Source organism: Spermophilus citellus (genome assembly GCF_964194105.1).
Source record: "Spermophilus citellus genome assembly, chromosome: 15".
Lineage (NCBI taxonomy): Eukaryota > Metazoa > Chordata > Mammalia > Rodentia > Sciuridae > Spermophilus > Spermophilus citellus.
Genome location: NC_138195.1, coordinates 44,456,437 through 44,597,409, shown reverse-complemented (window position 1 = coordinate 44,597,409; position 140,973 = coordinate 44,456,437). Strand labels below are relative to the sequence as shown.

General features: G+C 53.4%; 3 protein-coding genes and 1 long non-coding RNA gene across 7 annotated transcripts in view; 3 read left to right on the top strand and 1 right to left on the bottom strand.

Annotated features, from left to right (window-relative positions):
• Positions 1-20,309: 20,309 nt before the first annotated feature.
• On the top strand, positions 20,310-26,477 carry PRF1 (perforin 1). 2 transcript variants are annotated; one of them, XM_081268645.1, is made up of 4 exons: positions 20,366-20,450; positions 21,588-21,818; positions 22,036-22,581; positions 23,730-26,477. In XM_081268645.1, exons 3-4 carry the CDS (start codon positions 22,040-22,042, stop codon positions 24,856-24,858), a joined length of 1,671 nt encoding a protein of 556 aa, XP_081124771.1. In that variant the 5' UTR covers positions 20,366-20,450; positions 21,588-21,818; positions 22,036-22,039; the 3' UTR covers positions 24,859-26,477. The 2 variants fall into 2 exon arrangements, with proteins under 2 accessions (XP_081124772.1, XP_081124771.1); XM_081268646.1 differs by lacking the exon at positions 21,588-21,818 and having other exon boundaries at positions 20,310-20,450.
• Positions 26,478-36,374: 9,897 nt separating this feature from the next.
• Positions 36,375-43,082, top strand: LOC308633817. The gene is made up of 2 exons (XR_014018877.1): positions 36,375-36,501; positions 39,662-43,082. It is a non-coding gene; the product is annotated as an uncharacterized lncRNA (long non-coding RNA).
• PALD1 (phosphatase domain containing paladin 1) lies at positions 41,810-104,747 on the bottom strand. Of its 3 annotated transcripts, none has more exons than XM_081266918.1 (20): positions 104,494-104,747; positions 77,896-78,109; positions 75,511-75,613; positions 74,356-74,535; positions 72,792-72,956; positions 71,856-72,016; positions 71,653-71,728; positions 70,765-70,916; positions 70,330-70,429; positions 70,113-70,211; positions 68,334-68,429; positions 67,916-68,044; positions 67,232-67,348; positions 66,994-67,149; positions 66,511-66,693; positions 65,390-65,530; positions 65,125-65,202; positions 62,084-62,224; positions 44,804-44,959; positions 41,810-43,420 (listed from the first exon to the last, which is right to left on the bottom strand). In XM_081266918.1, the coding sequence occupies exons 2-20, from the start codon at positions 78,078-78,080 to the stop codon at positions 43,268-43,270; spliced, it is 2,571 nt and encodes an 856-aa protein (XP_081123044.1). In that variant the 5' UTR covers positions 78,081-78,109; positions 104,494-104,747; the 3' UTR covers positions 41,810-43,267. The 3 variants fall into 3 exon arrangements, with proteins under 3 accessions (XP_081123044.1, XP_081123043.1, XP_081123045.1); XM_081266917.1 differs by lacking the exon at positions 104,494-104,747 and adding an exon at positions 104,111-104,421 and having other exon boundaries at positions 41,811-43,420; XM_081266919.1 differs by lacking the exon at positions 104,494-104,747 and adding an exon at positions 104,111-104,420 and having other exon boundaries at positions 41,813-43,420; positions 65,131-65,202.
• Positions 104,748-134,783: 30,036 nt separating this feature from the next.
• Positions 134,784-140,973, top strand: part of NODAL (nodal growth differentiation factor) — a gene marked incomplete at its 3' end in the record, with an annotated part of 9,381 nt that continues 3,191 nt past the window's right edge. The window contains exon 1 of the mRNA XM_081267107.1: positions 134,784-136,705. Within this exon, the coding sequence (XP_081123233.1) occupies positions 136,510-136,705 (196 nt within the window). The 5' untranslated portion in view covers positions 134,784-136,509. The remainder of the gene's footprint in view (positions 136,706-140,973) is intronic.

Below are 140,973 nucleotides of genomic sequence, written 5' to 3'. Positions count from 1 at the left end.
CAGTCCATCCTTTCTCATCAGAGCATGAGCCTCAGAACAGTTCCTCCCGGTTTTGCAAAGCCTGCGTGGTGCCTGGAACGGGCTGGGTCCCGCCAGCGCTCAGGAGACCCAGCATCTGCGGACTGAGTCCTGTGCCCGAGGCAGAGCAGCCCGGGCAGCCTGGCCGGAAGGTGAGGCAGGGTGTCCCGCCACCCAGGATGGGCTTGGGAACCCACAGGGGCTGAGACACAGGGCCTCACCCCGCAGCTGACAGACATGACATCTCCGCCCACCGTAAGTGCTGTGGCTCTTTTTATAACTGCGAGCAGCTGAGCGCAGCCAGGCCCTCCAGCCGCCCTCGAAGGGGGAGGGGGGTGCGTTTTTTGGCGAGGCCCCCAGATCAATTAGCCAAGTCAGCACTGGAGGCTGGGAGCTGGTGGGGTGGGAACAGGGTCAGAAATTCCTCCCAAGGCCCCTGACTCAGTCTCCAGATGGCCAGTTCGGGCCAGCACCGAGGCCTTGGGCGGAGCTCCCAGAGCCGCAGGAGAACAAGGTCATGGAGAGAGCAGGGTGTAGGGAGAACTAAAGGACAGTGTGAAGACCCAAACCCGGTCACGCTAAAAATGGCCTCCAGATTGCATGTTGCAAGAGGCAAAACCAGGGCCTCCGAGCTCTGTGCTTCCCACAGTCCACCCCGACAGGCCAAGAGGAAGTGTCCTCCCGCTTGGAAGCCGTTGACCTCCACTGAGTTTCCAAAATAGGTCCACACAGTACCCAGCCCATTGCCCAGGGAGCACTGAGAAGAGATGGTCCCTCTCTGGAGGCCCCACACTCTGTGACTCAATGTGCCACCTGAGCGGGCCGGAGGCAGGTCAAACATGCAGTCCCAGGAAGCAGAGCCATTCTCAGGGTCCACAAAGCCACAGGCAACACCCAAACCAGGTGACCACGCGTGGAGAATTAGACTGGAGACTCAGGGGGGACAGTGCCCCTGCTCTGGGTTCCGGCCGTCCTGTAGACACCTGGGCTCCGTCTGGACCATCAGCTCTGGGAGCTCCTTGGCTTCTTCTGCTGTTATCCCGACAGTTTTTTTTTTTTTTTTTTTTCTGGTGGAAAAACTGAAGACAGAACCTGGCGGTGACCTGGCCAAGGCCACCATGCAGGAGAAATCAAGCTCTGACATTCCAACCCGAGGTCCCCAGCTTTTTGCTGCTGTGACTGAAATATCAAGAAACAACTTTGAGAAGGAGAAGTTTATTTTGGCTCACGGTCTCACAGGTTCAGCCCATGGTCGCCAACTCCGTTGCTCTAGGCCTGAGTGAGGAGGGACATCATGGCAGCAGGGTGTGGTGAGGAGAGCGGCTCAGCTCAAGGAGGCCAGGAAGCGGGGAGAGAAAGAGGAGCCAGACACAAAGTATAATCCCCAAGGGCACGTCCCAGCATCTGACCTCCTCCAGCCACCGCTACCTGCCTACAGTGACAACCCAGTAACCCATTGCAATTATTAATGCATCAAATGGATTAATCTAGCGATTAAATTGCAGCTCTTATACTCTAATCATTTCACCTCTGAACCTTCCTGCTGTGTCTATCGCACTCAGTAACCTGTCCAGGGTACCCATGCCCTCCAGGGGTATCCTATTAACCAACTCCAATTTCTTTTTTCCAACTTCTCTCCAACCCCAGCCGACTTGCAGTCCCAGCACAGGTATCAGACACCCTGGCAGGGAGATGGCGCATACTGCCCCAGGTCGGTCCCTGTCCCTGAGCAATGCTGAAGAAGGTCTGGTCAGTTTGAGTCCCAACACTTAGCAGCTCCGGGACTTAGGGAATGTTTCTCAAGCCTCCCAGCCTCAGTTTCTCCAAAGGCAAAGAAAAGAAAATCACAGACCTGGTTTGTAAGACATTGGGGAGAGCTAAATATATGCAGATTGCTTAGCAGAGGGCCTTGGACACGGCAAAGACACACCTCTTCTTACTCTGATGGCAGCTGGTACTATGGCTGTAAGTGAGGGTTACAGAGTACTCGGACATCCATGTCTGGGAGCTCCAGTAGATTCTGTGCTCAGTAAATGAGAAATCGAGATTTTGCCAATGAGATCTTGGATGAGTTCGAAAGCCCTTTGTAAACTGTCCAAAGCTCTGCCGGTGAGAGAGGAGATCCAACCAGGATCACACAGAGAACATCGGAAAGCCGGATAGCACAGCCATGGCTAGCGCCACAGCTAAGGGCCCTGGTGACCACAAGCTGACCTTCACATTCTAGGTGTCTCCCACTGGAGTGAGGCCCACCAAAGTCCCCGCCTGGTCCCTCCATAGCGACCCCCTGTGATTTGCTGGGCAGATGGATATTGTACCCCTGTCTACAGATGTGGAAAGAGACCTCAGCCCACAGCCACCGGACAGGAAGAGAAAGAGCCAGAACTGAAGTCCATGCCACAGAGGCCCTGGGGGTCTCAGGAATGGAGGAGCCAGAATGGGGCTGGCACCAGGGCGGTCCCCAGGATCTAGACAGCTTCTGTCTTAGAGGTCGCAGGTCATCATGAATGTCAGCTGAGTGCATGCCTGGGTGACTGATTTGTTCTTGGTTTACCAGGACATTTCCCAGTTTAGCACTGAAAGTCCCTCTGGTGGGCGTTCTTGACTTTCAGCCTGACTGAGACCCAAGAGCTCCAGAACTTAGCCTGTTCCTTCCAGAAGGGCCCTGGGTGTCCTGAATGAGCCACTCACAGCTGCTGGGCACTCACACCACCTCCATGGTAGTCAAGGACCTGCCCTGAGCACATTCCCCACAGGAAGAGGGGGTGTGGAGAGGGGGCTGGCATGGCTGAGTCCTAGGTGTTAAGAGAGGGAAAGAAGTCCAGACGCCCGGGAGACCTGTCTTACACTCCTTGTGCCCCGTCTGCAGCTCCCGGCCACCAACCTGCTCTTCCTGGGTCTCCTCTTGCTGCTGCCCCTCCTGGGCCCAGCCTCATAGCCAACAGCCCCAGTGCCTGTGTGTTTGCAGGTCTGGGCCCAGTGCACGGCAGGCTGGGAGGGTACAATTGGGACCAGCCTCCCACTCGAGCACCTCCTCGGTGGACACACAGGGTTCCTGAGGCCCCACGACACCTGCACCCTTTGTAAAAATATCCTGTGTGGGATGCTCGGCAGCACCTGCCCCTGGCACTCACCCCCGGCACACCCAGGGCTCCCTCATTATCTCCAGCCAGAGCTAAATCTTGCTTTCCTGAGGAAGCCGTCCCAAATATAGCCAAGACCTTCTGCGATGATTGGCGGGTAGAGCTGGACACAGTCCCTGTGCCAAGAGCCCGGGTGAAAGTGGCTGTGACCAGCTGACACCTTGAGGTAGCCAACTTCACAGCCCAGAAGAAAAAAAAAGAACGATGTAACCGACCTGCAACTTTGGCTTAATATGTGGCGTGAAAATCAAGATGATAAAGCCAGACAAAAAATGGGCAGTAAAGTTTCTTTAAGGACTGTGATTCAGCCTTTTTTTCAAGGAAGTCACTGAAGGGTTACACCTTATTTATAAAGTGGGATGAACATGCTGTATGCAGAGGAAATCATTTTAATATATAACACAATTCTGAGACAGACGACAGATAACATCCCATCAACAGGCAAAGCATATGCTAAAAGTGTCCTGAAGTTAACAAGTAAAAAGATTTGGCAGGTCCAGAGTACAGTTTAGCACCTGTATTTTTTGTTTGTTTGTTTAAATTTTTATTTGTGGTCTTTTTCTTTTACTTTCTTCTTCTGTTTCTTCTTTAAACATCTGTATTTTTACAAAACTTCACGCTTGCACTTGTTGTGCATCTACTTGCATGGGAAGCCCTTTGTAAACTGTGCAGAGCTCTGCAGGTGAGAGAGGAGATGCCAAGTCCCTCGTGCGAGGACGGTTCTCACGTATCGGTTGTTTCCTCCCCTGATCTCAGGTCAGCCTCTCTCCTACCCAGTGGCTAGTCTTAACTCTGGGCACTAGAACAACTCTCCTCCCAGTGCAGCCCCCTGGTGACATGACATTTGCACAGAGGCTGCCCTAACCTTATGTACAAAGTCTTCTAAAAGGACCTCTGCCTGGCAACCATCCACCCAACCTCAGATTGAGGCCACTTTTGTTGTTCATCGTGGGGGCCAGACGCTATTGTTCTGCTGGAGGCCATCATGCTGAGTGACATAAACCAGTCCCCAAAACCAAAGGCTGGATGTTCTCTCTGATGTGTGGATGCCAAGGTGGGGGGTAGACAGGAGTTCATTGGATTAGACAAAGGGGAGAGAAGGGAAGGGAGGGGATGGGAATGGGAAAGACAGTGGAACAAATCGGACAGAACTTTCCTATAACATGAATACACGACCAGTGCGACGCCACACCATGTACAACCCCAAGAATGGGCAGTTCTACTCTCTGCATTATGATATGTCCAAATGCACGCTACTGTCACGTGTATCTAAAAATAACAAATAATTTTTTTAAAAAAAAAAAGAATATTGTTCAGAAAATCCGATGTCATCCTTCTTGTTTTTGGGTTTAAACACGCTCCCCTGCCCATGTACTTCTCAGGGACTAGGGGACTCTCCACTGCTTATTAGCACAGGAGGAATATGCACAGTAACCCACCTGCCAAGGGACCTACATGTCACCAATCTCAACAGGTGAATGTGAAGTATATTAAAGTTGACAAAGTCACCAAAGGGGCCTCTCCCTGGCCCTGGGGTCCATATCCCTTCCCCTTTCCAGATCCTTGTTCCTTCCTGTGCTCTGCCTAGAGTTTATGAGAACACTTCTTATTCCAGAAATAAATGTCTGGCTTCTTTTTAGGCAACATTGCCCAGAAGCAACGATGGACACCCGACATAATCTGTTTTTATGTGAATGCCAGTGGGATCCCAGAAGGATTAGGAAGCTGGAATGCTGGAACCGGGCTCGGGATGCTGCTCGGGATGCTGGAATGCTGATGGGAGGGTTCTCGCCCAGCGCCACCTGGAGTCTGCCTCAGGTCTTCTGGCAGCTGGGCTGCTCTTGCTGCTCTTTGGTTCATTAGTCCTCAACCGTTTGGTCTCATTTGTGAATAAGAGTTTGGAGGCCATCAGAACCCTAACAATAGTTTCTCAGGGTTATGAACAGCTCAGCCTGTGGCCAGACGGTAATCAGACTTGTTTGAGGCCAATTAAGGAAAATTTCACTCCTCGCAGGGACCCTCTAATGACCCCCCAAGGCAGCTTGAAAAAGTGGCAGAAGATGGACTTTCGCCCTTCAGCACCCCTCAGGAGGGAGGAGCGAAAATCAGAAAGGAGGGACTTGTCGCCCTGATCTTGTTTATCTCTGAGGGCAGAAGTCCCTCTGCAGAAGTGCTAGACAATCTGACACCAGCACCAGTGACCACCAGCTAGCCTCCAACTTCATCATAATTCCACTTACCTGCCAGATGGCATGCCAATCGGGGCCATGACAGTTGGCAATGGTCATGAAGAAGCATAAAAGAAGCAAAAAGAAGTAGCACCCAGTTCCAGGAAAATCTCTGCCTAGTCCCAGAAAAGACGTGAACGTTCCCCCCCTTCATTAGCCTGTCCCTCCCCTTGGTCCTTCCTTCCTCCTCCAGGACTTGCCCAACCTGCACCTGCCCAGATCTGCACCAGGCGCCCTGGCGCACGCCTGTCATCCCAGGGGCTCAGGAGGCTGAGGCAGGAGGATGGCGAGTTCAAAGCCAGCCTCAGCAACTTAGCCAGACCCTGAGCAACTCAGTGAGACCCTGTCTCTAAATACAATATAAAAGTGCTGGGGATGGGGCTCAGGGGTTAAGCACCCCTGGGTTCAACCCCTGGTACCAAAAAAGCAGCAGCAGCAGCAGATCTGAGAGCTGGTCTCTCCTGCTTCCATCCTGTGGCCAAAAATAAACCTTCCTTCTCTGTTCAACCAGAACTCTGTCTCGCTTATTGGTCCACAGTTGCAGCAGGGAAAGAGGACCGTTTAGGGTCGGGGGTGGTCAGCATTGGTGACAACTCTGGTTTGCCTTCACTTATGAAATGAATTTCCTTTTTAGGAAAGAAAAATCTTTTTTCCTCTCTTTTTTTATCAAGTTCCTTGTGAACATTTTCAAATCTTCCTTTTGACCAATAATCTCATCTCTTCATTTTTATAATCCTGACTTAGTTTTATAGATTCTGTCGTTTTAAAATATTTTTACTTCATTTTGAAATATTAAATTAAAATTTCAATTGTAGGCATGTCTTTCTAGAGAATTCCATTGCCTGGTGACCTGTCTGTCGCTTGTGCCTAGGTAAGTTTTCCTGACTCCTCAGTGGGGAGAAGGGACAAGGATTTCTTGGCCTAGATTCACGACTCTAGAGCTCCCTCTAGAGTTCCGAAAACGTTTTTTTTCCAGTTTATACATTTCTTTATTTTTTTTTTTTTTATTGGTTGTTCACAACATTAAAAAGCTCTTGACATATCATATTTCATACATTAGATTCAAGTGGGTTATGAACTCCCATTTTTAACCCAAATGCAGATTGCAGAATCACGTCGGTTACACATCCACAATTTTACATAATGCCCTATTAGTAATTGTTGTATTCTGCTACCTTTCCTATCCTCTACTATTCCCCCTCCCCTCCCCTCCCATCTTCTCTCTCTACCCCATCTACTGTAATTCATTTCTCTCCTTGTTTATTTTCCCATTCTCCTCACAACCTCTTATATGTAATTTTGTATAGCAATGAGGGTCTCCCTCCATTTCCATACAATTTCCCTTTTCTCTCCCTTTCCCTCCCACCGCATGTCTCTGTTTAATGTTAATCTTTTCTTCCTGCTCTTCCTCCCTGCTCTGTTCTTAGCTGCTCTCATTATATCAAAGAAGACATTTGGTATTTGTTTTTTAGGGATTGGCTAGCTTCACTAAGCATAATCTGCTCTAGTGCCATCCATTTCCCTGCAAATTCCATGATTTTGTCATTTTTTAGTGCTGTGTAATACTCCATGGTGTATAAATGCCACATTTTTTTTATCCATTCATCTATTGAAGGGCATCTGGGTTGGTTCCACAGTCTAGCAATTGTGAATTGGGCTGCTATGAACATCAATGCGGCAGTATCCCTGTAGTACGCTCTTTTAAGGTCTTCAGGGAATAGTCCAAGAAGGGCAATAGCTGGGTCAAATGGTGGTTCCATTCCCAGCTTTCCCAGGAATCTCCATACTGCTTTCCAAATTGGCCACACCAATTTGCAGTCCCACCAGCAATGTACAAGTGTACCCTTTTCTCCACATCCTCGCCAGCACTTGTTGTTTGACTTCATAGTGGCTGCCAATCTTACTGGAGTGAGATGGTATCTTAGGGTGGTTTTGATTTGCATTTCTCTGACTACTAGAGATGGTGAGCATTTTTTCATGTACTTGTTGATTGATTGTATGTCCTCCTCTGAGAAGTGTCTGTTCATGTCCTTGGCCCATTTGTTGATTGGGTTATTTGTTTTCTTATTGTTTAATTTTTTTGAGTTCTTTGTATACTCTGGATATTAGGGCTCTATCTGAAGTGTGAGGAGTAAAAATTTGTTCCGAAAACGTCTTTAGAAGAGGCTCTAGAGGAGTCGGGGAACTGCTCCTTACCCTCCTGCTGCCCTGCGCAGTCGCGGTCCTCGCCCAGACATGTCTCCTCGGTGTGGAGCTTTGCCCCAGAAGGGATATTCCATGGGACATTCAAGATTTTATGAGGAGCCGGGCACAGCGACACACTCCCAGCAGTTTGGGAGGCTGAGGTAGGAGGATGGCAAGTTTGAGTCCAGCCTTTGCAACTTAGTGAGACCCTGTCTCAAAATGAAAAATATTAAGGGCTGGGGATGTGACTCAGTGACAAAGTGCCCCTGGGTACCATCTCTAGTGCAGAAAAAAAAAAAAAAGATTTCATGAGGACATTTCATGGGTTGTTGGAAGGATTAATTTAGATTATGGAAATTAATTTACATATTCAGATTATGTGAATTAATTTGCTGACTATGTCAATTAATTTGTATAATTTAAGTTACTTCACCAAATGCCTAGAAAAGAGTGAGTATTCATACGGGATGCTCATAATAATCACAATTACCAATTTCCACCCATTTGCACCTCCATGCTAGTGTTGCTCACGGGCACCTGCTGTATTCTTGGGTTTTGTTGTTGTTGTTTTGTTGTTGGTTAACTGGTTGATTTGGGGTTTTGGTTTTTGAGACCCAGACTTGCTATGTTGCCCAGGGTGGTCTTGAATTCCTGGGCTCCAGTGATCCTCCTGCCTCAGCCTCCCAGGAGCCAGGACGCCAGGTGTGCACCATGTTTGTAAGGTGCTCTGCACTTTCCCAGCTCTCTGCCTTTGCACTTTTCCTCCCTGAAAACCTCTGCACATCCAGGCGCTGTGGCACACACCTGTGATCCCAGCGGCTCAGGAGGCTGAGGCAAGAGGGTCACGAGTTCAAAGCCAGCCTCAGCCACTTAGTAAAGCCCTAAGCAACTCAGTAAGACCCTGTCTCTAAATACAATACAAATAGGGCTGGGATGTGGCTCAGTGGTCCCTGAGTTCAACTCCTGGTACCACCACCCTCTTCACAGTCTCCACCACCTGCCAAGCCTCAGGAGCATCTTATTCTGGGGACATCAGTGGATTAATCCAGCTCAAAACAACCCCTCCCCTCTCTGGACCACAACGTCTCCTTAACTAAAAGCCTCACATCCCAAACCTGTATGATCTTATGCCAGGGACTTGCCTTTAGATCCTTCCTTCTGCGCCAAGCCCTTCACGCACTTGGCCTCTCTAATCTCCACATCCACACCCTGCGTCACAGGCACTGTTGGGTGGTCTCACTTTACAGATGAGAACATAAAGCTTAAGGAGGTCAGGTACTCATCAAGGTTGACTATTAGTCGGAAGTGGCACAGCAGGAATTTTGATCAGGCATTCTGACTCGCTTACCCCTCAAGGCAGGAACCCTGTCCCGTGTATCTTTGTGGCCCTCCCCATCAGCACCAGTAGTCGGGTGTAGTAGGTGTTCATTAAGCTTCCTCAGAGAGCAACGTGCACACTGCACCATGCTGGTCAATCACACAGAGCTGTGAGCCTCCAGGGGAACCTTCTCCAGCTGAAAGCACATGGAAGCTCTCAGGCCCTGCCCCGTGTCTTCCAAGGAGTCATTAGTCAGCCTCTGACTCAGAACTTCTTCTTCTTTTTTTTTTTTTCCTTTTTAATTTCTTTCCACTCAGTTTCAAGTTCAAGGACACATTTATGTTTTCACAAGCCCTTGGCCACTAGTCATCTACCAGGAAAACCCCTAGACATGGCCAAGTACAGTGGATAGCCAGACCAAGGCAGACCTCAGAACATTCACAAAAGTCTTGAACTCTGCAATCTGAGGTGCCACTGTCACGGAGCGGTCACAGACCTATTGTGCCCTAACAAAAACATGAGAAGCTTGGGAGCTGAGCCATGAGTTAGAACTCCAGTTTTTCCAGGCATTGAAATTTCCCTTGAATGTGGATTTACTAGATGGTTCTGTGTGCTGGCCTTCGAGGCGAACACTGGCCCCAAGAGAGAAATCTGAGCTTGGTCCCTGCTCTGCTACTTGTTGGCTGTGTGATGTTGGACAAGTACCTCTTGCTGGGTCTCAGTTATTTCATTTAAAAAAAAAAATTAGAAGCCAGGCATAGTGACACATGGCTGTAAATCCAGCTACTGTGGAGGCTGAAGCAGGAGGATCTCAAATTCAAGGCTAGACTAGCAACTTAGAGACACCCTGTCTCAAAATAAAAAATAAAAATAAATGGAAGGGGGTGGGGTCTGGGGCTGTGGCTCAGTGCCTTGCATGTGTGAGGCACTGGGTTCCATCTTCAGCATCACATTAAAATAAATAGACAAATAAATAAAATAAAGGTACTGTGTCCATCTAAAAAGTACTTTTAAAAAAATAACTGGGTGGTATGGCTCAGGGACAGAGCACTTGCCTAGCATGTGCGAGGCTCCTGCGGCATTCAATCCCTACAACCACAAAACAAATTACAGATAACGACATTCTGCCTGTGTCACGACATAGTTAAGCACAGGTGAAATACTGTAGGCAAAGCTCTTGTAAAATGTGAATTCTGTGCTCTGTGAAGTCAAGACAGGAAGCACAGGAGCCAACTGGGAAGGCTTAGGCTGCCTCTGTGTGTGTGTGTGTGTGTGTGTGTGTGTGTGTTAAGAGATTGAACCCAAGGGCACTAAACCTAGCCACACCTCCAACTCTTTATACATATATATATATATATTTGTCTTTGAGCAGGGTCTAAGTTGCTTAGAGTCTGGCCAAGTTGCTGAGGGTGGCCTCAAACTTGTGAGTTTCCCGCTCAGCCTCCCAAGTCATTAGGATTAAGGTATGCACCACTATACCTGGCTAGGCTACTTTTTTTTTTTTTTGGACCTAGAATTGAACTCAGGGGCACTCGACCTCTGAGCCACATCCCCAGCCCTATTTTGTATTTTATTTAGAGACAGGGTCTCACTGAGTTGCTTAGCACCTGGCATTTGCTGAGGCTGGCTTTGAACTCACAATCCTCCTGCCTCAGCCTCCCAAAGCACTGAGATTACAGCTGTGCGCCACGGCCCCTGGCTTAAGCTGCCATTTTAAAAAGCATTTATTTCTTTCTTCCTTCCTTTGTTTCTTTCTTTCTTTCTATGTTGGGGATTGAACCCAGGGCCTCATGCAAGGGAGGCAGGCACTAGACCACTGAGCTCTACCCCAGCCCTAGGCTGCCATCTTTAAGCAGCTGTGAAGGAACCGGGCAGCAAATGGGTAGGTGGAGAAGGGCATCTGCTGAAACCGAATGCATCTGAGGTGGAGAAGAAGAAGAGACAGACGTCTAACGTTCGAGGAGGAGTAAGAAAGGACAGGAGGAGGGCGGCCTGGTGTCTTTCGCTCGCCCGAGTACCAGCAGCAGTCTGGAGGTTCCTACAGCAGGACGTCCTTAGAGTCTTCCTCGCTATTTCCACTCATTAAAAACAGACCAAAGTTGCCGGGGCAGCGGCGCACACCTGTAATCCCAGAGGCAGGAGGATCAGGAGTTCAAAGCCAGCCTCAGCAACTTCTCAAGGCCCTAGGAAACTTGGCAAGACCCTGTCTCCAAATAACATCACAAAAGGGCTGGGGTGTGGCTCAGGGGTTCAATGCCTGGTACAAACAACAACAATAATAAAAAAAAAAAAAAAAAACCTAAAACAAACGCAGTTCTCTTAAGTCTCTTCAGGCTGCTGTGACAATGAGTACCAAACAATAGGACTTTGTGGGGTGGGACAGGACAGTAGGCAATAGAAGCTTAGACCATTCCACATAAAACTAAATAGACACTCAAAGGGTTAATATTGTCAACCAAAGGATAGACTGTAAAGAGGACCTGTTTACTGGAAAAGGGAGTCAAGAAAGAAACTTGTTTGTTTCAGTCTCGAGTCTGAGGGGAAGCAGTGTCCCCTAAACATCACACCCACAGCCGCCTTGTCACTCATCTGAGGTTAGAGTTTACACCACCTGCATTGGTCACAACGTGCCAAGCCAAAACTCGAGCATAAATACGTCTGTGTTGACAAAGCTGGGCGGGCCTCACCACGGCAGATGCAAACCTGCACGTTCTCCTGCACTGCGGAAGGGCAACCAGGAATGAGCTCACAATCTAAAATATGAGCAAAACATTCAGGGAACCAAGCCTGCCAAAATAATAAGATAAAGAAGTGGCTGCACCAAAGAATCCAGATGTTGGCCTGACGAGGTATAAAATCTGAAACAAATATGCTTGAGTGATTTTAGATTTAAAAAATACATACAACATAATCATGAACTTTGGAAAAGAAGGATACACACAGTTTGCAAATAAAAGCTATTCATTGTGCCAGGTGTGGCGGCACACACCAGTAATCCCAGTGACTTGGGAGGCTGAGGCAGGAGGATAACAATTTTGAAGCCAGCCTGGACAGCTAGCAAGATCCTGTCTCAAAATAAAAAGTAAAAAGAGTTGGGGATATAGCATAGTGGTAAAAGTTTCAAGCTTAATTCACACACACACACACACACACACACACACACACACACACAATATTCATTGAAAGTAAAAATGATTCAAACAAAAATCTGGAGGTTTGACCTTGTAGGTGAAACTGAGGGGAAACACTCTCACAGGGTAGAAGTGAACTAGTGCCAGCCCTATGAAGCCACTTACAGCAAACTTATGCACAAAATTGAAAATGTGAAGGATTCTGACCTAGTAGTTCAACTCCTGGGAATTCATTCTACAGATATGCCTGTGCGTCTCCAAAATAAGGTATCTCCAAGGTCATTCATTGCAACATTGTGTTTAAGCACAAAAGACTAAGGACAATCCAACAACCCTCAACCGGAGGCTGGGATGATAAATTATGATTCATCCCTACGATGAAATACAATGCAACCATTTTTAAAGAAAAATAAGAGAATGAGGAAAGTCTGTGTTGATAAGGAAAGATCTTCAGACTTCATATGAAAAAACAAAATCAAAGCATAGAGCCAAAATATATGCTTCCTTTTGTACGAGAAAGGGATAAAATAAAAGTTATTTATACTAGTTACTATTTATACTTACATCTGTATGAAAATTCTCTGTGAGGACACAGAAGAAACGAGAAAGAGAAAAAGAAGAGCAGAGGCCCCTGCAGAGGTTCAGGGGGGGAGGCAGGTTCAGGGGGGCCGAGGGGCACCCTTCACCAGGTAGTGTTTATATTGTTTTGAGTTTTGCATCTTTGTAAATGAATTTCCTGATTTTTTATTTCAATGGATAAATTAATAGCAGATCAGATGCATTGGAAAGGAAGAAGGTGCCACTTGGAACCAAGAACTGGAGAAAAATAATGATATTAGTGAAAGATGAAAAGTCAAAAATAAGAAAAGAGTCCAACAGACCCAGAGGAGAGCACGCACAGGCCCAATGTGCTTCTGCTTGGTCTTCACAAAGGACGAGACACAGAGTGCAGCAGACAGAACACAGGAAGCGATAACGGCCAAGGTATTTTTCCAGAATGTTGCATGATGAGACTCCTCCGATTCAGGAAGCACCACAAATCCCAGACAGAATAAATTTAAAGAAATGCATCACTTGATACAATCTTTGTAGTTGAATTTCAGAAGACCAAACCTGAAGAGATCTTAAAAGCAGCACTGCCTCCACCAACCCCTCAAAAAGCAAGAACCCCAATTCTCCATGAAGGAGTGATAAACCACAGCAACAGAGGTACACCAACATCAAGGTGCTGGGAGGTGTGAGCCAGGAACATCTTCAAAGTATACAGCCAAAATCAAGATGCAAGAGCAAGGGTGAAGCTGGCCACGCCGCTGACACCTGTAATCCCAGCCACCGGGGAGGCTGAGGCAGGAGGATCCCAAGTTCAAGGCCAATCTCAGCAATTTAGTGAGACCCTGTCTCAAAATTTTAAAAAAAAATGAAAAATTCACTGGAGAAGTAGCTCAGAAGTAAAGTGCCTTTGGGTTCATTCATAAAACAAAAAAGAAAAAGAAAGAAAGAAAAGAAAAAGGGTGAAATGCAGGTATTTTAGGCAAACAAGAACTGAGAACGGGAGCTCCCACAGATACTCAATGAAAACACATCTAAAGGATGTTCTCTAAGAGAAAGGAAGATGATTTTAGCAAAGACATTGGCAAATGTGGGGAGTTACAAACAAGCTCTAACGTGTCTGGTAACAGTATGAATAACTGATTTCGTGGAGGAAAATTAAGGTAGAACAAAAATAACTCTCAGAATGAAAAAATGGAAAACTTGGTTAACAATATCCTGGGGGGGTCTTCAGATCCCCAGGCAGGAGAACAGGGGTACACAAATTTAGATTTATATGTTAGCATTTTTATGGGTAACCACCAAGGAATCAAAAATAGAGGAATAGAAGGTCTAAACTAATAGAGAGAAAAAGGACTGAAATTTTTAAATTTTAAAATGTTCAATGGAGCCGGGAGCAGTAACAGCTGGAGAGGCGGAGGCAGGAGGGTCACAAGTTCAGCGCCAGCCTCAGCAATTTAGCAAGGCCCTAACCAACTCAGTGAGACCCTGTCTTTAAATAAAAGTTGTTTTTTGTTTGTTTGTTTGTTTTTTTAAGTGGCTGGGGATGTGGCTCGGTGGATAAGCACCCTGGGTTCAATCTCTACCAAAAAAAATTTCAAAAAATTTTTTAAAAGTTCAGTCAAACAGAAGGCAGGAAAGAAAGGAGGACACAGGAAAAGAAAGAAAATGAGAAAAAAATATATGATGGTAAAAACAAATTCTGAGAGAATAATAAGCACAGTAAAGTTAGATGGACTTAATGCACAGTTCTTTTGGCCACTCCAGACAGAGGACAAAATCCTACTAAGTTTAACAGAGACCCAGCTAAAACTGAAGAACACAGGGAGTTTGGCAGTAAGAGAAATATCTCCATGGTGAGGACTAATCAAAAGAAGGTTGGTACACTTAAAAATGGTTAGGGTGGCAAATTTTATGTTATGTCTGCTTTATTTATTTGTGACACTGAGGATTGAACCCAGGAGGGTTTCACCAGCTGTTTCTATTGTTTATTTTAAGACAGGGTCCTGCTAAATTGCTAAGCTGGCTTCCAACTTGAGATCCTCCTGCCTCAGCCTCCTGAGTTGCTGGAATTACAGGCCTCTGCTACCATGCCCAGCTATACTTTATCACAATGAAAAGTAAGAGTAGAAAAAAAAAGTTGGGATTGTGTTATTAACATCAGTCAAAATAGAAATTTTAGCAAAAAGCATTACTTGAGATAAAAAGGGCCACTCATAATGATAAAAAAGTTCAACTCACCAGGAAGCCCAAACAACACTAAACTTACTTAGTAAAGCAGCCTCATAATTCATAAAGCAAAAATTGACAGAACTATGGTTGTAGGAGAAACCAGACGCTCTCCCTTCATCATGGAGAACTGAACATGACTCTCTGGGTAATTAACCTATTTGAACTTAGAACCCTCCATCTAAAAACTAGCAAATATATATTCCTCTCAAGGAGCACTTAAAAAAAACTGAACACTCCATTGATCACAGAGAAAATTTCTACAAATATCAAAGAAGGGGGTCAGAGGGACCACCTGCTCTGAGTAGCGTTAACTGTTAGAAATTCACAGCCAAGAGGTAGTGCTTAAAATTCCATGTGTGTGGCAGTCACTGGGGAGGCTAAGGCAGGAGCATCACAGGTTCGAGGCCAGCCTAGGCAACCTGATAAGTCTCTGTTTCAAAATAAAAAATATAAAGGAATGGGAATGGAGCTCCAAGGTAGAGTGCTTACCTAGCATGTGCCAGTCCCTGGGTTCAATCCCTAGGATTACAGAAGTTCCACAAGAATACCAGAAAAAAGAAAGGAAGAACAAGAAATTAGTTAAATGGGAAATGATGCTAGAATAGAAGGGATCAGTGAAGGCAAGAATAGGCTCTTTGAGAAAACTAATCCAATGTATAAAAATCTTTGGCAAGATTATTCTAGAAACAACAGTTACTACTATGGCATTATGTAAAAATGTGGATGTGTAACCGATGTGATTCTGCAATCTGTATTTGGGGTAAAAATGGGAGTTCATAACCCACTTGAATCTAATGTATGAAATATGATATGTCAAGAGCTTTATAATCTTTTGAACAACCAATAAAAAAAAATGAGAGGTAACCTAAAAAAAAAGATTATTCTAGAAACAAAAGAAACATCATTAAAAATATATCTGGGATCAAAAAGGGAGCATCGTGCTGGGCACGGTGATGCACACCTGTAATCCCAGCAGCTTGGATACACACCTGCCGCTCTGGAGGCTGAGGCAGGAGGATCACCTGTTCCAGGCTCAGTAACTTAGCGAGGCCCTCAGCAACTTAGCAAGATCCTGTCTCAAAATTAAAAATAAATAAATAAATAAAATGGGCTGGGGATGTGGCTCCGTGGTTAAGCACCCCTGGGTTCAATCCCTGGTACAAAAGAAGGAGCAAGCACCACTACTGATTGAGAGTTTTTTTTTTAAGACAGAGAAAAACCATCATAAACAACTTTAAGCCCATAAGACAGACCACAAAATTTTCTAGAAAACCATAACTTGCCAAAACTAATAACAGAGAGAGAGAGAGAGAGAGAGAACCTTAATAGAATTATAACCATTGAAGACATGGACTCAAAATCTACCCAACTACAAAGCAGAATGCCACCTTCTATAAAACCTTCCATGGAATGGAAAGAAGATTCTTCAACTTCTTCTGAGACAAGGGAGGGGAAATGGGCAGAATGTGGGTAACACCTAGGAGTGGGGAAGAAGGACATCTAAGCTTCAGAAGCCTGTAAAGAAAAGGGACCAAAGAGTTATCTGGGGTGAAGAAAACAGCATCTTCACCACATTTGGGGTCTTTTGGATGTGTACATGAGTTACCATCTAAACACTTTGTTTGCTAAAGGACCTCTTGGTAACAGTTCCCAGGTGTGGTTTACATCGTAAGCAGAGTCCACACAAAGAGATGTGATCCAGATCAGTACCTCCCTCAAGCGTTCTACGGATTGTCTCATTCTATTGTTGCTATTGTAACAAAATACCTCAGACTGGTGTTTTAGACCATTTTCTGTTGCTATCACAAAATACGTGAGGCCAAGTAATTTAGATAAAACAGAAGTTTGGCTCACTGCCGTGGAGGCTGGGAAGTCCAAGTGCATGATGCTGTCATCCACTCAGTGTCTGGTGAGGGCCTCTTTTGCTGCAGCATAACGCGGCAGAGGGCACCACGTGGCAAGGCAGAGCGAGGGCATTAACTTGGGTCTCTCCTCCTGTTCTTAAAAAGCCACTAATGTCATCATGGGGGCCCACTATGAGGACCTTATCTAATTCTCCTTACCTCCCAAAGGCCCCACCTCCAAGTACCAGTGGCATATGACTTTGAGAATTAAATGAATTGTTATGGTTTGAATGTTTGCTCCCCAGCACATGAATTTGGGAGAACAAACATTTAAAGCCTAGTAAGTGGGTGATTTATAAGAACAGAAGTTTATTTCTCACAGTTCTGGAGGCTGGGAAGCCCAGACCAAGGCATCAGCTGGTTCAGCACCCAGAGAGGGCTCAGTCTCTGCTCCACCAATGTCACCTCGTGGCCATGTCCTCACGTGGCCCAAAGCAGAAGAACAAAAAGCAACTAAGAGATTCCTTCGAGCCCCTTCTATCTCAGATTTATCTCCTAAAGTCTCCCCACTTATTATTATTGCATTGAGGATTAAGTTTTAATATGAATTTTGGAAGATGTCAAAGCCATAGCCAATATCAATATCTATGGAGATTTTCTATCAAGAATAGAAATGTTGGGGCTGGGGCTGTGGCTCAGTGGTAGAGCGCTTGCCTAGCACATGTGAGGCACTGGGTTCTATCCTCAGCACCACATAAAAATAAAGAAATAGATAAATGGTTTGTGTCCATCTACAATAAAAAACAATTGTTTTTTTTTAAAAATTGAAATTCTGAGGGCTAGTGATGTGGCTCAGTATTAGAGCACTTGCCTAGCGTGCTCAAGGCCCTGGGTTCCGTCCCCAGCAATATGCACACACACATACACACACACACACACAGACGCACACACACACACACACAAATTGCAACCTTAAAAGGATCAGAACCATCTGGAAAACCACATGGAAAAGAATGAAATTGGATGCTTTTCCAAACACAAAAATGAACTCCAAATGGACCATAGATCTAAAACTACAAAACGGTTAGTAGAGAACATCAGAGTAAATCTCCATAGCCTTGGGTTAGACCGAACCTTCTTAGATATGACTAAGAACTACAAGAAAAAAAAAAGAAAATAGATACATTGGACTTCATCAAAATGAAATATGTTTATGCTTCAAAAGGACACCGTCTAAAAAAATGGGAATGCCACTCAGAATAGAAGAAAATATTTGCAAATCATATATCTGATAAGGTTCTAGAATCCAAAACATAAAAAGAACTATGAGAGCTCAACAATAAAAAAACAACTCATTTCAAAAATGCACTTCAGGAGACATTTCTTCAAAGAAAATAAACAAAAAGCTCACAAGCACATGGAAAACCATGTGCCATAACTATTAGAAAATTCAAATCAAAACCACAAGGAGATACCACTTTATACCTACTCGGATGGCTGTAATAAAAATGACAAATAAGGGTGAGAAAGGAGGTGGAGAAATTGGAATCCTCACATGCTGCTGTTAGGAATATATGGAAAATACTTTCTAAAACCGTAAAAACCCAGGGTTTCCACGGGACCCAGCAATTCCACTCAAGGTACAAGCTCAAGAACAATGAAACATGTTCGTTCAGCTGGGCACGGGGGCACCTGCCTTAATCCCAGCAGCTTGGGAATCTGAGGCAGGAGGATCTTGAGTTCAAAGCCAGCCTCCACAATTTAGCAAGGCCCCAAGCAATTTAATTGTTGCTAAACCCTGTCTCTAATTAAAATATTAAAAAAGGGTGGGGATGTGGCTCTGTGGTTAAGCACCCCTGGGTTCAATCCCTGGTACTAAAAAAAGGAAGAAAAAAAAAGAAAGAAAACGTATGCTCACGCAAAAACTTGAACACCAATGTTCATAGCAGCATGATTCATCATGCATAATAGCCAGAGAGTGGGAAAAACCCAAAACCCATCAACTGATGTGTGAATGAACAAAACGTGGTCTATTGGAACAGTCAACCGTGAAAAGCAGTGAAGTACTGACAGAGCTACTGCACGGATGAAGCTTGAATGTTCTGTTAAATGAAATAGCCAGACATGAAAGGTCACATGTCATATGATTCCATTTAGATGAAATGTCCAAACTAGGAGAACCCATGGACGTGTTGGGGGGAAATGAGAACTGACTACCAACAGGAACAGGGGAATCCTTTCAGGAGTGATGAAAATGTTCTAAAATTGATTGTGGCCATGGGTGGACAGCTCCGGGAACAGGCTAAAAACAATGCATTGAGTCGGGGACGATAATCCGGTGAATATACGGTTTGTGAATTACATCTCAGTAGAGTTGTTTTAAAGGACATGTGGATGGTGTTTGGCAATGGACAAAGTGTGCCCTTGTTGAAACTTGTTTCTCTGAGGGTGACTGTGCTTAATGCACATTTCAAGCATGAGGTTGACCTGGACAGGACAGCCGTCACCAGAAGCCAAGCCTACTTGTCATCCTGGATGTCAATGGGGCTCTTCGATGGGCAGCATCCACACCATCATAGACACCAGCCACTGGACACCTGCCAAACGCACATCTCGTCATGAGTTGGAAGGATTCCTGGGGATCCCAACGTTCTCCCTTTGATTTGATAGGTGAGGAGACTCAGGCTCAGCAAGGGCTTAAAGTGTCTTGCCAAGAGTCCCACAGCAAGTTGCCCATGAAGCTGGGATTAGAGCCTGTTTCGAGCCTCGCTTTCGTTTCCTATAGATTTTTGCAGGGTTTTCATGTGCGTTCCTGCGCCCCTCCTCAGATGTCGGAAATGAAACTCCTCCCAGCCCTGGTGTCTGAGCCAGGCCACAGGCCGGAGCTGGAGGGGGTCAGGAAGCCGCAATCTCTGGGAGAAAAAGGGGAGAGGATGGGGCCAGTTCCGAGAAGGCAGTGTGAGCCCCTGTTCCCGTCAGAGCTGGGATGCAGGGGAGACAGAGAGTCAAGGGATGAACCCTAAGACGTGACCCATGACACACGGTGTCACACGTGGTCTGAGGCTTGTGGCTATTTTTTCCTGTCACATACACAGTTGGAAGTACTGAGAACTGACCCCCCACACTCACCCCTGTCCCACCTCAGAATCAGTGTGCTTTGGCCCCCCAGAAGGTGACCTGTGAGTCACTTGCCCCATGGAAACCTCCCCCGCCCTGACCTCAGGCAGGGCAGAAAGTGGAGGAGCGGGGCCCCAGCCTTCCCCCTCGGATCTCTCAGCAGTGCCTGCTGGGCCCAGGACAGGGCTGGCATGAAGGGGTGGGCAGGAAGTGGACACCAGCTTTGGACGCCTTTTCTCCTCACTGCTCCAAGAGGAGGGGACAGTCACATATACGGACACCTTCTGAGGCCCAGGCACAGTTCTAAGCACTTGACACGGATTGACTCGCCTCTTCTTCACGGAGGCCCGAGGCACATCTGACGCAGGTCAGAAGGGGCAGGGCTCACTTAGCGTTGAGCACAGAGCCCTGTGGTACCTCCCCGGGTCCTGCGGCCCAGGCTTTTGTGGCAGATGAGCCTCTGGCCTCTCAGCTTGCTTCCTGCGGGCTGTCAGCAGGGCCGGATGAGGGGGTGATGACAGGGTGGGTGCTGGGGGACCTGTGGCCACAGCTGGAGGTGGGACAGGAAGCTGAAGTGATGTGACGTGGCTGGGGCAAGCCTGCCTGGGGGGCTGACGCCACTATTTCAGGAGACTCCAGCGGGGAGTACGGCGGCGGCCCCGCGGCAGTTTCTCGCAGGACTCCAGGTAGGGCGGGGGCAGGGGTAAAGGCTGGGGGTCCTGGGTGGGAGGGAACGGCTGCTGCTCTCAGGGAAGAGCCTGGGGAGCAGGAAGTGCCCTGACCCGTGAGATACGAGCTCTGGGCCTCAGAGGGCCCGGCCTGCCCTCACTGCCTCCCTGGGCAGCCTTGGACCCACTCTGGCCTCAGTTTCCTCATTATGGAGTCGCACTCATGGTCTCCAAGAGCCCCTCAAGCAACAACTAGAGCTTCTGAAAAAAAGTGGCCAAGAGGACAAGCCCGGGTGGAGACCGAGATCCGGGTTAGGGTCACGACAGAAGCCTGCTGGTCCCCTGAGCGGGGTACCTGGGGGGACTTGGGAAGCTCCCCTCTGCACCCCCTGAGCCCTGCATGGTCCTGGAATTCCACCTTCAAGTCACCTCTTTGGGTTGGGCATGGAAGGCTCCATGTAAGGGACATTCCTGTCCTCCATGACCCCCTTTTCTCAGAAACTGATGTCCCTGAAGGCACCAGAGAGAAAAGACCCCTGAGCAGCTCAGGTCACAGGGGGAGAGAGAGGAGATTCCAGCCAGGTGTGGTGGTGCACACCTGTCATCCCAGCAGCTCAGGAGGCTGAGGCAGGAGGATCGTGTGTTCAAAGCCAGCCTCAGCAACTTAGCGAGGCCCTAAGCAACTCAGTGAGACCCTGTCACTATATAAAATATAAAAAAGGGCTGGGGACGTGGCTCAGTGGTTAAGTGCCCTGTGTGCAATCCCCAGTACAGAGAGAGAGAGAGAGAGAGAGAGAGAGAGAGAGAGAGGAGATTCCCAATCATAGGTAGGCACCAAGCCATCTCAGAAGGAGGGAGAAACTTCCAGCCAATGTAGACAACAAGTAGGTCTCTGCCAGACGTCCAGGAGCTTGGTGGGGAATGCCGAAGGGGAGACCCGGGCACCAGGAAGGGTGTGCATAGCAAACCCAAGGCCCCTCCCCCATCAGAGCCAAGGGCGTGGGCACACACAGCCCCCATCCGTTTCCCCGTCTACCCCCGCCCCCACAGCATGGCACATCATGCCTCTCCAGTGAGGCTCGGAGAGAGACCCCGAAGGGAAAATGGGGAGTGCAAGGGCATGCATGGCCTCATTTCTTTCCCGGTTCTGTTAAGGACTCGGTGGGAGAGACGGGGATGAGAGCTGGAGACACAGAGTGAGAATCAGGTGGAAGAGGGCCAGCAGTTCCAGAGCCCAAAAGGAATCTCCTCCGGAATCCAGACTTGGCAGGTCCTCAGGCTTCCAGCTACTGTTCCCTCTTCTGAGACCAGAGCCCCGTCCTCACCAGCAGCAGTTGTGTCCTAGGGACAAAGACATCCATCCAGATTCCCATTAGGGAGGCCTTAGTAAGTTCCTAGCAAAGGAGCCCTGCTGGATGCCGGGCTGGGCAGACACACTCCCTGGGCCTGTCTGCACAGAGCTGTAGAACTGACGCAGCTCCAGCATTCAGTCATTTAGGAGAATCCCTGCCCTTCCAGTAATCCCCACTGGTGGGCAGAGAACACAGCTACCCTCCCTCCCTCTGCCCGGGGTCCCAGAGCTCAAAGCTCCCTGTTCCCACAGCTCCATGGGCACCCAACTTCTCTTCCGAGGCATTCTCCTCCTGTTGCTGCCCCGACCTGCCCCAGCCTCCTGCTACACAGCTGCGCGATCAGAGTGCAAGCAAAACCATGACCCCGTGCCTGGTGCGTTGTTGGCTGGGGAAGGTGTGGACGTGACCAGCCTCCGCCGCTCCGGCTCCTTCCCCGTGGACACACACAGGTTCCTGCGGCCCGACGGCACCTGCACCCTCTGTAAAAACCCCCTGCAGAAGGGCGCCCTGCAGCGTCTGCCCCTGGCGCTCACCCACTGGCGTGGGCAGGGCTCCAGCTGCAGGCGCCAAGTAGCCAAGGCCAAAATCAGCTCCACCGAGGAGGTGGCCCGGGAGGCGGCCTCCAGCATCAACAATGACTGGCGGGTGGGGCTGGACGTGACTCCCCCCGAGCCCAGCAGCAACGTGCACATGTCTGTGGCCGGCTCGCACTCCAAGGCAGCGGACTTCGCAGCCCAAAAGACCCACCAGGACCAGTACAGCTTCAGCACGGACACGGTGGAGTGTCGCCTCTACAGGTGAGGGCCAGGGGTGGTGCAGGTGATGTGGACGAGGACGGGGAAACCCTGAGTTCCATCTAGGAGCTCTGGAATTGCAGGATGGGGACTCGGGGGCTCTCCCACCAGGAGGAAACCAGAGACCTGGTTCTCAGGCTTCAGGTGACAGCCCCTGGGCCTCTTCCCATCCAGGAGGGCCCAAATCTAGGAGGGCCACTGAGAGCCCAGGCAGAGGGAAAGTGAGCAAGACTGTGCCTGATGCCCTAACGTGGTACCAGGGAGGTGTGCTGAGAGCCCACCCACCTCCTTCCTGGGCACTGTCAGCCTCCCATGAGGTCCTACCTGGATAGGGACAGAGACCAGAGACCTGGCTGGGTCCTCCCTCCTTATTGCTGTGTAATCTTGGGCATCTGATCTGGGCCTCATTTATCCATTTAACCAATATTCACACCTGGCTCATGTGTCAGGGCGACCCTACTAAGCAACAGCTGTCAATACTCCAGCCCCCATAGAACAGGGAGCCTGGGACACAAGTCCCACACCAAGAAATGGCCACCCGAGTCACTCCTCTGATTTCCCGGGCCATGAGTGCTCCACAGTGAGGCAGAGCACCTCCTGCCTGCATGGCCAGAGCAGTTGGGAGCCCAGGCACATGAGCCTGAGCCAGAGGAACGGATGAGTGAAGGTTCAAAAGCAAGATGGGAGCCGGGCACGGTGGTGCACACCTGTGATCCCAGCAGCTCGGGAGGCTGAGGCAGGAGGATTGTGAGTTCAAAGCCAGCCTCAGCAACAGCGCAGCACTAAGCAACTTAGTGAGACCCTGTCTCTAAATAAAATACATATTAGGGCTGGGGAGGTGACTCAGTGGTCGAGTGGCCCTGAGTTTAATCCCCGGTACCAAAAACAACAATAAAAAAGCGAGGTAGAGACCATCCATGCTTTTATAACCAGAAAATACAATGCTTCATTTAATGAGGCAAGACCTATGTCACGTAGCTCATCACCAAGGAGCGATAGTGCCCAGAGCTTTGGCATTGGAGCCAAGGGCACTGAGTTCACGTCCTGGTTGGTCCCACTCACACTTGAACTTGGGAGGTCTTGAAGGAGTTATTGAGTGGGGAAACCACTACCCACCCTCGGGCTCACCTGATGTTTCTCTCTCCCCACAGTTTCCACGTGGTGCACAAACCCCCACTGCACCCTGATTTCAAGAGGGCACTTGGGGACCTGCCCCCCCACCTCAACACCTCCACCGAGCCTGATTACCTCAGGCTCATCCACAACTACGGCACCCACTTCATCCGGTCCGTGGAGCTGGGTGGCCGCGTCTCAGCCCTCACGGCCCTGCGCACCTGTGCCCTGGCCTTGGATGGGCTCACGGCCGATGAGGTGGGGGACTGCCTAGCTGTGGAGGCCCAGGTGAGCATTGGTGGCCATGCCGAGTCCTCATCCGAGTTCAAGGCCTGCGAGGAGAAGAAGCAGCGGCACAAGATGATAACCTCCTTCCACCAGACCTACCACGAGCGCCACTCCGAGGTGGTCGGCGGCCGCCACGCCTCCTTGCGCGACCTGCTATTCGGGAACCAGGCTGGGCCCGAGCAGTACTCAGCCTGGGTGGCTTCGCTGATCAGCAGCCCCGGCCTGGTGGACTACAGCCTGGAGCCCCTGCACTTCCTGGTGGATGGCCAGGACCCGCGACGGGAGGCGCTGAGGCAGGCTGTGAGCAAGTACCTGATGGGCAAGGCACGCTGGAGGGACTGCAGCCGGCCCTGCCCGCCTGGGCAACAGAAAAGTCCCCATGACCCGTGCCAGTGTGTGTGCCACGGCTCAGCAGTCACCAACCAAGACTGCTGTCCACGCCAGAGGGGCCTGGCACAGCTGGAGGTGACCATCATCCAAGCGTGGAATCTGTGGGGAGACTATGGTAGTGCTACAGACGCCTATGTGAAGGTCTTCTTTGGTGGCCAGGAGCTGAGGACCGGCACTGTATGGAACAATAACAACCCCAGATGGATGACTCGGCTGGACTTTGGGGATGTGCTTCTGACCACAGGGGGCCCCCTGAGGGTGCAGGTTTGGGATGCAGACAACGGCTGGGATGATGACCTCCTTGGCTCCTGTGACCGGTCTCTAAGGTCTGGCTCCCACGAGGGGCAGTGCCACATGAATCACGGTCACCTGCAATTCCTCTACCAGGCCAGATGCTTGCCCCACCTGGCTGGGGGAACCTGCCTGGATTATGCCCCCCAGGGGCTTCTGGGAGAGCCTCCAGGGAACCGCAGCGGGGCCGTGTGGTGAGGGCTCAGGCTTTATCATTGAGGTGGCTGAGTTTACAGGTCAACCCCGAGGTCCCTGGCCCAACTGTCCCAGCCCTCCAACATTCCAAGCCTGGCAGTCACTGCTGCACAGACTATAGCTCCGGCAGGGGTCGGGCAAAAAGTTAGCAGACTGTCCCACGGGCTGCTTAGAGCTCATCTTTCAAAACCCTCCTTGCAGCCATTTATTTTTTACTTTTTGGTACTGGTGATTGAACTCAGGGGCACTTTGCTGCTGAGCTGCATCCCAAGTCCTTTTTCATTTTGAGACAGGGTCTTGCAAACTTGCTCAGGGTCTTGCTAAGTTGCCAAGGCTGGCCTCAAACTTGGGATCCTCCTGCCTCGGCCTCCCAAGACACTGGGATTACAAGCGTGCACCACCACACCTTTGCTCTTTGTCTCCCTGCTTTATCTCTAAGACAAAGCAAGGACCGCCACGACTTAGCTCACTGCACACGTGAGGCCAATAGATAGGATATATATGACGGTGACCGTGATGGTGGTGTTGTGGCAGAGGAGACAATGGGGACAAAACCACCTCTAGAGCCAAAATTCTACATCAGCAACCCATATGAAATGGGCAGGCAGGTCATGTAAACTGCTTTTCTGCTTTTGCTGGAAATGTGGAGACTCGAAATATTTTACTTTCCTTGTAACCCTCTGGCTTGAGAAAAAGCAGCATGAACTTAGTGATAAGTGGCCACAGACATTCAGTTCCCAACTGGAAGAAAACAGGGACAGGTGAGGACGGTGGTGAATTAGCAAGTGTGAGTCTTATTTATTGGTGGGGTGGGGGCGGGGCCGTGCTGCAGCTCTCCTCCAGCCAAACCTTCCCAGGTGGAAATGTGAGCCCAAAACTTCCAGGTCTTCTCATTTTTTAAAGCAATCATAAACTCCAATTTGATTGCTAACTGTGGCAATTAATCTCACTTTGTACGCTTTGTAAAAATAAACCTCTGTGGGCAAATGTGGTACAGGTCAAAGAGACCATATTTTCAGGCCATCACTGAGCCGGGGATGTTCATTCAGAAAACTCTGCTTCCCACAGAGCCCGTTCGCGCAGGCTGAAAAATCTCACAACGCAGGCGGGCAGTGCAGTCACTCCAACAGGGTGGTCTCTGAGGGCTTCCGGGCCTTGGTGTGCAGAAAACCTGATTTCAGGGTCTGATGTTAAATGAAGTAGTCCTTTTGGGGAGTGCCTAGGGTATAGGCCTCAGTACACAGGCCCATGGAGTTGGGGGGCAAGGTTCAGGGCAGCTCTGTAGCTGTGGTAGGACGTGGCAGAACAGGGTCGGGGGACTCAGGATCGGCCAGAGCTCCCCATGCTATTTGATACTCCTGACAAATCACTCTCTGAGGTTTGTGGAGCACCCATAAGCTCAAAAGCCAAGTAGTGACCCCAAACCCCCAGGTTGGGCAGGAGGAAGGAGCAAGGCCTAGAAGCCTGGTAGAAACCACTGTCCTTCTACGTTTCCATCCACAGCCACACACACAAACAAGAACACAGGAGGGACCTCGAAGTGTCACTCGGGCTGTGACTGAAGCAGAAGTGTCGACCCCACCCCTTGGGGAAGGTAGAGCCGCGAATCGGGGTGGGGCCTGCTGGGCCAGCCCGGCTCCCTGGGCCTCAGGGTCTCCACGAGGACCCTCTTCCCTTCCCTCCTCTTAGGCCTGCGGTGGACTGGCTGGCCCTTCAGTCTCCCAGGTCGGGAAACCACAGCCCGGAAGCAAGAAGGGGTTGCCCGGTGGTCAAGGAGGAAGTCAGTAGCAGAAAGAACCAGGTGCCTTTGAGTCCTGGGCGCGTCCCTCTGAGCACAGCTTCAGAAAGGACGATGGGGCCGGGAAGGAGGGCGGTTAGGGAAAGGGACTGAGGAGGCCAAGGAGCTGCTGTCGTGGGGGTGCAGCTACGATGGAGCCCTCAGCCCCGACTCAAGACCAGCAGGACATTTCCAGCTCCGTCCCACAAGGGTGTGGGGCCGCTTGGTCACACCCGGAGCCCAGGTTTGTTTGAAAACTCGGACACCTTGGGCTGGAGATGTGGCTCAGGCGGTAGTGCGCTCGCCTGGCATGCGTGCGGCCCGGGTTCGATCCTCAGCACCACATACAAACAAAGATGTTGTGTCCGCCGAGAACTAAAAATAAATATTAAAAATTCTCTCTCTCTCTCTCTCTCTTCTCTCTCACTCTCTTTAAAAAAAAAAAAAAAAAACTCGGACACCTTCCATTCGGCCCCGTGAATTCACTTGGTGAAAATAAACCCATGCAGAAAACACGGGAGAAACCAAAGATAACTAGGCTGCAGGTCCCCACCCTGCAGCGACCCAAGGGGCAGGCCTGTCTGAGCCCCCTCCCTGGGCAGGAGACACGGGGGAGGGGAGAGACCAGGGTCTCTGTTTCCCTGTGTCCTCTGCAGGTGGACTTGGGCCTCCTGCTGGAGTCTGGGAGGCCGCTGGGCCTTTATCCTAGTTCCAGGAACTTGCCCTCAGCCCGCCCTTGTCACAGCAGGGGTGACGGAAGCTCTGCAGCTGCAAACCCCTAGTGGCTGCACCACTACCCCTCTGTTCCCACTGTCCTCTAATCCTGTCACTGCCATCTCTGTAACTAAACCCTGTGCAAATTACTGTAGTGGAGTCTGCCACTGGCCGCCCACGGGGACCCTGAGTGATAGTCCACTCCATGAGCCCCCGTGGAAAGCAGAGCCCGCCTCCCACAGAGGCTGACAAGGCCCAAGTCTTGCCTCCCTGCACCCGAGCTCCACTGTAAGAGGGAAGTGACCCAGGGCTGGGCCACCAGTCTGAGGCTCTGCTGCAGGTGTGGGATGTGCTCAGAAGCAGGTGCTGAAACCAAGGAATCTGTGCAGAGACACAGTGAGGGACAGCAGAAGTGTGCCAGGAGGGTAGCGGATCAAAGGCACGTTATCCCACCACTCAGCATGGGGGGCCACTGGAGCGGGGGGGGGCCCCCCTGGGGAATTCCAGGCGCTGATGGAGAACACGTACCCCAGAGTGCCCCACGAGGGCAGGGTAGCTGGGGTACTGACACCCCTTGCCCTCAGTCCTTGGTGAGGGGGTTCTGGGGGAGGCATTCATTCCCACAGACTCCTGGTCCACCAAAGGAGCAGGTGGAGCAGGTCCAGCAGCCAGAGAAAGCCCTCAGCCTCGCTGAGGGTGTGAGTCAGGGAGATGTGCTGGTCTTGCTAACAGCCATGAAGGCAGGCTGACATGGAGCCCCTGGAAGCCAGAGCTGGAGCGCGGCAGGAGGAGTTCCTGGCCCAGGGGCTTCGGGGCCGCTGGTGACAACGCCCAGAGCTTTCTGCTCAGCAGTGTCCCCACCAGAGCAGCCCTGAGGCAGGATTTGGTGACACTGTCCTGGAGGCTCGGGCTGTGCAGGCACCCTGGTGACGGAGTGCTCGGTCGGTATTCTTGGTGACTGATTATTTGTCATTTAAACTTGACTTTTCTATTATTTATTGACTTAATTCCTTGCTGCTTCAACACTCCCACCCCTTTACACTGGGTCCTCCTGCCACCATGGTGGGCCCATGTCCTTAGAACTAGCACTTACCTGTCCCCAAGCACCTTCCTCCCCAGGGCATGAGCACAGAAGGGAGGGAACCATTGCCAGGTCCCATCATTCAACAGATGGCCACTAAGAGCCTCCCATGGGCCAGTTCCTAGGCCCCCAGTGACCAGCACATCATGCAGAGCAAGTGCCCTTGAGCCCCACATCTGATGGGGGAATGGATGAGGACAGGTAGGAAGATACTAGAGTCAAGGTGACATCCTGGGAGGGAGCTCGGGCTGAGTCACTTTCCTCTCTTTTTAATCTCACACACGAACTCGCACACAGGTCAGGGACACCTCCGAGGCTTGGGGTGGCATTGACTACAGCTCAGCGTTTGTTTTTTTATTTTTTACACATATAGAGCACGATTTTTCATCTCTCTGGTTGTGTACAAAGTATATTCACACCAATTCGTGTCTTCATACATGTACTTTGGACAAGAATGACCATCACATTCCACCATCATCCATCATTTCTAACCCCACCCTTCCCCTCCCACCCCTCTGCCCTATCTAGAGTTCGTCTATTCCTCCCGTGCTCCCCCTCCCTACCCCACTATGAATCAGCCTCCTTATATCAGAGAAGATATTCGGCATTTGGTTGTTTGGGATTGGCTAACTTCACTTAGCATTATCTTCTCCAACTCCATCTATGCCACATTTTTTTAATCCATTCATCATTTGAAGGGCATCTAGGTTGGCTCCACAGTTTAGCTATTGTGAATTGTGCTGCTATAAACATCGATGTGACTGTGTCCCTGTTGCTTTGCTGTTTTTAAATCCTTTGGCTATAGACCAAGGAGAGAGATAGTTGGGTGAAATGGTGGTTCCATTCCCAATTTTCCAAGGAATCTCCATACTGCTTCCCATATTGGCTGCACCAATTTGCAGTCCCACCAGCAATGTATGAGTGTACCTTTTTCCCCACATCCTCGCCAACACTTATTGTTGTTTGTCTTCAAATAGCTGCCATTCTGACTGGAGTGAGATGGTATCTTAGAGTGGTTTTGATTTGCATTTCTCTAAGTGCTAGTGATGATGAACATTTTTTCATATATTTGTTGATTGATTGTATATCATCTTCTGAGAAGTGTCTGTTCAGGTCCTTGGCCCATGTATTGATGGGGTTATTTGTTTTTTGGTGCTGAGCTTTTTGAGTTCTTTATATACCCTAGAGATTAGTGCTCTATCTGATGTGTGAGGGGTAAAGATTTGCTCCCAAGATGTAGGCTCTCTATTCACCTCACAGATTGTTTCTTTTGATGAGAAGAAACTTTTTAGTTTGATTCCGTCCCATTTATTGATTCTTGATTTTAATTCTTGTGCCATAGGAGTCTTATTAAGGAAGTTGGGGCCTAATCCCACATGATGGAGATTAGGGCCTACTTTTTCTTCTATTAGATGCAGGGTCTCTGGTTTAATTCCTAGGTCCTTGATCCATTTTGAGTTGAGTTTTGTGCATGATGAGAGATAGGGGTTTAATTTCATTTTGTTGCATATGGATTTCCGGTTTTCCCAGAACAATTTGTTGAAGAGGCTATCTTTTCTCCAAAGCATGTTCTTGGCACCTTTGTCTAATATAAGATAATTGTAATTTAGCATTTGCTTTTTAAATGGTTGCAGGGTACCTTTTTCTCCCTCACACACCTTCATGGTCTCTGGGGGCTGTGTCAGTGTCTGACGAGCAGCTGACAAGCTGGGACAGTGAGCCCACGCCCCTGATAGGTGGACAGAGCCAGTCTAGGTTGGGGGAACCTGGGGATGGAGGGGCTCCTGCATCTCTGAGAGGTGGGGGCTTCTCTTGCCTTCCTATTACTCTAAACCTGTCTGTAGTGTTCTTCATTCCCCCACATCTGTCACTTCTACATTATTTGTCCCCTTGTCCTCATAACCATGGCTTTTCCAGCCCAGGTCACTAACATCGCTTGCTTGGACTCATCTGCCTGGGGCCTGCTCCCTGATCTCCAGGCTCCTGTCTGCCCCCGCCCTCCACCCGACCCAGGGGTGCCTGCACTTGCCCATCTCCCCTCGGGGCCCATCCAACTCCATCGCTGCCTGGAGACTGCCCCCTGGGGCATGTCCTGCCTGCCCCTCGGCTGGATGTGCTGGGATAGCCTGCTCGCCCCATTAGGCCTCCCAAACCTCCAACTGACCACTGATGAGAGTTGGCATAGCAACACACAGCTCCCACCCCGTCCAGGAGCTAACTCCAGGGCAGATCCCACCCTGGCTCCCAGAGTCCTCCACTCCAGTTGCCCAAGGGATGACCTGCTAGACCACAGGTGTGTTGCTGGCCCCTGCCCATCCCTGTCCAGCTTCCGCACCCCTCTACTGGCATTTTCTGGAATAGCCTCCTGCAGAAACTACTTGCCCTGGAATTCCTGACCCAGGGCTGGCCCTGGGGAAACCAGCGGTGGCCCACATTGACCACGGCATTGCTTTGCTGAAAACTCCTGATTCCTTGTGGCTCTTGGGATAAACCCCACATGTGAGCCGCAGACCCCACCTGTTGACCCCGGCTCTCAACCCCGCCTCCACCTCACTGAGCCCAGCCTCACTGAACTTGTATCCTCCTTTGGTCACACCCTTCACACTCTGACCCTTTGATGATGTCTTCCTCCAGGAAGCCTTCCCTGACTGCCAGGTCTAGATCATGGCCCCCTTCCCCTGCTTCTGCAGGCCCCAGCATTTTCCCTCTCAGCACCATTTCTGTCTTATGTGTGGTTGAATCAATTAGTCCAGCATAATTAATTGGCATAATTTTTTTTTTTTTTTTGGTACTGGGGATTGAACTTAGGGGCACTCGACCACTGAGCCACACCCCCAGCCCTATTCTGTATTTTCATTAGAGACAGGGCCTCACTGAGTTGCTTAGCACCTTGTCATTGCAGAGGCTGGCTTTAAACTCATCATCCTCCTGCCTCAGCCTCTCAAGCCGCTGGGATTACAGGCGTGCACCACCGCACCCATCTGATTGGCATAAATTTGACGAATGAAAAATATTGTGTGGATGACAAATGAGTGGATGAACAACCCCACCACGGAATCTTCCAGCCTCTGCTTGGACCCTCCTAGAGAGAACTCATTGCCTCCTAAGGTAGCGGGTTTGCATTTGGAAGGTTCTGGCCCCGAGACATCTCCAGCCCTAGAGGTGCTCCAGGGTTCTGTCTGCCCCTGTCTCCAGGAGGGTTGGGTGGAAGGAGCAGCAGGCCGAGTTCAGCCCACGCAGTGGTCTCTGCTGGCTTTCCTCCTGTGAAGGAGTCCCAGAGGGGTGCACACCACTTGGCTGGTGGGGCCGCCCACCCCCTTCCCCGTCACAGTAGAAATGAGAACTTCTCGTGGAAGGAGATGGCTTCCCTTTGTGGCTCCTGACTTTTTCTCATTAGAATCTGTCATGGACGGGAGTCAGATCCAGCTGGGCTACCTCTTTCTCTGGGCAGAGCTGATGTCCGCTTGGCCCCGCAGGTTCTGACCCCAGGGGGGCAAGATCCACCCCTAGCTGTTAGTGGGCCCTCCCCTCTCTCCTGCACTGCCTGATGAGGTCCTTCCATGGCCCAGCTGGCCACAGCACTGCCCAGGTGGGTAGGCCAGGAGGGGGAGGGTCTGGTGTGGTTGGGACCAAGGTCGCAGGCAGGATTCTCCTGGCTGGTTGGGGTTAGGGTCAGCTGCACAGAGACCTCTAGCGACTTCTTCAACACCTGGCAACCCGTCAAGCCGCTCGCTCCTCCAGACCCCAGGGCCCAGCCCTAAGTTGAGGGGGTGGGAAGAATGGTTTCCATGCGGCTTCTAGTGGGAGGGCCTCAGCCCCTGTTCTCTGGCTGTCACATACTCAGGAGCAGGGCCAATGACAGCATCTGCACCATTTTCACGCTGGCATGGTGGGCACCAGGCCACCCTCCTGTGCTGCGAAGGCCCCAGGTCCTTTGGCCTTTCTCTTCCCAAAGGCCACACACTGGACCCCGGTGGTTTTGCAAGCTAGAGTCAGACTTGTTTGCCGTGGAGCCTCCACAGCACATCTGGACTCACAGTTCATCTCCACCACAGCTGGTTCCTTGTTTCGTCTTAAAAGGACAGTGACGTCATCTCGCTGGCAGGACACTGGATTTTCCCCTGGGAAACCCAACCTACTTGTGAGACTCAGCAGTCGTGGAACGAGGTCGACCCCGGGAGGCACCTTGTCTCCCTCTCCTTGCTCCTCGCAGGAATCGGCACCACGGGGTACTGGGATCTCTGCCCGAGGTCCTGCCACCAGCAGGAGACAGAAATTCAGTGAGGACATCCTGGCAGCCCGTGTCCACCCTCCACCAGGAGACGGGAGTTCGGGCTCCATGTGTTTTCATTTTGTGAAGCACTTTTCCAATTTGCAGGAATTGTGGGCGCCCTGGCTCCTCCCCGTCCCCACCACTTCCTGTTGTTTCTCACAAACAGCAGAAGAGACAAACCAGCAGCGTCTCTTGAGCGTCGTCAGAGGGTTTTAAGCACCATTTAGGTCTTGCCTCCTCTAGTCTTCCCAGCAGTGCTCTGCAGCAGGTACACATCTCTCCTTCCTAGAAAGGAAGTCGCCCAGGATTCTGAAGCTTCCCCTGGCATCTTGGTGGTGGACCTTCTCCACCAACCCCTGGAGGAATCCAGAAGTTTCCCTACCACATTTTGCACTGCCTCCCCTAGGGCTCTCCTTTGTAGGTTCCATGACCTTTTTCAAAACGATGCTGCATGGTGACTGCAGAGGCCCCACCTCTCAGGGGGAGCAAGGTCCCATGCCACCTGGCCACTTGCTTCTCTTAAAAATGTAAAATATAGGGCTGGGGTCGTGGCTCAGCAGTAGAGCACTCGCCTAGCACATGTGAGGCCCTGGGTTCAATCCTCAGCACCACATAAAAATAAATAAACAAAATAAAGGTATCGTGCCCAACTACAACTAAAATAAATAAATATTTTTAAAAAGAAGCTTAAAAAATGAGGATATAGCTCAGTTGGTAGAATGTTTGTCTTGCATGTGTAAGGTCCTGGGTTCAATCCCCAGCACCAAAGGAAAAAAAAAAAATGTCAAGTACGCATAACATTTACCCCAAGTGTGCAATTCAGTGCCTTAAATGGAATCACAATGCTGTAGCCCTCACCTCTATCTAGACCCCAAATTTTTCATCATCCTCAAAACAAAAAATGTGTACCCTTAAACTTCCCTCCAGCCCCTGGTGATCTATTCTATTTTCCTCTCTGTGAATTGCCAACCCTGGATACACCATATAATGGAATCATGCGGTATTTATCTTCCATGCCTGGCTTATTTCACTTAGCATAATGTTTCCAAGATCCCTCTGCATTCTTGAATGCATCAAAATTTCATGTGTTTGGCTGAGTAATATTCCACTGTGTGTCTACTCCACATTTTGTCCATCCATTCACCCATGGTGGACACTGGGCTTGTTTCCCCCTGAGCTATGGTGGATAATGCTGTCATGAACATTGTTGGGCCAGTATCTGTTTCAATCCCTGCATTCAATTCTTTTACACATATCTCTAGGGGTGAAATTGCTAGGCCATATGGCAGTTCTGTATTTAGAATTTTGAGAGGCCACCAAATTGTTCCCTGCCACTACCTTTTGAGCTAAGCTCTCCATGTCTGTCTGTGCCCGCCATCGCCCTGTCAGATCGGGACCTGAACACAGGTGCAGTCCTCTGGCACTCTGGCACTCCAGCCTTCCCAGCCACACCCCACCCCTCCCTTATACCCCGTCCTGCAGGAGGGAGGATGGAAAGCCGAGGCCTCAGGATTCACATAGTAGGTTCTCAATAAATGTTGCTAAATGAACGAGTGAATGTTGACAGGTATTTCCACCCCCACTCTCACAGAGAACAGGGACCATGGCCTGTTCACCTCAGTGGCCCCACAAAGCTGGTGTGAAAGGGAAATCCAAAGTGAATTAAGGTGACTGACAGCGGAGGAGAGAGTGACCAGGGTTGGGGGAGGTGCAGGTGCTGAGGAAAGTGCGAGGGGAAGGGACAGCAGAGGGAGGGGAGGAGGACAGGGGTGCGGACCCGGGGACCAGAGCCCTGCTCCTGGTACAGGAAGCCAAGAAGAGCTGCCCCGGGCTGAGGGAACGCTCTGGGCTCCAGCCTCCTCACCTTAGGGGGCTTCCCTTTGCAGACCGAGCAGCCGCTCTCCACCACCCAGAAAGGCCAACTCTTCCCCCGGTCCCTGGAAACCGTCCCACAGCTTAGGGAGCTGGTGTTTTGGGGAAGCAGGACTTGCTCTGAGGTCCCTGTCCCCAAGACTCATCCTCCGCGTCATCAAGGTGGGGAAGGGGCTTCCGGTGGTGTTCTGTTTGTTTTTACCTTTATCTCCCTTTGCTTAAGTGCCGGCCGTGGGACTGGACCTGCGTCGATATGCATTATCTCATCTGAGTTTCCCGAGAGCCCCATTTTACAGATGAGGAAACCGAGGCTCAGGTCTGATCACTTGCCCAAAGTCCCTCAGCTATTTAGTTGCTGAGAGAAGAGGGATGTGAAATCGTGGTGTCTTGTGGCCAACGGCACTGAGTACGTCTGCAGCCTGCCCCAGTCCACAGTGCCCTTCGGTCTTCCCTTAGCATTGGCCCCCATGCTGCAGGACTGAGGTTGGGCCCAGGGACCCTAGATGACTCTCCTTCCTGTAGCCAGGTCAGGGAGCTGTTCCTCCCTTCCCTCCGCCCTTCCCTCCGCCTGGGAGGTTCCTGGCCCCCCTGCTTCAGGCGTTGGGAAGTGACCCCTCCCCACAGTGTGCAGCCCACAGCTCTCCCGGGGCCAGAGCTGGGGCACCCAGTTCCCGTGCCCTCTTCTGGGCCACAGGAGGTGGCCAGGTGGACCTGGGAATTCCAGAGAGCCTAAAGGAAATGTCACCACCATTTTTGGCAGGCTGGCCCTCCTTCTCTGTCACTCTGACTGCTCGGTGACAGGAGAGTGTTGTTGTGGTTCTTTTTGGATGCCCAGGGAAGTAGAGTTGTCTGGACATATTACACAGGGACAGAGTAGAGCTCACTCCAACTCGGATCCCATCCAGGAGGGCATCTCGCTCCGGCCATGCAGACTGGACCAGAGGCCCCTCCCTTCTTTCCCACAGCCTCCCCTGCCCCAACCTGGCTGCTAAGAGCAGCCAGCGGTTAGAGGCCACCCGGGAATGCCCCTGCGGAAGGTGTCCAGCAGGCTGGGTGCCCCTTCCCACTGCTGACAGAGCAAGCTGGACAGAGGAGAGACGGGCCTGTGTGTAAGCCAGGCCGGCCGACGGCACGCACATCTGCTTATGATTTGGAAAACCAAACCAAACCAAACCAAGGTTTGCAGAACCAACCACCAGTCAGACGAGACGGCCAGGAACCACTCAGCTCTCTTAAGAACCCAAGAGGCTTCCAAGCCCTTTGCAGACCATTTTGACCATGCAAATTTGTTTATTAAACAAACCATGCAAATGGGTTGGCTCGAAGGCCAGGAGTGATCACGGGGCTCCTTATCTGAGCTCTAGGTAGGTGCTGCAGGGAGCCGACTGCGAGACAGTAGCCGATTCCCATCATCCTGTGTCAAGTATCTGAACATAACGTCAGGACTTGACTTGGACAGATTTAATTTCTTCCCCTTGGCACTGGGGATTGAAACCAGGGGCGCTTAACCACTGAGCCACATCCCTGGCCCTTTTTGTATTTTATTTAGAGACAGGGCCTCGCTGAGTTGCTTAGGGCCTTGCTGAGTTGCCAAGGCTGGCTTTGAACTCGTGATCCTCCCGCCTCAGCCTCCGGAGCACTAGGATTACAGGCGTGCCCCACCCCGCCAGCTGCTTGCACAAACTTAGTGCCTTAGATTTTCCCTGCATTTCTTCCCTAGTCATGTCTCCCAACTAACCCTAAAAGCATTTGCCTGCTCTTTGTCTTTGTTGTATCAACAACACTGGGCAAAAAGATCCGTTGGAAGACCGGCCTTCGCAGGCCCAGGTGTGTACTGGGTGGTACTTGCTGGGCGCCCTGAGGCAAGGGGCTTCCTCTTTGAGTCTCTGGTTCCTCAGGCACAGCTTGGCCACAGGAACAGCAAAACAGGTGAGGGGCGCAGAAGCACTCGTGGGGAAGAGGCCTGACTGGAGGCAATACCCAGGAAATGGCCTCTGCTCAGGGGGTGACGCCTGTCACTGAGAGCTGAGAAATCCTGCCCTGCTCAGAGGAAGCAGTGGGAGGAGGCAGTATCCACTCCATGTTGGAGCTGAAGAAGTAGATGGGGAGGGGTGGAGAAGGTGTCCAGTAAGGCTCTGTTCACCCAGGAAACACTGGGGACCCTACCGTGTGGGGTGTGTGGGGACACAAAGACGTACACCATTAGTACTCTGCTGCACCTGCCACCCCACCAAAGCCCCACTCCCGCTGGGACCGGCTCCCCTCCTCAGCAAACCTTCCTGGAAAGCTCTTCAGAGTGAGCAATCCTATGTGTCTCAGGCAAGGAGATGTGGGCCGAACTGGGCCGGCACTGATGGGCACCCAAGGACCAGGGACAGGACGTGTTCTCAGTGCAGCAGGCAATCATCTCCTGTGACTACAGTCCCCTGTCTAAGCTTCCTGTCCTCACCCAGGGCTCCCAGGACCCCCACACCCCAGGCTTCCCTTCCGAGGGGCTGGAGGTGGCCCACATTCTTTTTTTTTTTTTCGTTTTTGGCGGACCCAACATCTTTGTTGGTATGTGGTGCTGAGGATCGAACCCGGGCCGCACGCATGCCAGGCTAGCGCGCTACCGCTTGAGCCACATCCCCAGCCCCATGGAGATGGCCCACATTCTTCGGAATCTTCCCAAAATGCTTGTGAAGAATTTGAGCCCAAAGAACAATGATGCAACCTCCCCGTGTGCAACATGAACCCCCTCGAGTTCACTCCAACACGAGTCCACTCCCATCTCACCAACCCAGGGAACAGCCACAGGCAGAGGGGACATGATGACAGGCGTGAGGAGGATTTTAAGTATGGAAGAGGCTACTGCATATGGTTTACATTAATGAATATGAAAATATTGATAGAAGATTTCTGTCTTGTTCTGGGACAATGTTGGTACCACATGGGCCCAGGAAAAGGTGTTTTCACCTGAGTGGACTCATGAGTACGGAAGAAACTGAAAACGTCATAAAGATGCCTGCCCATTTCAAGGGCTCCATGAACCATCCAGCCACAGATGAGCCAAGAGATGGAAGCGCGGTTCCAGAACACTGAAATGATACAGAGCCGCCTCACACCTGATTTATAAGGCCACCACAGGCTGACCACAAAACTCAGGATGACAAAAGGGGGAAACACTTGGAAACATAGATGCAAAAGTTCTAATTAAAAAGTTCTGATTCAGCAATATGTCTAAAGAATAAAACATTGACCAAGTAACACTCATCTAGGAATATAAGGGTTATTCAACCTTGAAAAATTTTGTTAATGTCCATTTCAATATTAATGTATTAAAAGAGGGAGCATATAGCAGTCCCATGAGTGGTAAGAAAACATGGGTTTTATTTTATTTTTTGCAGCGCTAGAGAGTGAACCCGGGGCCTTGCACATGCTAGTCATGTGCTCTATCCCTGAGCCACAGACCCACTCCAAGGTTTTTTAATATTAACAAACCAGGAATTAGAGGAAATTTCTTTATCATAAGGGCTTCTAAACTAAGTCTAGATCAAGAATCAGAGTCAGTGATGGAGCATTAAAAATATTCTTATCATTAGACTTAGGAGTGAGGATGATCATTATTTCATATTGTGCAGGAAGAATGAGCCTACATAACAAGAAAAATACTAAATATAAATAGCAGAAAGAAATTAAACAGCTGAGCATGGTGGCACATGCCTGGAATCCCACCTGTAGAGAGACTGAGGCAGGAGGATAAGTTGGAGGCTAGCCTCAGCAACTTAGTGAGACCCTGTTTCAAAATAAAAAACAGGGGCTGGGGTTGTAACTCAGCTGTAGAGCGCTTGCCTCGCATGCATGAGGCTCTGGGTTCAATTCCCAGCACTACAAAAAAAAATAAAAATAAAAAATAAAAGGGCCTGGGGCTATTGTTCAGTAGTAGAGTGCTTCTGCATTCAATCCCTAGTATCACTTAAAAAAAAAAAAAAAGAAAGAAAATAGTTATTATTTCCAAATAGTACAATTATCTAGTTCCAAATTTCAAGAAATTTTTTTTTTTAAAAAAGACCTGTTAAAGTTATTAAGCTTAGGAATATGGCCATATTTAAATTTTTTTTAAAATTACCTATCTCAACAATGAGTTAGAAACTGTAATGGAAGAATTGTAATCACAAAAAAATTAATTTTAAAACCATAAAAAACTCCATGAGAAATCAGCAGGACTTATATAAGAAGAGTGTTAATAACTTTCCCTAAAAGACACAAAAGAAACCTTAATAAGCGCAGGTGGGAATGGCCACCTTCCTGGGAGACGTGATATTGTGAAGGTATCCATTTCCCTCGCTGAGCCAATAAATATTGAATTATTTAATGACACCATTAACATACCAATGGGATTTTAAAATAGAAGTCAGTTGATTATTCTAAAATCCATTTGGAAATGACAGCACCTGAGAACAGTCGGGAAGCACCGAAGGAAGGGAGTTGTGACAGGAAGGCGGAGGAGGGGAGGCCGAGAACCTGAGGACGCTGGTGACCAGCGCAGGGTGTGGACGGCTCCTGGCCTCAGAGACCCCGGGCAGCTCCCCTGCGCACTAAGACAGCGGCTTGTCAAAGGTTCCTGGGGCCCAGGGGCGCCTGCTCAGCTGTGGTGGATGTGGATGCAGGCATACAACGTCATTGTCCCTCAGCTGGTTGTCCCCTTCTCGCGCTGCAGCCATTTGTAGCCTCTCCCTTAAGTTCCCTAATACTTAGGACTCTCCTGGTCACTCACTGAAACACCCAGCGTGAGCTCGACGGGGCCTCACGGCTGGCTGAGTCTCTGCCCAGCCCTGGGGGTCAGCACGCAGAAGGATGGGGTGCGCAGGCTGGCTCAGCCTGGGTCCTGCCCCTCCAGAGCACCGAGGGTCACACGGTTACTGCGAGGATGACGGATGCTAGGGGCAGTGACAACTACGCATCTACACTACGAACCCATGGATGGGGGGACCCCAACACAGGACAAAGGCTGTCGTTCAAGTAGTGCAGGGTGGTGGTTACTAATGATGGGCTAATTGCAGATCCACTTGGAAAAAAAATCATATTTTCTATCTCATGTCATTCACAGGAATCTATTCCAGAAGAATTAAGAAACTTAACACACACTAAGAAAGCATTCAAAGAAAACACAGAATATAGGTAAGAACTTTCCAGACTATCCCCAAAATGTTTCCTCTTGGGCCTCTCCCCAAATTACCCCAGCTCCCGCATTTCCTAGAGGGTTTGACAGTCTCTCCCCCATCACTGGAAATGGCAGAGAGGCTCCCCACACCTGGGGTTGGCTCCAGCAGCCGCCCCTGACCTGAGCAAGGGCTGGGAACCAGAACTCTAGCTGCACCACGGGATGAGTTACTCGGGTTTCGTCGCAGGTTGAACAAGAGGAGGACTGGGAAAGAAGTCCAATACAGAGCTGGACACACACGTGCTTAACAAAGAACTTCACGAAATAAGCCAATTGTTGATGCAGAAATGGGTCAGCTCCAGGGTGGACTGAGGCCACGGGAATGGAGGGGTGGGCTGGAAGGGAGCACGTGTGTCTGATGGTGTTTGTCTGTTTACTTGCAAATCAACACAATCAATACCTTTACTTATTTTTTATGTGGTGCTGAGGATCAGACCCAGGGCCTCACACATGTGAGGCGAGTGCTCTAACACTGAGACACAGCCCCAGGACCCTGGTGATGTTTTAAAACTAAAAATAAATACAACAAACAGAATAAAGTGTCGCCATCCTAACAAATCAATAAGATAAAGGGAAAAAATAGCAAAGGATGCAGATAACTCAAGAATGAGAAAATATAAATAACTAATAAACATAAAACAACTGTGGACCTCACCACAGCATCTGTTACAAAGAAATACAAATTCAGCCCAGCACAGTGGTGCACACCTGCTATCCCAGCAGCTGGGGAGGCTGAGGCAGGAGGACCGTAAGTTCAAAGCCAGCCTGGGCAACTTAGTAAGGCCCTAAGCAATTCAGTGAGACCCTGTCTCTAAATAAAATACAAAATAGGGCCGGAGATGGGGCTCAGCGGTTGCCTGCCCCCCAAGTTCAATCCCTGGTACCAAAAAAAAAAAAATTTGTGCATTGTTGGTAGCTACATTTTATCTCAGAAGTAAAAAGTCTAAATGACCACAAAGTAAACGAAATGCCCTAGAATAAAGGGATTAATTTATCAAAGTTATTAATTATCCACACAATAAAATGTTATGAAACCACAAAAATGTTTCAAAGGCAATCGGGCACATGCCTATAATCCCAGTGGCTCAGGGGGCTGAGGACGGAGAATCTCAAGTTGGAGGCTAGCATCAGAAATTCAGTGAGATCCTGTCTCAAAATAAAAAATAAAAGGGCCGGGGCTGTGGCTCAGTGGTAGAGCACTTGCCTTGCATGTGTGAGGTACTGGGTTCGATCCTCAGCACCACATAAAAATAAATAAAGATATTGTACCAACTACAACTAAAAAAAATGAATAAAAAATAAAAGGGCTAGGGATGTATCTCAGTGGTAAAATGCCCGTTTTCAATCCCTAGTACCAAAAAATAAATAAATAAAAAATAAATAAAACCAGAGAGTAGGGCATAGCAATGGGAACAGAGAATGAAGAGGAAGTGGAGGCTAAAGTCCACCTTCCTTTTTTTTATATTTATCTATTTTTTAGTTGTTGATGGACTTTGATTTTATTTTTTATTTATTCATATGTGGTGCTCAGGATTGAACCCAGTGCCTCACACATACTAGGCAAGCACTCTACCAGTGAGCCCCAGCCCCAGCCCCCACCTTCCTTTAAAGGCCTTAAAGTCCACTTTGTTGCACACATTTTCCCTAGATATGGTAGTTCTTCACACTTTAGTGAGAATTAGCTTGTCATGTCACTTTATGGAAGCGTGACAGCCTGGGGTGTCCAGTGTGAGATGGGAATGAATGATGGGGGATGGGAAGGAGGGAGAAGGATACCTTAAAAGCCACCTTCTCTAAGATCAGGAGTGCTAATGGCAGTCTCTGCGCTCAACTCTGTGCAGCCAGCCTCCCTCTGAAGAGACAGGGTCCCCAACTTGTCTCACCTCTACAATATCTGTTTCACACTAAAGATAAAACCAGCAGCTGGGCCCACTTCACATTTAAGCTGTTTTTAATGCCAAAAAGCTCTGTACAAAAAAAAAAATAATAAAATCACAAATAATTCCTCACAACACCCCTGTGAGGTAGGTAGGCAAGTATTATTCTCCCATTTTACAGATGGGGAAACTGAGGCAGAGAGGTGAAGTGATCGGCCAGTGGTCCCAGCACAGCTGAAAGTCAGGGTCAACCATGAGAACACAGAGATCCCTCCCAGTGTAGCCCCAGTCTCTGACTCCTCAGCTAGACCTTGTCTGCAAAGAAATTAAAATTTTTTGAGTACATGCAAAATTATAAAACAAATCTGAAAAGGTAGTGAGCAGACATACAGTAGTTTTGCAAAAATAATTCAGCTAAGAGGGTCCCTACTTCCCAACACTGGGCACAAGTGGACAGCTTTGGCCTCCTCTCTCCCTTTCAGATATGGCAGCCAACGAGAAGGGCACCTCCTAATTTTCTGCAGATGGGCATGAGCTCCCCAGAGAGGCCTCCCTGGCCCCATGGCCAGGCAGGAGGACAGGCTCCTCACTGCCCAGGGCCTGGGTTTCAGCAAACACCAGCCTCCAGACAGAGGAGAGGCAATCTCAACCCACACGGCCCTTTCTGTCACTTCTCCGTGCCGCCTTTAACTGGGCCAGGTAGCTCCGGTGACCTGCCTCAGCAGTGTCTGGCCCTTCCTGCGGCTGGGGAGACAGCTGAAGGATCTCTGCGAGGACGGTCTGGAATCAGGTGACCCTCCTGCATCCTTGGCCCAGTCCCACATTCCACGGTTCACAAGGGCCGCCCCGGAGCCTGTTGTGGATCCGAAGTCCTTGGGGCTCCTGCAGCAGCAGGTGGGGCCATCTTGCACGGGTGGGACAGGAAGGAGGAGCAGAGGGGCCGCAGCCCCAGGCTCTGGCTCTTTCGCACCTGCAGCCCAGGCTGCTGGGCAAACGGAGCAGGCCTCTCCCGCTGTGCTGGAAACTTCTTCCTCTCCTAAGAGGGATTTCAAGCTGGTTGAGGACCTCCGCCATCCTGCCAGCCCCAGGGGAGTGGGAAGGAGGGAGAGGAAAGGCGCAGGCAGCCCGGCGCCATGCCGTTGTCCTCCCAGTGCCCCAGGCTGGGGACAGGCAAGAGACACAAGAAAACTGATCAATCACCTGGAGCACTGTCCCCTCACCTCAGGCAGCCAGGGACCCACAGCCAGGGCTCAGGCGGCAAAGGGGAGGGTGAAGAGAGCCGAGAAAAGAGGAAGAAAGGAAGGAACCAGCCCCGCAGGGCTCAGAGCCACTGAGAGGGACTGGAGAGGACGGAAGGTGGCGGTTAGCTGTGGGCACCAGAGGGGTGCTCCTCGGAAGCCGAGTGCCAGCCAGCCTGCAGGTGTCCACCCTGTAGTTCCCTGGAGGCTCCTCCACGTGCGTCTGGGTTATGAGGAGCAGCTGTGCCATCTGCATGTCCCACAGGAAGCTCTCTCCCAAAAGGCTCCCGCCCAGGCTCTCCAGGCAGCCCCCAGGGCCAGTCTCAGCCAGAGACACTCAGGGTCCCCCCAGCCCTGCAGGAGAGGCAGGGAAGCCCCTACGGGAAGTCCCCAGCAGCAGAGGGCTCAGGACCGAGGTTCTGCTCCTGCCACCGGTGTCGCAGCCTCGAGAAGGGCTGGTCCTCCAGGCTCTCCAGCTCCGGGAAGCCCAGCCGGTCCAGGATCTCATAGATGCCAGCCTTCGAGGCCACCTGGGGAGGGGCAAGTAGGGCAGTGTGTCACGCCCTCCTCCCCTCACTGGGCCCCGCGGCTCAGTGGCCTCTATTCGGGAGGGCACAGGAGGTCAGAGAGCTGCCCAGGTGGACCTCAGGGCACAGGCTGGCTGCTCTGGACACCCCAGTTGGGCCCAGGGAGAGGCTGGAGAAGGCAGAGGAACCCCTGAGCTGCATGTCGGGCTCCAGGCCTCTGCACCCACAGCTCCGTGGACGCTCAGCATGCGGCCCCGCTACCAAACACCAGGTCAGGCCCCGGGTTAAACACCCAACAGCCTTCCCCTCCTCTCTCCCACCACCCTGGGGACTTAGAGTAAGTGGAATACGGTCCTTCTTTCCTCTGGGGGTGGCAATGCTCACCCCCAGGCACCCTCCCAAGAGAGAGGGGCTGAGGGGTCCTGGGGCTGGGGCCTCGGTCCTGCCCAGACCAGCAGCTCTCCCTCCGAGGCATCCCTCCCCTGCACCCCCTGCACCCAGGCTCAGCTGGGAGGGGCTCCAGCTTCCTCCCAGGGCAGGGCAGGAGGGCTCACTTCCTGTGCTTCCCCACCACCATGTCCCGAGGACCACCCAAAGGCCTGTCCTCAGCAGTCCCCGTGACTGCCATCTAGGGCTGCAGGGGTCTTCCTGCCTCTGCGCCCCCGCAGCTCTGAACCTACCGGCACCCCGGCCTGAACCCCCACACCTTCCTACCCACTCTGGCTGGATGGCCAGCAACTCCAGTCCTGAGTCCAAATTAGAGTCACCAGGCCTCTCTGGTGAGCTCGGGTGGCCTGGCTTCCTAGCAGAGGGTAACTGTAGGCTGCTCTGCTGAGGGGGAAGGAGCCCGTCTCCTGACCTGGGGGTGCCAAGGCGTGAACAAAGTGTCTGTCCTAACGATGACCTTAAACAAAACTCCTCTGTGCTCGGTCTCCTCCTGAGCACACGTGGTGGGCTTGGGTCTGGCGGATGGCACTCAGTGTACCCAACGCCACCTTCTGAGTGGATGCCAACCACTAAGGTTATTCCCACTTTAGTGTTGGGATGGCAGGCTTGGAGAAGCCACCAATTTGTCCAAGGTCACAGCAGGAAGGAGGTGGGGGCAGGGACACCACAGCCCTGCCCTTCACCCCGCAGGGACCAAGCGAGGGCTGAAATGATAATGGGCAATAATGATGTGCCCAAGGCCCTGAGCCAGCCAGCCACGGGCCACCCGGAGCAGGCTCCTGGCCCAGCAGGCGGCTACCCGCTGCCTCCCATGGGACCTAACTCACCCTGCAAGTGCAGAAGACCCAGGGTAGGACAGATGACACAGTGCCCTCTCCTCGGGGTAGCCTACCACCAGGTCCCCACCGGCAGCACACAGGGACAGGACCAGCCTCTCACCTCCCGCATCCACGTGCTGAAGGGCCTCTGCCAGGAGCCAGCCTTCTCCAGGTGGAGGTAGGCGTTGAAGAGGATCAGGTAGACGTAGCGCTCCAGGTACTGCGCACTGCGCAGCCGCAGCCTCCGCGCCTCCTGCTCCTCCTTGGCGGCCTTTGCCTGGAGGAGAGGGCAGGCCGGAATCAGCCTGGGCCCCACTGCCCCCCACAAACACGCTCGCCCCATGCCCGGAGCCCCGGGCAGCTGGCCTGGCACCCGGCCCTCTCACCCCCCACAGGCTCCACCAGGCCTGCCACAGGTCTCTGATCCGGGAGAGGATGTGGCACAGTAGTTGTCCCTCCACATCAGCCTCAGGGGCCAGAGGGGTGGGGTCTCCCAACAGCTGGGCCACAGCTGGAAGTGCTTCCACTCAAATCAGAGCTGGCGTGGGCCTGCCCAGGGCCTGGGGACCAGCCCAAAGCTCCCAGGGTCCTGTGAGGCAGAAGGCGTGGCCAAGCTGGCTCCCAACCCCACCGAGGCGCTCAGGGGCCCCGGGGATGGAGGCATGGGGGAGGGCAGGGTGTGCCAGGAGGAGCAAGGGGGACAGGGCCGCTGCTCTGATTCTCTGAGTAACTCCAAGACCCACAGACTGGGCTCTGGCCCCAGTCCTGCCATGTAGGCCTCAGCCCCTGAGATTCCAGGGGGAGGGTTTCTCAGTAAGGGGAGGAGCGACAAAGCACCTGAAGCCCACAGAGAGCCACCCGGACCCCTCCTTTGCAACAGGGCACTGGGGACGCAGGGACAGGCAGCAGACCCTGCCCTCCCCCAGAGGCTCCTGGTCTGGTGGAGGAGGTAGGAGATGACGGCAGAGCAACCACAGCCCCTGAACTACGGGACAAAGGGTGTCCAAGGGGAGGTGGCACCCAGGTGGGTCAGGAAGGACAGCGGGCACATGGAGGCAGGAAGAGGACCCAGAATGTGTGCCCACAGAGTGGAGAGAGGAGGAGTGGTGGGGGAGAGGGGGGATGGGGGGGCAAGGCCCAGACAGGAGTGAGGGAGCCAATCCAAGACTGGACCCAGCACACGGGGGCTGGAGCTGAGTCAGGAGAGGTGGCACGCCTGTCATCCCAGCAGCTCAGGAGGCTGAGGCCGGAGGATCGAGAGTTCAGAGCCAGCCTCAGCAACAGCGAGGCCCGAAGCAACTCTGCGAGACCCTGTCTTTAAATCAAATATGAAAAAGGGCTGGGGATGTGGCTCCGCTGCTGAGCGCACCTGGGTTCAACCTCAGGTGGGCTGGAGGTGACTCCAGGGTTGGGAACGACCCCAAGGCTCCCTGAAGGAGAGTGGGTGCAGCAGCGGGGACGCGTGCCTGCTCTTCTAAGGATGGACAGAGCCTGTGCTCGAGAGTCCATTTTGCACAGAAACCAGGCAATTGACCAAAAAAGGAAAAAAACAATGTTGTTTTCCCTAAACGCAAACCGCAGCCACCACAGGACCACCGCCCACCTCCAACGCGGCGACGTCACAGCGCCGTGAAGAGGTGAGCACACCCACCTCGGGCTGCCCCTACCCTTCCCCAGACGCCACCCCAGGCCTGGAGCCCACCTAGAAGCCCTTTCTTAGAAAAAGGAGGAAGCCACCCACAGCTCCGCTGGGCAAGAGCCACTTCAAACCACTTTCGATCAAAAAGCCCAGAAGAAATGTCCTGTGGGCACAAAAAGCTCCAGGTCTCGGCTGGCGGTGGACACAGCCTGCGCCCTCTGTGGCCTGCTCCCACGGGGACAGAGGCCTGCCTGTGCCAGGACTGGGCCTGAGGAGGATTCGGGTGGAGGCGACAGGGGCTTCTTCTGGGTCCTACGGCAAGGGTAGAATTATCCTAAATCCAGAGCCCTGCGCAGAGAGGTGCCGGACACCCAGGGAGTGCTGTGGGCACATCCTGTGCAGTCACAGGGCTGTGATTTGGACCGTGACCGTCTTCCTATCAGAGCCTTGGTCTCCTTAGAACCACCCACGCTCACGCAGCCTGGGCAGGAGTGGCAGCCACCTCCTGGGGATCAAAATAGCGCAGATGTTTTAAGAGTTTTCCAGTTCTCCAGGCTGTCATTAGCTGCACTGCAGCGGGACAAGCTTCCTCGTCTGCTGAGACGGAGCCTAAAATAGAACAGGGTCACCAGGGGCAGCCAGGACTCTGAGCACTTGAAGCCCCTCACCCCTCGGGTCTGCCTGGCCTGAGGCAGCCCAGCACTGCCAAGGTGGCTCTCTTGACGCTCTGCTCTTTGCTGGGCCACCAGGAAGAGGCCCACTGAACAGGGCTGGGAGCCCCCAGGTTGACACTCTGAGCGTGTCACACCCAAATCGAAGGATCCGACCCTGACATTCTCTCAGCAATCCCATGCAGGAGGAGGGCATTCCTGTTTTGCAGCTGGGGCTCAGCAAAGTTAAGAAACTGCCCAAAGTCCCAGAGTTCTGGCTGCTGGTCATGAACAACACCCAAGTTCTTACTCTGACCTCTTTACCAGGGCCAAGCCAGCCCCTCTTGCCCTCCATCCTCTGGGCCTTCTCTCACTCTGTACCTCCTCCCTGGAATGCCCTTCCTCTGCCTGGCCCTGCCATGTGCAGCTTGTCCCTCCGGGCCTGGGGCAGGACCCCTGAAGCCTGTTCCGAGTCCCCCACCCTGACCCTCCACGGCCCCTCGCTCTCAGCCTGAACCTTTTCATTTTCATTCCACGGTGAGGATCGCGTACCAAGGCAGGCTCTGCCTCCCCAACCACAAACCCAGCGGACAGGCGCTGGATTATAACCCCTGCCCCCTCCAGCGCCAATCTGCAGCAGGCGCTCAGGTGGTCAGTGCCACCCCTCCCTAGGTCATCTCCTGTCCACAGCACCCAGTAGCACCCAGAATGGGGATCCTAGGCAGATGCTGGGACCCCCAGTTACAGCTCCACACAGCTGCCTGGGAAGTACCTCTGTGGATATGGGTCAGGCCCCAAGAGACCCCCACGCACTCCCCAGATCTGCCACACCAGTTTGCCCATCTTAGTGGAATGATGTCCTCTCAGCAGCTGGGGTTGAGTCGAGACCCCTCCTTCCCATCTCCCCCCGGCCCCACATCCACAGTCAGAGAAGCCCACTGGCTCCCCTTTGAGAAGTTCCCAAGGCAGCCTGCCTCCCGCTGTCCTGGTCCATGACAGCCCCCGCCTGGCTGCCCTGTACCGACTCCACTCCGTTGTCTATTCTCAACACGCTGAGCGAGCATCTCTGCTCCAAACCCCACAGCGGCTCTCCTCTGTTTCCCCCTGTGCTTGGAGTGGAAGCTGAAAGCCCACACGAGGTCTGCCTTCTGGCCCTGAACCCTCTGACCTCCTCCCCTGCCCTCCAGCTCCCTCGCTCTGCCCCTTAAAATCACCAGGTTGCTCCTGTCTCAGGCCCTTTGGAATGCTCTTCCCTCAGATGGTGGCATGGCTCCACCCTCACCTCCTCCCAGTCTGTCCAAATGCCACTGTGGTTGAGCCCTGTCTGCCCACCCTATACAAAACTGTAATCCCCTCCCCATCTCCTCACTGCTTCAGCTCCCGCTTGACGTTGCTGTCCACCATGCCACAAGTCTCCCCCCTTGGAGCACAGACTCCCCAAGGGAGGGACTGTCTTCTGTCTGTGTGGCATTCCAGCACCCAGCAGTACTGACACTTGGAAGGTATGTGCTAAATGCTCAGTCGATGGCCAGCTAGGGCTGGGTCTCCTGTCTCCGTGAATCCCAGCCTCGCAGGGTGCTCAGCACGGCCCACACCACCCCTCTGCTTTCCAGAACAGGCGGAGGTCAGGGGTGCAGCCCTGCCATGGCCACAGCCTCCTACCCACGCTTGCCTGGCCAGAGCGGGCCAAGCTCAGGCTCGAGGAAGCAGGAAGGCCAGCCAGCGAGGCCAGGCCCAGGTCCGTGTCAACAGCCAGACTCTCCCTTCCCCATCCCGGAGCTCCCCCGTCCCCCACCTCACCTCCTGAGTGGGAGGACACATGAGCTGGTGGCCTCTGCTCCCAGCCCTCAGAAAGGGCCAGGGCTGCAGGGCTGCAGGGCAGGTCCCGCCCTTCCCCCAGGACAAGGCCAGCCTCTCCCCAGCAGGCGAGCCCCCCCACTCCATCAGCCCTCTCTCTGGGGGCTTCCTCTGGCACCACCTGGCACCAGGGCCTGAAGCACAGGAGCTTTCTATACCCGGGCCTCAGCCCACGTGGGCACAGTTTTCCAAAGACACCATATTCTATTTCTTACTGACAGTGAAGTCACTGATCTGGTGCCAGGCCTCTCTGCCTGCTGTCCCCAGAAAACCCCGCCCAGAGCACCCCCAGCCAGGCACAGGGCTCCACCCAACACGTGACGCCCCCTCCTTGGGAATGACTCCCCAGTGAGCCTGGGGTCGGGCACCCTGCCCACACGCCCTTACCCACTCCCACCTCACAGCGTCAGGGCTGGTCCTCGCCTCCGCTCTTCACAATGAAAGAGCAGGGCTAACCACCCCAGGTGACAGAGGGGGAAAACAGGACCAGAGGCCAAAGCAACATGCCAAGGCTGCTCAGGGAGTCACCGGCAGAGCTGGGCCTGGAACCCAGGTTTCCAACCACCCCCAGGGCGCTTCTAATCTCTGGAGAAGAACCTCATCTTGGACGACCAACAGCGGGGACCAAGAAGGCACCAGGCAGCCCAGGTCTCCAACACCCTGACCGATCTTCCACCCACTCCCTGCAGACACCTCTGGAGCCCCGGCTGCGCCAGGCAGGTCCTAGAACCAGGCTAGGGGAGGCCGCCTCTGCAGCAGAAGGGACAGCAAGCGCACAGGAGGGTCTTCCTGGGTGGGGGTTGGACCCAGGGCCCCAGGGGATGCTGAAGTGGAGTCTAGACCCCTCCAGTCCCCAGCAGGAGGGGACGCTCCTGCTCAGCCCAAGACGGGAAGGCAGGGAAGCCAGAGGGCTCGCAGCCCACACCCTGCACATGCATGCAGGAGCACACACATGCGTACACACACGCACACGCGCACACACACAGATTCTGTTCCAGTGGCCACCCTGACCCACTGGCTCTGTCCTGGGCCGAGTGGGCAAGCCCAGGAAGCAGCCTTTCTTCTGTCACTTTTGGTGGGACCCTCACAGCACTCCAGGGCTCCTCTAGTTGCCCAGGACGGGCCCTGGAGACACATTATCTTTTGGAAAGGTGTCTCCAGGGAACAACTTTGGCCACTCCAGGGTCTTTTGTTGTTGTTGTTGATAGACTTTTATTTTATTTCTTTATAACTCCAAGGTCTTAGAGAGGCTGACAAAGACCCCCACGCAGAGCCCATCTTGCTTACTTTTGGGGGGATGGGGGAGATGCCAGGGATTGAACTCGGAGGCACTCGACCACTGAGCCACATCCTCAGCCCTATTTTGTATTTTATTTAGAGACAGGGTCTCACTGAGTTGCTTAGTGCCTTGCCATTGCTAAGGCTGGCTTTGACCTCGCAATCGTCCTGCCTCAGCCTCCTGAGCTGCTGGGATTACAGAGTACACCCCGTCCGGCTTGTTTATCTCCTTCAAGACCTTAGTCCTGTGGCACTGGGCCGACTCACTGATGCCCAGCAGCTCCTCTGTGTGCAGACCCCACACCAACCCTGTGGCGCACCCGGGAGCAGCCGGGGGCTTCCCCGCTAACCCTTCCTCTTTATGCTACCACAGGATGGCCCCTGGCCACAGCAGTGCAAAGAAAGGACAGGCCAAAGTGTTGGCAGAGGGGCTCCGGTCCTGCCGCCAGCCAGTCCCAAAACGTGCTCAGCCCTCCATTTCTGCCCCAGTGAACTGGCCTAATGAACCTGTCCCATTTCACCAGCAGCCTGAGGCCCAGCAGGAACAAAAGGTGGGCCTCAGAAAACTGCCTGCAGAACAGGACAGCCTGCACAGACTGCCTCTCGGACTGAGGGGCGGGTTCGGAGACGGGGGGCTCACTGGGCAGGCGCAAGGGCCTGGGACCTTCCACCCCTGCCCTGCAAAAACAAAACCCCCCAAACCTACATCTGAGACCAAAGGACGTGCCACTCTCCGTGGCTCGTCCTCCATGGCTGCCTTCACCTCAGCTCTTCCTCAAACTCCTCTGGAGGAAACAGGGGACTCAGAAAGCTGCTTCAAACACAGAACACCAAGAATTCACGCCCCGGCCCACACAAGGGAAGTGAGGCGGGCATCACCGATCCCTGCAGGGCTTCCTCCAAGGGCCCTGACCTTGGTTTATGCCACAAATGTCTCCCCTTCCCAGGCCCAACAGGAAACAACTGATCCACAGACTGTGTCACCCTGTGGGCCTGTGGCCGTCTTGGCATCCCCTCAGCCTGGGCCCGTCCAGCCCTACCTCACCAAATGGCTTAGTCCAAAGGGTTTTCTTTCTCTCTTTTTTCCATTTGAGGCAGTTCTTAAAATTCCCTGAGAACAGCACAATGGCTCGTGCTTGTAAGCTTGGCAACCCAGGAGGCTGAGGCAGGAGGACCATAAGTTTGAGGCCAACCTGGGCACCTTAGAGAGGCCCTATCTCAAAATGAAAAATAATAATGATAATAAAAAGGGCTCGGTGGTAGAGTGGCCCTGGGTTCCATTCCCAGGGCCACCCCCCACACACACACACACACATTCCCTGAACATTCTGGCCCCTCACACAGCTAGGGTGACCAGGCTTGGCCATCGCCATGAACAGTGCAGAGGGCATCACTGTTGGCTGCAGCCCCCAAAGCCAGGCAAGCCTGAGTCGGGCTACAAGAGGGACGGAGACTGTCATCCCAGGGCGGGTCCATCCCAGTGAAGACTGTCTGCGGGTTCAGTCTGCCACCTCCATGCCAGCCCTGTCCTGCGGCCTCTGCTCTGCAGCCTGAGAAGAGCCAGGACCGTGGCGTCCCCCCACGACAAGCTGGGGGAGGGTAGGAGGAGGTGAAGCTGGCCCCCCAGGGGCAGGGTGGCGCAGAGAGGGCGCATCCGGGAGCTGGGTCTGGGTCTCACCTTCTCCCTGCCACCCCCAGCTGTGTTCCTGGGCACACTTGGCCTAAGGACGGAGACCTCTCTCCCCCATAAATGCAAGACCAGAGCTAAGTGGGAGCCTGCCTGTCGTCAGACACCACTGCAGAGTGAGGACCCGGCTTCGAGCACCTGGGACTGGTGCTGAGCTGCTGGGAGACGTCGGGCCCTGGCCTCCAGCACTGGTCTGCAGCCGCCCCTGGCTCCCCCTTCCCTCACCATCCAACGTCTTTCCCTGTCCTCTGAAGACGGGGAAATTCAGGGGAAAAGCAACCACCTGCCTTTCTGCCCCAGAAAGGGTGGTCTCTCAGGAACTGTCAGTTAATTGCCACAGTTAATTAAAGAAGAAACGAGGAATGAGCAGATCACCATTCTGCAAACTACGAATGGCCATCCCCCCATTTTTTTTAAAGCAGTACTAGAAATTGAACCTAAGGAGACTTGACCACTGAACTGCAATCCCAGCCCTTTTCTGGTCCCGTTAAGTTGCCCAGGATGACCTCAAACTGAGATCCTCCTGCCTCAGCCTCCCAAGCCACTGGGATTATAAGCTGCACCACCACACTGGGTCCTGCAAATTCCAAATGAAAGAAGAAATTCAAGTGACGTACACCAAGGACACCAGTCACAACAAGTGCAGGGGCAGGGCCTCCAGGCCCTGGCGCCACCTGTAACTCTTCCAACTATTCCAGACAAAGATGGAGCAGGAACTGGTACAAGCCTGTGACTCCAGAAGTCTACAGGAGACAGAGGCTGAGCTAAACCCAGGATGCTACTGACAAGGTCAGCCTCGGGAAGCCTGGTGGGATGACCAGCTGCTCCCAACAAATGTGATCCAGGGGAGAGGGAAGAGAACAGCTTTCGAGATGAAAAGGGCCTTAGGTGGAGGAGGGCTGAGTGGTAGATTCCTCCCCGTATTTAGAAGCCCCGGGTGCCCTCCCAGCCCCCAATAAGTAGGCAAATCCACGAGCCTTAAGGGCCAACCAACCATATGTAACAGGTGGCTCTCGTGTGGACCTGCTCCGAGGACAGACTCAATGAGACCAGTGAGCACATCTCAACACTGACTCAACATCTGATGATAAGAAACTGCTAATTGTTTTAGGGGAGACACTGGTGTCCTGATTATCCTTTTTCAAAAGATCACCTTGTCTCTCTCTTTCTTTTTTTTTTTCTTTTTTGGTACCAGGCATTGAACCCAGGGGACTTAACCACTGAGATACATTCCCATTCCCTAGCCCCTCTTCATATTTTATTTAGATCAGAGTCTCACTAAGTTGCTGAGTGCCGGGTTTCTGTTCTTGCGACTAAAACTCAGGGGTCACTCCAGGTAAACTGGGCTAACTGGGCTGTGCAAAATAACCACATAAGAGACACAAGTACCTTTTTCTCTGGGGTAGCTGTGACGGCTCCTCTGACCTTAAGGGTCTGCAGGAAGAAAGAGAGGGAGAGCATGTGCTGACCCCTTTTATTGAGGAGAAGCCATTCAAATGAGGCAAGGGGTCAGGTTTCAGGGGGCTGAGTCTATCTTCATGATGTCCACTGTCAGCAGGTTGACTGACACCTGGGTAGGCCACAGTAAGAGGAGGGGACACACACAAGGCACTTCCATGGAACTTTTATCCTAAACAGGGCAAGGGGTTATATTACAAAGGAACAGGCGAGCAAAGCTTCACCCATGGGGCAGTAGGAAGACAGTCACTCGAACCCTAGAAGAGCGGGGCAGTCTAGCAGCATGGATGCCTGACCTCACATTGCTCAGCAGGGGAGTTAACTCAGTCACGTGCAGAGGCTGGTCTCCCATACTGAGGCTGGCTTTGAACTCTGGGTCCTCCTGCCTTAGCCTCCGGAGCCACTAGGATTACAGACATGTGCCACCACACCCAGCAAGATCACCTCTTTAGGGGCACGTGATGAAATATTTACAGAGGAAATGCTATGCAGGCAGGCACTTGCTTCATAGTGACCCATGCTGAAGAGGAGGTGATGGGGACCTCCCACAGCCAGGAGGTGGCATACCAGGGCCCCTGGGGCTTTCCACTTTGAAGTTTTCTGTTTGAAAATTTCCAAAATAACTTTTTAAAAATAAAGTAAGTTCCTACCTTTCAAGGTAGTCAATAATTCCACTTTTAAGGATCAGCCTTCAGAAATAATCCCCGTGGGGCTGGGGCTGGGGCTCAGAGATAGAGCCCTTGCCTAGCACATGCGAGGCCCTGGGTTCGATCCTCAGCACCACATAAAAACAAACGCATGAAATAAAGGTATTGTGTCCAACTACAACTAAAACAAAAATGAATAAATAAATTTATATAAGAAGGAAGGAAGTGATCGCCATGGGTAAAGGAGCAGCATGTACTTGGACACCCCACCCCAGGAAACACCTGGAAAGGCCATCCACAGAGGAACCGCAGGGGACATAGGACATTCCCACAGGGCTGCAGGTTACGTGGATATTAATATGACACAAAGACCCTGCAGGGAGAGACCATTTGTGCACCGCCCCTCCCGGCTCCCAGAAGGCAGGCTCGCAGGCCCAGGGCAGGCGGGCAGGGGGTGGCCACGCTGGGGAGCCGTGTTGAGTGACACCACCCCGGTGCGGAATCCCGGGGGCCATCATAATCCCACCCACCAGAGAAGGTACGCGCAAGCACACAAAGACCAGACAAAAAGGCAAAAATTGGATGCCCACAGGCCCTGGGATCCTGGAGGCCTGGCTCTCCCGGGCCTCGCCACGCTTTCCGCAGGCTGCACTCCCCACAGCGCTACGCCAGCCGCCACCGGCCTTGCAAGCCCGCCTGGAGTGGGGTTCCCCTCTCCCACGTGGGAGCAGTGGCCGCACCCCCACTGCCTACCCCTCCCCTGCGGGGCCTTCACTGCTGGAAGCAAAGGCCAAAGGCCAGGGGCTGTGCTCGCCCGCTCCTTGCCAAGCCACCGCCGCAGCTGCTCAGGGGCGCTGAGGGGTGGAGGGCCAGGGAGCCAGGAGCTGCCTGCAGTTAGGGGCTCAGAGTCCCAAGGCTGTGATCTCTGGGGAGGACACTTCAGGCGGACAGTTCCCAGGCAGTGGAGCTGACGGAGGTGACACCCAGGCCTGGGCTCAGGGTCACGGCCATCCCGAGGCTGCAGGGAACCCCAGAGGGCTGACCAGCACCCCAGCCACTGTGTCCAGAGAACTGCAGACCCACAGGAGGTCACCTAGGGACCTCTGGTTTGAAACCAGAAGACAGAGGTTTGAATGAATAGCCAGACACCTGGGGAGACCCAGGGCTGCCCACTTCTGGAGGAGCGGTTCCCTGGAGGGCAGCGGAGCTGCTGCCCCACTAGAGCCTCAGCAAACCCTTGCCGCCCATGAGAGCAACGCATAGGAGACCCCAGGGTCAAGGGCAAAGTGCACAGGAGACAGTTCGGGGGTGAGGACCTGGGCCTCTCATCCTGCTCTACCACCAACTCGCAGGGGACCTTGGGCACTCTGCCCTCCCACTCCAGGCCCCCGGCCTCATCTTTAAACAGACGCCAGGTCTCTCCACAGTCTTTCAGCACTGGATGCTGAGGGTCAGTGGGGACATTTTGAAACCAGGAGGGGCCCCCTGGGGCACTGGCCTGGGGCACCCTCAGAGCCCTCCGGGCTTAGCACCTACTAGGCATGAGGCAAGTCCTGCTCCTCTGGTCCCCAAGGACTTCCTCATGCCACCCCATGGGAGGAGCAGTATCGCCCAGCAGGTGGGAACACAGGCAGTCAAAAAGTCTCCCCTCTCATGTACAGAGCTGGCCTGAGGCCCCTTCTAACCTGGAGGCAGCTGGGACCACGCAGGTCATTACCCTGACCTCAGGCAGGACCTAGATCCAAGCTGGGACATGCAGGTCACCTTGGAGGAGGCATTCGGCCTTTCTGGCCTTATAAAGGAGACAGAAGCCTGGTGGCCGGAACAGCAATCCCCAAGCCCAGGCCCTGGACCGGTTTTCTTGGGGCCACCAGAAATTAGAAATATAAACATTTTCAAGGCTTCTATTCTGACATGACATCCTTCTAACTTTTTTGTTACTAAAATATCCTTTTTCTCTTTTGGTGGCAGGGAGGGTACTGGGGGTTGAACTCAGGGGCACTTGACCACTGAGCCACATCCCCAGTCCTACTTTGTATTTTATTTACATCACAGGGTCTCACTGAGTTGCTTAGTGTCTTGCCATGGCTGAGGCTGGCTATGAACTCACGATCCTCCTGCCTCAGCCTCCTGAGCCACTGGGATTACAAGTTCCAGGCAAAATATCCTTTCTTTTATGAAACACCAACTGTATTAGATGTTAACTGGGGTTTTAAATGGTTGTTTCCTCTAGGAATCCCAGTGACTCAAGAGGCTGAGACAGGATTATAAGTTCAAGGCCAGCCTTGGCAACTTAGTGAGGTTCTGTTTCAAAATAAAAAGGGCTGGGAGTGTAGCTTAGTGGTATAATATCCCTGGGGAGTACCCAAAGAAAATGTTTGTATCCTCCTTTTCTTTAAAAGGATGTATTAAACAAAATTAGACACTAGCAATCCTAAGGCAGTCCTTTCTTTAAAAAAAAAAAATGGTCTGGGATAATCAGGCCATGACTCAGTGATAGAGCATCTGCCTGGCTCGTTACCAGAAGAAAGGAAAAAAAAAATAAGTAAGCTGCTCTGTGAGATCCAAGCCCTGGGCTCAGGTCCCTTCCAGGTCCTGCCTTGTTCTCTACAGCACTTCCAGAATCTGCGACTGGCTGACCACAAAGATCTCCCTGCTAAAACTCCTTGGATCAGAACCATATGGAATTTCTGTCCCCTTGTCAAGTGTTGGCAATGAATTAGTGAGAGCCTCAACAAAGTGGCCTTATTTGTCCGGCCCCAAGCCAGGTCTCCTGCCCTCCCCAAGCCCAGGCCTAGAGGGCGCTAGTGAGGAGAAAAACCTCCTTCGTCCCTTTGCTAGTTGGCCCAGGGACATCAGCAGGGGCCTATCAGGGGAGGAAACCAGGACTGCGCTCCAGAGGGCCTTGCCTGACCCCCAGGGGAACTCAAGCCTGACACAGCCTTGGCCGAGACTTAAACCTGGAGCTACAGGAACAAAACCCTGGCTAGACCTTAGGGCCTGCTGCCTGCAGTGGCCTGTCAAGGGTTTTGAGATACAACCAGCTGTGACTACTGGAACCCAGAGCTCTAGTCCAGCTGGAAAGTTAGTCACATCTTTCTTGTAGAGCCCCAGCTGACAGCATCCCGGAGGAGTACAGAGGACACGGCGCCATGTTCTGGACACACAGGGCCATTCCCAGGGCGGGACAGAGAGCTGGACTCCAGCACCTCTTCACCACGGCTCCCAGCTGTCACAGGAAGGGCAACAACAACAACAGCGGCCACTGTGGCCAGCAGGAATTGTGCCCGAGTGGTGTGAGGCATTCACGCTCCTCACCCGTCCTCACCACGCCCCCGTTCATCAGGTGCCATGATGGTCCCATCTCAGGGCCAAAGAACTTGGGCCATGAGTGTTTCCAGAAGAGACTCAAACCCAGATACTCCAATTGCCCAGCCTCCTCTCTCTCCATGTGATCCCAGAGAAGGTTAGGAAACTCCCAGAATTGAAATATCTTGTCGACATGGAGAGAGGATTCCAGAAAGAGAACTGTGTTACCCTGATATCAAAATTAAGCAAAGGCTTCACAAGAAAAGAAAGTACAGACCAATAATGCTTATGAATATACATACAAAAATCCTCAGCCAAATGCTAGCCAACTGAATCCTGCATGTATGTGTTCAGTCACAACGCCACGACTACAATCACTTATCCCAGGAATATAAGGCTGGTTTATCCCCTGAAAATCAATAAACCAACATGCTGTGTATCAACAGAATAAATGACAAAAATTATACATGGCCCACCCACATCATGGAGGGTAATATGCTTTACTCAATTTCTGCTAACTTAAGTGCTAATATCACCTAAAAAAATATTTTCACAGAACTATCTAGAATAGTATTTGACTAAATATCTGGATATCATGGCAATACCTAAAATTCTGAGACATAAAATTGAGCATCACAAAAACATAGGCATAAATCTTCATGACCTTAGAGTAGGTATGACATCAAAGCACAAGCAACACAAGAAAAAAATAGATGTTGAACTTGGTCAAAAATCAGAATCTGCTTTGCACTAAAGGATCTTATCAAAAGAGTGAAGACAACTCACAGAAAAGTAGGAAATTTTTGCAAATGATACCTCTGATAACAGATGGATGTCCAGAAGATGTAAGAATGTCTAGACTAATGAACAAGGCCTACTCAATTAAAAATGAGCAAAGGACTTGAACAAACAACTCACCAAGGAAGCTATACGAACGATCAATCAGCTCATGAAAAAATGCTCAACCCCAGTGGTCAAGGGGGAAACGGAAACCAAAACCATGACCAGTTTACACTTCACACCCAGGAGAATGGCAAGAATCAAAAAGAAAGACAAGGGGCTGGGGTGTGGTTCCGCGGTAGAGCGCTCACCCAGCATGCACCAGGTCCTGGGTACCATCCCCAGCACCGCGAAAAAAGAAAAGAAAAAAAAACCACAATGACTAGTGTGTTGGCAAGGACAAGGACAGGGAGACGTCAGAACCTTCACACAGGGCTGGTGGGGATGGGAAACGGTGGAGCCACTGTGGAAGACAGCCTCAAAGTTCCTCCAAAGGTTGAACTTAGAATGACCACAGGATCCAACCAATCTACTCTGAGGTTGTATTATTGTGATTCATAGTTTTGCTTTCCATGTACAGTTACTGGGTCATAATTTGCACTCCAAAGTGGGCTACAGAAACTAGAATTTCTTCCCCAAGGCAAGTCATAGAAACTATATAGAAATCCTAACCTACCCTTGATAGGCAGCGGAACACAAGAGCCTTCTCGTTCCAGAGGGTGTCTGGAGGAGTGCAGCCCAGAGACACCAACAAGAGAGCAGAACACACAGCGCTGGGGTCCCCACCCAGCCTACAGCAATGCTGCCCGTGCACTAAGGTCTCCGGAAAACCCCAAGGACAGGCCACTGAGCACATGGACACTCCTGGAAGGTGATGCCCACGGAGGACCCGGAAGCTGCATGTCCTTTCTCCCAAACCTCAGCCCGTGCCTTTCTGGTCCCGGGAACTGCTCCAGCCATTCATTAAGCCCAAGGAGGAGGTTGTGTCGTTTATATCCTGTCCATCAAAAGCTCAATTGAACCCCTGGGGCTCATGAGTGGCAGGAAGGGGAGGGGACAGTCTTGGAGCTGAGCCCTCAACCCGTGAGATCTGGTATCTCCAGGTAGATCAGAAGATGCCTGGCTGGTGTCATCTGCACTGAGTGTCGCGGTGAGAACAGAGGGGAAAACGGAGCTTTTTAATTTTTCCCCCACACAGGCATATCTCCAAGATAAATGAAAACATGCCCACACAAATACTTTCACACAAATGTTCACAGCCCACGACTCAAAACAGTGAAAAAGTGCAAACAACCCAAATGCCTGTCAGCTAATGAGTGGATAGCCAAAACACGAACCTTCCACACAATGAAATGTTATTCTGCACTAAAAAGAAATGAAGTAGCCAGGTACAGTGGCACACACCTCTGATCCCAGCAACTCAGGAGGCTGAGGCAGGAGGATAAGTTCGAAGCTAGCCTCAGCAACTTGAGAGAACTGACTCAAAATTTAAAAACTTTAAAAAGGGCTGGGGGTGTTTCTCAGTGGTTATGCACAGCTGGGTGTAATCCCCAGTACCAAAAAACCCATAAACCTAACTAGAGTAGGCAAATCCACAGAGGCTCAAAGTAGACTGGAGATGTGGGGCTGGGGGAGAAGAGACTGCCAGCAGGTAGGAGGTTTCTTTCTGGGGTTCTGGAAATGTTCTAAACTTGATAGTGATGGCTGCACAATTCTGTGAATGTACTAAAACCATAAAATGGTAGACTATAAATATGCGCATCGCATGGTGAGTGAACCGTACCTCAATAAAGCTGTTATAACAAAGAGAAAGAGCAAGAGACTAAGGCAGCTGGTCCCCAGTGAGGTCCCAGCCTCTGGGAGCTGTCAGACATCCAGACCTGGAATCAGAGACCCTGGAGTGGGCCCAGCTTAGCAAGGGGTCCAGGGGCCTCTGAGGATCACTGAAGGTGGAGACCCTGCCTATGGGACGTGGTTCTCAGCCTTAGTTACAGCTGGGGAATTTGAAAAACAAGACCTATGCTGGCCTCACAGCAGACCAACCAAACTGAACTCTCCTGGGATGGATCCCAGGCCTGGGTATGTTTTAAAGCTCCCAGGTTAACCTCCTGCGCAGGCAGGCAAGGCCCCTGCACTGGGGCTTGTCTCAGGCTCCCCTCGCTTCAGCACCTTGAAGAATTGACCAAAATTTAGCTCGCTGACACCACCTGGTGGTTACACCAGAGAATGACTCTACCCTTGGCCTCTGACCCCTCCAGGGGCCCCGGGATGAGGCTGGGGATCCCCATCCTCCCACTGCAGAGGTCAGCACCACTCTGGCACTGGGAAGGGGGTGGGTGGCCTGGTGGGAAGGACCCACAACACTCCCTGCTCCACCCTGTGTGTGTCTCACAGTGGACATCCTGGGTTGCAGGGCTCAGAGGCCCATGAGTTTTAGAGTCAGGGATATAGAGAAGGGGACTCTTGGCAGAGCTCAGCCAGCATGGGGCGGTGTCTGTGGTACTTTGAAGCAGGACTAGGTATTACCCCCAACCCTCCCCACTTTTCTCTAGTACTAGGGATTGAACCCAGGGCCTAGGACATGCTAGGCAAGCAGTCTACCCCTGAGCTGCATTTCTATTTTATTTTGAGACAGGGTCTCAAAATTACAATACAGGCATCCACCACTGTGCCCAGTTTTAGCCACCCCCTTTGGACTCCCTGGGCCTCTAGCTGCAGAAACATCTGGAAGCCTGAGACCTTTGCCCTCTGCCAGTGAGTTCTTAAAGTGAAGGAGCTCAGCCTCTTGACTCGGTGCTGCCACCTGGTGGCAGCATGAGAGACCAGGGCTAGTGGGACCCAAAAGTCACTCAACAGAAGCCCTGGGGTACAATTTAACCACAGGCTCTGGAGAAAACACGTGTGTCTTACCAAAGTACACCAAGTCCATTTCAGAAGCTCCTTATCCACCTTCCCTTCCCCACACTGGCAGCCCCTTAAGTCTGCAAAACCCTCTCCCAGCTGACCTCTGATCTTATCTGACTCCTAATGCTGTGCCTGCCCCATGACCCTAAGCAAAGTCTGGATCACTCTGCTCATCTGTCCCACCTGCAGGCTGAGGCACGGGGCTGGCTTGAGGCTATGGGTGGAAGCTGTCCCTGAGAATCACAGACCAGCAGCACAGAACACGAGCTGGCACCATGGGAGCTCTCACCCCACCTCTGGTGGCCCCTCCCACCCGAGCACCCCACTGTCTCAGCAGCCAACCCAATTCCCAGGCCGGGGGAAGCACAGAAGTGGGCAGGTCAGCGCACCCCCCTGAGGCCTGAGGCTGCAATGCCCAAGTGACCCCTGGTCCTGTGATGGCAGGTGGGTGAGCCAAGTGTGACCAAGCTGGGAGCATGGGGTCCAGAGGGCTGGACACAAGGGCACACTTAGATAGGATGAAAATCCATATTTTTACATGAAATCCAAAACTGTTATAGAAACTTCATTTTTATAATTTAGTGAGTTGTTCAAAATTAACTTGTGGGGAGGGAAGGGACTGAAATGGAGTCAAATCAAATTCCATGCATGTGTGATTTTGTCAAAATGAACCCAACTACTCTGTGTAACTCTAATGCTCTAATGAAAAATTCATTTTTAACTGAGCAGACCAAAGAAAGAGACCAATGGGGGCCAGGCCCAGTTCCAGGGCAGCACAGACCAAGTCCTGGGGGAACTGGTGGGTAAATGCTGACCTGCTGGGCCTGACAACCACTCCCAGGCCCTGAGGACCCTGCCATCTACCCGACTCTGACCCAGGCACACCGGGGTCCCCATATCCACAGAATACAGAGTCAACGCCGGGCCCGGGTAGGTGCTCTGCCTGGCCTCATTCTCGATGGGCCCCGGGGCGAAGCGGTCAGGTCTTTTTCGTATCACCCTTACACACGCCCCAGCGACAGGATCAGCGGGGTTGGTGGTTTCCCTTTCAGGGATCACCTCTGCTTCTGGAAGATGGAAACGTGACCAAGAGCAGAGGGCGAGCCTGCGATACTGCCAGCCACCTCACACCCCATCAGCCACCATGGGGGCTGGGCACATCTGGAAGCACACCTGGGCAGGTGAGGCTCACCTGGCGGTAGGTGCAGATGATGATTTCCCGCAGGTGATAGTGCATGGGTGTCATGGTCTCGCTGACTGTGTCCAGCGCTGCATCCACCTCCTTCTTCATGTGGTGCCCATCAGGCAGCAGCTGCACCACGTCCATCACCACCTGGGCCCGGGGAGGGGGAGGAGCACACGAGAGACAGTGGGGTGGGGCCCCCAGGCTAGGCAGCTGGCTCAGCCCCCTCTGAACGGCCCCCCCAGCCTGAGGCCAGGCCCTGGCTGCAGCCCTGCTGGCCCTCTCTCAGGCAGGGACTGACAAGGTGGGGTCCTGTGCCTCTCAGGCCAGGCTCCCAAAGTGTTATGTTTTGACCCTTGGTTTCTGCTTAGGGGCTGTGCCCAGGGCTTCGGACCTGCCGGTCAAGCGCTCCACCACTGGGCCGCAATGTACGCAGTTCACGTTGCAATTTCTGCACAGTTCTTAACGTGGGTACCGAGACTCTAAAAGGCCATGTACTGTGATCCTTTTTCAGCTATGCCAGTAGCTTTCCAGCTTACAGTCTGGAGACACTTTCTCTTACGAGGTCAGCACATGTTAAGCCCTCCCATGGGGAAGGGGCAGGTGGTGAGCCGCTGCGCAATCTCAGTCAGCTCACAATTCCGCATCGTGCACGTGACACGCACACACGCACACTCCAGAACTCTAATCTGTATAGGGGACAACTGTCTCACGCTGGGCTGGGAAGACAAGGAGATGTGGGAAACAGCAATGTTGGGGCCCTTCGGGTCCTTTTCCTGCCCCACAGGAAAGTACCAGAGAGTACCCCTTGACTCCCAGGAAAACTGAGGCTGTGAAGGTCACTCCACGAGGCAGGGCTCTTCTCCTCCCAACAAACCCCCTTCCCCTGCCCTCATCGCACCCCTCTAGCCTGCTCCTCCAGACCTCTAACACCTTTGCCTCTTCAGTCCCTGGCTGGTGTCCCTGCCTCAGCCCTGCCCTCCTGCTCCCTAGACCAAATATGACACCCTCACCTTTATATGAAAATCAGATGTCACCCAGGGTCTTGGTCTCCTTGGTCTCCTGGGGGCTCCATGCACTCAGCACACAAAGGCCCCACCCTGTCCCGCCCTGCCTAGCCCCTCCCTCCCGAGGCCCACTCCAGTGCTCTCGTTCCGTCTTGGCCCCACAAAGCTGGGGCAGTCTGCAGCACCTGCTTGGTGGGTACCACAAGCAAGTGAGGGAGGGACATGCACAACCCCATCCCAGGGCAGGGCCCCCTGCTCCCAAATGTCTCAGGAAGCTGGCCCAGGGCTGGGCAGTCTGCACGACTGGCATGACAACTGGGCATTCAGCTGGTACATAAACCTCATCCACAGGGTCAAGTGGTTTCCAACAACAGCGCCAGGGCAGAAAGGCCAGTCCCTCAGCGAGACTCGATGTCTAGTTTTCCACATGCAAAAGAATAAAGCTGGGCCTACCTCATACCACATACGCCAATCACCTCGGTGGATCAAACACCTAAGTGTGAGGGCTAAAACCATAAGTCTTAGCATAAAACGCACAGGAGCTTCATGACATTCGATTTGCTTTGATTTCTTGGATATAAAACCAAAAGCCAGCCCAACAAAAGCAAAAACAGACAAATTAGACTTCATTAAAATTAAGAACTTGTGGGGCTGGGGTTGTGGCTCAGAGGTAGGGTGCTTGCCTAGCATGTTTGAGGCACTGGGTTCGATCCTCAGCACCATATAAAAATTTTTTTAAAAAATTAAGAACTTATACATCAAAGGACACTACCAAGAGAGTAAACACAGATCTGATACGGGATCAATATGTAAAGAACTCTGATAACTCAACAACAAGACAACCAATTCAAACACAAAGAAATGAACAGACACCTCTCCCAAGAAGACACACAAGTGGCCAACAAGCCCCAAAAAGCTGCCCAAGGTTAATCATTAGGATAGTGCAAATCAAAACCCCAAGAGAAGGCTGAGGCAGGAGGATCATGAGTTCAAAGCCAGCCTCAGCAACTTAGTGAGGCCCTTAGCAACTCACCAAGACCCTGTCTCTAAATAAAATACAAAAAAGAGCTGGGGAATAGCTCAATGGTTTAGCGCCTCTGGGTTCAGTCCCCAGTGGAAGGAAGAAGTTGGGGGTGGTTAACAGAGGGCTAGGAGAGGGGGCGATTGGGGAGTCACAGTTTTATACGGCAAAGTCTCTGTTTTGCAACATGAAAGAGTTAGATGGACAGTGGTGATGGCTACGCAACAATGTACGTATATTTAATGACATCGAACTGTACCCTTAAAAATAGTCAATTTTCTTTTTTTTTTTTTTTTTGTTACTAGGGGTTGAACCCAGGGATAGTGAATCACATCCCCACCCCCTATTTTATTTTTTATTTTTTTACTTTTTATTTTAAGACACGGGCTGGCTGAGTTGCTTAGGGCCTTGCTAAGTTGCTGAGGCTGGCTTTGAACCTGCATCCTCCTGCCTCACCTCCAGAGCCCCTGGGGTTACAGACATGTACCATCGCGCCTGACGTAAACGTTCTGTTATGTATATTTTACCACAACAAGAAAAGAATCAGAAAACCAGACAGAAAAAGAGAGAAAGGAGAGGCCCAGGGAGGAGGAGGAGCATGGCAGGTGAGGGCCCTGCGGAGGCCCAGGTGTGGGCTGCAGCCAGGGGCGCAGGGCAAGCTGGCCAGGGGGGAGCAGACAGGGACATTCGCTCCTCAGGGAGGCGCCACCTCCTGGTGGTATCTAGATGACTCGCTGCAGGGTGACCAGATAGCTGATGACTGAACCTGAAGTGTTGGGGCTGTCCATTCAGCACCCGACCTGAAGCAGGGGAAGGACCAGGGCAGTGGGGCCCACGCTGGGTCCCAGGCGCCTGATGGCGGTCTTCAACCTCAAACAGACGAGGACATGTCCAGTGACCCGCCACAGGGCCCCAGAGCCGAAAAGAGGAGACAGCAATGGGGAGAGCTCTGAGGAACACCCCCAGACCCACCGCAGGACTCCTCTCCCCTCCCCAGATGCCCCCGGGACCCCGCGGGGCACACTCACCTGAAACTCTCCCTTGGTGAACTTGGCGTCTGGCACACTCACCAGCTCCTCCTCACCCACCTCTGGGCAGCCCTGAGGGAGCACAGCAGCTGACCTGGAGCACCCCAGCCTCCCTCCCCCACGCCAAGGCCCTGCGGGGGTCTGCCAGGGCCAAGGCACTGTCTGCTCCCTGTGGCTTCCTGCCACGGGCAGCGTCCTCGGGACTCCAATGCCCACCACTGCCAGGCAGACCCCTCCTCATGCAAGAGGCCACACATACTTGGATGCTCCAGAAGGCCAGCACGGCCACCACCATGGCCGTCGTGGTCCGGCCCTGGCCACTGAGGCAGCTGAACACGAAGCCGGAGCCTGGGTCCTTGGCAAGAGCAGCCCGCAAGGCCTCCAGCAGGCGGTCAAAGTCCTGGGTAGGAGGGCACAGCTGAGGGTGAGGCCTCCTGGCTGCTCCGACTCCCGGCAAGGCACCCCCTCAGACGCAACCCCAGGAACGGCCCGGCCCACAACTTTGCACATGCGCACATGCGGCTCACTCGGCACCCGAGACCGCGCGCGTGTGAACCGCTGCACCCTGGTGCCGTCATACCGTCCCCACCCCAGGGACCGGATGTGTGAGCAGACACAGCACCCCGGGGGTTCCAGTGGCCCACCCCCACCCAGCAGGTCATGCCAACCCCGTGTCCTGCACCCCTGCCAACCCAACTGGACGAGGCCAGGTCCCCATGCAAGGGCAAGGTCCTGAGCTCAGACTGCTGCTGCCCTCAGCCACCAGGGGGCCACACACCACAGGCAGGAGCCCTCAGCAGGGACATGTGAGCCCAGGTAGCATCAAAGCAGTGTCCAGAGGTGCACTGTGACCCCTACACAACACACGTCAGGCACACACCACGAACACACCCACGTACCTTACATACAGGCTACACCTCCTAGGAACACACATCTGTCACGAAGCCACAGCGGCCACACAACACTGCTTCAGTCACACTAGCCCGTCACAATGTTCTCCTGCACGATCCCCACACAGCTCCCCTAAACCCAACCTCTGCCTCCCAGATTCCACAGAACCTGCAAGGCACACGTAGGTACCCTCCACAGGGGCCCCATGCCCCATGCACACGCCCCATCAGACACCTGTACATCCTGTAACACGCAGTACACACGAGTACACACGCTGCAACACGTGATCAATATGTATGTGTCCACACACACACACACACACACACCTAGAAAATGGTGTGAATGAGCCTCTTGGGCTAAATCTCAAGGCCTCAGGAGACAATGTGAGGCCCAGTGCTGACTGGGCTGGTCTCCCCTCCCTGAGCCCAGGCGTGCAGGTAGGGGTCACCTGGTGTGCCCCCAGCGGCCTTGGCCTGCCTGGCCCCTCACCTCCTCTCGGGGGGCACAGAAGTCGGGCACGGGGATGCGGTGGTAGGTGAGACCGGGACAGGCTCCGTGGTGCTGGCTGAAGACCTCCCGCATGGTGAGGCACGTCTGGAACCGGGGGCTCGGTGGGCCCTTCGTGTCGGGGGACGTTGAACTCAGGTGGGCCTTCAGCTGGGTCTCCAGGGCCTGGCACAGACAGACAGAGGGAGAGGCTGCTGAGGCAGCCTGCAGCGACCTTGAAGGGCCACAGCCTGCTGCCACAGTGACCAGGCTGGCTGCCAGGGGCCTCCCTGCCCCCCAGGAGCCCTGGGGCCAGGAAGACGGCCAGCGCCCTGGAGCAGGAGTCCTAAACCAGCAGCTCCTGAGACGCCCCCGAGGCCCCGGGTTCTCCACCTGTAGCAGGAACAGGGGGCTCCTGAAGACCCTCCTAAGCCAGTTCCAGAAGGCTCCAAGGCAGGGGAGTCAGAGCAGGAGCAGGAAACTCACCTCCAGCTGGTCGGGGAGCAGCGCTGGCCCGGGCAACGGCAGGCTGTGGGTGTGGCCATCACACTGTAGCACGGCCTCCTGCCGCAGGTTGACCCAGACCACCTGCCGCAGCTTCCTCTTGGCATCAGTCAGGTAAGCCAGGATGCTGCCCAGGGCCTGGGGGCGGAGGCCATCAGTGAAAGGGCCCAGCCACACCCTGCCCGCCCCCCATGTGGGGCCCAGACCCCAGGAGCGTCACCTTGGCGCTGGGTTGGGCTGTGCCATAGATGGGCATGCGGGGCACTCGCCGGAAGTTGGCCACATCCATCTCCCTGATGGTGCTGAGAGCATCCGGAGAGACCAGGTCATCGGCCTCCTGTGGGGAGGGCACCGAGTCTGGGACTTACCGTAGCCAACCGCAGCCACTGAGGGTCAGAACCCGCCTGTGGTCCAGAGGGGGGCTCCACCTACCCCGCTGACAGAGCCCCTCTGCAGACCCAGAGCTCCCCCAGCGCCCCAGCGGGGACAGGAGCCAGGGCAGCCGCTCCCCAGAGGAGGAGCTGAGCTCAGAGAGAGGAGCTGGGACCAAGGGACCGAGGCCCAGCACCCCACCTCCCTCCAAAGTACGCAGGTCTGAGACTAAGAAAAGGGACCAGAACAGTGGCCTGAGGGGCTGCGGTCAAGGCTCGGAGGTAGGCCGCTCGCCTGGCGCGTGGGAGGCCCTGGGTGAGACTCTCAGCACCGCATATAAATAAATTGATTAATTAAAGGTCCACTGACAACTGAAAAATAAAATAAATAAAAAGGAAGAGTGGCCCAATCCTGGGGCCTGAGGAGGCTCCTGCTCCCAAGAGGATCCTGCCACCCCATGGGCCACGCTTGCCCCAAGCCCGCAGGGTCCCCCAGCCAGGCCCACTCCCACTCCCTTCAGCCAGCCACTCACCAGGGAGCCCTTGGCGATGAGGTCCCTGGGGGCCGCGGGCCCCACGGGGCTCAGTGTCACAGGCAGGCGGTAGAGCTCAGGGTGGGCGCAGAGCCAGCGGCTGAAACTGAGGGCAAGGGCCAGGGGGTACTGCGGCCCGAGGCAGAGAGACGGGCACTCAGGCGCAGCGCCGGCCCAGCTCTCCTGCCCGCCCCAGGAGAAGGCCAGCACGGGGACCAGAGCGCGGCGAAGGAGGCCGGATGGCGCTGTCACCATGGCAGAGGCCAGAGGGGTCAGGCCCAGGAACCACCCTCCCACGGGTCCCTCGCTTCCGCCTTCCTGGGGACCAACACAGCACCCGCGCCCCCACCCAGCTCCGTGGGGTCCCTGACACCCGTCACTCTATGGGGGGGACATCTGGAGGAGCCCCCAGCCCCACCTGCTCGTGGAGATAGTAGTTAAACAGGATCAGGTAGAAGTATCGCTCCAGGCTCCGCAGCGCCCTCTGCCGGACGTCATGCTGGCCACCGCTTCCCTAAAAAAGGGCCAGCAAAGGAGGGCAGGTGCTAAAAATGGGGTTTCTCAGGCGACCCACTATCCATGCCTGGAGGGATAGGAGGAGTTAAGCCTGGGAAACCCCAGAAGAGAGTCTCCCTGCTTCATACCACAGTTCTGCCAGGTTGGAAGTTCTCCTGTATGTCTAACTCTATCTCATTTGCTATGGTTATCTGTGGGGCCAGGAGAGGGACTGGCAACCACACCAGGCCCGGCAGCTCTGGTGTTGACCTGCTTTCAGCCTGGGGGGGAGTGGGGGCTACCGAGCTCTCCTCTGAGGCCACCCCCATCATGTCCATCCTGTTCCACGTCCTCTGTGCTGCAGGATCAAGTGTTCAAACCCTTTCCTTTCTTCAGAGGGGGCCTTCTTTAAGAACCAGGGACCCGAGCCGGGTGCAGTGTGACCCGTAATCCCAGTGGCTTGGGAGGCAGAGGCAGGAGGATCGTGAGTTCAAAGCCAGCCTCAGCAAAAATGAGGTGCTAAGCAACTCAGTGAGACCCTGTCTCTAAGTAAAACACAAAATAGGGCTGGGGAGGGGGCTCAGTGGTTAAGTGTCCCTGGGTTCAATCCCTGGTACCGAAAACAAGACAAAGACCAGGCAGCCACACGGGGACCAGCTAATGCTGTAAAGTTACAATAAGCAGAAGGTAAACTGTGTGTTAGGGCAACTTAGGCCAGAGAATCCAGACACCTGCTCCCAGAGCTGTGCTGAATGGTGGTGACCTCTTCCTAATTTCTCAATTCTGTCAGAGAGCCCAGGGCCCAGAATCTTCCAGAAGCTGCAGAAAGGACCACATCCTGGTCTTGACAAAGAGACCCCAGGAGCTTCATTCCTGAGGGGCGCTGCCGTATTCTGGATCTCCAAAGCCCCCCCACAGGCCCCTGTGCTATAGGCTGAGTCTCTTCCATGTTTAAGAAGTGGGCCAGGCCAGGTGTGGGGAGCCTTGTCCGTAACCCCAGTGACTCAGGGGGCTGAGTCAGGAGGAGCGCAAAGTTGAGGCCAGCCTCAACCACAGTGAGACCCTGTCTCAAAATAAAAAATTAAAAAGGGCTGGGGCCATGGCTCAGTAGTAAGCTGCCCTGGGTTCCATGCCCAGCACAGGGCGGGTGGTGAGGGGGTAGGGAGGGCTATTATTAGTGGGAGGTCTTTAGGTCACGAAGGTGGGACCATGGGACCTCTCCCTTTGCTCCCTGGCCATGACATAAGCGGTTTTGCCCCGCCACATGTTCCTCCTGACTCGCCACAGGTCCAAAAGGAACAGGGCCCTTCCATCATGGACTGAAACTTCCCAAATGATGATCCAAAGTAAACATTTTCTCTTCATAAGCTGATCATCTCAGGTATTTCATCATAGTAACGCAAGGCCAATGCAGGAACTTGAGGGATCTGGGAAGTGTCCCAGCTCAAGCCCCAGCCCCCGGCAGCTCCCTCCATCCTGTTTATCCTCGCAGCTCAGGGACCCGGTCAGAGAAAGTAAACTTCCCCTCTTCCTCGGCCTTCCTGCAGGCCAGCACCCCACCTCCCCTTCCTCTGGAAACTCCTTTTCTTGTGGGAGAAGCAGCCAGAGAGGTCGATCTCAAAGAAGCGGGTCACAGCGCTAACCAAACCTGGCTGCGGCCTCCCAGGAGGCAGAGGCCCCGAGCCGCCTCCCTGGGCCTCACCTGCGCCCTGCTCTGGGTGGCTCCCAGCTGCCGCTGGCCCTCCAGGACCTCCTCCTTCAGATCGTGAAGCTCGGCACAGGCGGCGATGGCCCTGTCTACCTGGAGTCAGGGATGGGCAGTGAGGACGACGGGAGAGAGGACAGCGTCAACAGAAGACCGTGGGCAGGGAGAAGGCAGGGACCGTCCCGATGCCCCGCCCTGCCCGCCCCTCACTCACCTCCTCTACCACCTTCCTCCCCTGGGGCGCCGTGCAGAGGAAGCTCTGGACCACCTGGAACTGCTCCATGGGCAGCGGCCTGGTCTGCGGAGGGACGGCCCTGACAAGGCGGGAGGTTAGCCACTGCTCAGGGCTCCCTAAGGCTTCTGGGACAGCTGTGCTGCCCACTGTCTCCCCTCCCACTGCCACTGGGAAGCAGGGGACTGTAGGCTCCTCCTGGATCCCAAAGGGCATTTCTCCCACGAGGGAACTGAGCCCAGAGAGGTCAAGTTCCTCTCCCCAGGTCACGCAGCAAATCTGTGACCAGCCAGGAAAGGAGCCCCAGCTCTGCCTCTAGGTTCCTGGATGTGTCCCATCATCCTGGGCAGCCCTGCCCCCTCCTCTCCCCTGCTCATTCCCACAGCCCCTTGGGACTCCGGGTCCCAGGCCACTCACTCTGGCTGTGAGATCGTCCCACTGTGGTGAAACAGCACGAGGGTGCCCAGCACCATGCCCAGGTTGGTCCTGCCCATGCCTGACTGGCAGCTAAAGAGGAGGGCCGGGGGAGGCCCATGGGCGTCGCGGAGCCGCAACAGGCTGGGGGTCTCCTGGGAACAGACCGTGGACAATAGGCAACAGTATGACCTAGAGACCCTGAGGCTGGGCCAAGGCGAGGAAGGGCTTGTACACCAGCCAGCCCTGCCCCGCCGTCTACAGCCAGCGGGGGGACAGGAGGCCCGGCCTCCTGTGCAGATCCACAACCCGACCTGCCCACCTGTCCCAGGAGGCTGACCCCTTAGAGGGACCCTGGAGCAGGGCACAGGGGGCAGGTGCAGGGACTGGAAGCGAGAGCTACTCAGAGGGCATCGGGCCTGTGTGGCACCCGCCCTGCAAGTTAAATAAGGCAGCATCTGAAGGGCTGACCAGAGGCCACTGGAGCCCATGAAACCCCAACTAAGAGGCGGTGCAGCAGGAACAGCTGTGTCCCCCAAGGCCATGAGGGGCCTGAGGGCTAGAGAGGCTGGGGGGCTCTCCAAGGCCACAGCAGCCGAGCCCCCTGGGACCAGTCCTCCAGGGCCCCCCCGGGCTCTGTCATTAGAGTGTGTGCAAATACACACCCACACACAGGTGCACACACAAGCAGAGACCTAGAGAGTGTACACATTCACCCCAAAGGGACAGACACACACAGGGTGCTGCCCCATACAACCCAACTCACCGGGTCCCCCACACAGCTCAGGGCGAAGCCCCCCAGGGAAAGCCAGAGATCCTGCACCCTCAGACCTCCAGCCCTCAGGGGCCCTGTCCCCACATGTCCCCAGCACTGCCTCTGCCCCCGTTTACCCTGATGACACTGACGAAGGCGTCGAGCTGGGCTTCCAGGGGGGCACCTTGCTCAGGCAGGGGCAGGCGCTGGTACCTGCCAGGTGAGGAGGGCCTCATCAAGCAGGTCACCCACCCGCCCTGGGCACCCCGACCCCCATCCCCATGCCCGACCTGCAGATGGTGAAACTGAGGCCACAGCTGGAGGACTGGCGCCCTGGTACCTGTACGTGGGCTGCAGGAAGAGGGGCCGCTGGTACACCTCCTTGGTCACATACACGTCATCCTCAGCCCGGACGGTCACGGCGTGGGGCTCCCCCTGCAGGTCCCCCGTGCTGTGGTACACGTGGTAAGTGTTCCCGCTCAGCCGGGCAAAGTCATGGATCTAGAGGGTGGTGTGAGGTCACAGGGACAACCTGACCTTCAGCCCCTCCTGGATGTCCCAGCTGACCTCTAGAGTGACCAGCTGCACAGGCCTCTCTTCATCCAGGAGGGAACCCCATGGCCAAAGACGCCCTCTGTACCCTGCCTGGGTGCCTGAAGGGATGGGGGCAGCCAGCTGTGCCTGGGCTCACCACACGGGGATGCCCGCCCTGCCCCAGGGGCAGCAGGAGCGCATCAAGCTGCCAGGATGGGTGAGGTTTGCTCAGCTGGGTGGGTGGCTAAGGCAGGAGGCCATGTCACCAGTTGGGCCTCGCCTCCTGCCCTCTGGAGCCTAGGGGCACGTGACCCCACCTTCCCCCTACACTCTCCTGTGGTGGGCCCACTGCCTTAGAGACCTGCCAAGTCTCTGTGCTGTGGAGAGCAGGAAGAAGACTTAGGTGTCTCAGAGATGGGCCAACAGAGGCCCAGAGGGACAGCGCCCGCTGGGCCCCACAGCACAGGAGGGGACTAACTCTGCTCGTGGGCTCCCTAGTCCAGGGCTCTTTAGACCCCCAGACCCTTTTCTAAACAAGGACGTTGAACACAGGGGAGAGAAACAGGCTGCAAAGGGACAGCCACAGAGAGGCCCGAAGAGGAAGACCTGCCTCTGGACACCTGGGCACCAGCCTTGCAGACAGTCCCCCCCACAAGCAGAGCACAGAAGCAAGGCCTGGGGGCCGGGGAGAGCCAGGCGGGCCGCCCCAGGAGAGTGCCCCCCACCCCCTCTCCCGCCTCACCTCCTTCTGGATGGTCAGCTCCAACCTCTCCGCCTGGCTCCCCGGACCCAGGCCCTGGAGGTTCTCATGAAGGTTCTGCTTGTCGCGAGGTGTGTAGGACACGAGGTCCTCGCCAGCACGCAAGAACAGCACGGGCTCCTCGCGCACGCAGAAGATGACGCACTCCTGCCGCGAGACGGCCACCCGTCACCAGGCGGGGACCTCGCCCTGCGCAGCCTTTGCCCTGCCGCTCCTCTCTCCTCCAAGGCCCAGCACCCACCCTGGACCCTACAACCTGAATCCTCCCCAAGAAACAGCTCAATCCAGTCACCTGCTCGACCACCCAGTCAGCAGGAGCGCCCCCCAGGGCCAGCGTCCTTTATCCGGCTCTCAGGCTCTCCGGTGCGGAGGCCTGCTGTGTTTCAACATGGAGAGCCCACAGTTCCTGGACAGGACCCCAGATAAATCAGGGGCTTGATGACATCAGCTGAAGAAATGTCTGTCCCCACACCTGTGCCATCAGCCATCGAGCACCCACAGGCAGAGAGGGTGGAACTTGAGTCAAGTTGGGAGGGGAGCCACAGGAGCCACAGGGAGCCCCACCTGGCCCTGGTTCACAGGGGCCTCCCCACCTACAAGGCCGCTCAGACGCTCCTGTCCTCTCTGTCCCTGCAGCCAGAGCGGTGCCCTGCCAGCTCTGTCCTAGAGAGGCAAACCCCACCTCCCTCAGGTAGGCAAGGGGAGTCGCTGAAAATGAGCACTTGAGCTGGGTGCAGCGGCTCACGCCTGCAATCCCAGCAGCTCCGGAGGCTGAGGCAGGAGGATCAAGAGTTCAAACCCAGCCTCAGCAACTTAATGAGACCGTGTCTCGGAATAAAATATAAAAAGGGCTTGGGGCTGGGGTTGTGGCTTGGTGGTAGCGTGCTCGCCTAACACGAATGAGGCCCTGGGTTCGATCCTCAGCACCACATAAATATAAAATGAAGATATTGTGTCCACCTAAAACTAAAAAATAAATATTAAAAAAAAAACAACGGCTGGGGACGTGGTTTAGTGGTAAAGTACACAGGCTCAGTCCCTGGTACAAAAAGGAAGGAAGGAGGGCGGGAAGGAGGGAAGGAGGGAAGGAAACAGGCACTTGGGGTCTAGCTGCCTGGGTTTGGGTCTTGGGGCAAAGCTGTGTGACCTTGAGCAAGTCACTATTCTCTCCAGGCCTTAGTTTCCTCCTCTGCAAAATGGGCCTGGCAGCTCCTCCCTCAGGGTTGACAACACGATTCATGTCAGCTGCGATCATCTGGCATCTCTTGTGTTATGAACGGGCCCATGTCACCCTGTCACCCCCTCCCTTCCTCCTACGCTCTCGGAACGGCTCGGAGTTCCCACATCCACACAGGACACACAATGAACATCTGGCGGAATTCCCAGCTGTCAGAATCGCCCACCACAAGGACCACCATGGCAGTCGAGGCCTGATGCAGGCCCCGCCGCCCTCCCGGGCCTGTGGCCAGGCCCCTCCAGAGCCTCGAAGCTGCCCCTCCCTGGAGCCCTCCTAGGTCGGGGCTGGACTGGAAGCGGCCTACTTTACCTTGTGTCCGTCCTTCTGAAGTTTCTGGAGGACGCACCTGAATCCCAGGAGGCTGGGCTGCCCCATGCCAAACACGGCGAACCCACCGCGCCCTTGCCGGAAGTTGGGGGCCCCGCAGCTCTCCGAGGTGCCCAGCACGTCCACCTTCTCAGGAACATCCCGCATCAGGAAGTATCGGCCCTGGCAGGGGACAGCCACAGCAGAGTCACTCAGAGACCCGGGGAATCTTCCACAGGCAGGGCTCTGTCCTGGACTCCAGGGGACACGGAGCAGGGAAGTGGGGGAAGGGACATGCTCTGCCCTGCATTCCTCTGTAGGCTCCCAAAAGACATCTGTGTTGGGAAGGTGTCACAGGGCAGGGGAGAGAGAGAGAGACCACCCTCCTAGGGAGCATCAGGAGGGCCCGGGGCCAGGCTTGGAGGAAAGACAGGGAGAGGGGCGGCTTAAGGGGGCTCCCCCAGAAGAGGGCAAATGTCCCCGCCTCCCAGGGGCACACGTAGAGAAGGGACTCCAGGAGGGGGTCACATCTGTGGCACCTGATGAGCCAGAGCTCAGCCCCTGCCCGGCCCGGCCAGCTCTGGGGTCCAACGGGAATGGCCAGCAGAGGAGGGAGGAAACCTGGCCCAGCCCGCCGGGCGAGAAGCAGGAGGAGCAGAAGGAGCCCTGGGCCTTCTCGTGCCTCCCAGGCCCCCAGCAGACCCTGGCCCGGGACAGATGGGAAGGGGAGCCGGCACCCCGGACTAGCCAGAACGTCCCGGAGCCTCTGTGGGCAAGCGCAGCCCGTCCCCATTCCCGTGGCTAAGCACCCGCTGCGTCCACCCCCTCCACCCAGCCAACAGGAGACCAAGACGTCCGCCCGTGGCCTGGCTCTCTGGGCCCCTCTAGGAGGGAAAGAGCAAGTCAGACAAGTCCAGAACTTTGAAAGAACAGAGGAGGCTCTCAGCCGGGGAGCCTGCGGCCACTAGGCCCATCTCCACTGCCCGGCACCTGAGGAGGGAGGAAGGGGCCTGGCAGGGAGAGAGTGGGAAACCACGGGGCGCAGAGGGAGGGCAAGCTGCTGGCCTCTGGGAAGGGCCCTGAGGGAGGCGGGGGGGGGGGGAGGAGGGCAGAGGAAGATGGGGGAGGGACCCCGAGGCAGGGCAGGGCTGGCCTCACCTGCACCAGGTAGTGCTCCGGGGTGGTGTCTGAGAGGCGGCCCAGCGTGTAGTGGGCCTTCAGCAGCTCATCGTGGATCTGGAACTCCTCCCTGCAGTTGTACCTGCCGGGGGTGGGGTGCAGCCAGGTCAGACGTCTGTCCACTCCAGGGCCACTGGAGGCCACCACCCCCGGCCCGCAGCTTCCCCTCTGGGGCACAGACTGCCCATCCTACTCCAGCGGCCACTGTCCCCTTCTTCCTCAGACACAGAGCCCAGAACTGTGGCGGGACTGGGCCGCCCCGCTGTGGACTAACGTCCAGCCCCCGTGCAGCTGGCTCTGGTCACGGGATCGGCCCTGGCCAGGGAGGAGTGGGCAAGTCCGGGGCCACCCCCAGAGGGAAGGCCTTCTGACCCAGAGGCAACAGCAGAAGCAGAACAGCATCTCGGGCCACAGGACAGAAGGCACAGCCCAGGACACTGGCGCAGACAGAGGGAACCTCGGGCTGGGCAGTCACGCCAGCCCAGGGGGCCCATCGAGACGCTTCTGTCTGAGGCAGGCGTCCCCCTGGAGGTCACCTAGGTACAGTGGCCTTACCCCCACAGGGGCTGGTCAGCATCACCCCAAGACCCGCGGCTCCTCCACACTCCCTGGAGGAACCCCGCCTTCGGCAGACGCAGAGGCACTCGAGGGCCCTCGGGTAAGGCCACCCAGCATTCGGGACACAGAGCCACAGCACTGACGGTGACAGCACGCAGCACGGGCCTCCCAGAGTCTTGGCCTGGTGCTGGGGCCCCCCTACCAGAGGCCGGCCTTCAGGAAAGGCTGGGCAGGGCAGGGCAGGACAGGCAGCGGGCAGCACCGACAGGGGGTCTGGAGATCAGCCCCTGCTGCTCTGCCTTGGAGCCACCTGGCGGGGCAGGCAGGCCACCTTCGGCCACCTCGAGAGCCCGCAGTCACGTCCAGATGGGTTTCTGGCTCTGCTCTGGGAGGCGTCCCATCGGGTTCTGCAGAGCTTCTCTCCAGAGGACGGACGGTGAGCACGTCAGGCTCTGAGCACGTGGCCTTGGGGACAAGCGCTCAAGCTGCCACTGAAGTGACGATGAGGAACAGTGTCCAGTAACAATCATGAAGAGGTGACAGGCAGAGTCAGCCTGCAGGGTGAGGGTGCTGGTCCTCCACCACATGACCCCCAAGGGTCCTTCGGCCTCCAGCACTCCACTGGCCAAGGAGGGCAGCGTTCAGAGGGCCCCAGGCCACACACGGTGCCTTGAGCTGGGTCTTTACAGCTGGCCAGCAGCCGTACAGGGCCCAGCACTTGGTAAAATATTTGATATCATCTCTGATTACACTGATAAGAAAACTGAGGCCCAGAGAGGGCGAGAGTCTTGCCCTAGGTCACAGAGCACAGGATCTCGCTAAGTTGCTGAGGCTCCTGTCAGAACAGACACTCCCTGCATCCCTCTCTGCATCCTCCCTTTATCCCAAGCACAGTAATGTGTTATGATGACACCCTCCTGCCAGGCCCTGGGCCCCAGGTGGGTTTCAACCCTCATAGAGGCTCCACCAAAATTCTACGTGTAGAGCGTAGTTAATGCTCTGCTCATGGGGTCCCCTTCCCCACCGCCTGGGAGGCCCAGCGGCAGAGGAGCAGGGTGGACAGGCGTGGGGAGCGCACCTGACCCCTTGTCCAAGCCGCCCTTGGGGACAGCACGGGTGCCCAGCACAGCCCTTGCACAGGCCTTTCTGTTTCTTTTCTTTAATACACTTTACCTTTTAGTTGGACACAGTATCTTTATTTTATGTGGTGCTGAGGATCAAACCCAGGGCCTCCCATATGCGAGGGGAGCGCTCTACCGCTGAGCCACAGCCCCAGCCCTTTTCCTTTCTTATTTAGAGATGGGGTCTCCCTGAGTTGCTGAGGCTGGCCTCGACCCCGCCTCCACCGCCAGAGCTGCTGGGAACACAGGCCCGCACCGCCACCCGCCGCCACCCAAGGCCCCGAGTTGACCCATCCTTGACCGCACTTTGGAGCCATAATTACCGACTTTGAAAGAAAACATCTATATTCCATGTATCTAAAGATATACACTTCCTTTGAAAATGTTTAGTCAAAAGTTATTTTCAAAAGGATGTCCCCTCCCGCCCCTCCCCTTTCTCCACACTCTGACGCGGAGGAAGTGGTAACAGGGGCTCAGGGAGTCACAGCAGAAACCCAGCTCTGCTGCCTGCTGGCTGGGCGTCTCCAGAAAGACCGCTTACCCTCTCTGGGCTCAGTGTGTTCTCGGGTATGAAACCGAAAGCCGTCTGTCAGCACGAGGTGCGGTGCGCGCCACCGGCTGCACCTCCAGGGGTTCCCGGGGGGCGGGTCCTCTAGGATCATGGCCACGCCCACCCGCTACTCACGTGATCACGACCGGGGCCACCTTGTTGGGGATGATGGACTTGGCCTTGCTGTTGTGCACGCTCATGGTCTGGAAGGAGTGGACGCTGAGTGAGGGCCGCCCGTCCACCGCGCCGCCGCCCTGGAGGCCTCCGAAGGGGGCACCTGCCGGGACCGTCTGCTGGGCTGTGCTGGCCGTCGTACCCATAGTCCGCTGGCAGCCTCAGGACCCCAGACCTGCGGGCGAGAGGGTGTGCAGGGTGGGAGGGGCCTGAGGACTGGCAGGAGGGGCCCTGGCCGCCCATGCCCTGCCACCTCCAGGGAGCAGGAGCGCAGACCGATGGGGCTCGGAGTCACAAGCTCACTGACCCCAGCCGTCAGCGGGCCTGCTGGTACCTCAGGGGAGTTACAGACAGGGACAGGAGGACCGTGACCTTGGAGTTCACACTCCCCTGGCAAAAATAAGACAATTGGGAGGGATTATCTAGGGGTCAGCGGAGCTGAGTGGAAAGAACCAGGGCAGAGGTGTGCCGAGGGGGTGCCACTGGAAATGAAGGGTCTGGGGGACAGGACGCAGGAGGACAAGGGACAGGACGTAGGACAGTCTCCTTAGGGGGTGGGGACGCAGCAGGAATCCACAGGTCCTCCTTGCACAGAGACAGAGTCCACGTCACCCCCTCTGTATCATTCCTCCAAGGAAGTGCAGGGAGACCCCCAGACACACCTGCTTTAGTCCTTGACTTCATTTCATTTCATTTAAGATTGCATTTCATCTTTGCAGCCGGAGGGATGGAACCCGGGCCTGGCTAGTGCGCACTAGGCGGGTGCCCTACCACTGACCCACACATCCCCAACCCCTGTTATTTTTTATTTTGAGACAGGCTCTTGCTAAGCTGCTGAGGCTGACCTCAAACTTGAGATCCTCCCGCCTCAGCCTCCTGAATGGGATCCCAGGCGTGCGCCACAGCCCAGCTCTCTACACCGTGAACGTCATAAAGGGAGGCCAGCATCACCCAGACCAGCAGAGCTCAGCAGGTCAAGGCTCCAAGGAGCAGAGCCCCGAGCTCGCAGCAGCACCCAGGTCAACACGGCCATAGCAGAAGCCAAGGCCGGCACACATGGGGCGCTAATGCTGGAAAGGCCGGCCGCCCTTAACCCCTGGGTGCCCAGTGCTCCCAAAGGAGGCGCTTCCTTCCCCCTTGTGCTCCTGTCTTCTCCTCCGATCACGGGGCAGGGCTGGCATCTAGAGCAAGAGGACAGGGACAGCCTTCTGGAGCCGGGGACAGGGCTCAGCAGACCGAGAGCCAGGTCCTAGAAAGGAGGTGCTGGGAACCTCACAGAGGGCAGGAGACATGGACGTTCCAGGAGCTCAGCCGCCGCGGGCACCAGGGAGCACTGACGTCCAGGAGGAGGGGACAACCCCACTCTGCAGCCTTACAGACACTCCGGCTGCTTTCAGTGGGGCCCAAGGCCCGCGTCACCAGGGGGGCTCTGCGCCCCAGCAGCACCTCCAGTCACCAAGGGTGGGTCACAGACCCGCACAAGGCCAGCCATGGCAGAGCTCCTGCCGACCCCCGCCCCAGAGCCACTCCTGACCCTGGGGTCTCCAGACAGGACACTGACCACCAGGCTCACAGGCCCTCCCGGGGCCTGAGCCAGGCCAGCTCCTCTCCCTGAAGCCCTCCCGGTCTCCCCTCACCCCTGAAGCCCCAGGACAGCTCTGTGGAGAGCGCACCCCGGTCCCCAGGAGCCGTCCCCCCTTCACCCCCAGTTCTCCCCCACCTTTATTTTCTCTCAAAGATGGTAAGAATGAGCCCCCACACCAAAACACACGGTCAGAGAGGAGGAGGGGCTCAGGTGGACCCCAGCTGGCTGTCGGCAGAGCGGACGTTTCCTCATGGCAGCTCTGGGGCTGGAGGGCCCCAGGCGCTCACGGAACCTCCCAGACCCCTCCCAGCGTCCCGGGCCAAGGGGCCATGCATGGGGAGGGGGCACAGGGAGAGGGCCAAGGGTGGACACAGGAAGGGCCTGCAGGAGCACAGCTGGCCACAGCTGTCACCACTCCCACAGGGCGGGGCCGACACCTCCACTCCCCGCTGGCCACATGGCCTCCCTTGCCCCCAGGCTCACAGGCAGTGACAGGCCCCGGCTGTGCCTGGAGGGGCAGCCAGGAGACAACACAGATGTGCCCAGCTGTGCTGCAGGGGGCGGGGCAGGCCCGTGTCCCCTGAAAACTGACCCACCTCCAAAATGGCGGGAGGAGGGCACCACCCCGGGGCGTCTCGGCCAGCCAGAGTGAGCCTCGCCAGCAGAGCCCTGCCTGCCAGTCACATGCTGCGGGGACTGGGCAACCTCTTCCCTCTCTCTGGGCCTCAGTGTACTAGCCACAAGTGGACAGGGAGGGACGGAGTGGTCTGAAGGCCTCTTCCAGCTGTAGGTGCGTTTGGTTCCTGAGACTGATGGTCCTAGTGGCCGTACCATTGCTGTCCACTGCCAGGGACAGTGGTCAGTAAGCTCAGGGGTGTGGGTGGGCACCCTAGTACCCAATCCCTTGAGGGGATACTAGGGTGGCTGGAATGAGGAGAGATGTAAGAGGAGGGGCCACAGCCTGCACGGTTTGGACAGTATTATCTGCCAGTCATCTTGTATCACTATAACAAACTACCAAAAATAATCAACTTAAAAAGAGAAAAGGTTTATTTGGGTTCCCAGATTTGAAGTTTCAGCCCATGGTGGGTTGGTCCCACTCTTTTGAGGACTGTGTTGAGGCAGGACGTCACGGCAGGAGCCCGCAGTGAAAGAGTGCCAACAGGAGGGTCTCTTGACTACCAGGCTTTCGTCATGGATTATCCCATCTAATCCTGACTGTGCCCCAAAGATGCCGACTCTTACAACTCAATACCAAGTTCACACAAAACACCATTTAAAGATGGACAAGACCCGAAAATTATCTGGATGCCAAACAGGCACCTGAAAGGACACTGAGCACCAGGAGCAGGGGTCACCTATAATCCCAGCAATCAGGAGGACCATGAGTTCAAAGCCAGCCTCAGCCACTGAGCAAGGCCCTAAGCAACTCAGCGAGACCCTGTCTCTAGACAAAATATAAAAAAGAGCTGGGGAGGGGGCTCAGTGGTTGGGTGCCCCTGGGTTTAAACCCCAGCACCAAAAAATACAGTAGAAGAAAAGGTCAAATAATATGTGTTCTTAAAATCAACCCCACCCACTCCTTTCTGCCCTTTCAGTGTGGCTGTTTAAAATGGCCCACGCGGCCCACGTTCCCTTTCTCCTGGACAGTGCTTGAGTCTCCGTGGCCGGAGGGCAGCCTGGGGCAGCTGCAGGTCGTGGGCACCTGCTGCGTGTGAGACCCTGATCACAGCCCGTGACCACTCCCGTTTAACAGGAGGAAAGGCAGGCCCTCTCTTCCCTCCACCCTGCGGAGAAGAGTTAAAGAAGTAAAAACAGGGTGGAGAGTGTCTGCAGTGATGTTGAGTGTTCAGCAGGGGCCGCGGCTGTGGGGTGGCCCTGGGGGTGGCCCTGGGCTCCTGTCTGTCTCGAGGGGCTCGTGGAGCCGGAGCGAAGCCAGAGAGCCGACGTCGACCATCAGGGCTCACTCAGGTGCTCACTGCTCGTTCAAAATTCTTCAAAATAAAAATATTGGAGTCAAAAGTTTTTTCAGAACTAAAACTTTAAAAACCAATTTGGTTAAGCAGCCATATAAAGACCAGGCTTCCACGGATCCCTCCTGGCTCTGCCTGGCAGCCTGAGAGGCGTGCACGTTGGAGGAGGAAGCTGCGGGCCCCCAGGAGGCTCCCGGGAGCCAGGAGCCTGACCTCTAGTTGGTGATGTCCACGCGGCGGCCACCTGGGCTTAAGAACCCAGGGCCTGAATAAACACCCGGCTCCCGGCTTCTCCTGGAGGAGCCCAGGAGGGGCAGCCACGGGGCCGGGGCCTCCAGGGACCTGCAGCCCACCTGGCAAACCCTGGGCCCTCCCTGGCCCGAGTCCTGAGGGCAACGCGCCTTGGTCCTGGGGCGGACCTTGTGCCCTGGCGCCCGCAGCGCTTCTTCATTTTCCTGAGGCCTCTGAGCCCCCAGCCTCTGGCCACTCTCCTGGGAGCAGGCCACACTTTCTTGGCATGCTGTGACCAAAGAGAAGAGGTGACCTGCCTCCCTGTCCCAGCAACGCTCCTGAGCGGGCTCCTCCGCCCTGGGCCTTTCTCCGCAGGCTCAGCCCAGCCTTTCCGGCCTGGGCTTGTGGCTCTCTGGCCCCAAGGCAGGACGTCCCCCTGGGGAAGGTCCCTGTGAGACGCTGCAGGCCCTGATCCGGCCCAGCTTCCCAGCCGGACCATCCTCAATGCCTTCATCCCCCAGAGGAGGGCGAGAGACTGAGCACATGGCCACCTTCCCCACTCCCTGCAGACACTTGGGGCCACGTGATGAATCCTAGCTAACAGGACATATGAGCAGTGTCACATGCCAAACTCCAGAATCCTTCCTCATGAGATCTTTTCCTCCCTTCTTCCATCCTGTTGCCTGGAACCCAGATGTGATGATGGCAGGTTTGCAGCCATCTTGAACCATGAGCCCATGAATCCACGCCCCAGGAATAGTGGAGATCAAGTTCCCCAAGGAAACCATGGAGCAGAGCCATCGCACCAGGCCTGCAAAGCTCTGGGCTCGGACAGGACAGAGAAATAAACTTCCATCTTGTGTAAACTATTGCTACTTGGCTTTTCCTATTACTTGCAGCCAAATCTAATCCTGACTAATGCACCCTGTTATTTTTAGGTTTGACCCTCAATGACCACATGCCGCATGGCCACAGGACAGGGCTTACTCCTTTCCCCGCATGCAGAACGTCAAGTTTCCCTGCCAGTGGACAGGCCGTGCTGTGGGCGGTGGGCCACACGCAGGCGGAGAGTCCCCAGGATCCAGGAGCCAACTGTGAGGAGGCAACAGAGCAGAGAAGGCAACTCTGGACGCCAGGGCCTAGTGGGCAGCTGAGGAGGCGCAGCTGCGAGGCCATGAGGGCACCATCCACTTCTAGGTGTGGCGCAGGGGTTCTATCCAGGATGCCCCAGAGATCTAGAAAGTTCCACAGAGCAGAACATTTGCTCCACGATAGACACAGACATGGCCCCGACCACTCCACAAGGCAGAGAAAGGCCCCCAGGGTCTCCCCACCTAGGCCAGAGCCTCTCCTTCCCTCTAGGGACCCTCCGAAGCCAAGGGAGGCCCCGGAGAGCAGGCAGGTGCCACCTGGTGGGACTCTCCCAGGACGGAGCAGGTGAGGTGGGACCCCCAGGGAGGAGGCAGCCAGTTCTGGGGAAGGAGCTCTCTCCTGAGCTTCGGTCTCCAGGAAGGCAGCTGGGACCTGGGGACCCATTCCAGGGGAAGGGGCTGGAGAGCGTCCCACCAACTCTCTCCCGGCAGCGACCAGGTCTGGGTCCTTGGTGGCCGACGGGAACTTACCCTTGAACCCACTGAGGACCTGCAGCCTGTGTTCAGTAAGTGCCCGCCTCGCTCCCCCACTCCAGATGCTGCCACTCCAAGTGTCCTTACTGAATTAATCTCAGTCACTGTCTCCAGAACAACCCTGAGAAGGCAGGAGACCAGCTGTTTCCCCATTTAGCAGGTGGGAAAACCGAGGCTCGGAGAGTTCACCTCCTAACGCAGCGACGCCCGGGGCTCTCCCACTGCATCAGCCCTCAGCCCCACCTCTCCCTGGAAGCCTCCCCAGCTTGACAGACAGACACCGCGAGGCCTAGAACAGGGGCTTGCAGAAGGCAGACAGCCCCCCACACGCCCCTGACATCCAGATGAACAGGGTGGGTAACAATGGAGCTAAAAATAGGCCTATCTCGGGGACAGTGGGGGAGGGCTGAGTGGCCAGCTGCAGGAAACATCTGCCTCAGCTCCAGAGCACACTCGGAGGAAATCACCCTGCCACAGGGGTCCTCACTGGGCCTGGAGCTGGGGCGGAGGCACGGAGACCCTGCAGGTCTACACCAGGGCAGGGGCTTGGCTGAGCCTCACTGCCCTGGGTCTCTCCCCCCACCCCCAGTGCAGGTTCCTGACCCCCTTGGGCATCTTGGAGCCACTGGAGACAACTGACAACTGCTGAGACGCTCGTCTGTCCTGTTCCTCCCACTCTATAGAGGAGGAAAACGAGGCCAGAAGTCACCAGAGCGCACAGTCACAACGGAGGGGTCAGGACCAGGGGTCAGGACCAGGCGTCCCCTACCTGCAGGGACCTCATGGTCCCCTGCACTTCAATAGGTGCGGCCTCCAGGGTGCAGGAAGACCCCCCAGGATCAGGCTCTCCTGCTCCAAGGAGAAGCTCACCAAGCAGAGGACACAGGTTCATCATGAAGGGCTACAGCTTCCTCCACACAGGGCGGCCCCGTTCTGAGCCTGTGGGTCCCCTATTCCCACCCTGTGCAAAACCCTAGCACGGAGTTGGAGTGAACTTCTTACCACTCCTGGCAACATCAACAGACCTTTGCAAATAATTAAAAATAATGCTGGGCTCAGGGGTGCACACCTGGAATCCCAGCAACCCTGGAGGCTGAGGCAGGAGGATCACAAATTCTAGGCCAGCCTCAACAACTTGGTGAGACTCTGTCTCAAAATAAAAGATAAAAAGGGCTGGGGATGTAGCTCAGTGGTAGAATATTCCTGGGCTCAATCCCCAGTAGCAGAAGTAAAAATAAAAAATGTTTTCGAATAATAAAGCAGAAGTGTATCTTACTGGGCCACAAGTGGAAGTGTCTGTATAAGGCAGCCCTTTGCCTTGAAGATCTCTGGAATGTCCACAAACAACAAGCTGGGCAGCCTCTCCGAGGGGCCAGCCTGGCCAGTTTTCTTCCAGAATGGAACAGATGCGCGGTTACTTTTGCTGCCAGGTGGCAGATGAACCAAATCTTCCCACCTGGCCCTTCCTCCTTGCCCCTCCTCTCCACCCAGCCCACTCCCAGCCTCCCCTCCTGGCTCCGGCCATGGGTGTCCCCAAGGCTCTCCAGGTTAAGGCTGAAGCTGGTCTTCAATGGCATTTGGCACAAAGTAGCCACTTGAATTAAAAAAAACCTGGAAGCCGTTTCTGTTGTTCCCTTTTTGGCACTGGGGACTGCCCCAAAGGCACGCTCCCTGGGGCTACCTTCCAGTCCTTTTGATTTTTTAGTTTGAGACAGGGTCTCACCAAGTATCTGAGGCTGGCCTCCAACTTGCGATCCTCCTGCTTCAGCCTCCCAAGTCGCTGAGATTACAGTCACGTACCACCATACCCAACCCAAACTGGGAAGGTTAAAGAACAGATGAAAAACAGATCCACCTTATAGATGTATGTGTTCTGAAAATAAATGAGACCACACCATAGTTCCTGGGTGGAACTATGCAGCCCAGGGCCTAGATGGCAGCACCTTCTGACCAATGGCAACTGTGCGGGGACCACCTTGTAGAAAATGCTGGATGGGGACACTGACCCAAGTCCCACACCGCTGGGGAGGTGGGAGGGTCAATGAGGAGAACACAGGCCAGAGGCTGTGAGCGCTAGAGACAGGGGAGCAACTCTGGAGTCTCCCAAGAGCAGATCCCACATGGGAAGAGGGTCACCTGGCGCGGACCCTCCGGTCTCTTCCACTGAGTCACGCCCTCTCAGAGGGGCCCAAAAAAGGCACCTCCAAGGTCCCCTGCCCCTGGCCCACTACTGAGGACTAACCATGGCACTCTGAACAGGGTTTCAAACCACAAAGGATGGGTGGTGGTTGTTTTTTGGCACTGGGGATTAAACCCAGGGCCACTCAACCTCCAGCCACGTCCCCAGCCCTGCTTTACATTTTATTAGACACAGGCTCACTGAGTTACTGAGGGCCTCGCGAAGAGCTCTGAGCTTGAGATCCTTCTGCCTCAGCCTCCGCAGCCCCTGGATGACAGAGTGTGCCACGCACCCGGCCCAGATGATGAATTCTTAACCCTAAATGGCTCTCGTCTCCACTCTCCACATGGTGCTCTCCGGGGTTTGTTAGAGTGGAGGACAACAGTGGCAGCAGTTGATGTGCACAGGGCCCAGAGAGGACAGGCACCGGCTGGGGCCAAGCATGGTCTAACTCCAGATCCGCGCACCCCAGGGGTCCCCAGCACCCTCCCGCCAGGGGTGCAGGAGGCCAAGACACCACCTTCCCAGTGGGATCCCACTTGATGGCATGAGAGTCTCCGTGAGAGACCCTGGTGGACACACAGCAGGGCCCCAGCAGGACCGGTGACATCGGGGGCTGCACAGACGTGCACTTGCCGTGGAAAATGTCATGCGAGGGTGACCTTGTGAGGCAGTAAAAATGATCCGTGTCACGGAACCTCAGCCCCAGCCCACGTCTGTTTGGGATTCCGGGCGATGGACCCGGAGGTGCAGAAGAGCACTCTGGGGTGACTGAGGGTGCCAGGCGGGGGGTAAGCACCACTGGGCACCGCTCCCCTGCTCCCCCGCTCCCCTTGAGATACCTTCTCCAAAGGGCCGCAGTGAGCCTGTCCCTCAAGGTTGACAGCTGAGGGCACCTGCTGCCGGGGACCGGGTGAGAGCTTTCCGTGGGAAGTCAAATTCTGGAAAACCTGGGCAGCCGCTGCGAGTGTGACGGCACCCCAGGACAGGGGTTTTCAGGGACAAGGGTGCCGGTGCTAGCAGTAATTAGTGGTGCAACTGCTGGACACAGCGGCATGGCGTGTGTCCACACGCGGAAAATCTGCAAAACCCCGTGAGCCGGTGTATTCCCGACAACGGATGTCCTGTGTTAGAAAACCATCTAAAAGAGACAGTTCAACTTAAAATCAGCAGACTACAGGACGCAGCCACATCCATGTCTACAGCAGCTCAATTCACAATAGCTAAGCTACAGAACCCACCTAGGTTACCGTCAACAGATGAATGGATAAAGAAAAGTGTACATATACACAATGGAATATTACTCAGCCATAAAGAAGAATGAAATTATGGCATTTCCTGGTAGCTTAAAGAAGAATGAAATTATGGCATTTGCTTAGCATGTGTGAGGCACTGGGTTCAATCCTTAGCACCACATAAAAATAAACAAAATAAAGGCATTCTGCCCATCTACAACTACAAAAACATTTTAATTAAAAAAAAAATAGCACATCACAACATCCTGACCACCCAATGCAGAGCAGATGTGAGCATCCAGCTGGTATTGGGCAGACATTAGAAGGACTTGCAAAAATGTAAAACAAGGCCACTCTTCACCCTCCTCTTACTGTCCAGGAAAACAGTTATTTTTAAAAAAATGTTTTATGTCAACATACGTGTTTAGCTTTAGTGTGTTCTGCCACACCGGGGATCAAAGCCAGGGCCTTTCACGTGCAGGGCAGTGCTCTATCACTGAGTGATGCCACCTGCCTTCTAGAATTACTATTTTTAAAATGACTTTATAAGCCAGGGGCAATGGTGTAGGCCTGTGATCCCAGCGGCTCAGGAGGCTGAGGCAGGAGGATCAAGAGTTCAAAACCAGCCTCAGCAAAGGCCAGCCACTAAGCAACTCAGCGAGACCCTGTCTCTAAACAAAACACAAAATAGAGCTGGGGATGTGCTCAGTGGCCGAGTGCCCCTGAGTTCAATCCCTGGCACCCTAAATAGATAAATAAATAATAAAATGACCTTAGAAGTAAGTGTTCTCATGTGTATTCAGTTTCAACCTTCCCCCTGTGCTGCGGCTCCATCCCAGGAGCTCTTGTGTGCTGGGCTACTGTACCTCTGAGCTACATCCCCAGCCCTGAACGCGTGCTCTTGACCTCGGGCTGCCCTTGTCTGGCATCTGTTCCCAAAGAAAATATAGAAAAATGAAAGATGATCTATTATAATGGAAACCAGGGAACTGAAGGAAGAGAATGTAAGTAAATATTTGTATAATCTCAAGCCAGAAAAAAGCTTTCTACTGAAAATGCTGGAACTTAAATATCAAAAGACGGACTACATTAAAAAAGGGTCCTGGTCCGGGTGGTTTAGCTCAGTGAGAAAGCACTTGCCCACCATGTGGGAGGTCCAGGGCTCAATCCTCAGCACCCTTAAAAAAGAAAAAAGAAAAAGGCTGAGATTGTGACCAATACAGAAATCTCACAAAGTTAAAAGGCAAATAACAAAAACAAACTACACAAACATATTTTAACACATTTGTATTATGTATCATATTCAATAGATAGTTTTTTTCAGGTGAATGGGAAAGAGTTCAGCTGTCCCTTGGACTCTCTAGGGAATGAGCCCCAGGACACCACCCTCCTTGGGGCTAAGATCCACGGATGGTGGGACCCTCACAAAGTGGCAGAGTCTTACCTCGCGTGCCCGGGGCCCTGGGTTCAAGCCCAGACCTTGAATCCTGTCTAGATCCAGTTTTCCTAACTGTTTTACCATGGCTGTGTGAATCCTTGAACGTGGAACCTTGGACACGGAGGCTGACTGTGCATCTTCACAGTAAAATGGATCAGGAAAGCCAACCAACCCACAAAATAAAGACAGGGTGGGGTGAGGTCCAGGAGTGGAGTGTGCTCAGCAGGCTTGAGAACCACAAATCAACACACAATTTTTAAAATCTAAATGAAAAAAAAAAAAAAGAGGGAGAGAGAGAAAGAAGAAATAATGACAACAAATGTGAAAACAATTTGTCACGTGCAGTTTGTCAACTGCAGGGAGATGCCACATGTGTCCTATCATCATATTAGAGGTAAACCAAGGCAGAAATGCCCAGTGTCTGCCTGGCGTTGGGCAGGGCTCTCCCAAACATCCAGTGGGGCATGAACCCGCACAGCTCTCTGGAGGCCAATCTGGTGGTGATACTAAACTACGTTAAGATTGTATGACACTGGGGCTGGAGATGTGGCTCAAGTGATAGCGTGCTTGCCTAGCATGCGTGCGGCCCGGGTTCGATCCTCAGCACCACATACCAACAAAGATGTTGTGTCCGCCGAGAACTAAAAAATAAATATTAAAAATTCTCTCTCTCTCTTAAAAAAAATAAAAATAAAAATAAAATAAAGATATTGTGTGTCTACCTAAAAAAAACTAAAAAATTAAATATTAAAAAAAAGATTGAAAAAAAAAAAAGATCGTATGACACTCTGACCTAGTCATTTTTCAATTGATTTATTTTGTGGGGATGGTACCGGAGATGGAACCCAGGGGTGCTCTAACACTGAGCTATATCCGCAGCCCTTTTTTATTTTAATTTGAAATAGGATCTCTTGAAATTGCTCAGGCTGGCCTCAAACTTGCAATCCTCTAATCAGGCTTGGTACATGCCTATAATCCAAGTGACACTGGAGGCTGAGGTACGAGGATCACAAGTTGGAGGTCAGCCTCAGCAATTTAGCAAGATCCTATCTCAAAACAAAAAGGGCTGAGGATGTAGCTCAGTGGTAGAGTGCCAAAGGATTTATTTCACCCCCAGTTCTGAAGGAAAAAAAACCACTTGTGATCCTCCTGCCTCAGCCTCCTGAGTAGCTGGGATGGCAGGTGTGCACCACCATGCCAGACCTCAATCAATTTACTCACAGGAAATCATCAAAGATATGGCCACACCTATGTCCAGTACAGTTTGGTTTGTATTTAGTCAAACACTGGAAACATCTTTTATGGACACACTGCAGGCGTCACTACGTAGCCATCTGATAGAGCCGCAGACGCAGGTCCCTGACAGAACCTATTACAAAAGACGGCCAGGAGTCCATCTACCCAGAACTCAGAGACAGGCAGGCAAAGCTCATCTGTGATGCTGAGTCGGGGAAGCAGTCAGGTGTGCAGCAGAAAGGAGGGGACACTGGCGCCAGGACCTGGGGCACTGATGGGACTCTTCTGAGGGGTGAGCCCCCCACACCAGCCATGTATACTTTGCACAGTCACCAAGCTGCACACCTGTGCAGTGTGTACCTTCCTATAGATGTGGAACTTCAATTTCTTTGTGTGTGTGTGTGTGTGTGTGTGTGTGTGTGTGTGTGTGATGCTGGGAATTGAACCCAGGGCCACGTGCATGCAAGGCAACCTACACCAACTGCACTATGTCCCCAGCCCCAGAACCTCAATTCAAAGTTTCAAAAAAACAAGCCCACAGTTTATTTACCAGCACATTCCATGTATGTATATTTAGTTTAATTTAAAAAAAAATGTCAGGAGAGGTGGCGCAGGCCTGTAATCCCAGCAGCTCAGGAGGCGGAGGCAGGAGGATCGCAGGTTCAAAGCCGACCTTAGCGGGGTGCTAAGCAACTCAGTGAGACCCCCTCTCTAATAAAATATAAAATAGGTCTGGGACGTGGCTCAGTGGTCGAGTGCTCTGAGTTCAATCCTGTACTCAAAAAAAAAAAAAAAAAAAAAAACCAAAGCATTTTAGAGTTTTGTCCCATTAGAAAGGGTGGGGGAGGTGTCTTGGGTACAAGTGAGTACAGACAGTGGGAAACATCTGGAAGGACGACTCCCAGGGCACCGTGGGGAACGGGTCATCTCTGAGCAGGCAGATCAGGACGATGTTCTCATTTCCCTGACCTTGTTCTGCTTTGCTCTGTTCTGTTGTGGAGCTGGGGACAGAACCGGCCGCCCGTGCGAGGGAAGCGCTCCACCCCTGAGCTACACCCGTCCTTTCCTAGAACAAGCCGTGTTTACTGAACTCACCAGCGTGGCCAGCGAAACCAGCCACCGCGGTCAGCACCAACCTCACAGCCAGAGACATGGCCCCACGGGGAGGATGCTCCCAGGTTTCCAGGGACAGAATGCTAAACCACCCTCCGTGGGAAAACCAGAACGTTCCAGGCAGAGGGCAGGGGACAGGTCACCAGCGCGGCCCTGCCCCAGAGGCCTGGCCTTGGCCTTTCTGAGCCTGGTTTCCTGCAGGACAGTGAGGACCAAAGGAGGCTGTGCTGGCCCAGCCTGGCCAGGTCAGTTCTCTGTCACATGCAGATAGTCCCATGTCCCCAAAAGAAACGGAGCCCAGGGAGGTCAGGCCACTTCCTCACCTTTCACTCGATTTGTCCCCACAAGTGACCCCAGGACAGCCCTAGCACACAGAGCCCTCCACATAATTGGAGTGTGGCCAGAGATCTGGGCCCTGGTCTGACCCTGGAAAGTGTCATCCCCTTCTGGACCTTGGTGCCTGGAGTGAAAGGAGCAGGCTGGCCCTTACACTTGACCTCAGGTAGCCTCCCTCAAGCCACGCCCATCAGCCCCACCAACTGCCCCTGGACCCTGAGGCAGGAAAGTGGTTGGCTTATGCAGACAGGAAGTGGCCTTGCCGGATGAATGACAGGCACATTCCACCCGCAGCCCCCACCTGCTGGTGACCTGCAGGGTCCTGGGAGCCAGGACTGAGCGGGCACAGAGGCCAAGGAGGAAACAGGATGTGCTGCGGAAGGCCAGGCACACGGCAGACCCCCAGGCAGGGAAGTGACTTCATTTCACACTCTGTCCTCCGCACTTCCGTCCCTGGCACTGGAGGGACTTAACCCTGAGGGGGCCGCGCTCCCCCAGGCTCTGGCCTGGATGCTCCAGGCAGCCAGGGAGAGGAGACCCGGGCTTCCTCCTCCGCCACTGTTTCTCCCCAATTCACAGCGGAGGGAACTGAGCCCCCCAGGCTGCACCAGACAGCGACTGCAGCCTCCCCACTAGACCGAGCTGCACAGGGAGGGAGAGGTTGACCTGCCACCAGGAATGCGGGGAGGGCTTCCTAGGATCAGAGGCAACCATGCGGGGCCAGGAAGGATGAGCAACGCTTGGCAGACAGGAAGAGAGAGGAACAGCATTCTGCCCACAGGGAACAGCGTGGAGAGAAATGCTGCATGCTGTGCAGAGGCGCCTCGGATGCAAGAAGGGATCTGTGAGGCCAGACGTGAGGAAGGGGTAGGCTGGGCCAAACCTGAGCACCTGGGAGAACACACAGGAGGTTAGGGCTGCTCTGCAGGGGGTGACGTGCCACCCTGGCTACGGCAAAGAGGCAGTCATGACCAAGGCCGGTGTCAACCAGGATGGCGTACAGGAGGCAGCAGGTAGAAAGCTACTGGGAGATTCCTCTGGGGCCCAGGGCTTGAGGCCTCACCTCACCCCCACCAGGCCCACGGAAACTTGCTTTCTCTGTAAAAAAGAAGTCTGTGTTGGCTGTCAATCACGAGGCCAGGCACCGAGCGCCAGGCTGCCCGGTTCCAGGCTGCAGCGCCAGCAGCTCTGCGACCCCGACGGAAACGCTGGGCCTTTCTGTGCTTGAGCATCCTCCCGCCACGCAGGCTGGACGGCCCCATCCCAGTGCACAGCCAGGTTCGGAGGGCCATGTAGCGGCCCAGCTGACCCTCAGGGAGGCTGAGAGAGGAGACCAAAACCACGTGGCATCGAAATCATGGCACCAGGAAAATTCAGGTGAGCCCAGATGCCAGGCCCCACCCACCCACCAGGCAAAACAAGCCCGGCCCTGAGACGGCAGCCTGCCAGGGGCCCCCCCCCCGCCCCCGACCGAGCAGCGGGGGCAGCACAGGCTCCGGAAGGGAAGTAAACGGAAGGGAAGTAAACGTCTCTCCCTCTTCCTGCTGCCACTCCCCGCAACCCTGACGCTCCTGACGCTCTGTCCAGGGAAAGTCCTGCCGAGAGTGGCATCCTGCCTCACCCACCCTGGGCCCAGCTGCCCTGCCAGCCCTGTGCAGAGGCCCAGAACCCTGCAGATCCCGGCCCAGCCAGCCTGGGCCGCTGGTGCTGGGACTCTCCACAGAAGCTGCCCGGGCAGGGCACCTGACCCAGGAAGATGGGCCTCTGTTACTGACTGCCTCAGCACCCATCAGCTCCACACTCTGGCTGAGGAGACGTGATAAGCAGGATCCCAGGAGACGACTCCGAGCCCGAGGCTCAGGGAAAGGCCAGCCAATCCTGTGCTGGGGTCAGGAACACAGAGCCAAGGCCATGCAAGCAGGCAGACCTGGCATCCAAGTCTGGCTCACCACTGACCTTCATGTGTGACCTTGGCCAAGTTATGAACATCTCTGAGCCTGGTTCCTTTATCTGTAAACTGAGGGTAATGTTGACTTCTACATCCTAGGGACATGGCGAGGATTACAGGAGACAATGTAGGGAAAGGGCCAGTACTTAGTAAACATCAGGAAATCTTATTTATTCCCCTCCCACCATCAAGCCGACCCCCTCTCTCTATCCTGAAATGTGACATGTCAGAAGAACAATTATATCCCTCAAAAGGAAGGAAATTCTGACACGCACTGTAACAGGGGAGGGTCTGGGGGACATGCTGCCCAGTGTTCCAATAAGTCAAACACAAGAGTAGAAAAGAGGTGAGTGGGGACAGGGAGACAGGCCCCCGGAGTGTCACTCCACCTGGACTGACTCAGGAGGGCAGCCTGCGGGAGGAGGAAGGCCAGCCAGCTCGGACGGGTCTGGAATTCCAGTTTGGAAAGATGAAGAAGTTCTGGAGGTGTCTCCATGGTGATGACTGGCAGGCTAACGTAAATAAATATGCTGGACGCACAGATTCAGTGTGAATTTTACGTGTTTTATACATAATCAAAAACTAAGATGTCATTTTAGAACTTTCCGTGATGCCCATGCTATGCCTGTGTCCACCCTTGGAGAGTCCAGGGCTGAGGCGGGACAGAGATGGCGAGGGCTAAGGGCACCATGGGGCAGGGGCTGGGGCGGCTGGAGATCCAGAGCTGCCTTGGGGGCTTCGTGAGGAGGTGGCCCTGGACCAAGCGGGCACCAGCCAAGGCGTGCCCGGGTCCAAGGCAGCCACCTGCACCTGCGCCCACCAGGGACACAGACAGTAGCCCCGCTCGGACCCACACAGGTGCACACACGCTGCCCCAGGCCAAAGACACCAGGCTGTTGCCCAGCACCAGGCCCAACCAACACAGCACCCCGCAGCCACCCAGCACCCACCAGGAAGGCAAACTGCAGCTGGACACCGTCTCTGGGACAGGAGTAGGGACAGGCACAGGTGAGGAAGAGGAGGAAAAGGGAATTGCTGCTCACTGGGCACTCGGACATCGACGGGACCCTGAAACATGGCCCTGCGAGGCCCACAGGCTCCAGCTGGACCACCTGAATTTCCCTAAATTTTGAGACAGAATCTCATTAAGTTGCTTAAGGCTTTGTACGTTTCTGAGGCTGGTTTTGAACTTGAGATCTTCCTGTCTCAGCCTCCCAAGTGGCTGTACTTACAGGCGTGCACTACCACACCCAGCTCAAATCTAAAATTTTTTGAGCCCCAAGTGGAAAATTCCACAACAGATCTCCTGTGACAGGCTGAAGTCAAAATGTGGGTGCATAAAAATACTTTGGGCTCTGTGCACGATGTATATATGAACACAAGTGAATGTCAGGCTTAGATCTGATTCCCATCCCCAAGGTGTATGCAAATGTTTCTAATCTAAAATCTGAATACTTCAAAGGCTTCAAATCTAAAACTTTTTTTTTTTTTTGGTACCAGGAATTGAACCCAGGCAGTTCAGATGATGAGTGCTGGAGCGGTACACGTGGCAAGGGAGCACTACACAGCAAAGAAAAGAAAGAGACTGCTGACACATGCAGCGGCACGGGTGGGGAGCGGACACGGGGTGAAAGAAGCCAGGTTAAAACAACTCATGTGTATTACCCATTTATACCAAACCCAAGGACAAGCAGGTGTGGTCCTCAGAAGGAGGTCGGAGAGGCCACTTATGGGGGAACAGTTGGGGAACAGACTGGGAAGGGGCACCAGGGAGCCTCTGTGCTACCGGAAATGCTCTACAACATGACCTGGATGAGGGTTTCAGAGACACACCTGTAACCGTTCATCAAGCTTCGACCTGATTTACAACCTGAAATTATACCTCAGTTAACAAAATAAAATAGAAATAGCTAAAAACCCCACTCTCCTTCTCTGAGGATGGCAGCGAGGTGACTCTGGGAGGCTGCATGTGGCAAGGCCCTGGCGCAGGTCAGGTGGTGGCTACGAACAGGGCTGGGAATCAGAAGGACCAGGGCTCACATCTGAAGCTCCTTCGGCCTAGATACGGGATTTCTTCCCTTTTTTTGGTTTTGCTGTTGTTGTTGACCAGACTTTTTGAATCAAAAAAATAATCTGTCCTTACTGTCACAAGTCACAGATGTCACCCTCCACCCACTCCTTAGGCTCCTTCTGCACCCTTTCCTAACTAAAAGGCAGGCCAGGCGTGTAGTGCACACCTGTGACGGGGCCGGAGGACCCGCAGCAGCTCAGCGAGGCCCTGTCTCTAAATAAAATGTGAAACAGGAACCCCTAGGTCCAATCCCTGGTACCAAATATATACACACACATGGGAAAGGTGGGGGTCTTGGGGTCTCTCGGTTCCCAGGGAGGTCTCGCATCTGAGCAAAGGTCTGAAGAAAGCGACGTGGCACGCTATGGGGCGTCCCAGGTGAAAGGGACAGTCGAGGCCAGGTCCTGGGGTACTCCTGGCGCACTGAGCAGCGGGTAGGAGCGTGAGTCTGGATGTTGGGTGGGGCTGTTCTGGAGGACAATGGCTTACACAGCAAATAAACAGGGAGCCACCGGGTGGCTTGGGACAGAGAAGTGCCCTGATCTGACCCTCTGGCTCAAACAAGACCACCCCAGCTGCTGGTGAGAAGAGGTGGTGGGGACAAGGACAGAAGCCCCCAGAACTGTTCAGCACCTAGTGCAATAAATACAGGTGGCGCTGGGTGCTGGGGTCAGCACCTGGGCCACGGAAGGGGAAGGGGCTCGTGCTAGGTCCACTGGGAGGTGAGACCAAGGGGACCTCCTGACCCCTCAGTGCTGCAGTCAAGAAACAGAGCCGCCAGGGGCAGCGGAGAGGGAGCGGGCGCCATCAGCCCTGTCGGGACAGGCGGAGGGAGGAGGAAGTGTGGGCAAGGCTGGACAGACAGACGGAAGGCTGCGGTCTCTACCCGGCTACAATCACAGAAGGAAGCGGCAGGGCTTGCGGTCCCTGCAGAGAAACAGGAACCCGGCTTGAGGTTCGCGGGGGTCGCTCTGGAAATCAACGCCAAATAGAGAGGGGCCCAGAGAGGAGGGCGGACACTCTGCAGGCCTCACCGCCCACAGAGCCCAGGCCACGGCCAGGCTGCGCTGCTCACAGGCCCCTTCCCAGACACAGAACTGAGTTCAGGGGGAGCACCTCGTTTAGAGCCAGGAAGGCCAAATGGGCCGGGGAGGGGGCAGGCAGCCATGACCCAGCCCGGCCTACGGCTCCCACCTGTCACCCCGAACACGGTCTATGGGCTCAGGGTCCCCACCCAGCCTGGGAGTCCCCAGGATCCCCAAAGGGTGACACAGAACTCTGGGTTTCTAGAGGTGAGAGCATGACTCAACCCAGACGCCATGGATGTCTGCTTAGAGGAGCATCTGGTCTTTTTAAAGTGAGCTGTAATTCACATATCATAAAACTCACCTTTAAACACACAACCCAACGGGCTTTAGTATGTTCACAGAGTCATGCACCCTCACCACCATCTAATCTCAGAACATCAAACTCAAAAAGTAAAACACAGAACATACGACCCAGCAAATTCACCCTGAGATGTCCAAGAGCACTGAAAATAAGCACCCAGGGCTGGGATTATAGCTCAGCGGTAGAGCGCTCACCTAGCGCAGGCAGGACCCGGGTCCGATCCTCAGCACCACATAAAAATAAAGGCATTGTGTTGTGTCCATCTACACCTAAAAAATAAATAAATGTTAAAAAAAAAAAAGAGAGAAAGAAAATAAGCCCCCAGTAGAGTTGGGCTGGGGATGTAGCTCAGTTGGTAGAGCGCTCGCATGCACAAGGCCCTGGGTTCAATCCCCAGCACCACAAAAATAATAATAATAATAATAAGCACCCAAATACTACCATGTGATGCCATAGCAGCCAAACGCCTACTTCGAACAGCCAAAAAGTAGAAATACGCCAATATCCAGCAACTGATCAAAAAATGAACAAACTGGGATCTATCCACACAACGGGCAGTTAAGGTCCACCAAAAGGAGCCAGGTCCTGGTACATGCTACTACCCTGTGGCTGGACCTTGAAAACACTATGCTAAGTGAAAAGAGCCACATAAGAGCCAGCCACAGTGGCACATATCTATAATCCCAGCAGCTTGGGAGGCTGAGGCAGAAGGATCTCAAGTTTGAGGCCAGCCTCAGCAACTTAGCAAGGCCGTAAGAAACTTAGCAAGACCCTGTCTCTAAATAAAATATGAAAAAGGGCTGGGGATGTGGCTCAGGGGTTAAGAACCCCTGAATTCGATCCCCGGTACCAATAAGAGGAAAGTAAAATGAAAATGCTTCACTGTACCTTGTACGGGTTTCCAAAAACAAAAGGTAATGAGACATTCCTTGGCCACCACAATGGCCACCTCACGCACCTGCACTGCTGTGCGATGAGGGCCGAGTCTGCTCCTGTGTTTACCGTCCAGCTCCTTCTCCATGAAGGTCACGTGACACCATCGCATCCAGCACAAAGAAAGGTGGTGGTTCAAATCAGAAAAGAGCGGGTGGGGAGGGAAATCGGGCCACCTCATCCCCAAGGAGCCTGGATGTGGCCAATTCAAAGGGCAGCCTCCCGGCAGTCAGGGCCGCGTTCGTGTTGAGAACTGGGCAGGGTCCACCTCTGTGCCAAACTCCTGACTCCCACAAGAACTGGGTTTAAGAACTTCCCGGATTTCAACAGTGCCACTATGCTGCCCGTATCTGCAAACCAGCCACGCAGCTTCCAGCTACCCAGTGAAGCCCATTAGCAGACACCAGGGGACTCCTCACGGGCAGCCTGGGCTCAACCATGAGATCCAATAACTCCAGGTCACTCAGTCAGCCCAACAGGGTCAACACTCCTGTGCAGTGGGCACAGGAAGCAGAGGCAGGGGCAGGAGAGGCCCAGGGCAGGAGAGGCGCAGGGGCAGGAGAGGCCCAGAGGTCGGGTCCTCTGATACCAGCCCAACACGGCCAGTCAGCTCAGGCACGGTCCTTCCAATGACATCAGCACTGTTCACTGGAGGTCGGCTGACTTTCTAGTATTTCATCATGTTTTGATTTTGCTGGTTTTTGCAAGGGGGGGCGGTGGGCCCCAGGCCCCTGTATGCTAGGCAAGCGCTCTAACGCTGAGCTCGCTCCCAGCCCCTTCGGGTATTACAGTTACACAAAAACTGTGAGTCTCAGGCATCTACACTAGTCTTCTACATATTTAACTTATATTCCAATACAAATAATGTAAATCAATGAGTTAGGGTCTCCCCGTTTAAAAGGGGATCCACAAAAATACACACACACACACACACACACACACACACACACACACACGCTGCATTTATATAAAATGTGGAAACTGTGCAAACCTATAAAGACAGAAAGCAGACTGGTGGGGGGGGGGGGGCGGCTTTTCTCCCAGGAAGCTTTCTCCCTCTTCCACCTCCTCCTATAAGGTCCCTGAGCCCAAGGTGAGACCCTAAGTTACAAGACGACCCCACCCTGGGTGAGCAGGGGACTGCCCTGGAACGTCACAACACAGGATTCCTATCTCCTGGACTCCGTTCATACAACAGTACTAAGAGACACTACTTTGAATTATTAACATTTGGAAAAACCATGAAAACAAGCAATGTCAGGAGTGGCAGGAAATGGGTTTCGCTTATACACCATGAAATGTCAGAGAATATGCATGACAACGTCGGTTCAGAGTCTGGCCCTGACTGGCTGGGGAGGGAGCATAAAAATCTAACACAGTGGTGCATGCCTGTAACCCCAGCAGCCCTGGAGGCTGAGGCAGGAGGCTTGAGAGTTCAAAGCCAGCCTCAGCCACTTAGCAAGGTCCTATGCAACTCAGCGAGACCCTGTCTCAAAATAAAATATAAAAAAGGTCTGAGGATGTGGCTCAGTGATTAAGTGCCCCTGGGTTCAATCCTCGGTACCAAAAAAAACAGTGTTTTAAAAACAAACAAAAAAAGTCTCAGCACAGCCAGGTCCCTTCCTACAAAAGCCCCAGACAGGCCAGCCCTCCCGCGTCCACAGGCCAGGCAGGACTCTCCAGGAGGCCTGCGGCACCACCAGTAAGGGATTGGCAATGCAAGTATTCTCCAGGCTTCAGAGGGCATTCAGCACGTTACTCTTTTGCCCTTGCACAGGTCAGTCCCAAGACTCCTAACAAATCGCTCTCTCCTGGGGCCTAATTCCTGTGTCACTTCACAGAGACAGGAAGAGGAAGCCCCTGCAGCTGGCTGCTGGCTGGGGGACAGTGGATACACAAACAGACCCCTAGCCACACATTCACCAGCCCCCACCTGGGGGCTCCAAAGTCCATGAGCTCCTGCAGTAGACTCTGCCATGAGGGTGGGGAGGGAGTCCCACAAAGACACGGATAACACCCTCAGGGTCTTCCAGGCCTGCCAATCAGAGTCCTGGGGTTCCGATGGAGGGCCACCCGGAGTGGGGTCAATACCAACCTCTGGGGTCCTAGGATAAAGGGTGACGTCACCACAGGGTGGCCATCAGGATATATCCATTAACTCTTTGGGACAGCAGGAGAGGAGTTACTTCCTTCACAGGGTTCTCCAGTTCCAGGAAAAGAAAAGGGGGAAGATAAGTTTCCCTCCATGTTTTCCAAACACAATCTTCCAGAATGCTCCAGGGTCCTCCACTCTGGGACAAGGCAGCGGGACACACAGCCTTCAGGTGGACAGGGCCTGCGGCTCAGCAGGATGCAGAGGCTGGCAGGATCCCAGGTTACCTGAGGACACCAACCCCTCTCCCCCAGCAGGGCCCGGGCCTTGCAGTCTCTTGGCCTCAAGGCCATTTCCAGGGGGACCCAAAGCCCTCCCACAGCCCTCCCAGCAATGCACCTCCCTCCTCCCTCCTCCTGAAAGCCCAGTTCCCAGGAGTCCAGGGACTTCTGCAGTAACACACCCTGTTCCCGAAGTCCCAGGAGTCTGCAAAGGTGAGGGGGGACCTCCCTGCAGAGAGCTCGTGGGGCAGAGCGGGATAAGCCCAGGCCGTTCATGGATTTCCTACAACTGGTATAGGAACGGCTACAGCTCAGCTCCGAGGGGTGCCCAGCCTGGGCCGGGGCACTCTGACGAGAGTCACAAGGCATCTGGGTTCACTGCACGCACAGGTCCTGGAACTTCAGGTTATGGCCAGTCCACGTGCAAACTGCAGGCCCCCCTTCCAAGCCTCCATGAGACATCACCCTTGGCACGCAGGTCCCTTCCCCAAGGCCAACACAGGCGTAGGCAGCAGGGACACCAGCACACAGGGCAGCAGCAGGGTGTGACATAAGGTTGGCATGCGGGGAGCTCACCTCTGTGAGGGGCTGGGTCCCCTGCACCTCATACTGAACCCAGGGTCAGGGACCCCAAATCTAGATGCCATCCAGTCCCCTTCCCCCACATGGCACCACACAAGTAGTCCTTGTCCCTCGGGTGTCACAGGTCTCTCCTCTGCTGAGAAAACATTCCTCATGCCAATAACGGCAGCACCTAGCGCTGGGGATGTCGCTCAGTAGTAGAGCTCTTGCCAAGCATTCGTGCGTCAGACCCTGAGTTCAACTCCCAGTACCACCCAAATACTACCAATAACAGCAGCACCCACTGTCACGCCTAACGTCTAATGAGCACACCCTGCGCCACAGTAACCCAGGCCTCTCTGCGCACTACCTCCTTTCACCCTTGCCACATTCCTCTAAGGGAATTCTCATCAGGCACAGAGAGGTTGTTTGCCACCCGGGGCCACACAGCTAGTGAGGGAAGGTGAAGGACTCCAGACCCTGGTGGTCAGCCAATGCTCTTAGGTCACTACAGGTCTCTCAGAGGTAGAGGATGGTGAGGGGACGCAGCTGTCACAAGTTCCAAGTGCTTCCTTGGACTACATCCCCACAGCCACAGGCCTAGGGAGGGAAACAGCCCTCTCCCAGGCTGTCTGCAGCTCCCAGGCCCACCCCTGTGCCGTGTGCCAAGTGCCCAGCTTTAGGAGGCCTAGAAGGCCAGTCTGAAGCCCCTGGCCTGGACAGGAGAGGCACAGGAGAGGCACAGCTGCCCGCTGGGAGCTCAGAGGCATGATTTGGGGCTATTCTTAGCACACCACTGGCTCCTCTCCCGGAGGCCCAGCAGGCGGCAGGCCCAAGCTTCCCCACGCCCGGCCTGCCATTTCCTGACCCTATGTGGAGGTCCCCCTGGGCCAAGGAGGGGCTGGTGGGCCCAGAGAGAGGACAAAGCACACCAGCTTTCAAATGAGAAGTCCACACAGCTGCCAGCCCACCCCAGGCCTGGGCCAAGTCCCCTGGGCCATGCATCTGGCTACCAAGGAAGCCCAGGGGAGGCTGCATTCAACACCCCACCCCGTGATGACTGGGCACCCGGGCTTTCCACCCTCCAACATCCCCCCACCCCTGGGGGGTTACTGGTCCCCCTGGAAAGACAGACAACTAAGGCCTTCAGTGACTTGCTGAAGGTCACACACGGAGTCAATCTCAAACCCAGCGAGCGCCCAGGGTGGACAAAGACACTCGGCTGCCAGGTTAGACCGAGGAGACAATCTAGAGGTTAGACCAGTCAGGGGTAGGGGTCTGTCCTCGCCCAGGGTTGGGGGAGGAGCCCATGCGGGGCGGGGGCAGGCAGTGGCCCTCATCACTGACCTGCAAGCTGGGTTTCAGGAGGAGAACCCCACAGTCAGGTTCCTCCTTATCCTGGGGGAGCAAAGAACCATTGAAGCCGCTCACCCAGGCCAGGCAGCCATACTCAGGAAGCTCCCAGAGGCCCAGGGAAGACGGGAACCAAAGGCTCAAGGAGGCTGGCGCAGTGGTACATCCTGGAATCCTAGCAACTCCGGAGGCCGAAGCAGGAGGACCTCAAGTTCAAAGCCAGCCTCACAACTTAGCAAGACCCTACGTAACTTAGTGAGACCCTGTCTCCAAATAGAACATAAAGAGGGCTGGGGATGTGGCTCCAGGGTTGAGTGCCCCTGGGTCCGATACCTGGTACTAAAAAATAAATAAAGGTTCCGGGCTGGGGTGTGGCTCAGTGGTACAGTGCTTGTCTAGCCCGCGTGAGGCACTGGGTTCGAGCCTCAGCACCACATAGAAATAAATAAAGGTCTATCAACAACTAAAAACAAATAAATAAAATAAAGGCATTCTGTCCACCTGCAACTAAAAATATTTTTAAATAAATAAATAAAGGTTCAAGGAGGTGCTGCAGGTGCCCCTGGCACAGACCCTGCCTTTAGGGAGTGGGAGGTCAACTGTGGATCACAGTAAAATAGGAAACGGAGCTCTTAGGGTCCTCAAACCCCAAAGTGGGAATTTAGAAAGGAAACCACACCACAGAGCGCCGCTGTCAGACCTTGGTCTGCGCTGTCAAGTGCCACCCCTGAAGGCCCACAGCTGACTCTACATCAGCCAAGGTACTCAAGCCCCGTGTATGTGCCCCTGGGTCCTGTATCTGCAAATGTCAGCTCACATCCACGTGCTCTGCTAGGCCCACCTACTTGTCTGCTTCCCATACAGGTAGGCCCAAATCCCCGCAAAGACGGACATGCAGCGTCTGTGTCCCTGGGTGGCTTGCTCATCCCACAGTTGTCCTGGCCTGTTCTCCTGTACACGTGTCCACTTCCTGTTTCTGAACCTGGGCATGCACACACGTCCCATGCCCACACGGGCGTCCCCACCTGTGCCTGGGAGACCCAGGTCTGTGTATGCCACCTGTTGGAGGTGGGTGGGTATGTTCACTAAGTTACCACAGTGCTGGCCAAAGGCGTAGGGTGAGCTCAGCAATCCCCGGTCCCAGAACAGCACCCGAGGCTGGGTGTTCCAGAAAAGCAGATACCTGTCAGGGATGAGGAGGGAGTGCAGAACCCTAGAGACAGCAGAACCTCACAAGAGGGAGGGCAGAGTTGCCCCAGCCCCCATCCGCCGCCATGCCAACACCAAGGAAGGAGACCACCACAGACACACCGTGACCCGGGGCCTGTCTGCACTCACCGGAAACCCAGTCTGGCCCAGAGCCTCCCAGCCTCCGAATCTCCCCAGCCCCCAGCAAAGGAGGCTTTTCAGAAAGGAAGTGAGGGCTTCCTCCCATGTACCTCTGAACCTCTCCCAGGGCTGGCTCTAACCCCAAACCTCAGGAGCCCCAGGGCAGCTGTGAGAGTCCTGTGCCCAGCCTGACCAGAGAAACCAAATGGGTTTCTAGACCCCAAAACAAAATCTGGAATGAGGGTGGGGCATAAACAGACAGAAGGATCTCCTGGACCCTCCCACTGCTCCCTGTCCAGGCAAGAGTCCTGATCACCAGTAGATAATAAGGAGGGGAGTCTGTCCTGGGAACTCCAAGGCACATCTGCAAAGGCTGCATGAGAACAGCCATCACCCTAGTGACCCTGCAGCCTGAAATCACTCCCATAGCCATTACCAGTGCGGGGCTTCTGGGCATTTCCACTGTTACTGTTCCAGGACAGATATCAGAACTGTGTCAGAGAACCCTCTGTGTGCAGTGACTAGACTACCCAGGACCTCCCACCACCTACAGCCTCCCCAGCATAGCCCAGAGCCTGGCACCTAACAGGTGCTGGGTCACGGGGTTCCAGCTGTTCTGCAGAGAGCCCAGGAGATGGTACCTGGACCTCTGGTTGGGAGAGCAGAGATGCCCAGAAGCTTTCCGAGGCCAGGAGGCATTTCCTCTGTCTCTGACTCCCCCAAGACAAAACCATGCTGGCCACTGAAGGGGCACCACCATGGTGGCCACTTTAAGAAGCCCTCCACCAGGCTCCTTCTGAAAGGTCACTGCCACTTCAGGAAAACTCTCTGAAGTTGAAAATGGACCCTCCTAGGAGACTCAGGCCCTCAGAGGAAGCGGGCCAGACGGAGCCAAGAATCAAAGCCTGTGCCCACAGGTCCTGTGTGTGGACCTCAAAGCCCCTAAAGATGAATCGGGGACCCCATCTCGGGGTATGAGGGGCTTCTCTCCCTTCAACATCTCAGGTCGCTCAGCTCGCAGGCCCAGCAATGAAAAGCGGAGATGTCGCCAGCCAGGACAGGGGACTGGCCCAGTGACCAGACGTACCAAACGACCGGGTCACCACCAGCCCCCGTCGGCCTGGGAGGCATCAATCCCGCGGGGCTGGGTGGGGGCCCAGGACCCTCCTCTCCTGCATGGGGGGGTCCGAGCAGCCCCGGGCTGGGCTGGGGCACGGGGGACCCGGGGCCGCCCTCCCGTCGCCACCCCCGGCCAGCTGCGTCGCTACCTGCCAGCCCGCGGCTCCAGGGGGCATCCGCGCTCCTGCGGCCGGCTCGCTGCGCCCGGACCGGGGGCGCCGGGGCAGGCAGCGGCGGGGCGCGAACGGCGCGGGCTCCGGCTCGCGGCCCCCGACTTCCCCGGCCCATCCGCGGGCCCAGGAGGCTCCCGAGGGCAGGCCGCGCGGGGCCGAGCAGGCGACGCCGGGAGAGCCGAGTCCGACGGCCGGCGGAGAGCGCAGCCAGCGCGCCGCGCGGCTCCCCGCGCCCGCGTCCCCCACGCCGAGGGGCGGACCCCGCCGGCCGCCAATCACCGCCCCGCAGCCTCCGGGCCGGCGGGAGCCCGCGCCCCTCCGCGGAGGGGCGGGGGGCTCCGATTTAAAGACACACTCACCCGAGCAGGTCGCGATGGGCAGCCCCGAGGCGCGAGTCCGGGGCGGGCGCGGAACCGCGGCCCCACCTTCCCTGGCCTGCTTCCTCCCTCCGCCCGCCCGCCCACCCTCGGCGGGAGGAAAAGTTTGGGGCGGGGGAGTCTGCCCGGGAAGCCAGTTCCTCTTCCCTCCTGTTTAGCTCGATTCCTTCTGGAAGATACGCAACCCCGACCTACAGCCTCCCTGGCTCTGGGAGAAAAGCAAATGCTATGGGCGCCACACCCCCTCGAAAACCACAGCTCCCTGGCAGACCGGCGGACCCGGGCTTCCGTCGCCGCTCTCGGCTTTTTAAAGGCAGGCCGAGCCTCGGCGGAACCGAGACGAACATCTGGGCTACAGAATCAGCCTTGCTGTGCTGTGCGACCTGAGCCGGGTGCTTGCCCTCTCTGTGCTTCAGCCTCTCTAGGTTTCTAAGGATGAACACATAAAGAGCACACCGTCGGCTCAATCGTGGTTTTCTCCTAAGCACTGCACTCCCGAGGAAAGACGCCCCCCAACCCCTAGAGGCGAAAGAGAAGCAAAATTTGGGGAGGGAAGGAACCCTCCTCCCTCACTCGGTGGCTCCAAACGCTGAGGTGCCCAGGACCCCGACTCCACCTGCCGCGCCGCTGGGCCCAGGCTGGCGCTAAGCTCTCCAGCCCCCGCGGTCACCCACGTGCGTTCCCTCTCACCACGGCTTCCTCTCCAGGAGTCTGGGCTTTGTTGTGTTTGTTGAGTCACTTCCTCCCTCTCTCTCCTGCACTCTGGGGAAATCCTCCTTCCTCACCTGTCACTACCTGTCCTACCCCCAATCAGAGCCCAGGACGAAGATAGTGCAAGCCCTGGAGCTCAGGGGTGGGGGACACACAGCCTTGGGTCTTACCAGACTTCCAGCACCTAGGGCTCAGGCTTCCCTGGCCCACATAAAGAGCTAAATATTTTTTTTAATTTTTTTTTAATATTTATTTTTTAATTATTGGCGGACACAACATCTTTGTATGTGGTGTTGAGGATCGAACCCGGGCCGCACGCATGCCAGGCCAGCGCGCTACCACTTGAGCCACATCCCCAGCCCAAGAGCTAAATATTTTATTATCCCTGTTTTTTTGTTTTTGTTTTTTGTTTTTTTGGTACCAGGGATTGAACCCAGGGACACTTAATCACTGAGCCACATTTCCAGCCCTTTTTTATATTTTATTAGAGATAGGGTCTCACTCAGTTGCTTAGGGCCTAGCCAAGTTGCTGAAGCTGGCTTTGAACTCATGATCCTCCTGCCTCAGCCTCCCAAACTGCTGGGATGACAGGCGTGTGCCACCATGCATGGCTATTATCCTTGTTTTTGTTTTTATTTTTTTAATATATTTTTTGGTTGTTGATGGACCTTGATTTTATTTATTTATTTATATGTGGTGCTGAGAATCAAACCCAGTGCCTCATGCATGCAAGGCAAGCACTCTACCACTGAGCCACAACCCCAGCCCTTATCCCTGTTTTAATGGATGAGGGAATGGACCTGAGAAGATCTGACCTCAGCTCAGGCCTTCTCCAGCATAAGAGGTGGCCTAGGGGCAGAGAAAGCCCAAGACTGGCCTTGAGAAGCAGACCTGACCTTCACGGTTCAACAGAGCTGGGCTCAATTTGGCTCACAGTTCATCAACTGTCTGGTCTGGGGAAAGTAAACAAACTCTCTGACCTCCAAGTTCTTCACCCACGAACGAGATGGCTCCATCCTCCTTCAGAGAGGTTTTTGAGGAGCTGGTGAGCTGGGCACCTGCTGTCCAGGTGCAGTGTGTAGTGCGGGGTAGCACTCCATCTTTGGACACAGTTCCCTTCCTTCCTTTTGGAAAGAAGTTCCATATCCCATCTCAGATGCCCCAACTGATACCCCTGCCATCCTATGGATGCATTCCAGAATAATGTGCCCCTCATGGCCAGGACTAAGATAGGAGCAATCGTACACACAAGCCCACACATTCTCACACACACACACACACACACACACACACTCTCATACAACATATATGCATATACACATATACACACAAACAGCACACACATGCACACACACAAATGTGCATAGACAAACAGGTACCCCAGTCCAGTAGATGTTGGGGGGGTGGGGCCTGTGGATGTTTGTCTCTCTAGACTGAGCTCCTGTAGGATAAAAGCACATCTGACCTGTCCTTTGGTCCCCTGGGCGTGACTGGCACATTTTCATTCATTTGTTTGTATTCACCATGCACACAGTAGGCCTTCTTGTTTCACCCAGCAGAAAGGTCGAGGGCAGAGATATCCTCAGGAAAACCAGCAACCTCAGGCCTTCTGGTTCCAACAGAAGCCTCAGGGCTCGGCTGATAGGCCGAGGGACAGGTCACAGATTGCATCTAAACCACACTGCCCAGCCGTCCCAGCACCTCCACCCCCAGGTCCCCAGAGTCTGCCAAGTCACTGCTCAGAGCAGAAAGTCCCACAGCCCTGGCTGTGGGGCTGGAGCAGAGTGGGGCAGAAGGAAGAAAGCCTTGGGGACCAGATTCGCACCCGGGCCTGAATGTTGGGAGCTGCCCGGGACGGGAGAGTCCTAGGAACTGGGGCAGGTTGTTGAGATAATATGAACTCTGTCCTTTCTTCTGGTACCAGGCCAAAGGGGAGATAAGTCAAGCCAACTGGAGCCTCTCAAACTGTAGCCACGGCTCCTGAGAAGAGCTCAGAACAAAGCCCCAAATCCCAAGAAAGGGCTGGGGGTTCCAGAATAGGACACAGAGAGCAGAGGGCTCAGGACCCACTCACCTGCCCAGCACCCCCAGCCCCCAAGCACAGCACTGAGACCTCCCTGACCACCTGCAGAAGGCCAGGGCCGCGGGTAGCTCTGTGCAGTGCTGTGCTGTGCTGAACACGCCTGTGCTTGTGTGGCTCATGTGCAGACTCGGTGCAGGGATGTGACTAGGGGCTGCACGTTTGTGCAAGGATTCAGTGAGAGTGGTGTGGATATGTGAGCAGGCGTGTGTGTGTGTGTGTGTGTGTGTGTGTGTAGCACACACAAAGCAGCCCACAGTCCAAACCCAGTCCAACTGCGGCTGCCAAGAACGAGGTGATAGGGCACCTCATCACCACAGTGACAGAGCACTGCCCGGCATGCACCAGGCCCTGGGCTCCAGCAAGGGGGAAGATGGGCGATTCTAATCCTCCGGCTTCCAGGAGTCCCCTCAGCCCAAGCAAGGTGCTGGTGCTCTTGGGGAGAGCTCTCTAGTTTGGTCTTTTGGCAGAAACACGAGCCATGGAACTGCAGATCCCCTCGTGGGAACGCTCAAGCTGAGAGCTGTCACCTGACAGGCGCAGACGATGCGCAGGAAGACAGGAGCTGGGCTCCAACCTGCAGAGATGGGACCTGGGAAAGACCAGGGACAGGCCCTCCGCTCTGCTCAGCCCCTGCTCCTCGCCACGCCTGCCAAAGCTGGGGGACGCGGGGCCAAGGAATGGGTGACGCTAGGGCCAGAGCTGGCCGTACCCTGCTCCCTGAGACACAGTACTGCCAAGGACCGAGACCACATGGGCCCTCCAGGTGGGCATCTTTTTATTTATTTACTTATTTGTTTTCTGATACTAAGATTGAGCCCAGGGGAGCTTAACCAGAGCCACATCCCCAGACCTTTTGGGGGAAAAAAAAAAAAAAAAAAAAAAATATATATATATATATATATATATATATATATATATATATTTAGTTGTAGTTGGACACAATACCTTTATTTTATTTATTTTTATGGGGTGCTGAGGATCGAACCCAGGACCTCAAACGTGCTAGACAAACACTCTACCACTGAGCCACAACCCCAGCACCCCCAGCCCTTTTGTAAAATTTTTTTTATTTAGAAAAATTAAAAAATTAGGCTCTCACTAAGTTGCTTACAGCCTCACTAAGTTGCTGAGGCTGACACTGAAACTTGCCATCCTCCTGCCTCAGCCTCCAGAGTTACTGGGATTACAGGCGTGCGCCACTGTGCCCAGATCAGCTGGGCCTCTTGGAGCCTGTTGTTTCCCCCTGAGCCCAGTGGTCTCCGAGCCCCAGTTAACTTGTCCCTGCCACCTGATTCCCGCCCCAGACAGACCCCTGGCTGTCCGGGTCATCCTCCTTTCCAGGAGGGCCACTGCCCCAGCTCCAGGATCTAGCCCCAGGGTTTACTCAGCCCGATCTCTGTGTACAGTCCAGGGCAGGTGTGGGCCTGGATCCAGCCTCTGCGGCTTTCCTGCCATGTGACCCTTACTCTGCAAGTTGCCATATTTCTCTCAGTGTCTGGGATTCTAAAATGGCCTGAGAGCGCTTCTTGCTTCCTGGGAATGTCTATAGAATTAGGGGGTGCCTGACACTCTGCCAGTGCTGACTGGTAGCACCTGTTATTATTGCTATTATTTCCAGAGCTCACCAGCCCCAGCCCCAGACCTGGCAGGCAAAGGGGTTTCTTCTTCCCCCTCCTCTTCTTCTTCTTCTCCTCCCCTTCCCCCTCCCCCTCCCCCCCCCGCTCCCCCTCCTCTTTTTGGTATTGGGGGTTGAACCTAGGGATACTCCCCAGCCATTTGGGGGTTTTATTTTGAGAGAGCGTCTCCCTGATTTACCCAGGCTGGCCTGGAGCTTGAGATCCTCCTGCCTCAGCCTCCCAAATGACTGGGATTACAGGCGTGTGCCACTGCGCCCGGCTCCCAGAGGGGTTACTTGATACTGGGCTCAGATCTCCTCCCCTCCCTTCCCGGACAGGCCTCACTGTTATCAGCAGCATCAGTAAGTGCCTGTCCATTCCCTCCTTCAGAATTTGGGGAGGTGGGATCACATCTCCCACCTCCCAAATTCACCCATGAGGTTCAAACTCTCCGCCCCCCCTTTTATTTTCTCACTTTTGGCAGTTCTGGGCATTGAGTGGCTGGGGTTTCGGGTGTGTGTCACTGCTTGAAGTTTCCCTGGCTTGAAGTTTCCGTTTTCTTTGGGTGGAGGAGAGAAGACAGAAGAAGGGTCATTTCTTCCCCCCACACAGGACTGTTGGCAGGAGGGTGAGGGCCATGGTCAGCCCACTGCCCTGTCTGAGGGACAGCAGCATCCAAGCCCCATGGGACACTGTTCTTTAAGGACCTGGATGGGGGTCACAGAGGGAGCCGGGCCTGGCCCTGCCCTGCCCTGCCCTGCCCTGCCCAGCCCAGCCCTTGAGGTGCTCAAAGACAAGTAAATGGACCACTTCAGAGCAGAATCTTCCTGGCAAGCAAGCGCTCTCCCATTCCTAGGATTGAGGGAGGAGAGCTCCTGGGGCCTGGGAGTTTGTGATATGAGGACCCCTGGGAGGCCTGAGATGAAGCAGGTCAGCTGGAGATGGAGTAGGTGCCGCGCAAGGGCCCTGCCAACTCCACAACATAAGGGGGTTTGTTCAGGTTTCTGCATCCAGCAGACTTGAGTTTCAGTTCAGTTTCTGCCATTTAGCTGTGTGACCTCAGGCAAGTCATTCAACCTCTCTGAGTCTCAGTTTTTACATCTACAAAATGGGGATAGTTATACTTACCTTGACTGGATTTGGAGATTAAATGAACTGACAAATGCAAAGCCCTTTACAAACAGCTGCTTTCAAGGAAGCAATGCAGAGCAGTATTCGTGCTTATTATGAGCACGGGAAGACTCCTCTCTGAGGTGCCATTCACCCCCTTACTTCCTCTCTCCCTAGCCAGCCCTTGCTCCATGCCCCCTGGGAACATGCAGACAATGTCCCACCCCCACTTCTGTCAGGAAGGAGCTCCCAGGGGCCTTCTGCATGGTCTCCTTGGGAATCCCAGGCCCTGGACACTGAGGATAATGAGGAGGTGGGAGGGGGCTGCCAAACCCTGCAGGGGAGCCCATCCATCCCCGAGTGAACAGGCTGCGGCCCCCCCACCCTCCCTCTCCTTTAAATAACCCAGATCTGTTGCTCAGTTGTCTCCAGGCAACCCCACGGCAGCTCCCAAGGACGCCTCGCTCTGCCACAGCCATTTATGAAGATGCTGCAGGGAGGTGGGGCGGGGAGGGGGTCGAGGGAGCCTCCAAGGGGCCTTCATGTGACAAGCTCCCAGTCCCCAGGAACGGAGCTCCTGGGTGACACCCCCCTGAGCCATGAGCAGGGGTGAGTGTTTGCTTGCCAAGAAGATTCCAGGGGGGTTAGGCCCCCCAAACTTACAGGGAAGATCTTGGACTATGTGAGACTTGGGACCCACAGGAGCCCACGCAGTGCCTTGGGAAGGTCACTGGCCTGGGCCCGGTCTCGCTGGCTGTGTTATCCCAGCCAGGCCACCTCCGTCTCTGAGCCTCAAAAAACCTTAGTGCTACAAGATGGCTTTGAGGAGGGTGAGAAGGAAACACCCCGCCCTTTTTGGTAGCATGTGTCCATTTTGAGAGGTGGAGCCTGGCTGGGCCTTGCGGCCTGTGCCTGTAGTCTCAGCGACTCAGGAGGCTGAAACAGGAGGCTTGCAAGTTCAAGGCTAAGTTCAGCAACTTAGTGAGGCCATGAGCAACTTAGCAAGGCCCTGTCTCAAAATAAAAAATAAAAAGGGCTGGGGGTGTAGCTCCAGGGTTAAGCACCCTTTGGTTCAATCCCCAGAACCATTATAGAGGAGGAGGAGGAGGAGGAGCCTGGGGAAGCACACGCATGTGTGCAAATTGACAGCCGGACAAGGCTCCTCCGTGTTTTCTGTGGTGAGCGATTGGAAAACCGAAAGGTCTGTCCACCGAGAGAGGAGTGGCCACAGTATGGAGCCCCCAGAAACTAGAAATACCACACGGCTATTTTAAAACAGAAGGCAGATGTATGTGGGCTGGGGAAAGCTATCTCTAGCATGGTGTCAGGGTCTGGAGGTGGACATGGGGGGGACAGTCAGGGTGGTGGTGTCCAGGATAGTGGAGTGCTGGAGGCTACCAAGGTGCCTGTGTCGAGGAGAGTGGATGACAGGCCTAACCACCCAGCCAGGCACACACACAGAAGGTGGAGCGGCCGTGGAAACACTCCAGGGAGAAGGTCAGCCTCGCCGCTACTGGTGGATAGACACGTGCAGAATGCCACCATCGCTTTTTTTCTTTTCTTTTTCTTTTTTTTTTTTTTTTTTTTTGGTACTGGGGATTGAACTCTTTACCACAGAGCCACATCCCCAGCCCTATTTTGTATTGTATTTAGAGACAGGGTCTCACTGAGTTGCTTAGGGCCTCGCTAAGTTGCTAAGGCTGGCTTTGAACTTGCAATCCTCCTGCCTCAGCCTTCGGAGCCACTGGGATGACAGGCAGCCACCACCACATCTGGCTCCACAATTGCTTTTTTTTTTTTTTTGGTGTGTGTGTGTGTGTGCTGCTGGGGATGGAACCCAGGGCCTGGTGCATGCCAGGCAAGCACTCTACCAACTGAGCTATTTCCCCAGCCCCATCAGCCCTTTTTATTTTTTATTTTGAAACAGAGTTTCACTAAGTTGCTTAAGGCCTCACTAAATTACTGAAACTAGACTTGAATTTGTGATCCTCTTGCCTCAGCCTCCTGAGTTGCTGGGATTACAGGCGTGGTCCACCAGGCTTGGCTCTATTTTTAAATAATAAAAAATTAAGTCATATTTATACTCATAGGCTCATGAAGTTATATTCCGGATCAACCTCTGGAAGTTTCCCAAGAGGACTTATCCCTAGAAGGGGAACTTGGGCCTGGGACAGGAAGGTGACTTCCCTTCTACTATCCTTTTGTACAGATGGAATTTTTTATCTCATGCATTTATGATATATATTTAATTATTAAGCCATTTTTAATTTAGATTTGGAGCACTTTTGTGTATGCAGTAATGTGGAAAATAGCATAATCAATTCTGTGAACCATCGTCTAGATATAACGCTGTCAAGATTCGCCTCTGGGGCTCCCCTGCCCTTTCCTTCTTTTGGTTTTCTTTAAACCAACCAGACCTCACAGCATGTCACCCCTCCCTGTGTCAGAATTCGGGACCTGATGAATGCAGTGCACAGAAACAAAGCCTCAGAGGCCAGCCAGTGTACCCTGCCCCACCTGGAGGAATCCCTGGACTAAGTCCCCTAAGGCTAGTGGTCATCTGTCTCTGCTTGACTGTTCCCAGGGACAAAGAATCCATTACCCAGCCCAGTCTCTTTCTTTGTCCTCAGGACTGAGAGCTAGTCTTCTCAGAGGGGACCGATACTATCCTACCTTCCTCTGCAGGCACCCAGCAGAGACAAGGGCTACTCGAGGTCACAGGGAATGGCCCAGTTCATCTCTGTTCATCTTGAGAACAAACACGCTGTGCCCTGTGCTGCACGCAGGAGGATCACAAGTTCAAGGCCAGGCTCAGCAACTTAAAGAGATACTGTCTTGAAAATTAATGGGGCTGGGAATGTAACTTAAGGCATCACCAAAGCTCTGCTGGAAGTCCCCTCCAGGCACCCCCAGGCCAACAGAGATGAGCATTCACTGTCCTGCAGTTAGGAGTAAACCTGGAGCAAGGACAGGGCAGTTGTTCCCCGCCTGCCTGTGTGCATGGGAGTCACACCTGAGCCCTGGGTGGGCCTGAGTAGCGAGTGTCTGATGTTCAGCTCCGAGGCATCTTCTGGCTGCACCAGGATAACAGACCCTTAGCCGTCTGTCCCAGACTAAAATATTCCCAACTCACCAGCAGGGGCCTGGGCGATGCCGACTCCTCTTAACTGAAGGATGTCTGGCCGAGGTTCAGCAGGAGCACACACAGCCGGCCAACCCCAGGGGGCTCTCCAGGGCTGGAGGCAGTGATTCAAAGCTCACCTTCAAGGTGGGCTCTGCAGTCAGGTAACCAGGTCTGAATGCCAGCTCTGACCCCTCCCAACCACGTGCCCTGTGGCAAGTGAGTCTCCCTGAGCCCTTTTCCTCATCCTCTAGAGGGTGGTGCCCAGTCCTGCCTCACTGGGTGTAAACCGCGGCAGAGTGAGTTCTCAGGGTCTCTCCCTCGTCCCTGGCTGCCTCACACCAGTCCACTGTGCTCTGTCCTCCACATGATGTCCACGAGAAAGTGTGGGCAGGGCTGCTCTCGGAGCCAGGCAGGGGAGGGTCTCTATCCTCCCAAGCCATCCTGGTGCCCATCCCTGCCCTCTTCCTGGGCCAGGCAACCCCTCTCACCAAGAGGGAAATAGGGGCAGACCTGATAGCGCTGTGACCAGATAGGGTCCCTGACCAGGCTTCTAGAGACCGAATCCAAACCTCATTCCTGTCTCCCCTGAATCCAACCTCATTCCTGTCTCCCCATGCCTGCACCAGGCAAGTCCAGGGACCTCCCTGGGCCTCAGTCTCCTCATCTGTCGTCTACCTTGCACATAAACACAAGATACTCTTTTCAGAACCTATCTGCAGCAGGTGGGTGGACAAACTGTCCACCTGATGGAAGGTGACAAACTTCAGACCACGTGGAGACACTGTTGGAATGAGTGCCTGAGGTCAAGGCCGCGGGGCTCTTGTGAGGATTTAAGCTAACTCCCCACCTGTTATGGTTTGGATCAGGAATGTCCCCTAGGGCTCCGGGGACAGCAGTGTCCACGAGTTGGGCTTCGGGAAGTGATGGCATTGCCAGGGCTCTGATTTCTTTGATGGATTAATCCAGCGATGGAGTCATGATGGAATGGACTCATGGGAGTTGGAGGAAACTAGGAGGAGGGGCCTCACTGGGGGGTAGGTCACTGGGGCAAGCCGGTGTCCCACCACCTAGCCTGCTGCCTGACATATCTTGGCTCTGTTCCACCGTGACCTTCTGCCATGATGCTGTGCCTCACCACAGCCCAGAGCAACGGAGTCAGCCGACCAGGGACTGAAACCAGGAGCCAAAACGAACCTTTACTCCTTTAAATTGACTTTTTCCTGTATTTTGTCACAGCAACCAAAAGCTGACTAATACACCACTTCACTCCAGAGTCCCCCTACTGGGCTCCTAGCCTTTCCTGAGTGCTTCCCAAATGCTGGGTACCATGTTGGACTTCATAGTCACCATCTCATTCCTCCCCAAACCCCAAGGCATTTTCCATTACTATTCTCAATTTACAAATGAAGAAACTGAGGTCCAGAGCACTTGAGGAATCTGCCCAACCCTCCCCAAGCCTGGAGCCCTTATGCCCCGCCACCAGCCTGCTGCCAGACTTGCATCGCCCTGTGGCAGCAGCTCATCCCCTTTGGAGGCCACCTGCTTTCTGCAGAATCCTGCAGGGGGGAGGGGAGTTAGGAGCCTACATCCTTCTTCTCACAGGAATTTGACACCCACTTCCCAGTCACTTCCCATACACACACACACACACACACACACAGGGACCACCAGAACACACTTACCCCCTCCCAGGGGTCTGCCTCTCAAATATTTGAGAAATGCCATCTCCTGATGGGCTCAGACCTGCAGCTCTACACCCCGGGGCTCTCCAGGACCAAAAGAGCCGCAATGGTCCTTCTACCCCCAGGTGCCCCTGAGGGGGGTCTCTTCCATGGGGGTCAGCAGAAGAATGAAGCTCTTCTTTGTCTCACCCAGCCACTCTGATACTGCCCAGAAGCTCCTCCAGGCTCTGACTTCACACCTAGCTGGCACTTTACATGGAGAGACCCCCCTCCCCTCCCAACCTGCCACCTGTCACTCTGCACTCCACATCTTTGAAGAGGGGGAAGGAGGCAGTGAAATGGCTGGACTGCTGGAGGCTGCCTGGGGAGGGGAGGCGGCCAGGGCAGGGGTGGGCAGCCAGAGCCAGGCAGGAAGGAAAGGGGGCAGGAAAGCCCCGGGTCTGGCTGGGAGATGGAGCCCTGGGTGTCTTCTCTCAAATTCCTGTCTTTTCTCTTCAAATTAGTCCACGTTCTCTCACTTCCTCTTACAAGGTCTCCACCACCGTCCCCCGGGGGAAAAATCCACTATTAAATAATTAATGTAAAATAATAATAATTCGTGTATGATGGGTATGAAGTTTCAGTTTGGGGACTGAAAAAGTTCTGGAAACTGATGGTGGTGACGGTTGCCCAGTCCGAATGTACTTAAAGCCACTGTAGCATTGAACCATTAAAAGTGGTTCAAGTGTTAAATTTTATGTTCTGTATGTTTTACCACAATTAAAAAAAAAAAGTCCCCGGAATGAGAAACAAAACAAGACAAAGCCAAAAAGACCTCCCCAAGAAGAAGTCCCCAGGGGTCCTGAAGTCAGGCCTGATTCTGGAAGATCAGTGTGCTGAGATGGGGACCCCACACGGCGTACGCAGGGGAGCCTGGAACCGAGACAGTCCCCAGGGAAAGGGGCATGGCCAGGCCAAGGGAAGTCATGAGACCCCCAGCCTCAGCTCCAGGGTGCCACCAGGGCAGAGCTGGCTGGCCCCAGGACACACAGAAAGTTTGTCACAGAGCTGGGCTGAAGCCTGAGTTGATCCAGCTCTGAGCCACCCTGGGGGGGAAGGAAGGCTGTAGGGCTCCTCCTGCCGCACCTCAAGCCTTGGAGGTCCCCTCAAGTCCTTCATTGCACCTTTGCAGCCTGGCCACCAAGCCTTCCCCACTCCCCGGACGGCAGCATGATATCGTGGAGGGGGTCAGCCTTCGGAGTCAGACAGGCCTGCATGCCTCCTGGCTGTACCTCGTAAGTATGTTCCTCAGACTCAGGCCTCTCCTCTGTAAGATGGGTACAAGGAGGTGGGATTGCACGTTATCTTCAGGATTGCAGCAAATGGCATAATACCTATGGAGGACCTGCCACATAGTAGGTGTTTAATAAATATTCTCTCTCTTCCCTCCCTGGGACCCCGGACCTTCTGCCTAAAATAGAGTCAGCAGTGTCCCCCTCAGCCACTCCCAGGTAACTGGGTTAAATTCATTCCTTTCTGAGCCTCAGTTTCCCCACCTATAAAACGAAAGAGTAGAACGAGAGGCTCCTCCACTGGCACTTATAATCTATTAAAACTCAATGCACACTTTGTAGGGCCTGATTGGCATAAGAATGCCTCCCACGGCTTTATTTAGAGCAGAGAGAAACTTGGAAGCAGATGTTCATCTAGAAAAGAATGGAAGCTAGGCATGGTGGCGCACGCCTGTAATCCTAGCAGCTCAGAGGCTGAGGCAGGAAGATTGTGAGTTCAAAGCCAGCCTCAGCAACTCAGTGAGATCCTGTCTCTAAATAAAATACAAAAAAGGGCTGGGGATATGACTAGTGGATAAGCACCCCTGGGTTCAAGCCCCAGTACCAAAAAGAAAAAAAGATAAAAGAGAGACAGACAAAGGGAGAAGAATGGATAAATAAATTGTGACGGTGTCTTATCATGGAACACTACCTAGCAATTAAAATGAATGAACTGCCAATATCAGCAAAACATCATCGGTCAAAGTCACAGAATTAATGATGAGTGAAAGAAGCCAGATTCAAGGGTCATATAAGATTCAGCTGTGGACAGTAGCCCATGCCTGTCGCTGGGAAGTGACTTGGGAGGCGGAGGCAGGAGGATCACAAGTTCAAGGCCAGCCTCAGCAATTTAGAGAAACTCTCCAATTAAAATAAAAGAGCTGGATGTCGCTCAGTGTAGAGGGTCCCTGGGTTCCACCCCAGCACACCCGCCCCCGCATACACAAATTAATTAAAATTCTGCAAGTGTGGTCCTTCTCGTGGCCTTTGAGCTTGCTGGTCCCTCTTTCTGGAATGCCCCTCCTCCAGGCCTTCCTTCTTTCCAGTCGGGAAAGGCTGCTTCCTTGGAGAGGGTTCCCTGTCCCCACCTACGGGGCCCCTGGGTCCCCAGCATGGCCACTCATTACTGGCTGTTTTCCTTGCTGGTTTGCTTCTTGCTTCTTGTCATCTCCTCCACCAGGACATGTTCGCCCGGGTTCATCTTGTTTCCAGGTGCAGCTGTTCCTGGCACATAGTAGGTGCTAAAGACATGTTTGTGGACTGTCACTGCAGCAGGTGAGGCTATGTCTCAGGACTGCAGTCCCCTCAAGCTGGTGAGAGGGGATTCATTTTCTGCTTTTTTTGTTCACCCACAATCATCTGAGAGAGGCCTACTAGGTGCCAGGTGCAATCTGAACTCTCTGGGCATCGTGGTGGTGCGGAGGAGAAAGGCCCACATGGGACCGTTCTAAGTGGAGTGTGAGAAACAGGCAAGAGGGCACGTGCCCAGGGCTCCGGGGACACCCAGAAGTGAGAGGCAGGCTCAGGGTTGGCTCCGTTTGTGAGTTCCCAGGCCCAGGAGCCAGGGTGTGGCGGCAGCTGCAGCTCAGCAGCAGGAGGGCCTGTGCTTTGGCAGGAAGCCACCCCCTCCTAAAAAGCCAGAGAGCTCCGCCAAGGCCAGCCACTGGCCCGCTTGTAAGCCTGGTCATCTGTTACCATAACAACTGTCCTGCCAAGCCAACAGTGCTGGATGCAGCAGGCACAAAGCCAGGGGGGCGACAGGGCAACGGCCAGGCCCTCCTGCCCTGGGGGGACGCATTCTAGCTGGGTCAAGGTGCAGTTTGTGAGTTATTCTTGGACCTTTTTTTCCACATGTGTATGTCATGTGTATGCAAGAGCCCCGTGCCACAGCCGGCAGCCTCTCATCCAACTGGGATTGGGGATTCCAACAGGAGGGAAAGAATTGTTCAATAATAAAACCTGTCATTTCCTGAGCATTTATTACATGCAAAACACCGTTCTAAACATTTTTTTTTTTGTACCAGGGATTGAACCAAGGGCACTTAACCACTGAGCCACATTCCCCCTCCCTTTTTTATATTTTATTTAGAGAAAGGGTCTTGCTGAGTTGCTCAGGGCCTTTGAACTTGAGATCCTCCCGCCTCAGCCTGCACAGCTGCTGGGATTAGAGGTGTGTGCCACTGCGCTGGGCTGCTGAATATTTTGGATGTCTTTCCTCACTCTGACCTCCCAACAGAGGCAGGAGTTATTCTCAAAGAGGTGGAACCTAAAGCACAGACTGGCTAAGAAACTTGCATGAAGTCTAACATGTAGCCAGCCTTTGAACCAGGATTAGAACCAAGAGATGGGCTCCAAAGACTTGAGGGCAGCCTGGAGGAGTGGTCTCTCCCTGGGCCAAGGCAACTTCCTCCCACGCTACTGTCTGAGCTCTGCCCAGCCGAGGAACAAGCAGTTTACATCAGACCTTCAGCTTCAAGTCGCCCCAGTCCCTACAGGAGAGGCAGGTCCACAACCATGATGCCAAGTCTCACAGAAGCCAGGGAAGTGCAGAGGGCTCTCTGAGGCAGGAAGGCAAAGAGGCAGCCTGTCGCCAGCACCTGCCATTTAGACTTCAGCAGGGACCCTAGGAGCTGCTCTCCAGTCTGAGGACTGACTTGTAAAAGAAGCCCAGGCCTCGGAGGCCACCTGCTGGACGGATGGCAGTGAGACCAAGCCAACCTCTCTCATCCTCTCCCTCACGATAGGTGCTCCTGGGTGCACACCCTGGGCCTGGAACCCGGATGCAGAGCAACCTCGGTCCCCTCAAGGGGCTTTTCCATGTGTGGGAAAGCAAAGAGTAATCAACAGCCCTGCAAATGAAGCCACAGTTACAGCTATCAATAAAGGCCCTGAACAGAAAATACAGGGTGCAGTTAGGAAGTGTTGAGGTGGGTCTTCTTCAGACAGCCTAGCAAGGGAAGGACTCTCCCAGGAAGTCAGATTTAAACTAAGACTTGCCAAGCAGGGTGGCGAAAGGGGGCTTCCAGGCAGAGGGAACAGCCAAGGCAAAGGCCCTGAGGTGGAAACAGCATGTGAGGGTCCAGGGACTGAGAGAAGTCTGCAACAGCTGGAGAGCAGGGAGCTGGGGTGGCGAGAGACAGGCGGCCAGGGGTTCTGTGTTACCCTGGAGGTACAGGAGGTATGGAAGCTCACGACGGGGGAGAGAAACAACCCTGTTCCAGTGCCTCAGTTCCTTCCGGGAGGCAGGGGGCAAGCAGAGAGGTCACTACAGTTGTTCAGGAGAGGGACAGTGGTGGCTGGGAGCAAGGTGGAGGGAGACCAAGAGGAGTGGATGGATCCTAGAGATCAGCGTCCACAGGGCTGGTGCGGGATGGGCCGGTGTGGGGCTGGGGAGGCAGGACCCAGGGGTCTGGCTGCGGGCGCAGGCGCAGGGGAGGAGGAGAGTCCTTGGATGAGCGCAGTTGAGACACCTTCGAGAAAGCCCAAGAAGGTGCGCAGGGAGGCACGTAGCTGGGTCCAGAGGGCCGAGGGGTGGCCTGAGGCGGAGAAAGGGAGGGCGGCACAGGCATCAGCCTGGGGGTGGGGGAGCCTTAGGGTGGCAGAGACCCAGGGGAAACAAGTAGTGGGAGGGGCGGGAGGAGCCAGAGCAGAGCGCAGAGGGGAGGGGACGGGAGCTGGCGCAGTCGGATGGTGAAAGAAGAGCCTGGCACAAAAGCCAAGGGGAGGGGAGATCTCAGCTGTGCCAAGGCGGCTGCGAGGCCCAGCAGAGCTGGAATCAGGCTGGCAACCAGAGTCTCCCACGGCCCAAGTCCGAGCGGAGCCCATGGTGAGCGGGGCCAGGAGTACACAGAAAGGAACGGGGTGAGGAGTGACCACGGGGGTGGGGGAGGGGGCAGGGAGTGTGGGGGCCTGACCGTGGACAGCTTGGCTGTGGAAGAGAAGACCGCAGAGAAGAGCTGGCTGTAAAGAGGGGCGCCAGGGCTTGCTGGTGTGCATGGATGGAAACAGCTCTTGGGGTAGGGGCTCAAGGGAGGGGAACAGAGGACTTGGGCAGAATTGCGACAGCTTTCCAATGCCTCTTTCTTCTGTTCCTTCCACTTTCACCCTGGTTCCTGAAGTCCCTCCTATAATCACTACCCTTTCCTCAATAAGGGACACTGAGCCCCAGAGACAGCCCAAGGTCACAGAGGCTCTGCTTGAGTTTGCTCCTGGAACAGCAGGACATTAGAAGTCTGACCTATTGGGACTCATTGGAAGCCAAGAATCTTGCCAAGGTCCTGTGAGCACATTGACAGGGTCTGGATGACCTTCTCTCCCCGTCAGGCCTGCACAGGCCAGTCCCAGAAATGTCCAGAGGACAGCAGACAGACTAGGTATAGTAGACCCCTGATCTGAGGTGTTGCTTTCCATGGTCAACTTGGTCCAAAAATATTAAATAGAAAATTCCTGGGGGCTGGGATTGTGGCTCAGCGGAAGATCGTTGGTCTAGCATGTGTGAGGCCCTGGGTTCAAGCCTCAGCACCACATAAAAACAAATAAACAAAATTAAAGTATGAAAAAATAAAATACTAAAAAAAAGAAAATTCCAGAAATTATCTATTTCTCAGTTTTAAATCACATGCCATTCTGTGTAATGTGATGAGATCTCCAGCCATCCTACTCTGTCCTGCTCAGGACGGGACGTGGGTTCAACCTTCTGTCCAGCATGTCCACACTGTCTATGGTACCCTCCCCTTCGTTACTCAGTGACTGTCTAGATCATGAGATCAACTCTGGTGGTACCATGGTACCACAGTTCTTGTGTTCAAGTAACCCTAGTTTTACTTAACATGGTAATTGTTCTCTTATTAATAGTCATTGTTATTAATCTCTTACTGTGGCTATTTCATAGATTTTATCATAGGTACATATTTATAGGAAGAAACACAATATATACAGGGTTGGTACTATCCTCAGTTCCAGGCATCTGATACTTGGGGGTCTTGCAATGTATCCTCCACAGAAAAGGGGAGGACCACTGTACTGCCAAAGAGATCACTTTTGATGAAGCTGGAGTCTCATACAGTTGGAGAAGGGGCTTTTAAAGAAAAAGAACACAAAACACAAAGACAAAATTCGGTCATGTTTCAGCCTGGCTTCCATGGCACACACCTATAATTCCAGCTACTAGGGAGGGTGAGAGAGGAGCTTTGCCAGTTCAAGGTCATCCTCAGCAGTTTAGCAAGACCTCCTCTCAAAATGAGAAATTTAAGCAGGTGACGGCAGGTCTGTAATCCCAGCTGCTTGGGAGGCTGAGGCAGGAGGATCATGAGTTCAAAGCCAGCCTCAGCAATTTTTAGTGCGGCCCTAAGTAACTCAGTGAGACCCTTCTCTAAATAAAATACAAAAAAATAGGGCTGGGGATGTGGTTCAGTGGGCAGGTGCCCCTGAGTTCAATCCCCAGCAACACCAACAACAACAAAAGGGAGAGGAGAGAGAGAGAGATCAAAAGGTCTGAGGATGTAAGTGGGTGGTCAAGAACCCTGGCTTCAGCTCCAAGTGGAGGGTAGGGCTTCTTTAGCCTCAGGGTAATTGGGCCTGGGACCATCATGACCTCCAGCAAAGGACATCACCTCTCTGAGCCCAAGTTTCTCCTTCATGAAGGGGCAGCAGTAATCAGAGGAAAGTGGAGTCATTTGAGCACCAAATGAGATCACAGTCCAAAATGTCTGTATCAGGAGTCCGGGTGCCTGTGTGCAGTGACTATGATAAATCGGGCTCCTGGGGGCTGTGGGAGTGCCCAGAGGCGCTTCTGCCTCTCCCTGAGCCCACTGGCGGAGCCAAGCCGGGTCCCTGGGAAGGTCCTGAACAGTCTCTTCTTTCCCAGACCCCCACACTTTGATGGCGCTTCACAATTTCCCAAGCAGGCACATCCCACCCCTCCGCACCAACAGCAAAATGAGGCCACTGGAAGGATGGGATGAGACACTTTCCGCTGATGGCAAACCCGGGGGTAACCTTCACCCGCGGGACTGGCCCAGAGGGAAGCTCGATACACAGTAGCCCAGCTTCGCGGGAGCCTGGAGGGCGGGGGAGCCGCCACCGTGAGCAGGACCCGCAGCGAGCGCAAGCCGGGGACCCACCATAGCCGCCTCACCCCACACCTGCCCGGTGCTCTGTCGAGGACACTCACCGGCCGCCCCCGTGGCCAGGGCCTCTAGCTCCGCAGCCGCCCTGCTAGCTGCAGACTGGTCCGTGCGCCCTGGGCGCGCTCTCCCACCGCCCGGCGCGCTCACCTCCCCAGCTGCGTCGTAGGTCTTGCCAGGGCTTCAGCCTCCTCTGGCACCTCAGCCTACAGTGCCAGGCGTCCCGCCAGAGCACAGCTGGCAGCTCGGGGCACCGCCCGCTCTTACCTTTAAGCCTTTGGCTGCCAACAAGAAGCAAAGCCGTGGGCGGGCATGCACGCTAAGGGACTCGACTCCAGGTCCATCCTCCTTTGCTTTGCCTTGGCCACCTCCCCCATCCCTTATTGATTGAGCACCTATTGTATACATAGGGCACTGAGGGCTGGGATCCCTAGGCGTTGTCTGTGTTTGTAAGCTTACAGTGTCAGAGGTGCTAGGCTAGCGGGGGAGGTGTTTGGTGTAAAGGGCGAGAGATGGCTGAATGGGCTGGCTGGCTTCCTGAAGGAGGCGTCCTGAGGAATAGCATTATTTATTTGTAGATGGTGGTGAAAAAAAAAAAAAAAGCTAATTAACCTGGAAATACGTTCTGGTTCCATGAAGGAAGCAGTTTGCAGAACAGTGTGAGTCTTGTAAATGAAAAGATACATGCGAACAAGAATGCCTAAGGCTGGGAAACAGGATATACCCCAAAATGTTAACCATGGTCACAGCTAGATCATGAGGCTACAAGGGATTTTTCTCTTTCTCTATGTACTGTTTTATAGTCTGCAAATTTCCTACTGTGAATTAATGCATTAATTTTGTATTCAGAAAATCGCTATACAGGACAGACAAGTACAGGGACAGAGTTGGAATCATGCCCGATGTGGAAAGAGACTCAACAAAGTCACCAGGCATGGTGTCACATGCCTGTAATCCCAGCAATTTGGGAGCTGAAGCAGGAGGACTGCAAATTCAAGGCCAGACTCAGCCATTTAGTGACAACCTAAGCAGCTTTTGAGACCCTGTCTCAAAATTTTAAAAGATAATAAATAAAGGAAGTTGGGGGCTGGGAATGTAGCTCAGTGGTAAAGTGCCTCTGGGTTCCATCCCAGGACTAAAATAGTCACATGCTGGGGGGGGGGGGTTGGGCTGGGAGGAGCCCCCATAGGCCCTAATCTGAACACCCCTCCCACTGTCCACCTCTACCCTCAGAGCTTTTTGGCTGGACTCCCCTACTAAAGAGGATTTTCCCAATAGGGCAGGTGCCCCTAAATTTCTATTACCAGCCATTCTCAGGACCTGGGTCAGATACAGAAAAAAGTCGTGTGAGCTTAGCACTTACTAGGGGGGAGAAAAGAGGGCACTGAGAGGCACACACAGGGAGGATGGAAACAGGAGCTATAGGACAGGTAGGAGGGCAAGGGCCCCGGGAGCTGAGACCACGATGGGAAGGTTGGGCTGGGGTCTTGGCTATTTGTCCCTTCCTGACTGATGTGGGTTGAGATCAGAATCAAAACAGACCTAGGCTCCAATTCTAGCTCAGCCATTCAGTGCCAACTCCATCTTGGGCAGGTACTTAAGCAATCCCAGCCTCAGGGTTTTCATCAGTAAAAATGGGATTAATTAGCCAGGCACAGGACGCACACTTAACAATCCTAGCAGTTCAGAAGGCTAAGGGAGGAGGATCGAAGGTTCAAAGAGAGCCTCATCAATTTAGTGAGGCCCCAGGTAACTAAGAGAGACCTTGTCTCAAAAGAAAAAGTAAACAAGGCTGGGGATGTGGTTCCCGTGGTTAAGCACCCCTGGGTTCAATCCCTGTACCAAAACAAACAAAGAAACCAAAAAAGCCTACAGAGGGGGCTGGGGATGTGGCTCAAGCGGTAGTGCGCTCGCCTGGCATGCGTGCGGCCCAGGTTCGATCCTCAGCACCACATACAAACAAAGATGTGTCCGCCGAGAACTAAAAAATAAATATTAAAAATTCTCTCTCTCTCCTCTCTCACTCTCTCTTTAAAAAAAAAAAAAAAAAAAAAAAGCCTACAGAATACAGCATGAAAGAAATGCCTTGGAGTTGTGCTTGGGACAGGTCACCCTGCACCTAGTTTTGGAGGCATGTGTCCAAAGCACTCGGCACTGTGCCTAGCACGGATGTGATATGGCCTGGCTTCTGACATTTTTCCATCTATGGAATGGACACAAACTCGGCACAGTTCCTACCTCACCCCTAAGTCCAACGTGTCCAGAGGTTTGCTAGTAGCCCCAGAATAAAAGGAGGCTCAGCTCAGAGGGTGTTTGCTCGGTGAGAATGTATTCTCACTTCCAGAGAATTAGCTGCTCAGTGAAGGGCTTCCTGCCCCATGGGCCTGCGGTTAATCGTATTAGCTCTCCCAGGCTTCCCTGCATTTCCAGCCTGGTATGTGCATCTCCCCTCAAGCTGCCTTTGAAGTCCAAGGCCCTTTGATGTGAGTGGGGGATGCACCAGCCTAGGGACCCGGGAGCCCTGTGGTCAGTGGTCCACAGGGCACTGGGCTTTGCAGAGTCTGAGATGCAAGTGTCCGCATCCTGACTTTGGAGTCAGACTGCCTGGGCCCCAACCCCAGCACTGTTATTAAACTGTGTGTGCTTTGGCAAATCAGAGAGCCTCTCTGAGCCTCAGAGTTTTCCTCTTTTGAAAGAAAACAAGAGAAACATCTACTTTAATATAAAATAAAAAATAAACGAGGCTGGGGACGTGGCTCCGTGGTTAAGCACATCTGGGTTCAATTCCTGTACCCCTCCCCCAAAAAAAAAAAAAAAAAACCAACAACCTACAGAATACAACAAGACTCCCCGGAGGGCGGGGGTTATAGTTTAGTGGAAGAGCCCTTGCCTAGTCTGCACGAGGCTGTGGGTTTGATCCCAGCACAAACAAGAAAAGGCTCATGGAAAGGGCAAGAATTTCTGAGTCCTACTCCAGACCCACCAAGTCTGTGGACTACCTTAATGCTTTCATAGTATATTCTACTAAGCATACTTGTATTTCAGAAGTATAAATGCACAAACTTAGAATATCAAATTTAATTATGAAGCCAGGCACGCCAGAACAAATTGTACATATACCCCAAATTATACATACAATGCCTGTGATCCAGCAACTCAGAAGGCTGAGGCAGGAGGATCACAAGTTTCTCAGGTCAGCCTGGGAAACACATGGAGACCCTGCCTCAAAACAAAATAAAAAGGGACTGTAAATTTCTTTACTCTAGGGCTGGGGTTGTGGCTCAGTGGTAGAGAGCTTGCCTAGTATGCATGAGGCACTGAGTTCGATCCCCGGCACCACATAGAAATAAATAAAATAAAGGTACTGTGTCCATCTACAACTAAAAAAAAAATGTCTTTAAAAGATTTCTTTACTCTCACAGGGAACCTGGCTGCATGCCAGTAATCCCAACAGCTGGGGAGGCTGAGACAGGTGGATCAAGTTTGTAGCCAGTCTCAGCAATTTAGCAAGGTGCTAAAGCTACTCAGTGAGACCCTGATTCTAAATAAAATACAAAAAAGGGCTGGGGATGTGGCTCAGGGGTTAAGCACCCCTGGGTTCAATCCCTGGTACCAGAAAAAAAAAATCTTTACACTCATTAATTCTATAAATTTTGAATAATAATTCTTAAATTTTCAGAGCTCATTCTATGTAGGGATAGAGTTGTAGGTTAGTGGTAGAGTGCTTGCCTAGTATGTACAAGGCTCTGGGTTCGATCTCCAGAAACCACACACAAATAAATGGTTGTTACATTTAAATTCGTTTTCAGTTTCAGTTGACAATTTAAAAGTGTTCAGGTTGGGGTTGTGGCTCAGTGGTAGAGCGCTTACCTTGCATGTGTGAGGCCCTGGGTTTGATCCTCAGCACCACATAAAAATAAATCAATAAAAATAAAGATATTGTGTCCAATACAACTAAAAAAATTAAAAAGTGTTCATTTTGATTTTTTGTGTATATGCATATAACCATCTCCACAATCAAGATAACATGTTTATCACCCCAAATCTATCCCTCTGCTCATTCCTCCCTCTTCATGCAACTCTTGACCTGCTTTCTGTCACTATACATTAGTTTGCATTTTGTACAACTTTATATAAATGCACTTGGCCAAGATGTACCACTTGTTGTCTAGCTTCTTTTTGCAGAGTCATCATTTTGAGAGTCATCCTTAGCACAGGTATCAATAGTTCATTCCTTTTTACTGTCCGGTGGATATTCTAATATATGGATATAGCACAGTTTGTTTCTCCTTTCACCTTTTAACTTGAATATCCACAGACACATGGGTGGCTTTAAATTTTCAATTATGTGTATATATGAAATAAACATTTGAATTATATATATTATGTGTATATAGATGTGTGTGCATATGGCTGGGACCACTGCTATACCCCTAGTCCTTGAATAATATAGATTCTTTATTATTTTATTTTATTATTACTGTGTATGTGTGTGTGTTACTGGGGATTGAACCCAGAGGCACTTTATCCGTTTTTAGATGTACATGATAGTGTATTTTGACATATGTACTATACATACATGAAATATAACTTAGGATCCCATTCTTGTGGTCGTATGTGATATGGAGTTATACTAATTTTGTTGAGCAAAGGAAAGTTATGTCCAATTCATTCTACTGCATTTCCTGTTCCCATCCCCAGTCCCTACCCTTCCTTCCCCTTTGTCTAATCCAATGAACTTCTAGTCTTCCCCCCACCCTCCCTTATGTGTTAGTATCCATATATCAGAGAGAACATTCAGCCCTTGGTTTTGGAGGATTGTCTTATTTCACTGAGCATGATATTCTCCAGTTCCATTCATTTAGTGGCAAATACCATAATTTCATTCTTCTTTATGGCTGAGTAATGTTCCATTGTGTGTATATACATCACATTCTCTTTATCCATTCATCTATTGAGGAGCACTTAGTTTGGTTCCATAGTGTGGCTATTGTGAATTGAGCTGCTATAAACATTGATGTGGCTGTGTCATTGTTGTATACTGATTTTAAGTCCTTTGGGTATAAACTGAGGGTGTGAGATAACTGGGTCAAATGGTGGTTCCATTCCAAGTTTTCTGAGGAATCCCCATACTGCTTTCCAGAGTGGTTGCACCAATTTGCAGTCTCACCAGCAGTATATGAGTGAACCTTTTCCCCCACATCCATCCTCACCAACATTTATTGTTGTTTATATTCTTGATAATTGCCATTCTGACTGGAGTGAGATGGACTCTCAGTGTAGTTTTCCCTTGAAGGTACCGGGAATTGAATTCAGAGGCACTCTAGCACTGAGCCACATCCCAACCCTATATTTTATTTTATTTAGAGACAGGGTCTCACTGAGATGCTTAGGGCCTCAATAAATTGTTGAGGCTGGCTTTGAACTTATGATCCTCCTGCCTCCGCTCCCCTCTACCCCCCATCCACTGGGATTACAGGCTAGCGCCACCTTGCCCTACTCAGTGTAGTTTTAATTTGCAGTTCTCTAATTGTTGACCATTAGTATGTATTTCTTCTGTGAAGTGCCTGCCCAGTTCCTTTGCCCATTTATTGATTGGGTCATTTGTTTTTTTTGGTGTTAAATTTTTGGAGTTCTTTGGATAACCTAGAAACTAATGCTCTATCTGAGGTGCAGGTGGTAAAAATATCCTCTCATTTTTCAGGCTCTCTCTTCACGTCCTTGATTGTTTCCATCCCACCGCTATTTTTTATTTAAGTAGGACCTCACTAAGTTTCTGAGGTTGGTCTCAAAGTTGTGATCTTCCTGCTACATTCACCCAAGTCACTGGGATTAGGGTGCATTACCACACCCAGCTGAATGATATATTTTTTAATATTAGTGCTTTTCTTTTGTCCTGGGGATTGAACTGACGTGTACTTTACCAATGAGTTACACCCTAGTCCTTCCTATTTTTTGAGACAGGTCCTCACTAAATTGCTGAAGCTGACCTCAAACTTGTAATCCTCCTTTTTCAGCCTCCGAAATCGCTGAGATGACAGGTATGCAACACCTCGCCCAACTAACATAATACTTTTTGAAAATGACAAATGTTGACTGAAGCAAAAAAGAAAAACTTAAAATAGTAGAAATAAATAGATCTAATAAGTTTTAAGTAAATGATTACAGGATGACTTCATACGTTTCTGTCACTTATACTTTTGAAGTCATTAAAACTTAAAAGGGCACTTTAAAAAGTGCACCATGACTTTGGGATCCCTTTATCCGTGGTGCCTTGAGTGATTCTTATCATCAGCGACTTTGAGAGACATAAGTTAATTGTGCACAGTTGGGGCCTGGCACATGGTAAGCACTAGGTGCTCAGTGTGTGTTCTCAGCCCTGATTCTTGTGTGTACCCTGCACACACACACACACACACACCACACACACACACACACACACACACACACACACACACACACAGGTCCTTCTCCCAGCCCGGGCTCTTGGGGTCATCAAGCTTCAGCTGAGCCTCAGCACAGGGATTCTCACGGAGGGACGGAGGGAGGTGGGAAGCAGGAGGCAGAGGGCGCTGGCTGGGCTGTGGGAATCTCTGAGAAGCTTCCGGGGTGGGAGGAGAGGGCATTCTCCTGGTGGTCTCTTTGTTTGTTTCACAAAGCCCTCCCATTCCCCGGGGTTCCCAGGCCTGGCTGAGGCTTCACCTCCTGACCCTGTGGGAAGCACAATCTGGGCTCCCCCAGGAGGGGCTGGGGAGGACAGCTGGCCATGGAGCTGGAGGAGCCTGAGCTTCTGAGGCAGACAGGGCTGGCCCTTAGAGCTGGACCATCTGGGGCCAGTCCCTGGTGGTACACCCAGCTCAGGTCAGAGGAGGGTAGAGGCGAGAAGGCGCCTGAGCCGTGCACACAGAAGGTGCCACAACATGCAGATGTGAAGTGCAGACACTAGTGTGCCAAGACGGGGTGCCCTCCCCCTGCTCAGGAGAGGGAAGTGAAAGACCCTGAAACCAGAGGAAGGTGCTGACCTGAGTCTTATGTCCTTTTGGTGGCCACTGGGCCAAGACGCGCCTGCCTTGTCCTCACAGCTTACCACTATGCCTCCCAGTATAGGCGCTGGGTTCCATGGACCCGCTCAACACACAGGGACTGAGCGCTCAAGTGGGTGAACTGTGCTACGGGGGCTGGAGGGGTGGCCTAGTGGGGGAGCACTTGTCTAGGCTGTATGAAGTGGGGGTCCAATCCCAGTATCATAAAAAAAAAAGAAGGAAAAGGAGAAGGAGAAGAAGGAGAAGGAGGAAGAAAGAAGAAAGAAAAAAAGAAAGAAAGAAAGAAAGAAAGAAAGAAGGAAGGAAGGAAGGAAGGAAGAAGAAAGAGAAAAGAAGAAAGGAAGAAAGAAAGAAGGAAAGAACTGCTATAGCAGGACATAGTGGCACAAGCCTGTAATCCTATCTATTCAGGAGGGTGAGGCAGGAGGAGCTCAAGTTCAAGATCAGCCTGGGATATTTACTGAGACCCTGTCTCAAAAATTTTTTGAAGTTGTCGGGGCTGGGGTTGTGGCTCAGTGGTGGAGCGCTCGCCTAGCACGGGTAGGACTCGGGTTCGATCCTCAGCACCACATAAAAATAAAGGCTTTGTGTTGTGTCCATCTACACCTAAAAAATAAATATTTTAAAAAATTGTTTTTGAAGTTGTCAATAGACTTTTATTTTTTTTATTTATATGCGGTGTGGAGAATCAAACCCAGTGCTTCATACATGCTGGGCAACTGCTCTACCACTGAGCCACAGCCCCAGCTCCCCGACTGTCTCAAATTTTAAAAATAAAAACGAAAAGGGCTGGGGATGGGGCCAGGGTTGTGGCTCAGTGGTAGAGCGCTTACCTATCATGTGTGAGGCCCTGGATTGGATCCTCAGCACCACATAAAAATAAATAAATGAAATAAAGGTATTGTGTCCATCTACAACTAAAAAAATAATAAGAAAATTTTTAAAAGGGCTGGGGATGTAGCTCAGTTGGTAGAGTGCTTGCCTCATGTGCACAAAGCCCTGGGTTCATCCCTAGCACCACAAAACAACAACAAACAAACAAACAAACAAAAAAGGGCTGGGGATGTTGAACTGGGCAGAAAGGAATCTGGCTTAGAGCCCAGTGTGAGGGGCAGGGACAGACTGAAAAACAAACAGCACCAAACAAAACAAGTTACTGTGTGGCTGTGGAAGCCTGTGGAACAGGTGAACAGGGTGATGTGACAGAGCCCAGGAGGTTTAAGGGGATGATCTGGGAAAGGCCTCTGTGTGCAAGGGACATGCCTGGGAACATGACAGCATCTAGTCTGGGCTCCCAATTCATAATGACCCAGGGCAAATCCCAGCACTACCACCAGGTAGGTGGTCCCCTGGGGCAAGATGTTGACCTCCCTGAGCCTCGGTTTCCTCACCTGTGAGATGGAATCTCACACTGGATCTAGGACTGACAGGAGGGTAAGTTAGGTGACACAACCACATTATGGTTCATGCTAATTAAATAACAGAGTGCAGCTAGCTCACCCAGACAGGGCCAGGTGCCCGCAATTTGAGTCTCGACTTCCTGATCCCAGGGTGTCTCTCTCTCTCATCCAACCCATAACAAGGGTCTCAAATGCACTCCTTCTTCAGGCTAGGCCAATAGGCGTGATGAGTTAGGGAGTGGGGGTGGGGGGACAGTGGCACACTTAAGAGAACAGGCCCTGCCAAAAGGAAGCAGCTTTAGGGAATGCTCGCCATGCTGAAATGAGGGTTCAGAACTTTTCATTCCTCCAATAATGCAAAACAGAAGCAACGTATTTTATATAAAATCTTAAGAATTTTCATTGTTGGTGATTTAATAAAAACTAAAAAACAGCAGGCTTGGTGGTACATGCCTGTAATCCCAGAAATTCAGGAGGCTGAGGCAGGAGGATCACGAGTTCAAAGCCAGCCTCAGCAAAAGCGAGGCTAAGCAATTCAGTGAGACCCTGAAATACAAAATAGGGCTGGGGATGCAGTGGCCAAGTTCACCGGAGTTCAATCTCTGAAAAAATAAAAAAATGAATAAAAGAAGGCTGGGGACTTAGCTCATATATAAAGTGCCCCTGGGTTCAATCCCCAGTACCACAAAAATAAAATCAAATAAAACCTGAAAAAACACAGTTGGGGACAGACAAAAAATACTGCTATCAATCAAGCCTGGCTGCAGACAGTTCATACCCTCCATTTGCCAAATGCCAGGCCCTTTGCTTAGTGCTTTGGAGAATACTGAATAAGCCAGGCAAGAAGATAGGCAATAAGACAGGTTCTGAGTCCCCAGGAGTTTCGGGCCAGCAGTCCTGCTGTCTCAGAAACGCAGAAGGTCTGGGATCAGAACATGAAAGAGGGAGACCACCCGAGGAAGGCTTCCTGGAAGATCCCTGAGCTACATATTCTGTGTAAATGAAGTCGAGGCACAATCATCTAGCAAAGGAAGATCAGCTTGGAGCTTCAGGTGCAGGCAGGTGATTCTGCTGGGCTGAAGCACATCTGAGGTAAGAGGGGTTTGGAGGGAAGGACTGGAGATTGGGACTCATCTCTACCTCCAGGTCACAGCCACAAGTGCCCAGCAATGGCCTGGACAGTACCTCTCAAGTCTGAGTGTCGGCCTAGGAAACCAGCAGTGTGGGCAACAGAGGGGGGGCACACACTGAAAGCACAAGCGAGCCGCCGGTGCCATTGAGGGGACCGCTCATTGGCTCCGGCCACAGGTCCCAGCAAGTGATGTTTGCTTAGGAACCCGGGGCTGAGGCTTCAGAGAGAAATAAACGGGGAGCCATCCTGACTTCTAGGGAGCTTGCTGTTCTGTAGCTGTCGCCAAAGGGAGTTTGGACAACTGCTCTATGCTGCTTTACTTTGAAGGGGACTTTGCTAAATAGCTGAATAGCTGTGGGGTAGGTGGACTGGTTTGTAGAGGAGGGAACTTTTTTTTTTTTTTGGTAGAGGGATTGAACCCAGGGGTGCTTAACCACTGAGCCACATCCCCAGCCCTTTTTATTTATTTTTTTAATATTTATTTATTTATTTTTTTTAGTTCTCGGCGGACACAACATCTTTGTATGTGGTGCTGAGAATCGAACCCTGGCCTCACGCATGCCAGGCAAACGCGCTACCGCTTGAGCCACATCCCCAGCCCAGCCCTTTTTATTTTGAGACAGGTTCTCCTTAAGTTGCTTAGGACCTCCCTAAATTGCTGAGGCTAGCATTGAACTTGCCGATCCTTCTGCCTCAGATTTGGTAGCCCCTTGGATTATGCATGTGTCTTCACACCCAGTGAGGAGGGAACTTTTAAACTATGTCATAAATGAGCAGGAGACACAGTAGAAACAGCAGGAAGAGCCCGTGAAAGGCAAGTGTGTGGGGGAATTAGAGAGTTCATTCAGGAATTAGAGAGTTCATTCAGGAATTAGGAGTTCATTCAGGAATTAGAAGTTCATTCAATCACTTGGCAAACACTTATTCATTACCCAGGTGCATGCCAGGAGCTGGGGTAGACACTGGAGGGTTGTGACAAGATGAATGTCCTCCACTCTCCAACCTGTTGTTATCTAACTCCTCCTCTATGGCTTCCAGAATGTAATACATTACAGCCATTCCTAAGTATCCATGGGGGATTGGTGTCAGGATCTCCCATGATTACCAAAATCTGCAGATGCTCAAGTCGCATACAAAATGACATAGTATTTGCATATGACCTATGCACACCCTCCCAGGCACTTGAAGTCATTTCTACATTACTTACGATACCTAATACAAAGTAAAGATTGGGTAAACAGTTGCTCTACTATATTGTTTCCGGGACAATGACAAGACACAACGTCTGTCCATGTTCAGCACACATGTGACTGTTTTTCTCCAAATATTTTCTCTCCAAGGTTGGTTACATCCACAGATGCAGAACACTTGGATACAGAGGGCTGTCTGTACATGAAGGCAGCTGGTGTCAACCTGGCTCATTAAATAGGTGTGCTTGACTCCCTGAGAATCTGGTCTGAGTTAACACAAGTAGACTCACTGCATATGCAGATTTGTTCAATGAATAAATAAATGAAAAACCAAATGCGACCCGCATTATGTTCTTTACACACGTTTCCTACTTAGGACATTTCTGTGAGTGATATGCTATTATAGATCTTCATTTTACAGCTGAGCAAGCAGAAGCTTCAATATGGTAAGTGACCTCACCCTGGTGGGAAGTGAGGTAGAAGAATCCAGATCCCATGTCCTGGAGACCTAACCTGAGTTCAAGCAGGCAGCCATGCCAGGTCAGGGGGGGTTCCCCAACAGCCCCATGGAAAGCGGTTGAGAACAGCAAGGGACTTTGCCCTCATTCTCCATCCAGCTGGGATGAGCTCAAAGGTTATCTCCCAGGTCAGGTGATGCACTGGTCAGTTTGTCTGGGGCAGGGAAGTGAGAAGGTGCCACTCCCCACTTGGGAAAAGGACACTCACTTGGGCTCTTCCTTGCAGGAAACAGACCCTCAAATAATTAGCCTCCTTTAAGATTGAGAAGGATGACTGTGAGCCTCTGTCTCGAAGCGCACCAGAGACGTGGGTTCTCCACAGGGCCAGACCCAAGGAAGCTTCAAGATGGATGAGCTTTGTCAGACGGTCCAGTTGCTCTTGCTGGTCAGAGAGAAATTCCAGGCCCCCTGCTCGGCTGTGAGCCAATACACATCAGAAATGAGGTCTGTCTGCAGTGACCAGCCCTGGGAAAGGCAAGACTTGAGAGATCAAATACTCTTAGAGGATGAGGAGGTGGCTCAGGTAGAGCACTTGACTAGCATGTGCACGGCCCCAGCGCAGCAAAAACAGAAACAAACAAAAGACCCCGTCTTGGTGGAAGGCACCTACTCACCCCTCATTTAGCTAATGGGGAAGCAACAGGGGAAGAAACAGGAGCTGGGCGACCTGCAGTCCTGCCCTTCACATGCTGTTCCCGCTCATAAATTTGTGTTCTTGAGTAATTTACCTTGTTCCTTCTGAACTTCTGCTTTCTCATCTCTGAAGTGGGAACAAGGATAAATTCTGTAATTTTAACTCAACTATGGAGCACCAAACTATGTGCCACCTTGTTCAAGGGACACAAAGGGATGCAAAAACCTTTATCCTTAATTTCAGGAAGCTTCTATCAGGATGGAAAGGAGAAGCTTCATTTCTTTGGTCTCTTCTCCAGTGGACAAGGCTGCCCTGGGTGGATCTGCCCTGTTTATAGCAGGGTTGCCAGGTTCTAGGACAGATGGTGATCTGGGAGCCCTGGGTTGCGGAACTGACTCTGTCTCCTGTTGGAACCCCTCCTGTGGTGCCATTTTTGCTGTCCCTGTCTGGGCTAAAGGACCCCACAGGACTAACCACAGTCTGTTTCTGATTTATATGTGCATATGCTGAAGGTAATCTCTGCCTCTGGGGAGGGGTCTGATTCAGAGGGCCAGGTCTCCAAATTCCTAGTGAGCACCCAGGTTAGGGATATTGGACAACCAAGGACACCCTTAATCATCCCCAAATGTATAATCCTTTATAATTATATCGGCTTTCAGAGCTTGCAAAGTATTTTTACATTCATTTCCTTTAATCTGCATGGGAGGTGGTATCTCCAGCTGTTTTACAGAAGACAACTGAATTTAGAAAGGGGAGTTACAAACTTCAGGTAGAACCCTAGCCCACCCAGGTTCTCAGAGCAGCTAAGAATCACTGGGGTGCTTGCTAAATATGTAAATTGCCACTCCCTCACTCCAAATTCTAATTCTGAATATTGGATGGGATTCAGTAATCATTATTGTAACAAACATTTCAAGAGATACTTATCCTCTGGCAAGTCCGGACACAGTGAAACTTATGGATTGACTTCACACAGGTTTTTTGGGTCCTGATTTCATATATATCAGGAGAACGAGATGAACGGGGCAGTCCCAGCTTTGAGGAACCCACAGATGGTTGGTGTGCAGACTGACCACAGACTACGGTTGGAACCTCAGGCCTCTGATTCCGGAGCAGGGCCCTGTCCAGCTGGGTGGGTGAGCCCCTCAGGAGAACCCAGCCTTGGAACTCCCGGGTGAACCTGCTGAGCCTCTTCCCATTTTCTAACCCTTGCTCAGGTCTGATCTGTTGTTCTTTGTTTTCGGCTGGAGGCATCCTGTGAAACAGCAGCCGGTATGTGGACACCTGGTGCTGAGTCTTGCACAAGGTCAGCTTTCAATGAAAAGGAGGAGCAGGGTGTGGAGCAGCAGAGAAGAAAGCCCTCCAGTAGGAGGAAAACAGACTGGCCGGCAGGAATTTACATTTCTTTAAAGGTGATTCCAGTCCTGCCCTTCCTTTGGGAGGGAGCCCAGGCAAGGCTCACTCCAGTGTAGGTGAGGTAAGCAGGGTCCAGGGAGATGGAAGGGAGGGGGCTTGAGGTCTCCTGTGGCCTTGCCACCACTGGGCAGGGACTGCAGGACATGGTAACACCTTTTTTCCTGAAGTGATGCCTGTTCGTGGGGGGGGGGGGGAAGGGAAGAGACTGCTGTTACCCCCAATCAGCTACACCCCAGGTTCCAGCTTCAGATAGAAAAGGCTTCATCCTGGTCCTTCCTGCCCTCCCTTCCCCAGGAGAGCACTTCCGTATTTGAAGCTGACATTTGTCCCCAGGCCCTTCCTCTGGAGCTCACCTCTGTTGCTGTAAGTATCCAGTACCCAATCGTTTTCCCGTAGGCTGGCTCCCCAGACAGGCCCTGCCACAGAAAGCCAGGGGAGCTCCCCGAGTTCACGTGCACAGTGCCCAGAAGGCCGCACCAGCTAGGCTGGGTCACAGCATCCCGGTGTGTGGAGCCACCGCCTGAGCGCTGAGATCTGCAGGCACTCCACATTCCCTACCTGCTCAGGAGAGGAGGGCAGGGATCCCAGGTGAGGCGGAGGAAGAGAGCCTCAATTCTGAACTGGGGGCCTGCTGTCTCAGCCACAGGGAATCTTACTGAGAAGCAGGGTGCCCGGGCGCCCAGACCTGGTGTTTGGATCTAAGGCCTCCGCGGCTTTTGCAGGCCGCCGTCCCAGGTTCAGATCTCTCCAGCCCCCAGTCGAGGTCCCTCCTCCACCCTCCCCCTCCAGGGGGGTTATAGGTTCTTAAAGCTTCCCTGGTGGGAGGAATGGCGGGGGCGGGGCGGCTGTGCAGGCCCAGGATATAAGGGGCGGAGGCGCTGCTTTCAGGTCCAGCCAGCCCATCATGTACGCCCACCGCCTCCAGTTCTTCCTCCTGCTCGCCTGGTGGGTGCTGCTCCAGGCAGGCCCCGCCACGGTGGCCCAGGTACCCCTACGGACACTGGGGCAACCCTCGTCGCCGTCCCCTCTGGCTTACATGCTGAGCCTCTACCGCGACCCGCTTCCCCGGGCGGACATCATCCGCAGTCTGCAGGCACAAGGTAGGCTGCGCCGCCGCACCCTGCCGCGCCCCAGGGCGCCTGGGGTAGCCACCCGCCTGCGGGCTCCGGAAGTGCGCTGGGACTGCGGAGGGGTGCCTTGGACCGGGTGGTGCGGGGCTCACCGTGCCCAGGGCTCGAAAGGCGCGTCCAGGGTCTGGTTGTGCGTGTTTTTCTGTATCGGCACGGCTGGTGGCACGGACGAGTGGGAGGGGATTCAGCGTTCCCGGTATGACCCCGACAGGGACCACTGCCATCCAGGTCCAGATTTGGGGTGCGCAGAGAGCAATGCTGGAGGGTGGGAGCCAGATCGCGCAGCTTCTCACCGCCGCGGTGTTCGAAGTTAGGTACCTGGGAGCCTCAGTTTACGCATCTGTAAAAAGGTAGAATAGTGCCTTCTTTGTAAGACCGTGGAAAGGGATCGGTGACAATCACAACAAACAACACAGAACTGGGCACAGTAATAACAAAGGGCCATTATTGCTGTAATTATTTTTGTCCTGTGGAATCTCCTTTTTCTTTTTGCGAATGAGGGTGAATGGGTCCCGGAGTCTGGCGGCGGGAGTGTTCCAGGCTGAGGTGTGGCATCAGGGATTAGGGCTCGCAGGTCCAAGATTAGGGATGGAGTGTCACGAAGCCGAGAATTAAGGCAGCCTTAAACCCGGGTCGGGGAGACATCAAGTTTCCCGGGTGACCCAGGACTCCCAGCCTAAATTTGGATGCGGGTGTGCCCAGTGACCCAAGAACATCTTTGCAAGGACCAGGCAGTGCGTCTGGGCACCGAGCGCAGCGGGCAGTTGGGTGCCGAGGAGGGGGAGCCCTGACCTAGGACCTCTTCCCCGGCGCAATCCACATCCCGACACCTGGGCAGCCTCCCCGGCCCGCGCCTCCCTCCGCCTGCGGGGGCCAGACGGCGCTCCCCCGGGCCGGGGCGCAATCCACATCCGCTAATCTGATCTGACCTGCCGCCCGCCGGTCCTTCTGGGCCTGGGGGCGGGGCTCCTAGCTCCCTGGCCTGGGCGGCCGCGTCTGGGTTGACACGGCTGGCCGACTGGTGACCCTCTCCGGAAGGGTCATGTGGGGACTGACCAGGCTGGGGACACCTTAGAGGGCGAGGCAATGGGAAATCTGTTCTGGCAGTTCCGCCAGAAGACCAGAAGGTGGCCGGGGATGAGGGATGGGAAAGGGGGAGGACACACTTTTCTAGTTCATTTTCTTCTGGAAAGTTCTTGAAAATGTGGTTGGTGATTCCACAGACTGGGAATCTGGAAAACAGGGTTCTGCCCCCTCAAACCCTGCTTCCCAATTCCATGTGTGTCCCAGCAAGTCACCCTACTCCTCTGGTTTTCCTTGTGTAGACTAGGGGACTGCTCTCTGGGGAGGGGGTGTGTCTAAATATCCACAATAAAATTCAGTACAGTTGGCCGTGTGATTGCTTGTTGTGTAAAAGCTGCTGGAAGAGCCTTCCAGGAGGAGGGCGGGTGGGGAAGGGCTGTCCTAAGCCAGCTGCCCTCTGTCCCAGTTGTGTTTGTCGAGCTGTAGCTCAATACTGCAAAATGGGAGTTGGAGCCTAACCAAATTAGGTTTACATCTGTTTCACCTCCCCCCCAACCTAAACTTTCTTCACCTTCAAAGGGTGCTAACAGTGGGGAGGGTTTGAGGAGAGGGTTATTGTAAAGCTATTGGAAGTTGAGCCCAATGACCACACCTGTAATCCCGGCAATTGGGGAGGCTGAGACAGGAGGATCAAAAGTTCCAGGCTAGCCTCAGCAATTTAGGAAAATCCTGTATCAAACTAAAAAATAAAACGGGCTGGGAATGTAGATCAGTGGTAAAGCATCCTGGGTTCATTCCCCAGTATACATTTTAAACGTTCCCCCCCACCAAGTCCAGACTTCTTCCAACAGGAAGGAGCAGTCTCTTTCTTGCCCATCCGTGACACTGCCCATCCCACTTACAGGAAGACTATGTGACCTGTCCAGGGACCTCTCTGCCTAACTTCTGGACACTGACAATAATGAGGAAGTTTGATGACAGCCAGTGCTTATTGAAGTTAGGTAACTGCTGGGCAAAGCACTTTGTGTACAGTTAATCATAACACTCAGTAGGGTGGACACTGTTACTGTTACTGTTTCCTTTTACAAAGAGGGAAACTTGGGCCCAGAGAAGGAAAGCAACCTGAGCAGTGTTGAACAGCAAAACAGCGAATGGTAGAATCTGAACCATCTTGAAGAAACTCTGGGGCTCCTGCTGCTCTTAGCCATTAAGCAAGAGTACTTTCCTCTAAAAGACCTTTTGTATACACTTGAGATTAAATATTTTAAAATTGCAGGCCTGCTGGTACAGGTGGCCAGGAGTTGCTACAGTGTCCCACTGTCCCCAGAGGGTCAGCTGATGCAGCAGTGGGAATGCATGGATGGGCGTCTTTCCCACACCTCTGGGGAGAGCTGCTAGTCAGGGGCCGGTTATTGCCCCCTGCAGGTGCTAATTAGGAGAAAAGTGGAAATTAAGTGAAAAGGGGCTGGGGATGTGGCTCAAGCGGTAGCGCGCTCGCCTCGCATGCGTGCGGCCCGGGTTCGATCCTCAGCACCACATACCAACAAAGATGTTGTGTCCGCCGAGAACTAAAAAAAAATAAAATAAATAAATATTAAAAAAAAAATTCTCTCTCTCTCTCTCACTCTCTCTCCTCTCTCACTCTCTCTTTAAAAAAAAAAAAAAAAAAAGAAATTAAGTGAAAAGGGGCAACTGAGAAGTTGCCCAGAGGCTGAAGCTAGGAATTACCCCTTTATGATATAGGTCACATTCCAGAGAAACTTGTTACAAGATGGCAGATTCTGTGGACAGTAAAAAATAAACTGCTATGTGTGCCACTGTATTTAAATCGGTAACCGCCATGGCTTCCGGGGATCTGTGCATGAACCAGCTACAGGTCGCCTGATTTTTTTTGTTGTTGTTGTTTTGTTTTTTGTTTTGTTTTTAAAGAGAGAGTGAGAGAGGGGAGAGAGAGAGAGAGGGAATTTTTAATATTTATTTTTTAGTTCTCGGCGGACACAACATCTTTGTTGGTATGTGGTGCTGAGGATCGAACCCAGGCCGCACGCATGCCAGGCGAGCGCACTACCGCTTGAGCCACATCCCCAGCCCCGCCTGATTTTATTTCTAAGGGATAACCCCTGATTTTCTTTACAATAAACCATCACACCTCTTTGTTTCCCAGGGTGATAAGACAGAGGTGAGCAGTGTGTCATTATTCCCAATGCAAAGAAGAGGGAAAAAAGTTAAAGATTATTATTATTTACTTTTCTTTTTCTTTTTCTTTTCTTTTTTCTTTTTTTTTTTTTTTTTTTTTTTGGTACTTGGGATTGAACCCAGCGGTGCTTTACCAGTGAGCTACATCCCCAGCTGTTTTTTCAAGTTTTGAGATGGGACCTAGCTAAAGTTGCTTAGAGCCTCACCAAGTTGCTGAGGCTGATCTTGAACTTGTAACCCCCTGCCTCAGCCTCCCTCCTGTGTTGCTGGGATTACAGGTGTGCAACCACCATGCCCAGCAAGATTATTAAGAAAGCTGAAATCCAGAAATGTGTGCTAGTTCCAGACATCAGACAAAATTAGTACAAGACTAAAATGAATGGAATATGCGCCACCCCCATCTCACCTGGTCTGGGCTTGGCTGTCTTGGCGGGTCGAACAAGGCTGTGTGTGGTGTGTTTGCTGTGTGTGGCCCCAAGTGTGTGAAGGACCTGAAGCCCAGAGGGTGAGCATCTGCATCTAGATAGGAAAGACCAGCTGAGGTCCCTGAAAAGCCATGCCTCAAATACCTTTAGAAAACTACCTGGAGGGCTGCTGAAAACGAAGTTTCTGCCTTGCTCCTTAGGCACAGGCTGGGGAGAGGGTGGTCAGCCATTGGCATCTATTTCTCTGAGGTTTTCATGACTCTTGCATCTAGCTAAATGTGCCTGTGAAACAGACCACCTTGTCCAGTGAGAAAACAGCTCAAGAAGATAACTTGTTCCAAGGTCACAGGGCAAGTGGAAGCCCAAGTTAAGTTAGAAGACCCAAGCTTTCTTTGGCCTTAGACTGCAAGGGGAGAGAGGAGGGGAAGACAGAACTCATACAGTTTGTGTGTGTGTGTGTGTGTGTGTGTGTGTGTGTGTGTGTTTGCAGTACTGGGGATGGAACCCAGGGCCTCATGCATGATAGGCAAGTGCTCTACCACTGAGCTACATCCCTAGTCCTTTATTTTATTTTATTTTTTTAGTTGTAAATGG

What these genes read in the sequence shown, in the direction of transcription:
- PRF1 (XM_081268646.1), top strand. Translation starts at nt 22,040, where the DNA reads ATGGGCACCCAACTTCTCTTCCGAGGCATTCTCCTCCTGTTGCTGCCC. An exon ending in GTGGAGTGTCGCCTCTACAG is followed by an intron (nt 22,582 to 23,729) that starts GTGAGGGCCAGG and finishes CTCTCCCCACAG; the next exon opens with TTTCCACGTGGTGCACAAAC.
- PALD1 (XM_081266918.1), bottom strand. Translation starts at nt 78,080, where the DNA reads ATGGGTACGACGGCCAGCACAGCCCAGCAGACGGTCCCGGCAGGTGCC. An exon ending in CGGAGCACTACCTGGTGCAG is followed by an intron (nt 74,536 to 75,510) that starts GTGAGGCCAGCC and finishes GTCCCCTGCCAG; the next exon opens with GGCCGATACTTCCTGATGCG. An exon ending in AGGGAGAGTTTCAGGTGAGT is followed by an intron (nt 62,225 to 65,124) that starts GTGCCCCGCGGG and finishes CCCCGGGCCCAG; the next exon opens with GTGGTGATGGACGTGGTGCA.